The 144179-nt window shown below is 40.0% G+C and overlaps 2 protein-coding genes across 4 annotated transcripts; both read right to left on the bottom strand.

The window, feature by feature from the left end:
* Nucleotides 1-10150: 10150 nt before the first annotated feature.
* Nucleotides 10151-95137, bottom strand: slc6a9 (solute carrier family 6 member 9). Of its 3 annotated transcripts, none has more exons than XM_086270494.1 (14): nucleotides 95067-95137; nucleotides 78569-78890; nucleotides 35827-35983; nucleotides 26343-26474; nucleotides 25914-26187; nucleotides 22693-22825; nucleotides 22448-22582; nucleotides 22223-22326; nucleotides 20756-20993; nucleotides 18184-18318; nucleotides 17908-18007; nucleotides 15154-15254; nucleotides 14450-14620; nucleotides 10151-13067 (listed from the first exon to the last, which is right to left on the bottom strand). In XM_086270494.1, the coding sequence occupies exons 2-14, from the start codon at nucleotides 78596-78598 to the stop codon at nucleotides 12807-12809; spliced, it is 1971 nt and encodes a 656-aa protein (XP_086126620.1). In that variant the 5' UTR covers nucleotides 78599-78890; nucleotides 95067-95137; the 3' UTR covers nucleotides 10151-12806. The 3 variants fall into 3 exon arrangements, with proteins under 3 accessions (XP_086126620.1, XP_086126618.1, XP_086126617.1); XM_086270492.1 differs by lacking the exon at nucleotides 95067-95137 and adding an exon at nucleotides 94153-94540; XM_086270491.1 differs by lacking the exons at nucleotides 78569-78890; nucleotides 95067-95137 and adding an exon at nucleotides 61223-61491.
* Nucleotides 95138-107566: 12429 nt separating this feature from the next.
* On the bottom strand, nucleotides 107567-110621 carry klf17 (Kruppel like factor 17). The gene is made up of 3 exons (XM_086272928.1): nucleotides 110455-110621; nucleotides 109176-110301; nucleotides 107567-109066 (listed from the first exon to the last, which is right to left on the bottom strand). The coding sequence occupies exons 1-3, from the start codon at nucleotides 110518-110520 to the stop codon at nucleotides 108891-108893; spliced, it is 1368 nt and encodes a 455-aa protein (XP_086129054.1). The 5' UTR covers nucleotides 110521-110621; the 3' UTR covers nucleotides 107567-108890.
* Between the last annotated feature and the right edge of the window lie 33558 nt (nucleotides 110622-144179).

Consider the following 144179-nt stretch of genomic DNA (forward strand, 5'->3'; position numbering starts at 1 on the left):
CTTGTTTTGACCAACCCCCTAACCCATATGGCGATATGAGCCTTGAGCGTTTGTCCAGTGTGCAATTTTTATAGCTTTTTTCCAGTAAATTAGCAGAAACATTCATTACTCTATGACACAGGCATTGAATCGGTGCCGTTTCATTCCTGAAACTATGATACTGATCCTCAAAGTTGATCCTAGAAAAAATCTGTGCTGAACAAAAAACTAGAAGGCAGTTTTAGATTGTAAGACTTTAAACAAATGTCATCATCAGAGGCTGTAAATAAGACTTTGTAGTTATGGACCCCCTGTCCCCCAAGTTTTTGTTAGACTCCAATGGCTAGTAGTGCAATAAGAAGAACTTCTCCTTTTCGGTGTCCACTAAGGAGTGTCTTCTTGCCTTGAAAGCTAGGCCATCTAAAGTGCATCGGTGCATGGTTAAGTTTAAGCAGCTAAAACACACTTGGCTAAGATTTTGGTAAAGGTCAATGTTGCAATGAGCACATTGCAACATGAGGCAATGCATGAGGTTTTGGGGTACTCAACCTCAGCTTTCTCACCATTTGGTTATATTAATAAGCTTATTACAGAGCACATGTCTACCACTGACTCTGGATTAGGTTCCAAATTTTCCATTTTCCATTTGTGAATTAGAAACCATGAGTCTGGAGCTCTAAGGAGCTTTAGTCAATTCAAGGCGAGCTGGAAGTGAGCACCTAATGACCGAAATATTTGCTCACGGGCCAATGGCCAAAAACAGAAAAAAATCAACAAATGATTATTGCACTAACAGAAGACTGACTCCAACTGAAGGCTAAAGGAAACCTATTGAGTTTAAGAAGGTAATTATCTTGTCAGCACTACAAGATAGGGTTCGCTTCCAGTCTGGTAGATTTAGATTTTTCATGTTATGGAGAACTGATCCCTTAATAGGTTTATCTATGTGAGCACATTATTAGACAAAATGGTGCTGCCTGGCACTCACACATCCAAACAGATAACAAGGTGCTAACAATCATGGGAGCAGTGTCTCCCATCTTCCTCGATATCCCCTGATGCCTTTTCATTTGTGATTTCAGGAAGTCCATTACTATTGCAGACGGGTCGTGCTTCTGCACCACAATCAATACTCTTCCATTAAGGTGATGAACGGTCCGTTTCTCCAACCTTCTGCAGTCCAGAATAATTCGCAGGACCCACTGATCCGAATCAGTCAATGTGGGCATGACAGCCCAACACCTCGGCAAAGGGAAAGAGAATGACTGACCTGGGAAGTCTAAGCAAGTTCTCAGTTTCCACATGTGGCCTATGCAACCCACTCCCCCGTCAACCTAAACCTTAATGCAGTTGACTTAAGCACTGTCAAGGCTTTCTCAAACTTCGGCCTAGCAAATAAGTTAATTACTTTACTAGTGGGTGTTTACCCCCAAAAAGTTGGGAGGTAACATCCACCAGACCATTGCATTGCAGGGTTTTTGTACAACATGAATACTTATACCCACAAACAACAATATTCAGAAGATATCAAGATGTTAAGTGGTTTAAATGTTCTTTTTGTATAAAATAATAGGTCATATGAGCAAGAAAAACCCTAGGAAGAATTATTTTCACTCTATTCTGGCATCAGAGGTTTGGTAACAACAGACTTGGCACATGTGGGGTTTAAACGCTAATGCAGTGCCAAGAAAACACATTTCCCCACATGCTCTATAAATATTTGCATCAGCACCAACAACAACACTCGCTGTTCTTTAATTCATAAGAGATATGCTGAGTCACCCTTCAGGAAACAGGAATTAACTTTTCCTGAGATGGACATATTGTGAAAACCTTGGCAAAGACAACACTATGTTAATTCAATAAAGTCTGTGTTGTTAGCTTACTACAGAGACTGTTTTCCTTCAATTTAACAGCTGACATGTTCTACTATCTTTTGGTAATCCGAAAAGAAATACAGAGTGGCAAAGCAATTACTGGGAGACTGACAGGTTTGCGGCTGAACATTCAGCTCAGCCAACATAATGCTCAGACAGTGTTCAAATCTGTCAGCAACACAGACAGATTGAACAAGGCTACACTACATTACTGAATGAATCAGACAAAGTAAGTGCTACGTCAATTAAATCAGTAGTTTTTACCAATTATAAATACAAAGCAGCTAATTAAAAAGAGGCAAACGTAATGATCAAGTGCAGTCATCGGGTTGACATGTTTACTAGCCACAACTACCAAGCTTATGAAAATGGACGTGTGGTCATTTGTAAAAAATAACAAGAGAACAACAAAGTTTTTGAGATCGAAATATTCAGAGCCAAAGCTGGAGTGTCTTAAACTTGTATTCTTTTAACAACCATCAGGGGGCGACTTCTCTGGTTGTTAAAAAGATTTCTGATTGTAAACAACAAGTCCCTGCCTTAAGAGTGTGGAGTGTCCTCGGTTTCCCAGTCAGATCTACGCCCTTACTTCTCACATGTGGTTTCAAAACACCAAGATGGAGGTAGCCAGAAAGTCAATATTGGGGATTCAAATATGGATTTCACAAGGTAGTCATGGTAGCCAGTACATGTTATTTTTTTTCTAATATTTTATTTATTCTAAAACTAGATTTATCTGAGGGTAGGTTTATTTTCATTTTAGCTTGTGAGAGTTCAAAAAGTTCAAGGCTTTAAATATAATGCAATTAATTTAGGAAAGATATTGCCATGTAACAAATTATGACTTAAAATCAAATGACAGATCAGCTATTTAACAGGGACTTGTTTCATGAACAGCTCAATGAAAGCAACATTCTTGTATTCATAAATATAATTATGTATTAGAATCACCAACTACAGTGTTTATCCTTGAGCCACAAATCACTGATGTCATAGTCACTGATTTCTGTGTCGGTCCACAGTAATTTAGGTCATAATATTCTTAAGGGCTCGAAATGAAGGCAGCTGGACTTCTTTTTGGTCCAAAATATAATAAATGGGCCTGTCAACATTAGTATTAGGTGTAATAGGTATAGGTGTAAATAATTAAAAACCTTTCCATCTGTTAAATCTCTGAACTTGAATGGTTATTTGATACTTTCGCATCACATTTTCATTGCAGTAACATGTTTTTGTTGCAGTTGTCTGTAAGACTTACTCACTTTTACTACTGGAGAATATATAGAATCCCTTACATCAGTAATGTCATCTTGTCCACCACATTCTCCACAGCAGGATCTTCTCAGCATACCCTGATCTCTGGTAACATGTTGTCATAGACAACATCACAGAACTACAGCAAATTTGTCTTTTTTAATAAATTATTAAGTGAATAAATGAGCAAACATCATGCATTCCCATACTAGGTAACACAGTGATGCAGCAGTTAGCACTCTTACCTCACAACAACAGACCACTGGGTTCAAATCCACAATCTAGAGTTTGCATGTCCTCTAGGTTTCTCTCCTGGTCCAGAGACGTACATGTTTCACGATAGCTAGGCTTAAGCCCAGCAGGGATAAATGGCATTTCCATATTCATTTCCACCTGGCCACTTTTTTGTACATAAAGAGTCGTGTCCCACTCTGGAATGCTCGATTCTAGACCCCTGACCTTTTGTAACCAACAAAAAGTTACAAAATCGGGCCAAAATGTGGTGTGAGCTTCATGCTAACTTCATGCTAGCATTCAATACTTCAGTATTCAGTTCCTACATCAAGCTGTAAAACATCAGCTAAACTAGTATAACTAAGCTTTCTATATTCCTCCCATATGTCATATTTGTGGAACTTATTCTGAGGTCAGCAACTGCTGCTAATCAACAGAATATATAACTATGCTAATTAGCCAAGGTTAGCCAAGGTTTTTGAAATAAAAAGGCTCATAAAAGAGTTCTCTTTTAAAAAAGGAGAAAAAAGTTGCATGCTTTTATTTGACAAATGATTTAAAGAATGGATCCATTATACAAAATATACTGTAGGTTAACACTTAAGGTTGAACTTACTCATGTGGCCCGCAGTATTATAAAGGTGTCACAGCAGTGGGTATGTCATATATTACTCCTGACAAAGGTGAAGGACCAATAGCTTGCTTGCCTGTGACCCTGAATGAAGGCTGTTTTTCTCGTAAGATGGATTCCCAGAACTAAAGTCACCTTTCAAACAACAAGCAACAATAGACCCACAAGCAGCAAAATTACTTTCTGTCAAAAATGAAAACCTCAGTCTGGGAAATGTCCTTCAGCCACCCCTCAAAACAAAGGCTGCAACACTCCACTGCTGTTCTCAGTAGAATATGGTAAGTATTCGTGGATAACAATCAGCAGTTACGCCTCCACAGTTGTCCTCTGTCTGTTACTGTCCAGAAAGGTACTTAGAATTCAGCAGCTATGAGGCACTTCATTGCATCATGTTGTTTTTCTAACAAAACTGCTGTAACTGATGGGATTCTGGAACTTATAAGCAGACCTGATAGTTCACCAGCAAAGAGAATAACAAGCCTTGTGTGTGTGTGTTAGCGGCTAACAAGCCAATGACATCTAGTTGTGTTCATTATGTAGCTTAATCCTGTAGTCTGGTGGTACTCATGATGGATGTTATGACCCAGTGATAAAATAGCTTGGCTGCAGTTGCTGTGCCTGTAAAAGAGTCTGTTGGGTCTTACAGTCACACTCTCACTGCCCTTTTCTGATTACACTTGATGAAGGACCTCACTGAACATTTTAAGGATGATGAATCTGATGTGTCCATTCATCTATCCTACGTGCCATTTCAGCCACTTTAGCCCAAATTGCTGCGGGGTCCGGCAGTCATCAGTCTCAGTCGATGATTCCTTTGGATTTTGGTCTCTTAGCACAGTGGGGTTAATGCTTTTGGTCTGCGACAAGATGCCTCACAAATGAAGAGAATGTGCTGTCGAGGTTACATACTGCACCTATGGTGACTACTGGGCTGCTTATCTCAGAATCTTGTCTGATGTGTACAAAAAAGATTTGATATTTATGATATCTTGATGTGTTACAAAGGTTTTGGAAGAGGACAGAAGCGGTGGATGTATCTGATATAATGCAATGAATATCAGCATAAATATAAAAAACATTTTGGAAGCATTCACACTACAAGCCTTCATTTGGATGAAAAGGCACAAACTTTAGCAAAAATGCTGAAACAGAATCTAGAAATATTACAACTGAGCTATTAACTGAGGGTTTTTTTGAAAGGTTTTTACTGATGACTATAATGTAATTAATTTAACACTGAAGAAATCTTTATATCCTCAGGCTAATTCTGAAACCTTACAATCCCTGAGCCATTAATCAGTTACGCACTGTACTGTGTTTATGAGTTTCCTTAGATCAATGATGAGATATTTTTATGCCAGTGAAACAAATGGATGAATGAGAACTTAGTAATACAGGTTATATATCAAGGATGGTTTTTGGGGCTGTTGTACCAGTGAAGATAAATAAGACAGAAGGCTCTAAAGGCATCTCTTTTGTATCTTAGGTGTCGATGAACATTACACCACCACGCATGGCTTCATTTTAGGACTCAACTAAGATATTAAAATATCCATATCCAAATAAAAGAGAAGTGAAAGCTACAATCTTTCCCCCCACATGAATAAAAATGTGTCTTTTTGTTGCTCATCTTTTGCTTGTACTCTTCACATCAGTGCTGACTAAGAAGGGTAAAGCTTTGCCTACGTGTTGATGATTTTCTTTTATATTTACAGCCATACTGCCCTCTTCTGACTCCACATGGGTAGTGTGATCATTACGTCCAGCATCCAGGACATACAGTGGAGTAAGTGATCACCTGTGCAGCTTCATTGGCATGGGTGCATATATGTTGAATCACTGTACATGCACTATTTAAAAAGCGTGAAGAAGAAAATGGATCTAAGCTTAGCCGTGTTAAAGAATTAAATGTTAAGAGGTTAGCAAGACTGAAAATTTTGCTTAACAGTGGAAATTACAGTTTAATACCCTTTCCCTTTAAAGTCCCTTTATTTCCCAAGACTTTCTTAAGTCACCATGTTTAATTCTAGGCATTGTATTGTAAACCTTGACCCTTTGACCCATAGAGTGAGGAGAAGATTGGTTTGATCCCACTCAAAATAATTACAGAGCAACCCCTTATTTCCTGTGATGAAAGTTTTCATCCTGATACAAGTCCTCTGTTCTTAAAATTGTAACATTGTTTTACAATTTTGCCTCAGTACACCTCCAAAGTGGATTTTAAATCAAACAGTTAGTGCAGACTTTCAGCTTAAATTAAATGGGTTTTTGAACAACAAAAAAAAGTATCAAGTGTTTAGTGAATTGCAGCAATTCTTTTACATGTTAAGAGGCTGAAAGTTAAAATTTAGGGACAAGTAGTTTCATGACCAGGTTAGATCTGTGACCTTTTACTATTTCATGAAAAATAAAGCAAACATGATATCTCAAGTTGAATCAAAGTGTTGATTTAGTAGCTGTACACTGTAATTTTAAACACGAAGGCTCTATTCAATTCAATTTTACATATATAGCACTAAATCACAACAGTTGCCTCAAAGCGCTTTATATTGTAAGGTAAGACCCTACAATAATTCAGCAATCAAATGACCTCTATGAGCAATCACTTGGTGACAGTGGGGGGGAAAACCCCTTTTAACAGGAAGAAACCTCTAGCAGAACCAGGCTCAGGGAAGGCTAGCTATATACTGCGAGAAGTTCAAGGATAATGGAAGGAAGATTTAAGTTTTGCTGTTGTGTTCAGAGACTTAAAGAAAAGTTGGTTGGCCATCTGTACATCTTCAAAATATGATGCAACAGGATGAGCAGAAACAGTGTGTCCAAACTAATTGTCAGCAGAAAGATGTAAAACTAACATTAGTCCTAATACAGTGTATCAAACTGAGTAAAGGTGCATTTTACACTGCATGCTATCAACTTTAACTTTAGTCCATATTGCACAAAAGGATGAGACTGCGATGGATTAAGTGGAGACTGCTCCAGGCCAGAAAAATCTAGATTAAATTGTTAACATAACTTCGGCTCTTCACAAGCATCTGTACAGACAGCATGCTAACGCTAAGCTAGCCAAGAACATCCATCTGGCCAAGAAGCCAGAGTGACGTTAAAGCTGAGTGATTGGTAAACCCAAGCCCAGCACAGTTATAAAGTGAGCCTTCATTTGCAGTGAAGCGGATGAGCAGTAAGGCTGCAGCCTGTTTCTAACTGTTCATGTTTCTGCAGTAGAATCACTGTGACGATCGCTTTAAAGTTTGTGTTGTCGGCTTTATGTTCATACCTAAATACTAAGGGAAAGATCACAGGGTTAATTGGTAATTATGAGACAGTGTGTTTAAGATCATTTTCCAGAGTAACATGAAAGTAACGAAAAAAGTAGTACAACGAATGTCTTTTTCCTTAGTGTAATTAAATAACGTACTGCATTACCTTTAAGAAGAGCGTTCTGTATAACATGTGTAGTAACTGTTTTGAGTAATAACCCCAACGCTGATCACAACAAAGAGGGGAAATACCTCCAACATGTTCAAACATTTGACCACGCAGCATGTAATTCATTTGTATGAATGCCTTTGATATGCTGGTGACTCTCAAAGTGGAGCCAATGAGAATCGATAAGGGAATTGATAAGGTATTGAATCTTTAAGCGATATCAATAATAGAATCTGAATCGCTAAATTCTTAGCAATTCCCATCCCAACTCGCAAAAAGATGTGAACATTTCAATCTTGTAGCCTCTGTACTGTGATTTGTGTGTGTGGGAGGTGGGGGGTTGTAGCTCAAGTCATTTCCATACATATAAAGTACGTGCATTATTTTAATGCACGTGCATTAAAATCAACAAAAGTTTAAAAGACAACACCGAGCAGTGATCTTTAAAATAGATTTTATTTATCATTTTGTAACAGTTTACGATACACAGCTGACAGGACTAAGACATTTCAATGAATTTTGGCCCTAAAGGTTGAAGAACACGAAGAACAGACATGGTTAGATACACAGACAGATATGATAGAAGGTACCAGAAGAACTGTGCTCTTTTCTTTTCATTTTTTCTTTTTACTTGTGCTTTTTCCCCCTCCACTCCACCCATGAAACAATTCACATTGGCATATCAACAACAAAGCAATGTCCTTCAGCCAGAACACTGAACGGACATGATTTACTTTTCTTGTTTTGTTTAATTTTTAAAAAAAATGGAAGTTTGAGTTATTATTGTAATTATATATTTATACATTGTGTTGCTTATATAAACACTCATGATCTCTTTAAAGTGCTGTGACATGACATTATGCTTTTATGACCAGTAGTAAGAAATACAAGAGGTAATGTTTTGTAATTCACAGAGAAAGCAATGCAAAATGCAAAAAATGTTTTGTTTTTTTCACTACAGTGGAGCAGTTGTCCTGCAAACCTTTGCCTAGCTAATGTTCTTCATCAACACCAGTGACTTTCTGCACAGCCGCCAGCAGTGGAAAGCGATGGTAAGTAGTCAAGTTTTATCTTTCTATTCATGCAGTTATCAAGAAATCATAGTTAATCAAAACCAAACAATAGATGGACCCATTTCTGAAACATATGCCATGTAATTTGCCTACATTTCCACACAAAACAACATTACACGCAAGAATAAAAACTGTGTATTCCTGATGCCGATTCCATCGTGGTTGCTGAGTAATTTTGGTGTTTTGATTTCATACATTTTTTTTGTTTTTAAGGACTACACAGAAAAAAAGGCAAACTGTTCACACTGAGGGCCACAGGATATTAAAAGTAAACAGTGATGTATGACTGTTGGCACTGCACAGATGAAAGTCAATGTAATACTGTTAAACACACACACATACAAAAACAAAAAAAAAAAAAAAGCATTGTCATGTAGTGGCTGCCACTGTCTACACCAGAGCACACAGTAAAAACTAACCACTCTTTTGTAGTTCAAGTTTCAATACAAAGCTTTTTGTTTGGCAATGCTTTTGTTAATACCAGCTGGCTTCGTCGGAATTTCTCTGTGGATACAGTGTCAAAAACCAACAAAAAGTTGCGTCACTGAACGTGGATAAACGACGGTTAAAATCAGAGGATAAAATATGTACTTGTCCTTCTTTTAGTACAAAAGATAGACTGTATATGATTAGCAGAGTAGGACTAGATTAGAGGTACATGGACATCAATACTGACACTACGCCTGCTCTACATGCAGGCTCAGCAGTTAGAGCTAATCCACTACACGCAATACACAGTACACTCGACATTTTCTACATTACACTACAAATCAGGGGGAAAAAACAAAAAAACAAAACAAATAAAAACTGAAAACAACAACAACAACAAACACAACAACAAAAAACCTCAGTCGATATCTGCCCCTCAAGACCCAACCCCCCAAAAGAAAGAAAAGAAATGAACACCCACCCCAGAAATAAAAGCAAAGTAAAACACGCACAGTCTGATTATATACGTTTTTCTTTACATTACTGTACAATGTGAGGAGGAGATGCGGGGGCCAGCAGAGGTGGCCAGGGTTGAAATATATAGAGATAGCATTGCAGCAGGCTGGCTAATCTTCACTTATTACAACATGAACACAACGAGGCAGGCAATCACAGACAGGACGTGGTCTGAGCTACAAGCTGTCCCGACATACACTGAGAATAATCAAGTTCTTCATCATCTTTTTCAGCAAGCACGACTTTACCTATAAAGCAGACTTTCTAACCTATCCAACGTGGTAGGTTAAGCTAGGTTAGCAGATGGTGATAATGTATTGTTTCACAGAGCACCTGGTTTTGGAGTAATTTAATTAGAAATAAACACTGATCACCCCCCTGCCAAAAAAACAAAACCACATGTAGCCTGATAGTTTAGGAGTAAATCAGAACCAGAGGGTCCAAACAGTCGGCTAACCAACTGAAGTTCATCTACAAGAACAGCTTCCTATCAGCTTTCCTTTCCTGTTCAAAAGCTCCTTAAATACGATCAGTAGAATTGTGCTCATCTTAGAATGATCACTGTGCTTATTGGGCTCTCTTAATGTTTCTTTCAGGATATTTAGCCTCTTCAGCCAACTTTTCCACCCCCCAATCTTGTGCTCCATCTTGTGGATTACTGGAGCAACTGCGCTGATATACTAAAAAACACTTTCTGCTTCTGAAGAAACAACTGTGGGGACCTGAACTTGTTTCTTGACATTTTATTGGTCACAGATGCAATTAATGACGGCTCAGTTCCATTAAGAGTAGAAGTAAGCTGTGAAAGTGCTCTGGCACGGTCAAAAGAAGGCCCTCCAATAAAGCAGTATGTAGCTTTTCTGCGCTTTTCCTAGAGTCACAAGAATATGTGCAAGTCCATGGTGACATTGTGCTACATCTGATATAGGTATGTACTGAATCATTTACCATTTTTGGGAGTGTGCTTACTCTAAGTTCTTACTGAAAGTTAAAGACTGAATACACTACAGCTTGTGTTAGCTAAGCTTACAGCGTTAGCTTAGGCAACTGTGACTGTGTAGAAAAATTCACATCCTGCTCTTCAAATGGCCACTAATTAAAAATGAATTTGCTATATTTCTTCTTAATATTACTTTTTTTTTTAAAACCGAAAATGAAATAAGTTGCCTGTTAATGACTGAGACACCAGTCAAGGCACAGCGCTGGGCTAGCTGTAGTCCAGTTGTTATGCTAATGTAAGCCAACTATAGCTATGAGATTGGCATCGATATTCTACTCTAATTCTGAGCAAAAAAGTGAATATGGTTTCTACAAATAAATATGGGGAATATAATAGACAGTTTGGTTTATTATACTAACATGTTCACTGCCTGCACATCACAGCCCTCATTTAACCAGTCTGGATAATCTGACAAACTATAAGAACCTGGAGAGACAACTTTGCCTTTCAAGCTAAAAGCATCTCACAACATCTAAGGAGGAGTGAATAGAAAACCCTTGCCTTGTTCTTCCTTCACACCACCATATAAATCTCTGACATCACACTTATACAGCAGTCTACCAGAGGCCTTCTGGTCTCCGGGGAAGCCCGACCCTGCATGCTAAAGAGTCCACTCCCTAATGCGTGTCACCCTCCGACATAACCACAATAAGTCAAGTAACAGATGAGGAATGGTAAACACGGTTAAAGGTGATTCCGTAGTGTCACTTCTTTTGTACAAAATAAACATATGCGGCCGTTACTATTTACTAAGTTTACAAGAATGAGAGGTAATAAAGAGACGTCTAGCGAGACAGTACTATGCAGCTACATGTAAAACTACATCAATGAAAAGGTTTTCCTTCTGGAAAGAAGCAGCATCTTCTCTGCTTTCCGTCTCTGCCAGTTACAGCACAGCTTGGCTCAGAGCTTTTAAAAACAAATGTCTGTAAATACATTAAAGGTTTACACTGACTGTAAGTGACTGACGTTTCAGTCTCTGAGAAACATGTGTTACCAAAAACATGTGTAGGACTCAGGTAACTTAGGAAATGTTTTTGGTAACATGCCTGAATGGGGCAGATTGCTACGACCCATAGGACACACAGACTACGGCACACTTTTTAATACTTCCTAGCCTGGATTCTCCTTCACAGATCACATCTCATGATGAGTTTCACTCAAACAGAATTTCTGGAAGACTTAATAAGAGATGGCACTTCTATATATATATATATTTATATACTTGTATATACGGAGTTGCATTGACCTGGTTTGCGTGTATGTGTATGTGTATGCGTTTTTGGACAACAAGGAAAGTCCCTAAAATCTAGAACAGGCCAGCTCAGTCGAAGCAAGGTTTCCACTAGCGAGGAACCACAAAGTTCACCTTCGCTTCGATCCAGAGAATTGGGCACTGGGACCTCTTCTGTTAAAAACAATGATTGCATGTCTGTTTATGTGTGCACATGTATGCGAATGCAGAGTTACAGTACAGTTCACTGATGTTTCTCTGCTTAAGGTTTAAGCAGCTTTAGTAGAAGGAAAAAAGTTACCAGTGGAGAAAATTTCCAGAGAAAATAAGCCCTAAGTGTCAGTTGTCATCTTGGGTGTTTGTTAAATATTTGTGCTCTTTCGATTTTTTTTCCTTTATAAGAAGAAGCAGCATAAAAAAAACAACAGGCTTAGTCTTAAACTGAGATCAACTACGGTTGAGGTCACTGTGTGCTGTAAAATATACAGATTGTATGAGTGTGAATGAGAGTATTCGCCTCTTTTTTTGTCTGGCTAAACAACAGAGCCTTTTACCATCTTTGTCAGACTGTAAATGGCCCGTACAGGCACATTTTACCCTTCTCCTCCATGTTACAGCACCACAACAAGTCTCCAGCTGCCACTACAAAGTCGCCCATCCCAAACAGAACCAGCTAACGGTATAAAGGAGAACAGTGTGTGTCTCTATGCTGCTGCATGCACAAAAACATAACCATGCAGCATCACAATCTACTGTACCTCTAATGGCATATGAAGAGGACGTATACAAGTTTCACAAAAAAAAAAATGAAAGGAAACCCCCCCCCCAATATTATTAAATTATGTAGAACAAATTAAAAACTCACTCACGCACATGATGCCATACGCACAAATCTTTTGGGTGATGAGCCAATTTTTCTTTTTTTCTTCCTTTCATTTTGTTTTTCTGCACTTATGTGGAGACAACACACAGATAGATAGAAGAGGTTAGGATAGATATAATAAGCCCTTACAATATGTAAAGGTCTCCAGTGAATGGGATCTCCCCCACAGAGGACTGTGGGAAAGTGGGGTTGAGGATGAAGGAGAAGGGAGGAAAAGGGAAAGGTGTGAGGCTTTTGCCCCCTGATGCCGATAGAGCGGAGTGCCGTCTATGCGCTGGGGTTGGGGTTGTTGTGTGTGTTGGTGGAGCCGTTGCTTCCCTGGATGGTGAGGCTAATCTCATCCTTCCTCTCCTTCTCCTTTCCCTCCTCCTTCTCCTTCTCCTTTTGTTCTTCCTTCAGCTCATCCCTCTCCTTTAAGGGACGGGCCTCCACAGTGTCTTCGGAGGCCATAGGGGCGTAGCGGCCTGTCCGGTGCTCCTGGAGGGCAGGACCCCACTTTGGATGCGCTCGGCACGCTGCCTTCAACCTCTGAGAGAGAAAGACAGACGCGCCTTTTAGAGCAGAAACATCAAGACTTATGAAGTCAAATTAGGTTTTCATTAAGTGACGCTTTCCTTTCTTCAGCTGCTCCCACACATAACCACTGTGACTAAACTCCACTTAACTTTCATTTTCCCTCCATGCTTTTTAGTTCATCTGATAATTTAGCAGCTGCCATTGCACATTCACATCTCTTAAACAAGATTTATGGCCTGTCTAATTGTCAGAAATTGCAGCATTCCAACAGCAGGGCAGCTTTGTGCTGACACACATTATACTTTCTATACTTTCTCCCATTTGTTATTAACAGTTCTGCAGCACTTGTGGTCTTTATAAAACCAAACATGTGGCATCAGTGTGGTTACAATGTCCTCCAAAGATTGTATAAAAAAAGTGCACTGTTATAGCCTGCTCATTTTCATGTGTGTGGGTTTTTTGTTATTCTTGTTCCTTTTTAAAAAAAATATGGCACTTCACTTGCGTTTCTTAATTCAGTGTTATTTATATAGCACAAGTTCACAATAATAATAATTTCCAGGCATTTTATATTGTAAGGTAAGGGTGGTGCAGTATTAGAGAGAGAACATCAGTAGACCAAAAATTCCCCTGTGAGAAAATGCTTGACGATAGTGGGGAGGAAGAACTTCCCTTTAACAGGAAGTGAGCCAGACTCAGACATGCAGAGAGAGAAGGAGAAAGAACGAGAAGGAAGCTAGCCATGTATTCACTGTGAGGTCATATTTTTCTGTTTATATCTCGTCATATCTTCTTGCTTTTTCAGTTTTGTTCATTGTTGCCTGCCTGTTTGCTGCAATGTTTGCATTCTACCCCAAACGAAGACTTAACACATGTGGTCCTTCCTCTGTTTTCCCAGTCTCTATGACAACCAGCTTTTCCCTCCTAGTGTAGCTATCGGCAATAAGGATCATAAAATTTCAACCGGCAGTTCAAGTGACGTCATCACTATCTGACACCAGCAACAAATTCTTTCCTCCTCAAACTAATTTGCCAAAAGCAGAGATGCTTGGATTGATATTTAAATGTCGTTTATGGTGTAAACTAATAGTTCGTCTGCTTTTAGAGCTTACGTAATGCAAACGGGCAATTGAATTATGGAAAGAGCTCTTTCCGTTATTCGGCAAACATACTTCAGCTGATATGCAGTTGAGAGCTTTTCAGTTGCTCAGATGATGTTAAAACTTTAAGTGCTTTAATTTGTAGTGCAGCTCTTGCATGCAAAAATGTTTTAACACGTTGACTTTTTTGAAAATTTGTTTAAATGCTTCAGAGGGAAATTTAGCCTTTTGTATTGAACTATAGAGCTGTTTATGTCAGCTGAATGGAGAGGAGACTTTCGGGGGAAGCTGTACCTCTCTAAAGGTAGCTCCTGGTGACTTTGAGATCTTGTAGAGGGCGTAGATGGGTATGCAGACCACCGAGGACAGAGCCATGGCAAAGCCAATAGCCAAGGACCAGCCGGGATACACGTAGTCATTGTAAGTAATGGGTTTGTACTGGATCACTGTGAAGATCAGGATGAACTGCAGGGACAAAGAGAGAATAGAAAGAGCCTGAATGTGTGCAAAATGCATGTATAACACAGTAATAAAGACATATGTCACATGGGTGGGTAAAAGCATGAAAATTAAGCCAGTGCAGGTGAAACCACCGTTGACAGCTTTATTTAAAAGTTGCAGATGATTGGGGCAGCACTCTGTGCAAAAGAAATGAAAGAGAGAGGAAAATGACCAGTAAGCCACAACAATGAATTTCTTGGTTAGCCCAGCAGCTTAGTGGACTAATACGCCTGCTTGGGAAATACCATTGATATCAGCTGCATGTGTCCATTTCCCAGTCAGAAAGCTTTGCTTTTGGAGGTTTTAACTGGAAACAAAGCCAAAAAGATTAGCACTGATGGCAGCTCAAATGTAGGTCGGGTCCATAACAATGCGTCAGCAGCACAGGGAAGTTGAGAACCTTCCACTCAACATCCTGCAGACTATGCAAAATATTGACAAGCTATTTCGTCACTATGTCTGGTCTTAGATCAGTGTGCTTGTGTGTGTTCACTTACAGAGATAATCACAGGCGAGATGAATCTCCAGCAGACTTTGAAGAAGAGAGGAGGAGGGAAGCCCAGCATCATCTCTACATCTTTGAAGTAGTTCCTGTGGCCTGCAAAGGAACAAAAACCCAGCATTCGTCATCATCATCAGCTTTGATTACTTGTACTGGATTATGTGACTAATATTATGACTCGCTGTGGTAAGTGGTATTCTAGTTTTTATTAGGTCTGTTAACTTAGCACTTCAAACTAGAGCTGGGCGATAGAACGATAACGATATGTATCGCGATATAACTTTTACTCGATAGAGAAATTAAGCTATCGCGATAGACCTCGCCGCTCTTGTCATCTTAAAAAAAAAAAAAAAAAAAGGTCAGCCAAATTCAGTAGCGCAGAGCCGAACCAATCACAGCCGCAGCGTCACGTCGTGTGACTTGTTACGTACAGCACAAGTGCCAAGCCGCACGTGTGTTTGTTTGGGAAGCAGCCAGCGGGTAATGGAGCCAGCGCGTAATGGAGGAAATGAGTGTGCCGACTAGAAAAATCAACCGAGCGTGACCGAAGAGAAAACAGATGATGGTTCCAATGCCGGAGAGATTGTCGAACGGAAGAGCCATAGAAGTTCCGTAGTGTGAAGGTATTTCGGCTATTTCAAGTCTGACAAAAACAGAGTAGCGTGCACTGTAAATGTGCCGAAAACAAGTCTGGAAATACAATAAACTGGTGCATGCGTCACACTGCGCCACGTTATTGTTTCGGTGAAATGAATTTCTACAATACTGTTAATTCTACTCTCTGCAGTGTTTAAATGCTTACACATACACACAGTTACTGTCCGTCCACACATACGACTCGGTTCTGCTTCTATGCCCCAGCTTTGTTTACTTTTTCCCACCGAGGCTTCTAGACTTCTGATTGGCCAACATTTCTGCACGGTTAGGAATCTAGCGCCACCTGCTGCTTTGGCATGTTCATAGCAGCGTTTTCCTTCATTTCTGCCTTTATGTGTGGACGGGATTCTTTTTTAAAACGAAAACGGAAAATCTCCGTTTTCAAAAATACCCGTGTACGTGTGGACGTAGCCTCAGTCTCTGACTGGAAGCGCTAATTCGTCATTCGGCTTTTGTCAGACTAAAGTAACTGTTAAAACTGTTTGAAAAGCTCAGCTATACAACAAGGAGAGATTGAGAATTTCCTTTTAGTTCTCAGTTTATTTGATATTGACAAAAGTTAGTCAGTTTTGTCTGTTCTTCTGTAAAACAAACTAAGATTTATTTTTAGAATTAATATTTTGTTTCTAAGTGGAATTGACAATTTAGTAGTCTGTTTCGTTTGTTCTATTTTGAAACTTAAACGCTTTAGCGGCTGCCTTTTGTGTAGTTTGCAATATTTGCCTTTATTTATCTGAAAAAGTCTCATGTTCCTTAAGTACATCTACCCTGTTGAACTTATTATGAGAAATAAATATTTAAATCAAAACAAGCTGCTGATTATTTCACATTTTACTTGTGAGCAACGGCACATTTAAATCTTACAAATATAGTTATTTGGCTTATATCGTGATAGATATCGTTATCGCCTGAAATGAAAAAAACATATCGTGATATGAAAAAATCTCATATCGCCCAGCTCTACTTCAAACTATGGAGTCCAAAACCACTGGGTGACATCACAGTGACCACGTCCGTCTTTGATACTGTCTATAGGGGCAGGGATAGCTCAGTAGGTAAAGTGGTCGCCCCATGATCGGAAGGTCGGCGGTTCGAATCCACTTAACGGCTACCCTGAGGTACCCCTGAGCAAGGTACCGTCCCTACACACTGCTCCCCGGGCGCCTGCTTAGTGGGCTGCCCACTGCTTCACTGAGTGAATGGGTCAAATGCAGAGAAAAACAAGTAATTTCCCCATGGGGATCAATAAAGTATCCATTATTATTATTATTATTATAAATGGTGAGTCATAGGGATAAAGGTCAGGTAACTGTTGAATTAGTTGTTTAAGGAGTTCTTTCAAAGCCCTTTGGTGTATTTGGGCTCATACTGAACCATGACCCCTTCTACACACAGATGGAGAACAAAGCCATCTATAAACGATGGAGTGATACTTGGATGGAGTGACCCATGGCCAGTGTTGAGTTGAATCAGGGGGTTCAGGGGGTTGGGAAGCTCATCTTGTAACCGGAAGGTTGCCGGTTCGATCCCCTGCTCTGTCTGTCTTGGTCGTTGGTCGTTGGCCTACTGGTGTTGGCCAGAGGGGCCGACACCAGTAGGCAGCCTCGCTTCTGTCAGTCTGCCCCAGGGCAGCTGCGGCTACAACTGTAGCTGCTTCCACCAGTGTGTGAATGTGAGAGTGAATGAATAGTGGAATTATAAAGCGCTTTGAGGGCCTCCAAAAGCACTATACAAATACAATCCATTATTATTATTATTATTATTAATCAGTGCAGGTGTCCTATTCCTGAGTAGGCAAAATGCACAACACCTACTACCAGGTTTCACTGTGGGTATGGTCCACTGTGGTATCACTATCTCTCCTGTTCATATTCTGAATGACACCCCACTGTTCCTGCTACTCATCTATAACTTGGATCCATAAGTAAATTAGACCTTTTTCCATCATCCACTGAGTGTTGGTCATATATCTGAGATCAGCTTGAACACTTATTTAGGTGTGTTTCAGTTTGTGCCTGTGTGATTACATATTTGTAAAATTGAACTACCACACTTAGAAAGTGCACCATGTTCACTCTTTTTCCCTCCTTACCGTAAATATACATGATGCAGATGCACATGATGCATGAGATGATCACCAAAGAGAAACTGGCAGCATAGTTGTCCATCAGTAAAAGCCAATAGATTCCTGCCTGCGCACACACACACACACACACACACACACACACACACACACACACACACACACACACACACACACACACACACACACACACACACACACACACACACACAAAGAATGAGTAAAAAACATCAGTCCAGTGAGAGAGTGATTGTGTTTAAGGATGTGCTCTCCATATGTTTGTACCTGTGTCGTTAGCGGCACTCCCAGTAGAAAACCAGCTATGGCCACTGACAGCGTGACTACGGTCTTGTTCTTGATGATCCAGTCTGTACCAATTTCATCGACGATGGCCGTCACTAAGGTCTCCAGCAGACAGAACTACATGAACAGGGAAAAGAATTTGACAGGAGATGAATTCTTGATCAAACTTCTGCTTACATGACGACAGACCAAAAGGAATCTTGACCAAAGGGATAATCCATTGTTGAGTAATTGTGAGAATAAAAATTCCTCAATTTCATTGTCCTGTCTATTTAAATGTATTTTTTAATGAAATACAATTGGTTTATTACAGCATTCCTTAAGACCAGCCACATATATATCCACTGTACTGTGAATTTGATCTGTAAATATTCAATATATGGAAGTAAAAATCCACCTCTGAAGCATAATGTCTATATTTTACCAAAAATACGCAGAAAGTCAAATAAATGTCTGAGAATAAAACACCTCTTATTCATACTGGCTAAAAGGTTAGAATAGTACTACAACCCTGATTCTGAAAAAGTCAAGTACACACAAGCAATTTCTACAGCCAAATGTTTTCCTGTTCTACACTCAGTGGCCACATTATTAGGCAGATACTGGTAAGTATCAGGTTTGACCCCCTTTTCCCTTCACAACCAACTAAATTTTTCATGGCACAGATTCAACAAGGAAATACTCAGTGGAGGTGAAGTGGACTCAATTTCATGTTTAAGAAACTAACTGTAAGCTGACTATAGCCACATTGATGGACCACTGTGGCTATAAAGGGATGGACATTGTTAGCAATGATACTACTGTAGGCTGTTGCATTTAAACAATGCTCAGTGTGCGTAGAAGATATCCCCCATACCATTACTGCACCAGCAGCAGCCTGAAACACTGGCAGGATGCTGGTGCCTTCATCTTGTTTATACCAAATTGTGACACTACCGACTGAATGAGACTCAGACTATTTTTCCAGTTCTGTGCTGGCCAATCTGCTGGAGCTCATCTGCTTCAATGTGTTGGCCATTTAGAGACGCTCTTCTGCATACCATGATTGTTATGAGTAGTTATTTTAGTTACTGTTGCCTGTCCATCAGCTTGAATCTGCCCAATCTCCTCTGACATCAAACAAGGGATTTTTGCCCAGAAAGCTGCTGCTTACTGGATATTTTCTTTTTTATGGACCATCCTTTGCAGAGATGCTTGTGCTGGAAAATCCTAGCAGATCTCCAGTTTCTGAAATCCTCAAACCAGCCTATCTGGCTAACAGCTATGCCACATTTAAAGTAATTTAAATGGCCTTTCTTTTCTATTCGAATGCTTGGTTTGAATGTCAGCAAGATGTCTCGACCATGTGCTCGTGCCTAAATGCTGCCGTGTGATTAGCTGATTAAACAATTGCGTTAATGAGCAGTTGGTGCACCTAACAAAGTGGCTGTTGAGTGTATTGCTTAATATAAGATTTCAGCAGCTTAACAGTTCAGAGCTGCACTGTAATATGTGCTGTGCATGTTATCTTGATGAAATAAACAAGCCCATCCCTGCCACAGATGTCCCCTGGATAGCAGCATATGTTGCTCCAAACTTGAATATATCCTTTAGCATTAATAGCACTGATGCCACGGTCACTGATTAACTTTACATTGAGAAATGTTAAGAGGGTGAACGCCCATCTTTACTTCTGAAACACTCCATTTCAGCTTCTTTCCACTCGATAGTTTTGTTTTGCTGGCATCAAATACATCATTCCAGATACAAATTTCCCAGTTTCACCTAAATATATAATGAAGTAAGATGCAAATGGTTAGCAGCAGAAGACCACAGAGCGTGCCACTCCTTTATTTTAAATATTTAGCAGTTTAGCAAGTCCAAACTTGGAATCAGGGTTATGAGAGGTTACGTCTATTAAATTCAAACACTATTATTTAGTGGGACATAATGTTCACCATCTCATTTTAGCAGGAATATAATTTTGTAGCTACGGGGCCACAATCACTTCAAAAAGATAGCATCTAAGTTATACCTACAAACAGCACCTATAGTCTCCCTGAGTCAGCAATGAAAAACGTGGCACACAGGCAGACTAACTGTTGACTGTAAATGACTTGTAAGCTTTTTAGCATTACACATCAGCAGATCCAGATCAGATCTAATCCTGATTTCCCCACGCAAACAATTCCAGTCAGTTCTCATTCCAGTGAGTTTATTTGGTCTGTTTAGAGTATCAGCATGGAGGTTCACTCAGCATGCAACAAATATGGACTAAAGACAGCATTTGCACGTTGTTTTGTTGTTTGAAGGTAAACTGGAATTTGGTAGACCGCTCCAGCTGAAAACATGAAAAACAATCTATACTAATGACTGCACATATACAGTCACCTATCTATACGTCTGTCTCCATACACATTTAGTGTAATGTTTAATTAATTATATCCACAAGGTCAATGCATATTAATTACTTATACTGATTACTAAGCTTAATTAAGAAGTTAATTATATGATTTCACACAGTTCATAATGAAATCTTTGAGCGGTGCGTGACGCTGCAGTTTCTTGCTCTCACCTGAGTTCCCAGTCCCAGAAGGATGAGCATGAAGAAGAAAAGCAGCGACCACAGCGGCGAGATTGGAAGCAGAGTGAGGGCTTCTGGGTAGGCCACAAAGGCCAGCCCCGGACCGTGGTCAGCCACCTCTGACACGGGGACGTTGAGGTGGTGGGCCATGAAGCCCAGGATGGAGAAAATGACAAAGCCAGCATAAACGCTGGTGGCACAGTTGGTTATACTGATGATGATGCTGTCTCTGTATGTTGAAAGGAACAAAGAACAAAGCCAATTATATGAATACATACCGAACACATTTTAAATGGTTAAAGAAAAACAAATGGGATCAGCTGATCTCGATCTGTCTGCTGAAATATCAGTGTTTAATAAAACCGTGAATTAATATAGAAGATGGCTTCATTAGTCTTAATAGGCCCGATGTATGAGTCACGATAGTGTTCCTAAGCTCATTTACTCTGTTTACACTAATACACTAGTGCTGGTTTTCTGCTCTTTTTTTGACATCTGACTGTTGCCCGGGAAACACCTTTTCATCTTCTCTTCCTCCGACACAGACTCGGACTTTGACCGTGTTCAGATCTAAACAAGGGAATACTGTGTTTCCACACTGCTTTCCTTTCTCACATTTCCTGTTAAGGTTACTGCAGAGGATGTCTTTGATCACTTTGATGCCAGTCCGTTTCCCCACGCATACGGATTCTGTTCGATCCCACTCTATCTGCACTTCTGCATGCGCACCAACTGGTGGTGTTACAGGAGTGCAAAAAGCATCTCCACCAGGGATGGAGCTGCAGAACACAAGCTGATTAAGTTGCCGTGCAGCTGTGTGCACTGATAGCACAACTTCAAGCTTCTGGCAGAGGAACACATTATATCTTTAGCTTCTCTCCTTAGCCCCCTCCACCGACACCCTCACTCCATCAGCATGTGTGGACAAGCTCAGGAGAGTAAATGACATCGTTTTCCCTCCTTATCTCCTTCTCTGTCCTTTTTCCTCCATCTTCACCTTCTCTTTGGCTTCTTGCACGCTCCCCTGGTGTTCAAGCACATGGCAACCAGCCTCCTAACACAAGTCCAAAAGAGCATTTATCTCTGTGCCCACTTACCTCACCTTCTCTTTTTGCGAATGACTATTTTACCCCACTGCTCATAGTTGCTCCTTAGCTCTTGCTCTGACTCATTAGGTCATCTGATGCATAAACTCAAATAAAGTCAGGCTTTTTTCCCAGAGCGAGTTATACTCAGCACAGCACTCACCACAATGACAAAACCAAACCTATATCGTGGTAATGTTTTTATAGGTGTGCTTTTAAGGTGCTGGCAGTTGGATTTTAATCCCATTAGACAAAGCAAAGTCTTTTCCTCAGAATTTCTTCCTTAGTAACTCATCATCGCCTGGCCCTGAATGTGTATTCTTTTTTATTTAAAGCATAGCTTATAATGAGTTTACTCATCATCTTTACCAACCTGAAACAGTTGTTGTGGAACTTGTTATATGAAGCCATGGTAATGAGACCACCCCAGGCACAACCCAAGGAGTAGAAGATCTGTGAGGCGGCATCTCCCCACACCTACACAAACAAACCCACAAACCGTCAGAGGCAGTACAAAGATGGGGGAAAAAAACCCAGTTCAGAAACATTTCTACATCCAGCACATCTCATTTATCTACATGCTAATGGAAGTGCATACCTTTGCATCAAGGACTTTCTGCCACTGTGGAGTCAGGTAGTACTTGATGCCGTTGATGGCTCCATCCAGGGTGATGCCACGGATGAAGAGGATAGTCAGAACAACATAAGGGAATGTGGCTGTGAAGTACACCACCTGAACACACAGATGATCACACAAGCTGATAAAATCATCCTATACACAAGCGCGTTAAAATGCCATCAAGCCAGGGTGTGTGTGTGCATGTGTGTGTGCTCTAGGCTCACCTTTCCAGAGGATTTAACGCCCCTGATGAGACAGAGGAAGACAACAGCCCAGGATACAGCCAGGCATCCCAGGATAGGGAGACGGACCTCTCCAAAGTTCCCAATATCATCAGAGATGTTCAACACATAGTGTCTGATAGACAGACACACAGACAGAGAAGGTTTCAGGTGCTTGAAATACTTTACATTTACACGTCTGACTAAAGTTGTGCAAGAGAAGAAAACTCTGAAAGAGGAAAAAAAGCCCAGCTTTGCACTCTATCAACAGTCTTCAGCACATAGATAATAGAAAACTTTAAGCAGAGCCACAAAAACCTTGTATCTTGTGATCAAACAGATCCATCAATCTGAAATGGTATTATATGTGGTATTGTAATTAGTAATGAACAGGTAGTCTGTACCGACAAGCTGAGCAGTCCCACATTACATAATCATATGTACCCTCTGTCATTAAAATGCCAAGAAAAGCATCAGGGAGTGCAGTTACAGGGCTGCTCCTTCTGCAACACATTTGAATAAGAGGCAGCAGATAATGACAACACTCACTTCCACTTTGATGGCCTATATTAATGCTACTAATTATGGATGTTAAGTGATGCGAATGCCACAGGAACTGCTACACTGGCACAAAAATGATGATAAAATTCTAAAGAAGTTGACAGTGAAATGCTACTGAAAGTACCAATGTTTTTGGAGATTTCTGCAAGCACTAGAGATCCTGTACAATAACAATATGTGGAATGGCAGCGGCAGGTGCAGGACAGGTCTACCTCAACTTTAGTAATTAAAATCGTGATATTTCTCTTACACTTTTGCTCCCTGTGCAACAAACTGTGAGGGCAAAAACTGAAGCCAACGCGGAAGTGCCAAAATCTGTAGTTCCTGGAGTGTCAAGTCAGTCACCATAGGATTAAAAGCACATTTCCAGCCTTTCCCCATCATAACTGTATGCTTAGAGCTGGGCGATATGAGATTTTTTCATATCACGATATGTTTTTTTCATTTCAGGCGATAACGATATCTATCACGATATAAGCCAAATAACTATATTTGTAAGATTTAAATGTGCCGTTGCTCACAAGTAAAATGTGAAATAATCAGCAGCTTGTTTTTATTTAAATACTTATTTCCCATAATAAGTTCAACAGGGTAGATGTACTTAACTCATTCACTGCCATTGACGTCTATAGCCGTCAATTGCAGTGAATGAGTCAATGGGTTTAACTCATTCACTGCCAATGGCTGGCAGTGAATGAGTTAAGGAACATGAGACTTTTTCAGATAAATAAAGGCAAATATTGCAAACTACACAAAAGGCAGCCACTAAAGCGTTTAAGTTTCAAAATAGAACAAACAAAACAGACTAAATTGTCAATTCCACTTAGAAACAAAATATTAATTCTAAAAATAAATCTTAGTTTGTTTTACAGAAGAACAGACAAAACTGACTAACTTTTGTCAATATCAAATAAACTGAGAACTAAAAGGAAATTCTCAATCTCTCCTTGTTGTATAGCTGAGCTTTTCAAACAGTTTTAACAGTTACTTTAGTCTGACAAAAGCCGAATGACGAATTAGCGCTTCCAGTCAGAGACTGAGGCTACGTCCACACGTACACGGGTATCTTTGAAAACGGAGATTTTCCGTTTTCGTTTTAAAAAAGAATCCCGTCCACACATAAAGGCAGAAATGAAGGAAAACGCTGCTATGAACATGCCAAAGCAGCAGGTGGCGCTAGATTCCTAACCGTGCCGAAATGTTGGCCAATCAGAAGTCTAGAAGCCTCGGTGGGAAAAAGTAAACAAAGCTGGGGCATAGAAGCAGAACAGAGTCGTATGTGTGGACGGACAGTAACTGTGTGTATATGTAAGCATTTAAACACTGCAGAGAGTAGAATTAACAGTAACAGTATTGTAGAAATTCATTTCACCGAAACAATAACGTGGCGCACAGTGTGACGCATGCACCAGTTTATTGTATTTCCAGACTTGCTTTCGGCACAATTTATAGTGCACGCTACTCTGTTTTTTGTCAGACTTGAAATAGCCGAAATACCTTCACACTACGGAACTTCTATGGCTCTTCCGTTCGACAATCTCTCCGGCATTGGAACCATCATCTGTTTTCTCTTCGGTCACGCTCGGTTGATTTTTCTAGTCGGCACACTCATTTCCTCCATTACGCGCTGGCTCCATTACCCGCTGGCTGCTTCCCAAACAAACACACGTGCGGCTTGGCACTTGTGCTGTACGTAACAAGTCACGCGACGTGATGCTGCGGCTGTGATTGGTTCGGCTCTGCGCTACTTAATTTGGATTGGCTGACCTTTTTTTTTTTTTTTTTTCTTGAGGACAAGAGCGGCGAGGTCTATCGCGATAGCTTAATTTCTCTATCGAGTCAAAGTTATATCGCGATACATATCGTTATCGTTCTATCGCCCAGCTCTATGTATGCTGTTTGAGTTTATTTTTTTAATTCATCTTTTTGGGTACCGATGGCTACTGTGACTGATAGTTGTTCTTACACAAGCAGCATCTGCCAGTATAATATATATTATATATAGTACGGTACGGCCTCTAACATAGTAAGAGTCAAAATGCTAAAGTTGAGACAAAATGCAATTTCCAGAAGCCAGCTACTAACCTCATGGTTTATGCACACTCTACAATGCAAACCACCAAATTTCTAGCATTGTCACATCCCTGATAATTGATGCATATACACCACTCTCACTTTTACATAACATAGCAAAGCCTGCACTTAAACAGTAGATGTACCTGGATATCCGCTTAAAGATCTCCTACTTTATGCAGATTTTTGTGACTGTGCTGCACAACAGAGTGCGCAGGGGTATGGTAAACACCCTGCATGTCAGCTGAGATGATGCAGACCCAACACTGTACAGAAACTTCTGCTAGTCCAGTCAAATCTAGTCCAAATATTTGAATACTTTCTGCAAACATGAGGCCTCTTTGAGTCAAACTTATCTGATAGGTCTGAGTCAATTTCGACCTCTGTTAAGAATGATAGGCCTACACAACCAGGTTCTAAGAGGTTACTGGTATAACTCGGCAAAACAAAGTGCATTACAAAACTCAATCATTGCATGAGCAAGCATTCCTGATTTATTTTATATATAGTACTACTTCGCAGAGAAAAACTTTTGGTTTAACTGTATTTTTAGTGTCAGCCTAAGTGCATCATATACTTCCTGTTCTTACTTCCAGTACTCCTCGCTTGGGCTGGTCCTCTTGGTCCGGTTCACTACCTCAGACACCCCAGCTACCAAGCTACTGGTAGCATTTGCCAGGCTAGCGTTCAACTGGTAACTGCTAACGACACCGCTGCAGTCTGGCGTGTTCCACGGGTTGTTGCAGTAAGTCCATGGAAGCAGGTTTGTCATGGACAAGAAAAAGTAGTAGAAGGCAATGCAAATGACCACATTGTAGTATATCCCAATGTAGGTGGACACCACCATCATGCCGTAGCCCACGCCTTAAGGTAGGACAGGATGGAGAGAAAAAGATAACCAGGTAGAGAACATTAGAAACTAAAATGTGAAGTGGATGTAACTACTGCTGCCTAATTAAATTTTCATATGAACAATAAAATCAATATTCACACAAAGACATACACACGCATATACTTACCTTTAAACATGGGGCTGATCTTCCAAACCCCCAAACAGCCCAAGCTGGCAAACTGACCAAAGGAGAGCTCGAGGAAGAAGAGTGGAATGCCACAGAACACAAGCATGATGAAGTATGGCAGCATGAAGGCACCTGGAGGAGAAAATTAACCAGGAAGTCAATTTCTCTGGTCCAGAAAGACTGGGAAGGATACACGAACACATTGATTTAAAGGGACATGTCATATTTGTTTTCAGCTTTATATTTATATTCATGGATTTTGCTAGAGTAGCTTAGTATGAATCCCAGTTTAAATGTGAATCATCTACTGCTGGGCATTGGTGGCCTTATTTCGTCCAATGTCTGGAACAAGCTGTTTTAACTCTGTCAAAGCCAACTGTCTTCTGATTACAGCAGCTGGATGGGCCTTGTGTGCTTACAGTTAGAGCTATTAAGATATATCAGAGAAAATGAAGACAAGCATAACTCGTCCCCTCTGATATAAATGGTGCCCTATTCAGTGTTTTGTTGCTAGCAAACTCTTAAACAGCTAGATGCATGGTCTGTACAAATTACTGTGTTGTTGTGAGAACACTTTTTGTGTTAGTCGTGACAAAAATATCCAAACCTACGAGGCAAACAAAAGTCAGCTGCCTCCTATTCTGTTACCTGACAAAGATAATAACTACCATGGAGCCAGATGAGCATAATTACTGCAGAGATGCCAAGTCCACAGACACCAGCAGACAAAAGAAATCAGGCACATTATATAAGCTGGCAGACGTAGTCTATAAGTATTCTACATAGGTAGGCTCTCCAGCTACAAGCCAGAGAGGCACAATGGACCATATGTTGTCATTAAAAACAGGCTGTGCTATTATACGGTTTAAAAATACTTACGTGTAAGCAATGACGTGCAATTTAAAACTTAACCAAATCAAGTCTTACATGAATTGGACCCATGCCATACAGACTTATAACTGAACCTGAAATTATTATTATTATTTTTTTAAAAAGCAAATGAATTTCATCTGTTATATAACCTCCCTAGAGTGAGCAGAGAGGTCACTAAATGTCTGTTCAGCAGTGCAGCAACTCTCTGGTGGTTCAGACTGGACCAAAAACCAGACGGTCAACTAGAGGGACAATCTGTGCGTGTGTGCACGTGCTAGTATGCTTTCATAAGATACTCCACATGTGAACTATGTTGGTGCAACCAGCTGATACTGTCCAAACCTTTTCACTGCTGATAAAGTGAACGGTCACTGCTGCAGTATCTGCAGCTGTGTGTTGAGCTAATGCATGGCCTCCATATACAAAGTCCTTGCGCAGGAACTCAAGGCTCCTGCATGCATGACACAAATCCAAATATTTGCACTGTAGGCTTATTATCTGCAGCTGGGGTCATGCCAAGGAAATCAAGCACTGAGTGAGGAGAACTGGACCAACACTGCTGCTTTTCACTACACGTTGGTACAATTCTTGCGCATGTTTTCAAAGGAAGATGCAAGGTATTTAAAACACAATTTAGGCTGTTTAATGTTTAATCCACAGCTTTTAGGATGCATCAGAGTAGGGAGCAAAATACTGACAAAAGAGCTTATTTTGCTGTCACGATGTTCTTACGCACTGAATACGGTAGCTTTATTATGAAAGCAGCATAACAGCAGCAGCACCTGGATCTGTTCTATGTGCTCAGACATATTTTGACAGCAATCACAGCCCAACAAACAATAACTGCAAACCTTTATGCCTAAAAAGATGTTTTGCATTGATGTTGAGCACGTAATGTGTGAGCTATTGTGGAAAAAAGACAGCTGCACCGAGTATAGGTCTATGAAATATGTTTGAAACATCCGGCCTGCACAATGATCTGACTTTATATCTCAAACAAATACACACAATAAAAGATCTTGCTAATAATGTTAGCACAAATAAGTAATCATATCTGCTAAATTTCCCTTTTTTTTTTTTAGATTCTAACCCCAGTTTAACTGTTAAAGACCTATTATTCTTTTCCTTTTTACTGGCACGTATTCAGTGCCGTGGAAAAGTATTTCCCCCTTTCCAGATTTCTCCTTTTTTGTGCATATATGATATATAAAATAAAATGCAGCTTTTAAATTTTGATTTCATTTATTAAGAGGGAAAAAACTATCCAAACTACCTGGCCCTATGTGAAAAAGTAATTACCTTCCCCCCCTTGTTAATCATGAATTAACTGTGATTAATCACATTTGTTTGGAAAGTTAAGTTCAATTTCACGAGCCAAACCAAAGCCTGATAACTGCCAGACCTGAATCAAAAAATCACTTAAACAGAACCTGTCTGACAAAATGAAGCAAGGTAAAAGATATCAAAAAGCAACACATCATCCGAAAGCTAAGAAATATAGTCATTGACATCTTTCAGTCTGGAAAGGGTTACAAAGACATTTCTAAAGATGTGGTACTTCAGGGAGCCACAGTGAGAGCCAATATCCACAAATGGAGAAAACTTTGTGGTGGACCTTCCCAGTAGTGGCAGCCCTACCAAAATTACGGTGAAAGTACACAGATGACTCCTCCAGGAGGTCACAAAAGAACCCAGACCAACATCTATAAAACTGCAGGCCTCACTTGCCTCAGGTAAGGCCAGTGTTCATGATTCAAAAATAAAAAAGTCTCAGCAAAAATGGCATCCATGGGAGATGTCCCAAGAGAAAACTACCCACAGATTAGCTAAAAAAAACAAAACAATTTTTTTTTTTTTTTTTACTGTTCCCCAAGACTTGTGAGAAAATATTCTGTGGACTGACGAGACAAAAGTTGAAAACTAACCCACCATTTCATATAAAGAACATCATACCAACAGTCATATTTGTTTTCAGCTTTATATTAGGGGCAGGGATAGCTCAGTAGGTAAAGTGGTCGCCCCATGATCGGAAGGTCGGCGGTTCGAATCCACTTAACGGCTACCCTGAGGTACCCCTGAGCAAGGTACCGTCCCTACACACTGCTCCCCGGGCGCCTGCTTAGTGGGCTGCCCACTGCTTCACTGAGTGAATGGGTCAAATGCAGAGAAAAACAAGTAATTTCCCCATTATAATAAAGTATCCATTGTTGTTATTATTATTATTATTATTATTATTATTATTATTATTATAATAATATTTATATTCATGGATTTTGCTAGAGTAGCTTAGTATGAATCCCGATTTAAATGTGAATCATCTACTGCAGGGCCTATTTCGTCCAATGTCTGGAACAAGCTGCTTTAACTCTGTCAAAGCCAACTGTCTTCTGATTGGATGCCCCTCATAAACAGAAGGTTTGTACAGCAGCTGGATGGGCCTTGTGTGCTTACAGTTAGAGCTGTATGCTGACAATAATAGACAATATTATTATATCCCCTCTATATGAAATCACTCGGAGCCAAAAGTAGAAAAAACAAAACACAAAACTGAAACTGAGTGTTTAGTGAGTCTACTCAAAAGTCTGAGCTGACCTGATTATTGTACCACTCAGTGGTAGTGTGATGGTCTGAAGCTACTTTGCTGCTTCAGGACTTGGATAACTTGCCATAACTGATGGAACAATGCATTTTGCTCTCTACTGAAAATCCTGAAGAGGAATATCCGGCCATCAGTTTGTTCCCTGGAGCTCCTGCACACTTGGGTTATGCAGCAGGACAGTAAACCAAACCACCTCTGAATAATAATACATTTAATAATACATCTTATTTGAAAGCGCCTTTCAAAACACTCAAGGTCGCTGTACACAGTAGAATAAAAGCAACATAAAAGCAAGAAGTTTACAGAATCATAAAAGCATAAGACATAAACAAATAAAATAGGAGTGTTGTAAAGGCTCACCTTTCAACACATTCACTTCACCAGATGCACCTTGTTTCTTTTCCTCACCTTTGATTGGGTGTGGTGCTTGGCCTTAATTGCACTCACCTGTCACTTGTTATATAAGGACTGCACTCACCTACCCCTCACTCTTTCTTCACTCCCACATGGGGCGGCAGCTGAGGTGAGTTTCTCTTTGAGTCTCCTGAGTTCATGTATCATTTTGAGTTACTTAAATCGTACTTTATGTCCTTTTTAGAGAGCAGTCCATGTGTGTCTTTGTTTCCTTCCTTTTTTGCCTTATTTATTTGAGAATAAAAGGAGTACCCTGAAAATAATTGCATTAGATGGCTGCTTTTCTTATTCTAACCGGATGAGCCCATGAAGCTGATTGCTTCAGCCCTGAACCTTCCTCCCTTCAAAACATGGTCCTCCGAGCCGGAGTAGCGTCAGCGTCATGGATTCACAGCAGCCATTGACTGAAGATTTGAGACATTCTGGTCGTGATAGTCGACCTCCTGCCCACCTGCAGCAGTATGACGTTCAGTATCCTGGAAGTAGAAGTGCTCGATGTGATACAGAGAGTCAAACAGAATGCCAGCATAATGACACAGACACACATGGGCTGCAGGATCCTGATGGGGAGTCAGGAAGTCTACCAGAGACATCACTTGCTCCTTTACCCACCAATCAAGATGAGGTGATGAGGGAACTCCTGATGACAATGAGGGAGATTAGGCAACTCATGCTTCAGTTATCTCCTCCCCATTCTCGCAGTTCCTCCAGATCTTCAATTCACACTGTCTCTGATGAAAGCAAATCCTCTGTTTGCGGTTTACAAGCCATTCCCCAAACACATCAGCAACATGAGCAGTTCCCAGTGATTGATCCAGCAACATGTCAATCACCCTCTCAGCCCCCCCAGGTTAGCCGTCACTCTGGTGCAGTTCTGGCTGCTAGCCCTCCTTTCCCTAATTCAACAATATTAGATGCTGCGGTTCCTTCAAGTGGTTTGCCTAGACCAGTTTTTCCGACACCAGATGAGACTCCTTTTAATTTCCTGGCCACGCCAGTGCAAGGTCCCCACCGGATTTCGTGTGTTCAACCTGCTGTTCCTCTGGATGAAGACCCCGCTCAACCTCTCGTCTGCATTCCAGAACCAAGGCAGCACCCTCCTGTAAAGCAGCAACCAGCTACATCTGATGGTTTGCATGCACAAAACCCTTCAGTACCCATTACTGCTAGTTCTAGTCACCCTGTTAGCACTAGAACACATGTGTATAAGCTTGAGGGTCCTTCTTTCCCAGACCTTACCAGAGAAGATGAAATCCAGTATAGGCTGTTACGAATGGCCCTTACTAACCTGCTTGACCCTCATGAGACGGAGCACTTTAAATATCATGTCCTCCTCGATCATCTGAAAGTAGACCAAGCTAAACGGTTAGCTATTTCCTTTTCCTATGCTCCTGACCCATACACTCAAGCCATCAAAGCTCTTGATGAGCGTTATGGGCAACCAAGACAGCTGGCATTGAAAGAGCTACGGAATATACTGGAGCTTCCTCCTATCAGAGCAGGTGATGGTCGGACTCTGGACAACTTTGCTCTTCGTGTGCAAGCTTTAGTTGGTTTGCTTAGCACTATGGGTGATCAAGGACAGACAGAACTAAATTGTGGCTCCCATGTCGATCGCCTACTTGAAAAGTTGCCCGCAGAGCATTCCAGTCGCTTCAAACGGCACATTTACAGGGAACAAGGATATATGATGTATGACTTACCTTTGTTCTCATCCTGGTTGCAAATGGAATGCAAGTGTCAACCAAGAAAGGACAGTCCTGTTTCATCCTTTAACCAGCCACGACCTGCCCATAAGTACACCTCTCCACTCACAACAATATTACATGGGACAAATGCATCCGATCCTGTACAGGCAGCACAACCCATCATAATGACTAAGGCTAGATGTGCATATTGCTGCTCACCTAAACACCACATTAGCAAGTGCCCTGAGTTCATTAACAAGACAAAGGATGAGAAAATAAAGTGGATAAAGAGAAACAAACGGTGCTGGCGTTGTGCTAGAACTCATCAGGCTGCGAAGTGTGATCTGAGGAAAGCATGTGCCACCTGCATGGAAAGACATCTACAGATCCTATGTGAGGTGAATCAGAGACCTAGAACTGAAACTAATCCTGTAGTGAGGACACTGTACTTTGATAGACCTAGCGATCGCCCTAGTGTACTATTAAAGGTTGTGAAAGTGCTCCTGCGTAATGGCAAAAGAACCCTGGAAACATATGCGATACTTGACGATGGCTCCCAACGTACCATGCTTCTGACATCTGCAGCTAAGCATCTCCACCTAACCAGGAAAGCTGAAAAATTATCACTCAGAACTGTCCATCAAGAAGTTGAAACCATTCAAGGTTCTTGTGTAAGTTTCCAGATCTCACCCATCGCACATCCAGAGAAAACATACACAATTAATAATGCCTTCGCTACAAGTCACTTAGCACTTTCAGACCACACCTACCCCGTATCCCCTCTTCAACGGAGATACAAGCATCTTCAAGGTATCCCATTAACCTTCATTAACAAAGCAGCTCCACTACTGCTCATAGGCTCTGATCATACCCACCTTATTACGCCGATTGCACCAGTTAGACATGGACCATTTGGATCTCCTGCAGCAGTCAAAACCCGCTTAGGATGGACACTCCAAGGTCCAATCACAGACTTCCAACCCCAGAGCAGTTCCACGCATGCCCAATGTTTATTCACATCTTCCAGTTCAGGTTCAGGAGAACCGCTCCAGCACATCCTTGTGTCCGCTGATGGCTCTGAATTCATTCAGCCACCTCATACTCTACCATCAGCAGTACCTATGTCGTCACCGGCAGTGCCACTATCACCAGTTCCACCGCCTGTGGCTGCCATTCCGCCAGTGGTCAGGGCGCTGCCTGCTCCTGCATCACCTGGTCCTGCCTCCGCCAAGCCCCGTACATTGCCCCCAGCACCTGCAAAACTGCCCAACGGTCTGCAGGTCTGGGCCTGCCGCTGCATCCCATGCGGTTGGCATTTGGACCTGCTTTGCCGCCACCGCTGGCTACATGGTCGGCCCCCTGAACTGTCTGGCCTGCATTGTCGACCCCCTGAACCTATATTAGACCTGTAGCATGTCTGATTCCTCTGCTCCCGCTTTGTGAAAAGGAGCATCTCTGATCCTTTGAACATATTTCTCAGTAGAAATATGGGGGCGGCTGTTGTAAAGGCTCACCTTTCAACACATTCACTTCACCAGATGCACCTTGTTTCTTTTCCTCACCTTTGATTGGGTGTGGTGCTTGGCCTTAATTGCACTCACCTGTCACTTGTTATATAAGGACTGCACTCACCTACCCCTCACTCTTTCTTCACTCCCACATGGGGCGGCAGCTGAGGTGAGTTTCTCTTTGAGTCTCCTGAGTTCATGTATCATTTTGAGTTACTTAAATCGTACTTTATGTCCTTTTTAGAGAGCAGTCCATGTGTGTCTTTGTTTCCTTCCTTTTTTGCCTTATTTATTTGAGAATAAAAGGAGTACCCTGAAAATAATTGCATTAGATGGCTGCTTTTCTTATTCTAACCGGATGAGCCCATGAAGCTGATTGCTTCAGCCCTGAACCTTCCTCCCTTCAAAACAAGGAGAGTGGAAAGGTTATGTGGGATAAGCTATTTTGTACAAGTGGGTTTTGAGTTGGCTAACAAACCCAAAATGACATGGAGTGGCCAAGTGAAAGTGCGGACTTAAATCCAATACAGATGCTTTGTCATGACCTTAAACAGGTCAATCATGCTCAAAAACCCTGGGACAAAATTTCTCCATGGCGATGTGAAAGACTCATTCCCAGTCATCACCAACGCACAAACACTAGTTCTTAGGTTTGGGGGTAATTACATTTTCACACAGTACCAGACAGGTTTGGAAAGGTTTTTTCCCCTTAATAAATAAAATCATCATAAAATCATCAATCCAAAAAAGGATTTTGTATTTACCCGGATTTACTCTGTCTAATATTTAAAAGCGTTTGATCATCTGAAACATGTAAGAGTGGCTAATTTGCAAAACAAATTGGAACTCAAACACTTTTTCTTGGAACTGTATATCCGATTACAGCGTTGGATTGTCATTTTAAACAACACTTAAACAACGCTTCGAACAACGATGTAAAAGTAGTTTCCGTGAGTCAGAACAGAAGGCTTTGCAACCAATTAGAAGAAAATAGGTTTAACCTCCTGAGACCCGAACTCTTTCATGGCATGTATTTTTAATTTCTGTTTGCTATTTGGGCTGATTGGGACCTGTTGAATATAAAAAAAAAAGAATTACGTGATTTTTCTGATTTTTGTTTCTGAGAAAAATGAGATCCACATATAAGGACATTCGCTTTAAATTTCGATAGGACAGTGGCAGTATAACGGCCTCATAAGTGGATAGCAGGCCCTTGTAGAGCAAAATTTAGTATGTTGGTCTAGACAACCCAAAGTGTGATGTCCACATACAGTATGTGGACGCCAGGTCCTAGGAAGTTAAAGGAAGGGGGGTCTTAAAGGGAGAGGAGCCATCTTGTTTCAAACAGAGGATTTCTCAGCAGCTGATAAATTCTTAGTATCTTACTACACTAGGGTTACAACCCAAAATACAAGTTTGAAAACACCCAGTAGTTGCCATGATAGGAAACATATCTATTGAATCCACCAAGAATAAAACACTGTCTAACATCATCTGATTAAATAACAGTGGTATTGCCTCTGAGCGACTGAATTATTTCTAAGTTGACACACACCTGATCATATATACAGTGTAGAGAATATAATGGCAAAGTACAATCTCAATACAACAAAAAAACCAGAAAAAGAACCCTGAGAAAACCCGAACTTTCTCAGTTCTCGACCTATAGACTGTGTCCATCTGCATGCCTATATTATGCACAGGAACCCCCTTTTAACAGAAAGAAATCTCATTCTACTTTTGAATATCCTCTGAACCACAAGTAACTCAGCAGTCGGAGAGCAAACTCCTTCGTTAGGATAACATGGTACTATGGAGGTCTTTAAATATGATATCATTATTCCAGTACTTGTATGTGAGGAGGAGGATTTTAACTTCGAGCCTGTAATAACAGGGAGCCAATGAGGAGCCAATATAGGAGAAATACACTCCCTCTAAAGATATTAACAGCTCATCATAAGTTTATAAAAGTCGATAAACAGAACAATAGTACATAACTGATATGGAAATATTACACCTGCTAGGAAGGTATGAGAGGGAAGCAAGTCTAAAGGTTCACAAGTCTATTTTCTTTTGTTTTAGTTAGAATTCATTCTTAAATTATATATGATATATACATAGTAAGCTTCTTTTCAGCTTCACAGTTTCATTCTAGTATTCCAGTGCAGTAATTTGTCATCATTTAAATGTACAAAAATAAATAAATAAATGAATGAATGCAGCCTGTAAACGATTGCCACTCGTTTACATATCTGGACCTCATTAATAGAACAATTATAATAAATGCGGCTTCTGATGTTTCATAAAAATCAGTGTCTGTATCATATTATGAACATGGGTACACTGTAGTTTAGTTTGTCAATGCAAAGATAATGGGCTCAGGTCGTCATTGTGATGCTTACCTCCTCCATTTCTGTAGCAGAGGTATGGAAACCTCCAGACATTGCCCAGGCCCACAGCATAGCCCACACTGGTGAGGACAAACTCAATCTGGTTTCCCCAGTTCCCTCTCCGGGAGTTTTCATCCTTCTTCACTGGCTCTCCTGGAACTGCTCCGTTCTACAACAAAGACACACAGAGAGATAGAGGTGACTTCAGGTGACACAGAAGCGAGTGTGTTCCTGAGATAGTGCTGCTGCAGCAGGTCCGGCAATTGCACCAGGCAAATGAAAAATCAAAAGGGGAAAAAACCCCATCTCATTTAGAAGCATGAATGGGAAATGGATGCTATGACAGAGAGAAGAATCCTGAGAGCCTCTTTTTTCTACTTTTTTAAAACTTATTTGGCCATCGGATTCAAATGGATTGAAAGGATTGTTAGCAATCATCTTGGAGTGCATGAGTTTAATTATTCACTGCTTGCACTCCCGCTCATGGAATATATTCTGTAAGCTACTATCTCGTCTACTGCAAAGTTTAACATAAACATAAGGTGGGTGCGCTGGAGCAAACAGGATGAGAAGTGAAATCAGTGCCTTAAGAACAGCCGATAAGCTTTCGGTCATGTCGTCCTGATTTGCAGCTTCTCCTCTTCCTCCACTCCCTCCCTGCATCCCTCCATCTGCTGGCATCAGATGGTCGTTCTCCCCTGACCTCCTCTATAACCTCAGCTGTGTCTGGCTGTGTGTCTGTCTGTGGGTGCACAGCAAGGTACTTGTGCTCTTTCAGTGTAATAAATGCTGCTAATTTAGGATGTACTTTATTTTAGTGAAATTTGAGCACTGCCAGAGATGCATTCCTTCACCTGCCTCGCTACGATCTACGAAGTCTTGGGGTTTTACATAGATTTGCCTTCATTCTGGTAATTCAGTTAGACCAGTGGTTCTTAACCTGGGTTCGATCGAACCCTAGGGGTTCGGTGAGTCGGTCTCAGGGGTTCGGCAGAGCCTCCGCCATGACATGCATGGCTCATTTTGTGCATCAGTAAAAAACATATCTATGTCTTGAATTTGAAAAAAATCCTATTTTATTTTTCACTAAAGAGGGGTTCAGTGAATACGCATATGAAACTGGTGAGGTTCGGTAACTCCAACAAGGTTAAGAACCACTGAGTTAGACAAAGGCTTGGTCAGTACAACAACACAAAACTATTAAAAAATTTTGCTAAGTTTTCAAGAGGTAAAATTTCTGTATTTATGTATGGTTCTGCTGGAGGTTTCCTTCTGTTAAAAGGGAGATTTTCCTTCCCGCTGCTGCCAAGGGCTTGCTCACAGTGAGTCGTCTGATCTTTGCTCTGTATTATTGTAGAGGGATTTGGTACTGTATATATATATGAATACAATTTTTTGAGAGATTTGTATGAGATTCATAATGTGAAATAAGTGGAAACTTTCTTTTTGATATTGACCTGACAAAGCATCATTTTCATACATTTAAGTTTTTTACCTTTGTGTTAAAAGCAAGATGGTTGGATGGACTATTACATTAGGATTTACTTTGCCAGTTTTTTATGAATTTTCCTTGTTTTAAGATGCTTTTATACAGCAGTCTGGTTCTGGCCAATATAAATATATGTCTTATAAGCTCTTGCAGTCTGCTGTATGAATGACACCATTCATTCATCTGGGCTCCCTGTGTTATCTATGTGCGGCAGAGGCTGCTCTCTGAGACTCGTTGCATGAATACCCTGGTATTTTCAATGCGATTGGCTTTGAATCTGACGAAAATGAGGAATACTGGTCATAAAAACACACCCCCTCAGTGCAGCAGCAAACTGGTAATTCTTCTGCAATGCCATAAAAGTTTAAAAATATATATTTTTATTTCTTAGATTTGCATGTTTGGTTTTAACATTACAAAAATATTTCAGGACACGATGTTCTGGAGAGAAAACTGTGCACAGACAAAGAACCACGAGCCTCACACTTCATGCTTCCAGAATATGGCGAGACATCTTGTTCATAAACAGAAAATTACAAATAGAATTTTTTTAAAGTCAGAAACAAAACAGCAACAACCGCACAAAACAAACAAACAGCTGTGCTATTTTCCCCAAAGCCCTGTAGTTTGTCTTTGAGTCTAGCTGTGCTTGCATGTTAGAAGAGCAAAACAAAGATCTTTTTTTTCCCCTAGCATCCTTGACCTTTCGTCGTGCTAGGCTAAAGGCTGCAGGTGGGACACACAGGAAGATCAGCAAACACAAGTGTCGTGGACAAGGAGCTGTTCGCAGTGAAAACCACGGCCACAGCGGCGTGCAAGTGGAAACCATCAGCGGTGGGCCTGCCAGCGCAGCGTGTCGCACATTATGACATCTCCGTCTGGAGTTGACTTTGGAAGGAAAAGAAACATGCGAGACAGCTGCGTGTTCTTGCTGTGCCTCTTGTACGTCTTTCCCTATTAGAAACCAGGTGTGGGCCTTTAGAAGATACACACAGGCACATGCACACGAACACAGGTTGACACACGCTGTGTGTCCGAGACCAGACAAACATGAGCAAGAGACAAAACACTAGGAATAGTACTGACCCCTAAATCTTAGGTGTCAGCTCTTCAAAAGTTCAACCTGATGTTTTAAGACAGGCACGCACGCACGCGCGCACACACACACACGCGTGCGCGCACACGCACGCACGCACCTCTCTCACAGTGAATTTGAAGTTGAAAACAAGCAGTGGACATGAATCTTTTGAAAAACAGACACTGTGTCAGTGCAAAGTTCATACATTTAAAATGCAAAAATCATTATGTACTGTGAAAAACCTGATTATTCTTGTAGCAATAAAATACATTGGAATGAATTGGTATCCAATTAGGTCAGACCTTTTCTGGGAAACACACTTATTTGGTCACAGTCAGATGAGAAACCTGATACTGCTCTAACGTATGCCATATGCAAACGGACAGCCAGCAGTAGCTTAGCTTGGCTAACTTGCTGTAAACAGGAGAGACTGGGCGCATAAAAACAACATGCTTGGGATTAAATTTCAGAGTATTTGCAGCTATCTGAAACATGCAACCAGACCTGACTGGTTGCTTAGTAACACAACAGTATCATCAAGACAAGATTAAAGGTCACACCTAAAATCACTCAGGCAACTATTTAATCACAGGGAATAGTCCTCATCGATCAGACAGCAGGATAATTATGAGGCACCATCTTTCTTTTGCATCATGAGAAACTATTTTTCATGCAGCAGTCTCCATCCATCCAAGTCCACCAATTCATATAAAAGTTGTGGGAGCATTTATAGTTTTAACTGGGCAACTTGAACTTTTATATAGTGTACCTTTATCATTTTGAATATAAAACCCTCCCAAAAGTAACATTAAATGTCAGATGTCACCATCTTAAACTCTCAAAAGCTAAATTAACCATTTGAGAGCACTTAACATGTAGATGTTTAGAGGTTGGGCTTTAATAGCATACATTTTCCAGACTCGTTTGCTCATTTAGATGCAGTAAAGCCTCCTTCATCTGCTTTGTTGGGTCCTGTGGCTTGCTGGATTTGTCCAGAAATGGATGCCCAGCAGCAGCAATTGTTGGATTAACACTATGTGGAAAACACAACATTTGTTTGAAGATGTGGACGAGCAGACTGAGATACGTCACTTTAAAAGTGCTTTATCAGAAAACGTATAAGGCAAATGTATAGTGTTTGGAGATCATTGTTGGGCTTACTGAAGCTGACTTTAGGCTCATCTGTAGTAAAAAACAAAAGGTTTAACTACTTTATATACACACACATCTGTTTGCACTGCGCAAAAGCAACACTTTGTGTTTTTCATGACCCCCCTTGCTTCCTTGACTGACCCCAATATCTGTATCTTTCCATCCAGGTGTTGTAGCCTTCGGTCACTCAGTCAGATGCACAGATTCCGCTCTCTATTTCCCTCCACCCTTCCATGTCCCCATCATGCGCTTCCCTAGAACCATCTGGGCTTTATGTAAGACCCACGCGTGCCCTCTCCCCGTGGCTCTCCTTCTGTTTCGCTTTAAAATTCTCTCTCTTTCCAGGGTCTCTTTCGAGTGACAGTGACTTCACTGAGACTCATGACTGTATCATCTCAGTTGCTGCTTCGGTACTCCAAACTGCTCATAAAGACTTAAAATGAGAACCACTAAATTTTGTTCAGCTTAAATCAGTTCTTAAATCGTGTCACATTATGCTTCATATAATGAGTGCATTTCCTGACCAGGGTCACAAAGAGCGTGCTGTACCAGAAACCTCCTTGTGACTTTACTTTGGTTGAAAGCAGATTACTGTCGTCGCCCGCGCTGTATGTTGAAGACGCCGACTTGTCTGCAAACATTTGCCATTTACCCTCCGAGCCCTTGCTAAACTTCAAAAAGCGTGATGCAAACCAGAAATTGCCTTCAAAGAAAAGATAGTTGGCAACTTTTACTTTGAAAGTATATAATTTCCATTTCTGTTTTCCAATGTACATTTTGAATTTTCACTTGGAAGCTTGCGAGCATCTGCAGACAAGTTATCATTTCCCATACAAACCACAGTTTGTAGTCAAACCAGTCACAGGGACGTTTTTGGTGCAGCACCTTCTGTGTAACTAATTTCACACTAGAGACTTCAAGTAATCTCCAGCAACCACTTGTCAACCGGTCTGGAAATATGCTTTTTTCTTAGTGACTGGTTGTTTGTCAGGCGCTCACTGACCTGATGTAGGCCTCCCTGAACATGGCTTTCACAATCGATTTCACAGCAACCAACAGCAAGCATTCACAACTGGTTGGGGAATACACATTTTCTATTGCAACTAGTGGTCAGTTGGTCACCAGCTGGGCTTTAAGCCTGTGTGACTGAGGCCCATTACTATCATTATGTCAAACAAAGAAGACAGGAAGTAGATCTGACTAAGAAACCAAGGGACGGTGAACGCTCATAGGCTAGTTACTTGTCAGCTACAAAGAAAAGCATAGCTGATTTATCCTCCTATTTGACTCTAATGTGGAACCAAAATTTACAACATCAGCATTGTGTTGTATTTATTAAGACATTAAACTATTGAGGGAACTGCAGAGTCCCATAGACTTCTGTACAACCTCATGTTATGTTTAAACCAGAGGTGTCTAAGACATTTCCATAATAGCTTCATTTTTACAGCCTTTGTTGTTAAAAAACAGAGACTACAAGAATAACAAATTATTATTCAGCCTCATTGAGGAAACTGACTCGTGGAGTTCAAAATATCTTAATGGAGTTTTATAGCAATAGTTTAATGAAACATAGACATACAAAAACATTATTTACATTTAAAAAAAAAAAGTAATCTACCCTTAAATATAAAAACTACCAAAAAAAGATGGCAACCAAACAGAAACTAAAACACAAAAATATATTTAAAAATGACTTTGAACCATTGACACACTGAACCTGTTAGACACATTCAGTAAAATATCAAATGACATCATTTGTGGCTGCACAACACAAGTTGCATCACTATCATTTTACTAAATGGTTTACTAAACAAGGTGACAGGAAGTGTGATTAGCTGAATGCTCTGCACCAGCACCAAATAAACAGAATAGATGGAGCTGGGGCAGGTTTGTACTTTTGCTTTCACAAGCTGAAATCCAGTATTGATTCAGCTTGTGTCTGATTCATTTCTGATTAGCCAGTGTTTAATTACATTCAGAGCCTGCTGCATATGGGCACTTAGCAGTAACAATACATCGATACTCGCAATATTACCATTAGTTACCTATTCTGCAAAAGTAATCTCACCAGTGGGACTCCAACATTTTGTCAAACTGCAGCTGACAAAATAAGACCATCTAACTCTTCTCTCCCAGAAGCTTAACTTGAAAAGACTGTCAGCTCAGTGCCTGAAATGTAAATGAAACGAGAACTGCTGATCTGCATTGTGCAGGCTTAGAATGGAAAGTGACATAAGGTGGAATCAGTGCGATTTACACAAACATGCGTAACTCTAAAGGCTTGCAGGTGTTCTGTGAAGAGAATAACTGCTCTCCAGTAGGACGGATGTATAGCCCTTCAAAAACTCACTAAGATGTTTTTCACAGCATGTCACATGTCTGCTGCAGGTAATGCTTTATCAAAAAAACAGAACAAAAAAAACATAGACGTGTAAATAAATGAAAAGCATGTTAGGATGTATCACATTCAAAATCAGTGTCAAGTATCACCGCCTGCTCGTTTTGGAAACCCGTCATAAATATTAAATAAATGTAATAGACCTTATTGGTTTGTGTTCTCGCTGCAAAAGTAATTCAGTTTTATCCCGCCGCTGCACCTCTCCCCTCATGTGTTTCCTCTTGAAGTTGCTGTTGCTCATCCTCCCTCCTCTCACAGCCCACAGAGAGCACTTCAGCTTTGTGGACTATACACAATATCACACACACACATGCGTTTAAATGCACACACTGGGTCAATTTGACAGACAGCAGCACAAACCTTCAAACCGACATCTCCTGACAGCTGCAGCCATGTTTGTAAGAGATACTGTCCACTGGAGTGTGGCAAGAACAACAAAATTCCTTTCAGCTTATGGAAACGCACATGCACGCGCACACGCACACAAAATTTACTTTGGCTTCTACAACCACAAATGTGGTTAGGACACTATGTTCTTAGAGCACAGTGTACTGGCGCTTCTCTTATTTTGAAAATTCCCTGTACTACTTCCATCTCTCTCACACACTTCAATAGTCACGGGGAGCACAGTGCTGGGCTCTGCAAAGACTTGATAATCTCTCCTAACAGAATGTGATTTGTTAATATCGTGCAACTGCTTACTGTGCGTGTCATTTCCTATCTGAAAGAAATGTATTTTTGAGACGTCTCCTGTAGAGCGATGGCATTTTACCGACAGTTCAGCGGTCTCACATGGGAAGCTGGTTCTCCATGCACATCTGCAAGTTCCATCCAGTGAAAGTTTAAATGGCTTCTTTAAGCAAATAGTTACATCCATGTTCATTTTAGAGACACCATCAGTTGTGTGATATGTATATTCAAGGACAGAAGTGGTTTAGTAAGAAAAACAATTCAACTAAATTTGATTTGATAATAATTTTTGTATGCCATAAACTGGAATCATCCTGCTAATAATTCATATGTGTATGACATGTAACAGCACTGTGGGGCGACTGTACCAAAGGTTTCCACAGTAAATGCAAAGCTCTTTACAGATGCCGTAATGTAGGTGAGTAACAACAGCTGTTAATTTCACACAGGCACTGATTAATCTGCCTTTTTGCACGTGGGGATGAGTTTACAATGTTTGTCCTGTTGCCTAATAACACTTGTAGTTTTGGGTGTGACCTGAATAAAAAACAGCCACAAATCGAGATTCATTTGTAACATAAAATGTCTTTTAAACGCTCATAGACGCTCGGGTTACTTATGTGTGATTGTAGATGTTGTGACCGGAATCTCTGTTTTCCTCTTATAAATCCAGATGTTACTATTCGTGGTTGTAGTTGTGCTCTGCAAATCATCCTCCAGCGCTTGAAAACACTACATGGGAGGGGAACTTTATGTTACAGTGTTAGAGCCCTACAGAAAGCACACATTCGTTGTGGTTACGCATGAAGGCATTAGGGGTGGGGGAAAAAAATCGATACTGTGTAGTATCGTGATATTTTGTTTGCTAATAATGTATCGATACAGGGACAGCAGAAATTGATATTTTGTTACAAAAAAAGTTTTTGTGGACTGGAACTCTGACTTCAGAGCATGTTGATCAGCTCCTTTTTGTGAGCAAGAATCCTGACATTCCTTCACTGTCCAAATGTGTTTAACTTGTTTTTTGGCAGCAATAAACATGACAGTTTACTTCTTTTAATTTAAGACATGTTTTATTTTAATTAAGTTTAAAACTTTTATTTAATGTAAAATTATATTTTGTTTTAATTTACTTTCAAATTCTTCAGTTGCTGAATGGGCTGCATAGTTATCATAAATTGCATAGTTCAGAATAGCTATAATTGTACCAGATGGTTGCATTCAGTTAAGTTGGACTAGACTGTAATACAAACTGTTCAGTTTGTCAACAATAAAACTGACTGAAATGAGAGAAAGACTGAGTGTGAGACTTTGATATTAGATAAAATGAATATTGATAAAGTTTACCTTTATGTACAGAATCTGAATATCGCAAAATATTTTTAAATTTTGCAATAATATCGTATCGTGCGTTAAGTATCGTGATAATATCGTATCGTGGGATATATGGTGATTCCCACCTCTAGAAGGCATATTTCAAATGAAGACCTATCCTAGGTGCCGTTATTAGCCTTTTTAACGAAGCACTCATTGAAACAAATTGCCAGAACATCAGTCTGACTGCTTTTGTCCGTTCAAATCTCAAACAGATCTGAAGCAGTGGTAAAGATTGAGCTTTATTACAGCAGCCAGTGAAAGATGGCCTTTTTACATGAGGGCTTTGCCTTAATCAAACGTACCAGATAGTAGCTGTGATTATTTTACTTACTTTATTTGTTTGTGACCATTTTTGGTCACCATTTCATTACATACTGTCATATATGTGAGAGAAAACCCACACAGGATCCAATATATAATTAGCATGTGCACACTCATGCTGCTGTATTATGTACGTAGATGCTACTTTGTGATATCCAGGTGTTATTATTAAAACAGACCTTGTTGTTTCGTGAAACTTCAGCTATTTTAAATTCAAATTGGGTCAGTTAGTTCTTAATACCTCATTTGGGTTTATGAACTTGAAGTGGAACTGGATAAGGGAGAAAAATAAATGTGACAGATAAAGGAAATGGAGACTGGGAATAGGTCTGTCTAAATCAGTGTGCATATGTGGGTTGATTAAAAAAAATGTCAAGGTTTTCTCCTAATCCAGTTAAAACTGTATAGATTAAATTTATCATTAGCGTTACAGTCACTGACTCACCAATCTGGATTCGACCAGCAGTGCAAAGAGAAATAAAATAGCTGTTATTATAAACATAAATTGTATGTAGTTTTTGCAGGTTTAGTGTAAATAAGAGGCACAGCTAATGTTAAAGTGTCCTTTGACCTGTCATTGTGAGTTCTGTGTTTAAATTCAATCAAGGAGGTAAGCAGCCAGTCTGCAGTACAGCCATGTTGCATCATTATATGATGAAATGGTGAGTAAGAAAAGAATGGCTGTGATAAATCATAACAGACAGATACAAAGAATAACGAGGCTTCAAGGTGGATGAACATTCATGTAAACAAAATCACCTTAATCAAGTGTAATCATTTTCAATTTTATAACCGTGGAGGGTTTGAATACAGACTGTAGGCTGGATACTTTCAGGTGACCTGGTGAATATCGTGCACTTAGTTTCATCAGAGTTTAAAACAGCTTTTGTCTGATGAAAAGATTTCTGAAATATACTGTATCATAAGCAGACTGTACATGTGCTGATCAAGGAAGGAGCCAGTGGCATATAAAATAGTGTAATCTACATAAAAATGTACATTACAGTTTTGGGTGGCAGAGATAATATTGTTTGTCTACAGAGTAAATAAAAGAGGTCGAAGAAACGATCCTTCTGGAACATCTACAAATGCTTTAGCTATTTGCTTTACCTGAAGAGGGTTTGCTTAGTCGATGATTTTTACTCAATCAGGGAGAGAAACTTTTATTATACCTCAAAATGCAATGAAAACACATTTTCTTGTTTCTGGAGATAAAAGTGAAAATTAGACCACATAACTGTCTCACACACTATTTGTCAAATCGGTAGTCAGGTGTATTTTGTGTGCAATCTCACAAGCAGCTCCAAATGTAACACCAGATCTCTAAATCACTAGTCTTGTATTTTGGGCACTATGTAGAGCTTTCAGTTAAAGAGGACCTCTAGCACCAGAATGGCTTTTTGATGTCGGTACTTCTCTAGCACCAGAATAACTCACTCAGTCTCTTGAAATTAAAAGCAAAGGTCAAATGTCATTCAAAGAGGAAAACTAGAGAAAGTATTCAGTATATTCATGACCATATAAATTCTATGAGAAATCAAAGGCTATTAAATGTTAAAAGAATAACTCTTCAAGAAGGATTTAACAGTATATTCTGTTCCTTCCCATCAGTTCATTGTGCTTTTCATTCAATCTTCTTTTACATTTAAATAATTGTACAAATTTTTTGCATACCTATGTTAGTTCAAGAAGATCATGCTCAATCCCAGCAGATCAACAGCTTATATGTAAATGCTGGCCAACACCACCTGGGGCCTCAGCCGATTCCATCTGTGCATCCTATTTTAGTCTTACAACAAACATGCTGCTTAAGATACTTCAGTATGTATATAGTTCCTGCCCCACTGCAATCCACTTTGCAACCCAACATGTTGCTCACCATTTTACATATACAGTCCTGATACTACTAGTGAAATAAAATGTCAACACCAGTTCTAGGTGATTAGGGAAGAAACATTATCATTTTCCCAGACTGTCCTTCAGCCAGTAATCAGGGCCCTGGTGTTTGATTGTGGCACATGTAATCTCTCTCACTCCACCTATGCAGAAGCTTAGTAAACATGTCTGTCTGCAGTGACTCAATCCAATTGGTTATTATGGTACAAAAAGCCTACCGGATCCCCCCGCAAAAACAGTCTGCTCAAAGCTCTCTTTATGAGTGGGCTGTGAGGTGAGAGTAATAGGCCTAAAGACACTGCAGACCGTGGCTTCTCAACCTGCTACCATTGGGGCCACATACCAAAGAATCCCACTGGGCAGGGACTGAATAAATTCCGCTCCATGGCTGATTAATTGAAACCAATGGATGGGGTGTTGTGAGAAGGAGAGAGGAGGATGAGAGAAAACCAAGCACTGTCAGATGAACGGTGGATAGATGGCTGCCCAGAAGCTAGGGTCACCTACAGGTTACGTTGCTGAGTGTCTTTCATAAGGTCAGGCATCTCTATTTCACTTTTAAAAAGTGCTGATGTATTAACATTCAGCTTTGCTTCCAGGTGCACATATTTAGGAGTGACACGTTCACAAGTGAATGAAATTAAGCACAGTATAGATTAAGAGGAGTGTATCAAAATATCACAACAGCTAGTCAAAGAGTATGAGCAATGGCATAGTTAAAGCCTAACCTACTACAGCCTGTCCAGAAATGCTATATAGAAAAATAAAAAGGAAACCTCCTTTCATGATCTACAAAGCAAGTGCTTGGCCGATCAGTAGGAAGCTCTAAATGCATGTTACTCTTCCCAAAATACATTAAACATGAGATCTCAGTGATTAAGCTGGTTAGCGATAGATTGATTTGAGGTGTTATTTGGTAGGCATTTCTACAGCACTGAAAACCCATTAGAAAGTGTCTTGACAATTCTGCTGAACATACCTGGATAAATTTAAAGCATCAGCATGCTTCTTTTCAGTTTCACAACTGTTTCCAAGTTTCCAACAAATAATGTGAGAAAGGAAGAATGTCTGTGGGATTTTTTTGTAATTCTTTGCAATTCTGACATATGTACAACCAAGTACAACACCATAAATATGTGGTAATGCTGCCCATAAGTATGTGCCATCATCTTCCACTTGCTGTCTCTACCCAGTATATCCAATTTCTGAAGAATCAGGTTGGCAGATTGTCCACAGTATTCCACTCTCACACAGTCCAACATGACACTGACCTGTTTTAGAAATGTCTTTTTAGCTGCAGCAGACATTTACATTCTCACATGAATCGGTTTAGAGAGGTCTCTTTTTTAGTTTACCTTTCTCGAGTCATTTACACCCCCACCCCCCAAAAAACAAACAAAAAAACCCAAAACTGTTTCTCTCTGACGTGAGGTAATGATATTTGGAGATCAATTCTGCTTCAAACATATTACAAAGTATAAGACGGTGTGTGCAGTTGCTCAGTGTGTCAAAGAAAAGACACCGTAAATCCTCAGGTTACTCTGGAAGGCGTTTGTGAAATGGTTTGCTTGCTAAAACAACAACAACCAAGTCAGCCACTTGGTGATTGGTCAGTTGATTGGTAAGATGATATCTAGTGAACTGCGTGAATAGAACCACAAAGTAGAACCATGTGGCTGTTTAAAAAACACAAGACCAGCAAGTACAAATCTGTACTCAGTGGCTTTGGGAGAAGCTTGGAAGCTTGGCTGCTTCTCCCAAAGACAAGAACTAACAGACTTAAAAACTCCTTTGTCCCACACGCCATCAAACTGTTTAACTCCTCTCTGGAGGGGAGAGGGAGGGGAAACAGGAGGACAAAGGAGGGGGGAACAACTAAGCTGTAGTGCCTCTTCACCTCACTGTGCAATACCTTTTGTGCAATACTTTTGTAAATAGTCAACAGTGCAATAGACTCAATACTTGAAATGTGCAATTCACTTGTATTTTTTATTTTTTATTCCTATTTATCCCCTTCGTATATTTTATTTATATTGTCTCTGTGTATGTATATATATATATATATATATATATGTATATATATATATATATATATATATATATATATATATATATATATATATATATATATATATATATATATATATATATATATATATATATATATATAATATAATATTCTGTAACTCTGTAACTTCTGTCGGTGCTGTGCTTTTTTGGAAATCGAATTTCCCAGAGGAACCCACCCGAGGGATTAATAAAGTTCTATCTAATCTAATCTAATCTGTACTCAAAAGCACAAACTCTAACAAAAAGCAGTGTTTAGTCTATAAAAGTAAAACCTGGATATTACTAAAAATAATCTTTTTGGGAACCTATTTTACCCTTACATTATTTCAACTGTTTACCCTAAAGCTCAAATTGATTAGCCACTCTTGTATTAAACAACTCACATGCGTAGCTCATTGAAAACTGAAAAGGACCTCCACGTTTAAACATCCGGACTATGTCATTCACCTCCTTACCTTGAGATACGTTTTCATGGTGGGGGAACTTGGAAAAGCAGCATGAGCCCCTCAAACGCTCCCAACGTTCTTGTGAATGGCCAACTTCTCTACCTCTGTGATACTTATAGAACTAAACTTACCATGCTGGAATCCCCAAATGGCTTCCCTGGGGGACAAGGAAGGTGAGGGGGGGCTAGATGTGTTGACATCTTTATAAGTATGGTGGGGGCTGGGTCTAAGAAGGGGCAAGGAAGATGGGTGTGGTCAGCACAAAGGTTAGTGCACTGTCATTATGACTGACTGCACGAGTTTCTAAAAGTGAATGCTAGTGGACCTTTATATTTTCATTTATGTGCCGCACATTAATATTACACATGTATGTAGTCAGTACAGGTGATGTGATCAGAGAGTTTTATTTCAGGAAGGAGGACGGAAATAAACACCAACTCTCCGACTGTCTCCACATTTTCAGCCCTGTTTGTGTATCTCAGCCACATGCCGATGCATGTAAATACCATGAAAATTTTGCGTGACCATTACCATCTCACGCAAAGCCCTGATCTGTTGAGACAGTCTGTTTTACGGTCCATTATTTGTGAATATGGGATGACAGTACCTTGTCAAGACATTGTGAGGATAATCTCCCAATCCAAATCAGAAATAGGCTGTTCTCTAATAAAACAATAGTATTACATGAGCTGAGTGAAGGAGAGAGATGGGAAGAGGCAGACTGAAATAGAGTCGCATAGCGAGAGCTCTCTGAGAGGATAGAATGACAGAAAGGGAAAAGGAAAAGAGGGGTGATATGCGCAGACAGGAAGGCAAGTCTAGCAGGGGCTGCTGTAGCCATGTGCACCTACACACTCCTGCCGCTACCCTTCACCCATACCCACACCCCTCCCTTGCTTGTTCACTCATTTGCTTAACAAGTTCATTTGTGCATAGGACTTCATCGGGCATGGCTGTCAAGTGATGCGCGAGACTGGCCTGCGGAACTGTTGGCCCTTGCAAGCTGTTCACCTGCATCCATCTCGCCCCCATACACCCCCACACGCACCCACACACACATGTAGGGACACACATCCTTATGCAAGAGCACAGACATGGCATCCAGTGATGCCAGTAGTGTGAGTAAACAGTGTGTTCAAGTCGGAGTGTTTACTACAACTTGGGCTGCAGGGCAGTATTGTTTTTGGCTTGCGTTGCTGAAATGATTCCCAAACAGTGAAAATTCACACATGGCTACACTTATCTTATATTTCTTTGATTTAAATTTGAATACCTTTGGATTTTGAGAGTTTATGATGGGCTTATTTCTTTACAGAGTTCACTAAACAACATTTGGTCAGTTGAAAATTCACAGATGATGGTTTAGGGCTTCGTAACCCTGTTGAGTCACCTGAAGTAGAGTTATTTGTGACATTGGTGATACCTGCCATACATTTGCTTAGGGTTGTACTGTTTGATATACTGTAGACTACATTTAAAGACAGTTTTTAAACAGCCACAATAGAAGATCCATGTATTGTTCTTCTAGATTAACCTAAAATTCAAATAAAGCAAAGAGATTTTAAAAGTAGAAAGCTAATGGAAAAAAGGGGGTCAGTTATTCCTAGTCAACATTTTATGCCACTTGAATTTCCTGTTAAGCAAATCAAAATTTATTTCTGACATATTTAGTTGATTTTTGGCGACTTATCATTTTGTGCCATCACTGATGGATGCATCGCTGACATTTATCTGCTTTTCTTCCTCCTTTTCAAAAGCAAACGCTCATCAAAATGCCGGGGCCAATCTTGTTCCGTCTCTCTTATTTGCTCTTGTTTTCCATCATTGCTTTGGCCCTCTTCACTTGAGGCAGAATTAACAAGCATTATCTCAATAGAGTCGCCCTCAATCCTCGAACAGCACAGCAAGTGTGCTGCTTCAACAAGAGTGTGCATGGACAAAATCACACACGCACACACTTATGCAGCCTCAACAAGCATTATCAGCCCCAAACCCTCCTGTGTTTCCTTGCTAACACGGTGAACATGCTGCCTCAACAAGCCCCATCATCAGCTCTTTTCTCCCCTGGTTTTTGCTTCCTACAAATCCATGACAAAGCTGATGAATAAGCCTCATCAGCCTTTTCTCCTCAGCCCATTTCAGAGTTTTGCTTGAAACTTGCTCTTCTTTCTGCAAGTTGCAATGCAACGTAATGTAAATGTGAAGCATGTAGGTTACAGCAATGCACCTTCCACTGCTGAACAATGTGGGCTTTTGCAGTAAATACATAATTTAGTTCTGATTTCTTTTCTTCTTCTTTTTTTTTTGCACATTTTCTCACACTTGCATGTTTCAGATCGTTGAACAAATTTTAATGTTAGACAAATATAACTTGTGTAAATATAAAATACAGGTTTGACAAACGTGAGATGAGCCTTTGTGTTCTTTTTGGTCAGCATTAGGGTTCGTGGTTTTTTTTTTGTTTTTTTTTTTTTAAATCATCTCAGCCATTGATGCCATTTTTTCCCCCAATCTCTGTCTTATTATTGAATTATAAACACTGCCAATAACTTGAGTTCTTTAGATGTTGTTCTGGGTTCTTTATGACCTCCTGGATGAGTCAGGAGTCACTTTCACAGTAATTGTGTAGGCCACTCATAAGATTCACCACTGTTCCAGGTTTTCTCCATTTATGGGTAATGGTTTGGTTTAGAAATGGCTTTTTAACCCTTTCTAGACTGATAGATGCTGATGACTTTATTTCTTATTTGTTCTCAAGTCTCTTTAGATCCTGGCATGATGTGTTGCCTTTTGTGAATCTTTAGACTACTTCCACTTCGTCTGTTTATGTGATTTGTTGATTCAGCAGGTCTGACAGTATTGTCTCCTGATTATTACTCCTGATTGGGACTTTCTTTAAGTCTATGTACTTCCTTTATTAGTTGTTCCTGATCAGCTCTGAGTCAAATACCCAGACAAATCCCCCTCCCAAAAAAACAGTAACAAGTCCTTCATTATTCTTTTTCACTTCTCTTTAAGTATGAGTACGACGTTATGAAATATCATAACCTCCACCTCCCCATTTATGTGTTCCCTCATCGGCGTAACTTTGTGCTGAACATTCGGGGGGGGGGGGGGGGGGGGGTAGTAGGGGTTCAGTAGTCTGAAGCATTGCTTAATCTGATGCTTTATACTTTTACTTTAATAATGAACTTTTTCACTCAGTTTTGTAAAAAGTTGCCAAAAAAATGTATGTCAATATACTGAGAATTTATATATTTAGATGCATTTAGATAGATACATTTGTAAAAATCCCTATAGCAACATTACAGCCTAACCATTAACAAAGAAAAAGGCACCACTACAGTGTGATTTGGAATATAAAGTTGTCACACTGACATTTAACTTTAGTAAGGGCGTAATTATACCTACAGAGAAAATTGAAACATTGTTCTTCAGCTGTTATCCAAAAGATATTGTTTTATTGTTTTAGTCTATGGAGGGAAGAGTTGCACCAGCTGAGAATGGAAGCACATGTGGTCTGAATAGGAATTAAATATGCGCTGCAACTCCTGCAGCCACCGACTTGCTGTTTTGTAAGTTATTTTGAAGAAAGAAGAATGACTGTCTGGACAACCCAAATTGATGCAACACAGAAGAGGGTAACTAATGTTGGAGTGTTTTTTGTTGGTCACTTTGGTGGAAAGGCTATGATTCTTAATTACTTTAGAAATGACTAATAAATAAGGAGGCATCTGGATGAATTTACAGATAACTGTAATCTTATCTCAAATGAATTATAGAGCCGTTTGACTAACGGCTATTGAATAGTGCAACTTAAGGATGGGTGATTCTGCCCAACATACGGTAGTTGTTGTAATAACCAGCCAATCAGGACTGTGGGAAAGAAATAAATGCTTATGAGGAATACGTAGGGAGGCACATCCCACAGTGAGACATCAAAACAAATGCCTTTCAAAATTAAAAAAATAAGACCAAGCTAAACTGTAAAAAGTCCTAGGATGTTGCATCACATATGTGGCAAATATACTTGATATATGGACACATTAAACTGGACGTCCAATTTCTTAACATAACAAAGATTGTCCTGGACAGAGATGCTGGCAGCAAATGCTAAATAAATACAAACTTATAACTCTACCATGTTGCCTGTGTGGTATTTTAGAGAGCATTTGTTAATCAGCTGCATGTGAAGCAGTAAAAGCGCTGCATAAGTCTGATTCTCAGCCTGACAGACTGTAAAAGCATCCGTCACTGTTAACTAATTATCACAGCAGTCGAGATGAAAAGGAGCTTCCATCCTAATTCCCCAGAATGACAAAATTAACGGTAGTACCTGATTAGCCTGAGACTGACTTTAACCAAAAAAGGCAGATTTTCCCCACAATGATCCAGTTAATTCCAGTTTGTATTAAAAACTTGCATGAACCTGAATAAATCAGTGGTCACCACAGTGTTGTACAGTCCAAGGTCAAGGGCTTCTATGGCTTCCTGAAAATGTGACCATGTGGACCAATATAATGATAATTAGTCAAAATCAATGAATTCAAACACAAAAGGTACAAAAACCCCACAAACATCTTTTAGATTCAGTCTCTATTTTTTTTGGCCTAAAATCAAAGGCCAACGATAAATATCAATGCTACCATAGGACAAAAAAAGATTTATGTCAATCCCAATGGCTAAAACCCCCAGGTTGAAAGGTGCTGACCAGTGACATTAAAAGCTTCAGGCTTTTTCACCCTTGCCATGACCCCAACATTCCTGAATAGGGTGTTTTTGGAAGAAGATGGTAACTCTAGCAGGGCTAACTTGAGCAGGGCTAACTGACCCACCTATACACACATTTTGCTCCCTACCCTTTATTAAAAATGGTCAAGAGTGCATTTTCACATTTGAGCCCCTTTCATCTATCCATCAATACTATTTATAACAACTTTAAGGATGATAATAAAAGATCCCTTGAACTGACAGTATGTCTACGACATGGCATGACGTCGACAAGTTTTCACAAAGCAGGAGGGAAAAAAACCTGACCACTTTTAGAGATAGAATTAGATAATAAGATAATAACTACAACAAAATGATCTGTGTTTAAGCTACCTTATGGTCCGGCCCCCTAGGTCAAAGCCTGCTTCCACCTTTCCTTTTGCCTCAAGCCCAAACCCTGTCATTTTAGGTATCTCTGGCATGTGAAACACATTCTAGAAAAAGTCTTCCCAGAGTTTCTTATTTCAGCGGTTTGGCTTCTGTGAGCAAAACTTTGGGTTTTATGACACACAAATCATTGCAAATACATCTTGTAATGTTTGAGCCTTGTGCATATTAAGTAAGGTACATAAGAAAGAAATGTTATTTTCCCCCTTTTTCAACAAATTTTCAAAAGAAATTCCAAAATTGCCATATAATTTGTACCACAGGAGTTTGCATGGAGGGACAAAGTATTTAGCTGTAGAATCAGGGGCGAACAAGCTAGTGTTGCCCCAGAGACAGATGAACCTAGTGGCGTCAGGAAAGGAATCCGGTGTAAAAATCTGTGCTAAATCAAATATATGGAGGCTTTTCCTGTGGCAGCCCTATGGGAAATGGAAAAAATGCTGTGAGTAATCAGTGAGTGTTAACCTAGGTTCACATTGGAAGTAACATCAGACAACCTGATGTGGAGGGGAAGAATTACAGAGCTGTGACTGCAAAGGACTGACCGGCAGTAGAGGCCAGTCTGATGCTTGGAACTATTAACAACTGCTGACCAGCTGACCTAAGCATTCAACAGGGTGCAACAATATGTAACATCTCTGACAGATTCTTAGCATTTATAAGTGAACTAAAGGATATGAAAACTGGGTCCTTAACTGCAGAGGTATCCACTGGAACTATGCCAGAGTTGGTGTAATATGAACATATTTTTCTTTGTACCACTCAGGAGCCATAGTAGCAGCAACATTGTGGACTAACTGTAATTGATATAGTAGTGCTTTACCCACTCCACTGAATAAAGAACTGCAATAATCCAGTATGGCTGTGATAAAAGCATGGATCATCCCATCCCAAGATTACCAAAGAAAAAGAAGGATTTGACTTTAGCTATCAAATATCAAATACTGCTTTCCTGCTAAGGAAAGTTATGATCCCCCCAAAGTCTGGTCACAAACTGTTGGAGCCAAGTCCAGGCCAATATTTTGCTCAGTTACATCATGCCATATTTAAGTATTTGTCATGATCTTTAAGTTTCTATTATAATCTTGATCATTTTATGTTATAATATAATAGGCTGTGCTCCATAAATTAATCCTGCTTTGTTAGTCAGTTGTTGTTGTTGTAAAGTGTTGATAGATGTCGTAAAGGGGGTGTGCTTTGGCCCGCATGCGGGGGGGGGGGGGGGGGGGGGGGGGGGGGTAAAAGGTTAGGTAAGGAAGCAGGACATGGAGCAACAGTTTTCTGACCGTCGCCGTTTTAATGTTATTTTTTGTTGTAACATAAAGGGAATATAAACGGAGCTCCCACCAGAGGCATTTGTTTTGTACCTTTCGATTTGTATGGAAAATAAATGTTTTGCCCCTTTTTTCCTTCGCCTCGTTTTTTGCTACCGGAAGGCATCCAAGCGACTTAACAAGAGCACGAGTCAGAAACTTTACGTTCTGCAGAAGCGGCAAAGGAGGACCGAAGGTTGCCGCTATACAAACTTTGAAACTCTGTGGCACTAAACACTAAGGAGAAGCTATTACACTAAATTTTACATTCATGAGTCAAATTGAAGTCAAAGCACAAACTTGTAGTAAATTAATGTGGTGCATTTTCCATTGTTATACCTCTCGGACCTGTCTTCCCCATGTGATGTTTTGTGTAATGTATGTATGGCCGGAGGGTAAGATGGCGCCGCCATTGCGTGCAATAGGTCGGCAGCCTTATAAAATTTCCCCTTGTGGGACTAATAAAGGTATATCATATCATATCAAATCAAATCAAATCAAATTTAAAAAAAAAAAGCATTTCATTTTTAAGCAAAGAAACAAACAAAAAATGAATCTATTGTGTGAATTTATATATCTCAGCATGAAAACTGGACTTGCACGTTAAAACAGCTGAGCAATAACAATTCCCCACAGTTCTCTATCCCTCCCATCAGTTACACAGCTCTCCTTTTAGCAAGCCAATCACTTACTATCCATCATTAATTCTTCTATTCTTCTGTTGAACCATGCATGTATCATCAGTTTGCTGTGTGTGATGCAGTATGAGGCTGTGCTTCTGCAAAGCAGCTGTGAGCCCGGAAGCCCAACTTAGTGAAGTCAGAATGAGACCGAAGGTTAGAGCCACCACAGGGAGATGGACAAGGGGCACACGCACACTCACTCACACACATACATTTTTTTAAAATTTGTTTCAGCCTCTCTCGTTTCTCGCTTCCACATGTGTCTGTTCCCTTACTCGCTAAGCCTTGGTGCGGTGATTGAACACGGCTACTTTGCACTTACGCTCCATAAACTGCAACACCTGCCCCCAGATGGGCAGAGTTTCTCTTTCTGTGTGTGTGTGTGTGTTCATGTGTGGGCCCCTGCTGGCTTCCTACGCTAGATGTAATGTACTGAACTGTATTAGCAGCAACCATAACATTATATGTGACATCCAAAGATGTTTCACAGTTGATTCCATTCCAATATGGTTCTTAATTCCTGATAATGTTTATTTTTCCAATACTGTGGCCAAAAAAAAAAAAAAAAAAAAATCCGTTTGTGATGTTTAAGCTAAAAGGGTTGTTTTAGAACATCAACTGGCACTAAAACCGTGACCGCCTGCAGGGCAGACAGGCTAAATATGTCGACGTACGCCCGTGAAGGCAGACATAAACAGAAAAGGTCGGTGTTGGAGTGCAGCAGCGCTGGATGAATGCCTCCACAGTGGAAGAACTTTTCTGCACAACAGCGCTTCTTGTCAAAGCACTGTGTGAAAATCTGCAAAGCAACAATCTGGGTCAGCTGTTGAAGCTATAAATGCACTCTGAGTTATGAAAATCTGAAACAAAAAAAGTTAAGAGACTCAAAAGCCTCAAAAAAAGTTGCCTTTGAGTAATGTGATTACATGCAACTTTGCTATACAAGTCTAATGTAAAATGGTAAATTTGACAGAATTTATCAGATGAAATTTACTTGATTAGCACGCATATATATATATATATATATATATATATATATATATATATATATATATATATATATATATATATATATATATATATATATATATATATATATATATATATATATATATATATATATATATATATATAAAATATTGATTGCTAAAGTAACGACAGGCTGAATCACTTTCTCAAAACAATATGAAGTCAAAGCTATGACAGAGCACTCAGAGCCATTTTCGGGATATGGAAATAGTTTCTGATCTATCTCATCTCTTCTTTCACTAGGATGTGTGTCAAGACCAATCACAAGCACTCACTTAGCAATTACCAGATCCATCTGAACTTCTTATTATTGCAATTATTAGTCAAGCGTGCCTTGAAATCACACAAGACCTCAGCGGTAGATCGTACTTGCCGTGTTGGGACAATAGTCTATGAGGAAGGACGTGACCCGTGTAATGACAGCGGAAATGAAGGAGCACAGTTTTGATCGAAGCTGGGCAGCCACGCTACTTTTGAGACAGGATATTGGATGATTTTAGAAAATGGAGAAGTATTTGAAGACTGTGATAACGATAAGGAAAATGGCAAGGGCTGTGCCAGAACAGAACTCTTTTTTTTTTCCTACATGCAGACTGTCTGGAAGTGAGGAAATCCAACGACACTGGTTTCAGTCACGAATTTGACTAAAAGGCACCTGGACAAAAAAAAAGAAAAAAAGAAAAAAGGAAAGCCAAATAAAATCAATGGTGCCGTTGGATGAATGTTAGGTTTGAAATCAAATATTCAAATAAAGCTCATGTAACCCATTTTTTAAAAATGTAACTTTAAATTAAAAGGAGTATTATTTTTTTTCCTTTTTAAAACAAAAGCTATAACCTTTAAGTTAACTAAAATACTTTGCCAGCCTATTGTTCCACTTTACTGTTTGTACACATGTAAGAGCAGCTCAGTTCTTCTCATACCGATGCTCTTAAAGGCCACTGAGTAGGGGATTGCAGTTGGTTAAACCATTTACTGTTATGTATGATCTCACTGGTGTCATGCCCACGGTGCATCACTCTTTTCTCTCCTGTGTCAGAAATGCCCTGTTCTGTCTTTACCACATAATTAGTGTTAGAGTGGGTGGATGTCACATCACATGATTCATTCATCGAGTCACTGCCCTTCAACATGACTGACAACAGGTCAGAATAACAAACTATAGCAAAGATGAATATAATCTCTGGGATGCACTACTTACTCTTCTCCTCTCAGATTGGACAGAGGTGAGAGGACGGTTGGATTACATAGTTACCTACGAGTACCTGTTGAGATTACCTAGTTAACATGCAAACTTCAGTAAATATGTCTGTAACACAATCCACAGATGCCTTTGCCAAATTTAGCAGATGTTATTTGTTTCATATTCTGATCGTGTCACACTGTGTGTGTGTGTGTGTGTCTCTGTCTGTCTGTCTGTCTGTCTGTCTGTCTGTCTGTCTGTCTCATGAACTTTATCAGCTCAGCCAGCACTTGAATCTTTCCACAGTAAGCAGCTCAGACAGTACCGGCACAGAGATTTCCCTCAAACCTCCTGATTATATCCTTCACCTCTAGGGGAAAAAAAAGCAATGACTAGTAGAAAACTGACACATAATTTATATTAAAAAGCCAACTACTCTCTCTCTCTCTCTCTCTCTCTCTCTCACACACACACACACACACACACACACACACACACACACAGCTCAAGAAATTAAAAAATGACTTAATCACGCATCAGAACTTCGTGAATAAAAATTTCAAATTGAAAATCTTTACTGACATACAAAAGGAGACAGTGTTGAAAACAAATCATCAACCCTTTGAGGGCCGAATTCAAAATCACACCCAAAATGAAAGCAAAACCTGCTCATGGTTCAAACCTTCCTTCAATTTTTTGAGCACTATATAATTAACACTTATAGCATGACAAGCATTTACAAGCTGGTAACACAACCTCAGGTTGTACATATTGCATATATTTTAATAAGCCTCAGGCTATAATAATGATTTAAAAAGTTACATACATGCATAATCTTCACAGGAACTACAAATACCCCACAATTTATGGTGAAATGCGGGAATGTTAGCGCTCCAACACCTGCCTTCCCAAATACAGGGTTCAGGTGAGGGAATGGTCACCAAGTCAGTGTGCGAAATAGCTTGTAACATGTGTAGCACCATCTCTGAATGGGTTTTAATGAACATTTTGGTGGATATATCCACAATGACATGGTCATTGTGTGAGCACTGAGCTATCGCTGCCGTTTTGCACATGCAGACAGCTCAAGAAAGCACCACAACTTTGGTGGTGGAGGCTGCCTTTGCAAAAAAAAAAAAAAAAATCGATCTCCTGAACACTGTTAATAAACCACCATTAACAGGCTTTTGTTCGTCTTTTAAAATTTAATCGTCCATTTCAGACGTTACCTTATACAAGATAAAATACTGAACATCACATTCAAACAGGTTTTTTTCATTCGTAGGCTTGTTAATTGCTGATTAAAAAAAGAATGAAAAAACCCCAAACACATTTGCTCCAATGAACAGATACCATACTTGTATTTTATTCATTTTGGGGGGGCTTCTATGAGGTCACGGTTGTTGTTTTTTTGTTTCATTTTTTTTTCAGTCAACACTCAAACCACGTCTCCTCAGCTTTTATTGCAGACAAAAAGCAGCATCTGCAAACTCTATTCAAAAAGAAAAAAAAATATGACAGTGAGTCTGCCATCAAAACTGAATGAATAATTATAATTCTCTTCAAATGTGAGCAGGCAGATCTGCAAACATGCACAAATTAGAACTCTAAGAGTTCAGTTCGCACTCCACGGGTAATGATGCCAGCATTTAACTTCGACGGGCAATGGAGTGAAATCTGCATTTATATGCACAGGCAACCCTACTTTGGAAGTCCTGAAAGATCCAGTAAGTCCTGTCAGTCAAAGCTTTGGGAGAAATGTGGCGCTTGTGCTACCAAACCTAAACTGTCCAGAATCAGCGGATTAGCATGTGGACTGCTGTCAGTTGTGAATGCCACTTCAGGGAATTGTTCACAGTAAGAACAAGCAAACACACACATCCACCCAAGTAGCCTCCACCTGCATACACATACACACTGTGACGGTCCAGATTTCTTCAGAATTCTGATCCAAAACCTTACACTCCAGGATTTTTCCTTTTTCGTGGATGTGTACGTGAGTAATTTAAGTACCTGTTTGAATGAGAACACATATAACTTGAAACATTTGTGTGCATATGCCCGCAGGTGTGAGTCTGTATGTGTTTTTTTCAGCGTGTGTATTTGCCTGCACAGCTACAGCAGGCTGAGTCAGCCTTGACAGCAGCAATCGGAAACAGGAGACAAGGACTTGGCGAACAACACAAGCCAGCAGCAAGGTCAAACGCTCACACACATGCACACACAAAAAAAAAAAAAAAAAAACCCAAAACAAAACACACACATCTTTTTTTTCCCCGTCTTTTTGTCTCTACCTGCTGTAAGAAATAACTGTATATCTTATCTTAAGCAGATCCGAGGATTTAATTGTTTCAAAGTGTTTCAAAGTCAGCCGAGAGTTAATAAAAGGAAGCGGAGCAAAGGATGTATGTGCCAAAGTGTGCAATTAAAGGCGCTTTCGAAGGAGGAAAGGGGGGCTGCTGGGGGCTGGGGGGTATAAATATCGTCCCTTTCTGGACGCTACTGCTTTTCCACTCTGTCACTCTCTTTCACACACACGGCGGACCAGCCCACTTCCTTACCAACCCCATCTCTCACAGCGCTAGCCCGGACTTCCCACTGCAATTACTTATAAAACTTTTCAGGGCTGCCACACGTGGTCGGGTTTTTAAAGAGCTGCGTCCCCCTCCTCACGTGGTGCGGGGGGTATTGAGTCGTCACAGACCCCCTGAATGATCACCGAAAAATAAGGCGGCGCAGACAATAGCTCGTCTTGATGAATTCAATTCTTTCAGGACCCTGTACCGTTGTCCAGGCAGCTCCGGGCAAAACAATCGTTGCTTTGATAGTCCAAGAAACACACACTCACTCGGTTGCTCTTAGAAACTCCCTCTAACTACTTCCGAATTAGGATCTAAAGATAATATACATCTGACCTGAACCTGTGATTTCTTTTTTTTTGGGGGGGGATTCAGCTTTTGTATTCCTAGCGGTCTCCTTCCGCTTAAGCGTCAGGTGCACCTGATAGAGAAGAAACATCCGCGTGCCCGCTTCTGTTACAAAATTTTTAAAACAGAAGAAAAAAAAGAAGAAATTAAAAAAAAAAAAAAAACCCAGAAAAAAACAACGATAACTTGAACTGACCTGGTCCGCAGTGGAAGCAGCAATGGTGTTCGACTCGGACATGATTTGATGCTGTGACCCAGTGGTGCTTCTCTGCTGGCCACTGTGGGCTCCTTCATTCACACCTTGGCTTTCAGTTCCGCAGCGAAAAGGGGGGGGGAAACACAGTATACCCTCCCTTTTGCCCTGGCTTGATTAATGCCTGAATTACTTTCACCTCATTTCATCTGATGGAGCTCCGCTTCCTCTCCGCCTCTCTTGCTCATTCGGCATGGTAGCCCACTCTCTCTCCCTTCTCCCTCCCCCCCCACCTTCCCACTGTGAGTCCAGCTCTGCCTCCCCTCCATCCACCCCGCTCTCCCTTCCTCCCTCGTTTTGCGCTCTTACTTTAATTCACCCCTCCCTTTCTTTCTCCTCTAACTGTTTTACTTTCTCTCACTCCCCGCCTCCTCCTTTTTCTGTCGTACTTCACCATTTCAGGAATATGCCCCCTCCCACCTTCTCCTCCGCCATCCACTGCCCCCCCCCCCTCATCTCCCACCATCACCTCCCCAGAAAAAAACCCAAAAAAACCCAAAAAAAACCACGCACAGGAGAGATCCACAGTCTTTTCCCTCTACCTCCACAATGAATGGCTCGTTGTCACTCCAGCACCTAGGCTGAATACAGAGCAAGTAAGTGGGAGAGAGGAGGACCCATGGTGTTGGTGATGGTGGAAAGGACAGGGGGGTGTCGAACTTCTAGTTTAGCTGGCCGGAGTAAAGTTGGAAAGGGGGGGGACCCGTGGAGGTCCCATTGGCTTTGGCCAAGCACTCCCTCTCTCTTTCTCCGAACAGATTAAAGCCAGGAAACAAAAAAAGGAAAAAAAAAAAAAAAAAAAAAAAAAGTGAGGAGCCCACAAGTGAAGAGCCCACACGGCTTCCACCGGACCCCCACCCCCCCCACCCTGCCAACCCTTTCTCTCTGTCTCCCTTATTTCTTCCGTTTGTTTTCAGAGGCAGCTGCTGCAACTCTGCAGACCACCAACAACTTCCCTTTCAGCAGTACTTGACTCTTCCAAATCCTCGTCCGTCTCTACACCCTGACACTGCCAATGCCCACCCAGCCTCCAGCCCCCCCAAACCCACCAGGTCACACCGAGAGGCTGGCCAAGCCAAAGCCCTCCTCCTCCTCTTCTTCCGCAACATGTTCACAGAGTAACACCCTTTCAATTTTAAGCGCTTCCCTCCTAAGCCTCTGTTTTGATGCGCGCATTGTTGCACCATATGGCTAATGGCTACCCACAACAAAAAGAGGAAGCAGAAATGGGGGGGGATAAAAGTGCATCCAAAATGGGGGCGTGATTGAGAGGTCGAAGAAAACATCACTCATGCGGGAGAATAAGACGGTGTCTTTAAATAAGTCACTCAGCATCAGTTCAACCTCCGGATGTGGTTTAACATCAAAATGTGAAGTTATGTCAACAGCTGACAGGCAACTGGCCCCCAGCCTAATGGGTGTTTGATAGCCGTGGGCAATAGTAGACCAACACCACTTGAGTGGAAGCCCTCAAGTTATATTTAACACATGACAAGCACTGCAGACAGGATGCTAGTCATTCATCTATCAGTTCACAGCATTTGAATCTCCCCTGGAATAAAAAGAACGAAGGCGATAAAAGAGTCATTAGCATAAACCTGCCCTACTCAGTGTGCTGAGAGGAAGTATTAGCAATAGTAGCAGTAGAAATTGACTCTGTAGTTTTCACATTTTTCATTGTTATTTTATAACTGACTTTATTTAGAGAATATGGTGGAATGCTATGTTCTCAGCTTGTGCTAGCATACTTGTTTAGCAACTTAAATCGGTAAATTGTAACGATGTAGCGCACAGAGACCGATACCTGGTAATATGTGACAGTAAAAGGCAAAGAAAATTCTAGGACTTCACTCAGACTTCTTGAATCAATTCTACTACACAAATCTTTGCTACACTCTCATAAATTCTATTAAAATGCTCTGAAATGTTTGAAATTAGCTAGCTTGCTAGCATCTAGCCGTGGTTGTTATTTTCATGTTTCAGCCCAGAGGTTGCTCCTAGTTTGCTATTTACGGCACTTTTTAGCACCTTGTAGAGCAACTTGCTACTTTTGTAACCACTTCCATGGCTAATGAGTGTGCATAGATTCACAGTAGCTACCCCAACACTAGATAGAAATTTATAAAACGCATTAAGTCTTTGTACAGGTCAGACTTAAAGTTGTAAGAGACATATTAGATAACATCACTATCTGTGATTATTCACAGGGCGAAGACAGCACCAGCTCAGGAAGCCTGCTCAGTGCAATCTCTACATTCTCGAAATGCAATTATTTCTCATGTTAATGAATACAAAGGCTCCGGCTTTCTTTGCAGCAGCTATCCAGACGAGCTGGGAAACATATAATTAAAGCACAATACAGCCTGTCAGTGCGACCCACTCCTTTGCTGCTGGGGTGGTCCGACCACTGGGGAAAAATCTGATATATAATCACAGTTCTGCATCTGAGGCACCTACAGTGGGACTGCTCTACAGTGTGGTATCAGTTTGGCTTTGTGCAACATGTAGAATGCACTTCTAGTTGTAAGAGTCACATTTGCATAGATAATGCCTCACTGCTTTTATGCAAAGAGGTTTTTTTATGACGGCAAATACTAGTGGAGCAGGCAATGGCGGCTGGTTTTTCCAAGGCAAAAGTTTCAGTGTGTGCATGTGCATGTGTCTGCGTATTTTGGTGTTTGAGCCAGTGCTTTGTGTCAATGTATGTCAGAGACCATTTTTGTGAAAGCAAATTTTTTGAAATTGTGAAATATGAGATTACTGGAGTGAATCTTAGTATCTTTTATGGGGCTATTTAAGGGATATAACAACCTATTGTAACAATATGGATGTGTGCATGTGCATATGAGCGTACTGGGTATTCAAGCACGCATTTGAGGCCAAAACTACGGCCAATCATTAGTTCCTCCACAGGGATCCAGCCACTTCTTACTAGCTTTGCCTCCAGAGAGTCTGTTGGCCTCAGATTAAGTCAAAGAAAATGAAAAGCTTCACAAGTGCACCCACCCACACGCATACTGACACTTAACTACACATAAATCATGCAGGCAGTAAGTGTCGGGGTAATCAGTGAAAGAAAACCCAGTATGAATCTGGTGGGTCAAACAGATCTCAAAACAATTGTTTGTTGTGGCTGTAGCTGCAGTTTGTGGAGGGGAGGGGGTCCTTGTTTCATTAACTAATTGCCCCATTATGTTAGGTCATTTAACTCTAATTGGAGAAGCACAGATGCTGCATCTGAAAATAATGCCAACTTGTTAAACTGCACATTTAATTTCTCTGTTTGCTTGCTTCGATTGCAACAAGTCCAAAGAGAGGATATCTTTCTTTGCGCAAACAGATATCTCAGTGCAGATCATAGAGAATAAACCCTGTAATGCCAACAGAGGGAGAAGAAGCAAAAACATCATACTTTAACTCCAGATGGAAGCAGTTGCCAAAAAAACTAAATGAAAATAGCTCCCCTGCCTGAGACCTAGTAGATTAATTCATTCAAACTTAAGAGAAGTCTGGCTGGAAACCACTGGCATGGATTCTAGTAGCTTTCAAATATAAGCAAGGAAACATCAACGGCCAAAAGCCGAAAGTCAAATAATGAAGAGGGCAGGCAGCAGAACACTGATAAGGTCAGAATGGATCTCCTTTTTTCCTCAAGGCTGTCTATTTAGCTTCCAAACACATGCCAGCTTCTATTACAGGTAAGTCTAATGCTTTAACACAGACACTGATCCTGGACTCTGCCATTAAATGTTTAAAGCAAACAATGGAAATAGAGGAATTACTTTAAAGCTCCAGCTCAGCCAAACATGGCTTCACACCGAATCTCAATTAAACAATATGCAGTAATTTGAAGATTAATGTACCCTGGGTCTTACGTTTCTTTAGGAGGCTTACTAAGCAGACTTTGTAAAGCAGGTACTAAAATGTGCTTGCTGTGTTATTTTAAGCACATCCAACTCTAATAAGAAAGCAGGTTGACTTTGGGCCACACAAAGAGAAGTGGGGGAACATTTTACAAATGAATCATTAATTTAATGCATTATTTGATTCATTTTAGGTTAAAAGAAAGAAGAATGTGGGCTTGAGATGGCATGCGTGTGTGGTGTGTGACTTATCAGCATTGGTTGTTTACACATTGTTCTTAATAGTTGGCAGCTGGCAATGACATAAGACAGTACTGTAGAATATACTATAAGAGGATGCTATAGAAGATGTAAAGTATTGTACATGTACAAACTGTTGCACATGGATTTGGGTTTATGACCATGCCCTCAAGCATTCAGCTGTTTTTATCTGTCCACATGTTATAATCATATGGTAAAAAGTATTAATGTTATTATCTTAAGGTCTGCCCATTGGCAGAATCTGCTACCCTTCATCTACCAGCTCACTGATTTGCTCATACTATTTCCCACTATTAAGGTTTGCTCAAAATATCCATATAGCAAGACATATGTTAATGTTTTGAAAGAAATATCAGTTAGCTATTAAATGGATCCCATTTCCAGTTAGACTTAATAGAAGATTAGTAATAGAAGATATTTTATGTCCTGCAGCTGTAGCATCCAACCGGGTTGGGAGATGAAAGCTTATAAGTTGGAACAGCAGGAGAACTTTGGTTTACATTGGCCACTTGTTAAACTAATCACATATCAGGAAAAAACTACTTAGCTAGTACAATGCCTCTGGTATTACACACCCTACAGTGGGGCAAAAAAGTATTTAGTCAGCCACCGATTGTGCAAGTTCCCCCACTTAAAATGATGACAGAGGTCAGTAATTTGTACCAGAGGTACACTTCAACTGTGAGAGACAGAATGTGAAAAAAAATCCATGAATTCACATGGTAGGATTTGTAAAGAATTTATTCGTAAATCAGGGTGGAAAATAAGTATTTGGTCACCTCAAACAAGGAAAATCTCTGGCTCTCACAGACCTGTAATGTCTTCTGTAAGAAGCTTTTCTGTTACCTGTATGAATGGCACCTGTTTGAACTCATCTGTATAAAAGACACCTGTCCACAGCCTCAAACAGTCAGACTCCAAACTCTGCCATGGCCAAGACCAAAGAGCTTTCGAAGGACACCAGGAAAAGTATTGTAGACCTGCACCAGACTGGGAAGAGTGAATCTACAATAGGCAAGCAGCTTGGTGTGAAAAAAAATCAACTGTGGGAGCAATCATCAGAAAATGGAAGACATACAAGACCACTGATAATCTCCCTCGATCTGGGGCTCCACGCAAGATCTCATCCCGTGGGGTCAAAATGATCATGAGAACGGTGAGCAAAGATCCCAGAACCACACGGGGGGACCTGGTGAATGACCTGCAGAGAGCTGGGACCAACGTAACAAAGGTCACCATCAGTAACACACTACAACGGCAGGGAATCAAATCCCGCAGTGCCAGACGTGTTCCGCTGCTGAAGCCAGTGCATGTCCAGGCCCGTCTGAAGTTTGCCAGAGAGCACATGGATGATACAGCAGAGGATTGGGAGAATGTCATGTGGTCAGATGAACCCAAAGTAGAACTTTTTGGTATAAACTCAACTCGTCGTGTTTGGAGGAAGAAGAATACTGAGTTGCATCCCAAGAACACCATACCTACTGTGAAGCATGGGGGTGGAAACATCATGCTATGGGGCTGTTTTTCTGCCAAGGGGACAGGACGACTGATCCGTGTTAAGGACAGAATGAATGGGGCCATGTATCGTGAGATTTTGAGCCAAAACCTCCTTCCATCAGTGAGAACTTTGAAGATGAAACGAGGCTGGGTCTTCCAACATGACAATGATCCAAAACAAACTGCCCGGGCAACAAAGGAGTGTCTCCGTAAGAAGCATTTGAAAGTCCTGGAGTGGCCTGGCCAGTCTCCAGACCTCAACCCCATAGAAAATCTGTGGCGGGAGTTGAAAGTCCGTGTTGCTCGGCGACAGCCCCAAAACATCACTGCTCTCGAGAAGATCTGCATGGAGGAATGGGCCAAAATACCAGCTACTGTGTGTGCAAACCTGGTAAAGACCTATAGTAAACGTTTGACCTCTGTTATTGCCAACAAAGGTTATGTTACAAAGTATTGAGTTGTATTTTTGTTATTGACCAAATACTTATTTTCCACCCTGATTTACGAATAAATTCTTTACAAATCCTACGATGTGAATTCATGGATTTTTTTTTTCACATTCTGTCTCTCACAGTTGAAGTGTACCTCTGGTGCAAATTACTGACCTCTGTCATCATTTTAGGTGGGGGAACTTGCACAATCGGTGGCTGACTAAATACTTTTTTGCCCCACTGTATACTCAGGATTATGTTCAAATAGGCAGTTCCACTTAATCACAATCAGGCTTGATGCTCCTGTCAAACCTTTCCTTCTCTTGTAGCTGTGAAACTCTAAGCACTGATGGGCGTTATTTGGGGATTGCACCCACATGCTATTTTGCCCTGTTCTGTCATGGTCCTGGGTCTTTTGACCCAGCGTTTTAAGTTTGAGTTTATTTTGTTCATTAGGTTATCTAAGTTCATTTGGTTATTAGACTCCTTGTGTTTTCTTCCCCTGTATTTAAGCTTCCCCTCACCCTTCGTGTTTCATGCTGCGTGTCTTATGTTATCAAGTTTGTATTATCATGCCTAAGTGTTTCTAGTTCTTATTATTTCCCCCTCCGTTTCCAACCATGTTAAATCTCCCCTGCTCTTCATGCGTTTCATGTCTGTGTCTTACGTTGTCAAGTTCTGGTTGTCGTGTCTAAGTCTGCATGTTTCCCGTTTTATTTTGAAAAGGGGTCTTGTGTTCTGTGCTCATGCGGTTAGTTTTACTCTTGCCTGTGCATCATTATGTTTATCCTAGTCAGCTGTTTCCTCATGTGTCTCCACTTCCCCTAATCACCTCCTGTGTATTTAAGTCCTCTGTTTTCAGTGTGTGATTGTCAGGTCGTCTGTTGTCCATGCCATGCTTCCAAGTTTCTTGTCTAGGTTTTTCTTATTGTTTGTTTAGATTCCCCAGTTTAGGTTTGTGTTAATTTTGCTTCAGTTTGCCTTGCCCTTTGTTTGTACCTTTTCTACCAGCCATATTAAACGGCTCACCTTTTGTTAACATTCAAGTTTTGTTCCCTGTTCCTTGGAGTCTGCATTTTGGGTCCTGTTCAGTAAGTCTGGCCATATGTTTAATCCTAATATTAATCAATAACACCAATTCATAGCTTGAAAAGTTCACCTAATTTTTATGTAACATTATTTCTTATGGAAAATCTTTTTTATTTTTTTTTATTTCAGAAGATCAAATTTGACAAAGACCATTTAGTGTAGTCTAACAGTTATGGTTACTGTGGTAATGTTGTGTATGTTAAACTTTGACTTTTGTAATGACAGAGTTCTGATAATCTCCCAAGTATAAAGGAGAAAGTTGCTTTGACAGTGGAGGGCACGTGATGGAGGAAAGTGAGAAAAATGCACCACTTGGACATGAAAACACTAGTGTGAAGACAGAAATAATCGCTTTCCATTTGATTTTGCTTTCCATTTCATCTCGGCAGTCATGCTCGTCTCTCCTTTTTGAAAGCCCTCTTATCTGCACTGACAAATAAACTCAAATATCACTGCATAATCATGACAGATAACTCATGCCTTTCTTTTGTTGGTTGAAAAAAAAAAAGCTTTGTAATCCTAAAGGCCAGTCAACACAATTGATATTCAGCTAAAAGTTACTAAACTGCACAGTCACACAAAATGTTCTTTCACTCAGGTGAGTTGACACGAGTTTCCTCTAAAGGCGATGCCGATAGGTGTAATGGCACTGTCACTATATCTATGCAGGCGGCTGCTTTTTCCTTGACCTCCATCCAGTGCTAACAGGATGGATAAGTGTCTGTCTTGCATACAATATTTATATTTATAATGCAATCAAGAAATGTCTTCTGTTATTTTAAAAATATCTCCACAAGTTCTGATATCAAGTTATTTTTTTTCTAAAAATTTCCTGGTTCATCTACATCGTCAACTCAAACAAACGCACAACTTGTGCAACGTATCTACTTTGAACTGAGTTGACTCAACCAAAACTGTGGTACACAACAAAAGGGATGAAAAGAACAAGAGAAAAAGAGCAAACTCCAAATGCAAGGTCAAGCAAACACAGTTGGTGATCAGTGGCTGAACTCATACAGTGGTGCAATCTTAATACTAAACTAGTGAGTTTGAGAACAAACACACACAACAGTGCACCCTGATGAAGGCAAACATTCAATAAATAAAGCACTATTCTAACCATATTGGACATTGTAGCTATATAGCTCGTGTAATTTATATCTGCACATGGAACTCATACCTAGCGCAGTACTGTAGGTACACTCAGGACCCTGTTTGTTAATCCCAACATCCCTCCATCCTCTCTGTAATGAATATATAATATATAGAGAGCATAATGCCACTTGCACTTACTTGCGATGACAATAAACATCACTTTGACTTTGAACAGTCATCATCTGTCAGCTGGAGCATACTAGCCCAGCCTGACACTGTGCCATTTTTATATTAAAACGTGCATTCGAGTAAGTTTTAATCTGCAGCCACAAAGTGTAGCTTCACTATTTGCACTGTATTGGTCAGCTACTGTGCCTACTAAAGCCAGTGCTTGGGAGTCTACCAGACAGACCAGAGCACGCTTTGGAAGGATCTCTCCAGTCCATGTAGTCTAAGTATAGGTCTATTTTTGACTTGCACTGCTTCGAGCAGCACAGAGGAGATGAGAAGAGCAGGAAGTTACACAAAGAAACAGCACAGACCATCAAGTGAATTTTTAAGAAAAAAAAAAAAAAGGGCTCTGTGCTGACTCAAAGATCCACTTCCGAAGCCTTCGCTGTGTCCTTTGAAGCCACTTGAACGAGGAAACAAAACCACACTGGAGACTTTTGGTCGCAAACCCACATCCAGTGTACCCTGGAGCTAAGTACTGTTTGCAATCCTAATATATAGGTAATCTTTCCATTATATCCATTAACCTCCTAGGACTTGGCGTCCACATATGTGGACATCACATTTTGGGTTATTTAGACCAAAATACTCAATTTTGCTCTACATGGGCCTGATATCCAGTTTCGAAGGCATTATACTGCTACTGTTCTATCAAAATTTTAAAAGAATATCCTCATATGTGGTTCTTATTTTTCTTAAAAAGCAAAAATAAGGTTAAAAAAAAAAAAAAAAAAAATCTGGTAATTCTTTGTTTTTACATTCACCGGACCCCAATATGCCCAAATATCAAAGAGAAATTAAAAATGCATGCCGTGGAAGAGCTCGGGTCTTAGGAGGTTAATAAACAAAAAAACCCTCAGTGTAACTATGTGCTTCTGGCAATTTGGGCTTTAGCTAACTGAATAAATACCTTTTTCACTGCCTGACAGCATGTCTCCTTGCCCTTTAGCATTCACAGATCAACATGCATTCGCACTGAACCGCTAATCTCACAGGGAGCCAACATCATGTCAAGACTTATTACATCCTCCACAATCTATATATCTGTCCCTTACAGCAATTAGGTTAATATCTCTTCACCTCTCATTAGCTCAGCACGCCTGTGATGGGACGTCTGACTGTGATAGAGACCTCCAGCTGAAGCATCGATAAGCCCAGACTTTCTCTTGCCTCCTGAGCGGATCATGTGACAAGTATCTGACACAGCGTTTAGGCCCGAGCGGTTGTGAGAGAAGACGGGATGACATAAGTGCACGGAAGAGCAGTGGGGAGAGAACTTCACAGGGTTGAGGTTCACAATAGGACAAGCGCTGCAGGAGCCGCAGAGCAGGGATAAAAGGAGGAAAACACAAAAAGATCAGTTTTGCAACAGCACTTTGGCTTTGTCTGGCGCCACAAAAGACAAAATGTGTTGAAGCGCAGTCGGAGGGAAAATCAACCTTTTTTTATTCAGTCCAAAACAGCTAGCTCTTTAATTGGGGGGGGGGGGGCAAAAACATCAGCTGTGGAGAAAAAGAAAAAAAACAAAAGTCAAGCGGGGAGATAAAGAAAACATAGAAGGGAGATGGGAAATGGAATAGGGTATTAGTGAGTGATGTTTGTCCAGCCGTCCAGCTGACCTGAACACAAACTGGCCTAGCCAGCACCTGAGAACCCAGGAGAGAAACACAAATGAAGGAAAGGAAGAGAGAGTTAAAAAAAAGAAAAAGAAAGAGGGAACAGAGAGACATTTCCAACGGTTGGTTTAACCTGAAGTTTCCATGATAAATTCTCCACCCATCCCCCTGACCCCTCATCTCTCTGCTTTGGCTGGGAGGGCCCCAGCTGTTCGGTCTGTATAAATAGCGTGAGGCTTTAGCTCGGACCCCGGGGGAGCGCGGGGCTCATTGGAGAGAAGGCACGGGAACAAATCGGGCCGGAAAAAGCACACAACATACACATTTTGACAAACATATGGGACCATTGCTGGGGATGAAAGTGCGAAACATGTGAGTGAAGTTGGCCTCACGTGGCAAAAGTCACTGTCGCGCTTAAAATGTGGCGAGAGAGGAAGAGCGGCAAACGGCCAGGAAGAGACGTGACATCTTCACTCGCTAAAAAAACGTCTTCGAAGACAGCCACTCGAACAAAAAAGGCAAACATGTTTCTTTATGGCAAAAGCGTATGCACACTGTACACCAACTACATATTCTACTCTGAGTCTATAAGCAACACAAATCTTTCAGAAATGACTTGAAGATTAGAGCATTAGAGATTAAAGCCACCTTGACTACCCTTCTATGAGCACCTGTGGTTTGAGGGACAACAATAGCCCTCCTGTTATTCATTATGCTTTAAAATAAGCTTTGGCCTTGTTGTAATGTATTGTTCATTTGCTTTTTGTTCTGTTTCACTGCTCTATTTAATACTGCAAAATATTAGAGAGAGAACCCTATTGATTTGACAGTCCCCTATGAGCAAGCGCTTAACGACAACGGGAACGAAGAACCCCCTTTTAACAGGAAGAAACCTCCAGCACAAGCAAGCAGGTTCAGACAGGATTCATCTGCTGTTTGATAACATGTAGTAGTGGAAGATGAACATATTTGGAGGAATGAGAGGGAAGTGCAGGAGAAGAGAATGTTCCTTCAGAGCCTATTGCAGTATAACTTCGAGATGATTTAGGGTCAAGTGATCAAGCTTCAACTAAAAAGCCTTACCAAAAAGGACTGATTAAGCCTAATCTTAAGGCAAAGATGGTGTCTGACTCCTAAAGCTAAACTGGGAGCTGTTCATTCAGGACTTTGTATGCAAGGAGAAGGATTTTAAAGTCAATTCTTGATTTAACGGGGAGCCAATAAGAGAGGCAAGTATGGGAGAAAAAGGACCTGTCTCTCTCCCTCTCTCTAGTCCTCATTAGTACTCTCTGTGCAGCATTTTGTATCCATTTAAGACTTTTCAGGGAGCCATTAGGACAACCTGATACAGATACTAAGCAAGAAGCACTCCGAGAGCGCAATCTTCTCGGAGTGCTTCAGCATTTACTTTTAAGGGAACAGTATTGTATTTTGTGCAGTAAAAAACAAACAAACAAAAAAACGGATAACAGCAGCATGACAGATGATAATTACACAACATTATGTATGAACAGATAATGAATAATAGGTATTGATTTGTAAATAACTGCATATGAGTAAATTGAGCATTTATTTATTATTTATTTATTATTATACTACAGGATATCAGACTGACTAGACTCTTTCTCTTAACAATACTTTCTTTATTGATGTAACAGATTTTAGGGTCAGATGTGACATGATATTTGGATTCAAACTATAACGGGATATTCAGAATACCTCCTATACATTATCATTTCGTTAATGTTGCCAATCCAAACAAAAGGCATTAGAATTTTAAACATAGTTTTTAAGGTAAAAGACATTTTATGAAGGTTTGACCTTATTTGACCTTGAAGAGGTCAGAGGGCTGAAGTGACGGGATATTTAGCGTCCCCATATATCATTCGCTGTATCAATATATGTTGTCAATAGAAACAAAAGAAGAAAGAAACATAGTTTTAAAAAGCTCTACATGGCATTATTATCACTTTGACCTTCAAATCATTCTGTTGACCTTCAGGTAGCGGTCAGAGGTCAAAAGGGACATTTTATATCTTTGCTCTGATATGTTAAAATATGTGATATTTTAAATCTTTATACGGTACTTTCTATATGTTGACAATACAAACCAGCCATCCACCATCCATCCCACTGGTGACATCATGGCTAACACAGATGGCAGTGATGGAATGCACCCAATGATACTATAGATTCCATCCCATGAAAAGGGGTAAAGAGAGGGGGAAACAAAGAAATGAAGAAAAGTGCAGAGGGGTGGAACCACGCATTAGAGGGCCATGCAGAAAAGACCCCCCTTGGGGGGTCAGGTTGGGTTCAAGCGCAACAAATTACCTAAATATGGTTGTGAAAAGGCCTTAGAAAAAAAGGTTTTGATGGAAACTGCAGAAAGTGATAATAACGCTCAAAGAAAAAGGGGGGAAATTTAGGGGCTCTGCTGTGCAGACACAATGTCACAAACCTGTCCATAATTTCACTGACTACAGAGGATAAAAATGGAAAAAAGTGTTAAGTCCCTGCTTTTTAACTTGCTCGTCCCTTTTGTGCAGTGGGAGGGAGTGGGATCTATTGAAGGAGCAGAAAGAAAAAGTGGAAGAAGTGGAGAGGAAGAAAATCAGAATACGAAATTTTCAGCCTGAGTGGTTTTTTCCAAACGAAATCTAAAAAGCTCTGAAACACAATGGAGTCCCCTTTTCCCCCCTCTCTGCTATGTGTGTGTGAACATACATAGGAGGTTGGTTGGTGGTGGGTTACCTTTTCAAGAGTGCCCAGCAGTGGACGTGTTTGGCATTTGCGGCCCTTGTTGCTCAATTGTATGTTCGCCACAGCAGCTGAATCTGGGCGCCGCCTGTGACCCGTGCGGATGCTTGTATTTATTTTTTTCCCTCCCAGTCCTCATTCAGCCGATCAGTTGGAGGGTGGAGTGAAATCAAAAACAGAAATTATGTCTGACTTCTCCTCCACCCCGACCTGCCTTCAGAGATCAGTCTCTCTTAGTTCACATCTGTTTGTTGGCCCTTCGCCCCAAAGGCAGTCAACATGGTTGCTGAGCACTGCTGTTAACTAAACCGGCTGACTGGCAACTCAATATGTTTCTTACATAAGTGGAGAAAAAGAAGGAGAGAGACTGTTTCACCTGTAATAAGTGTATGAGGAGTATGCGGCGCACATGGTCAACATTGTACTCACAAAAGGCAGCTCCATGGGGCGGAAACTACAAGAAAAAACAACATTTAGCAACATTCACAGGCTCAGGCACATGAAGCAGGGCTATTAACAAAGTGATGTGCCAGGAAAAAAAAGAAACACTTCTTTAAAAGGCTCAGCACATCCCTGCTAACTCCCAAATATATCCTCTGGGCTTGCATTTATTACTTTCAGACCAAAAGTCACAGCCTGGTCGGCCTTTACTCCACACACAGAGGAGAGCCATAAAGACTGGATGTGTGAGTTTTGTTCTGCGTGTGTCAGTATGTACAAATACCCAGATTGTTTGTGGGTGTGCATCTGTATTTATCCAGGTGGTGGTAACGAGTTTCATATCTGAGCGCTTGCTCACATATCTAAAATATGTTTATGTGGTATTCTAAACTGTGTCAGTGCCTCGTGTGTGCGTGGAGGCATGCGTGTGTGTTTGTGTGTATCCTGACCTCAGGGAGGTTATGGCTGTGGGTCCCACTATTTCTTTCCATTTAGTTTCCACTTCACAGCCTATAGCACACATTAGCCTCACAACCCCTGGGAAATGGCGCGCGCACAAACATAGTGAGAAACAGACTCTCTCTCACACACACACACACACACACACACACACACACACACACACACACACACACACACACACACACACACACACACACACACACACACACACACACACACACCACTCAGGGGGCACAGAGAAAAACACATTCCTGTATAATAAAGTGACATAACTTTTGTTGCATGACTGATTAAATGAGTAACTGTACATGCCAACTGTATGTATGCGTATATAACTGTGTAGGCCAACTTTTTACATTACTGGCAGTATAAATCTGTGTAAAGAATACAGTGGATCAGGAAATAACTTGTTCCAAGGACCTTCTGTGCTACTGTCCACATCCCACACTAATAGGAATTACAGTCTATAAAATGTTGCAAATTAGCAGCATTCAAACACATTTCTTTGTATATGTAACTAATATGTCTTGTATGATTCGGGGTAGCATTGCATCTAATTTCATGCAGTTTTTCATTGCCTTATTTTTCTGTTTTTTAAGTTTTGTCAGAAGGTAAAACCCTTTGTTTGAACCTGTGCATGTGCATCCTTAAATGCACAAACGTGGGAGGCATTGTTGTAACCTGGAAATCACTCCTTTATGTTCTGTAGTTTTTGGTTACTTCGTAACTTAAACTAAACATGGATGAAAAATAGCATTTAAAAAAAAGAAATCTCTTGACAATTGCATTGAGAGCACATTGTAGCTTCAAGAATCTGCTGCAACAAACAATTTGACATTAAGGACTTAACATCATCTTATCACAGAGTGCCAGAAAGTTTCAGTTTTGAGGGAAACACAAATTCTTATCATGTAAGAATGTCAGGATTTGAGAAACTGAACTTAGAATCACTGATAATCCCTCCCAAGTCCAAATGTCTCAGCAATTATGGACGAAAAGTAACAAGCAAACTCTTAAAGGCTTGCCAACATTAAACTCTGATCAGGAGCCAGTCCTCGCTGACCTTTTCCTCCTCCTTTGGCCTTGATGGTGATGGAGGGCCAGCTCTGGCCCAGCACGGCCAGACATATCAATACAGCGCCCAGCAGAAAATATAAGCAAAACCTCAGTCCAACTCCTCCTCCTTCCCCTCCCTACTCTCACATCCACATACATACATCTTAACAGCAGACGCTTTAAGGAGTAAAGACAAAGAGACAGCTATCCATGCGACAAAACCTTGTGCCAGGGCACCATCTGCTCATCCGCTCAGTGGAAGTGGTAACTTCCAGGGCAGTCAAAGACAACGCAGGAAGATTGAGGAGACGGGGCTCCCTTTTGACCGCTGTGAAAGAGCAAGGGAGTAAAGTTTGAAACAGAAAGAGTCCCGGCAGAAGGCTACCAGCCGAGCCAAGCAGTAGCAGGAAGCGAGCGCCTTGTGTGTCCTGAGATTTACGGTGACTGGTCCATCCACCAACCACCTGGACCTGCATAAATAAATTTAACCAGACAATTCAAAAACGGGTATTGCTGAGTGGAATCAAACGATGAAGGAGGAAAGACCATTTCCGCCCTCTGAATAGAGGCAAAGATGAATAGACTGAGTCACATGATAAATAACTGCATAAATTCAAAATCATCTTCTGGATGAGAACATGGTCTAACACGGAGAGACGGAAAAAAAAAAGAGCTCAAGGAGAGGGAGGGAGGGAGGGAAAAAACACAAGTGACAGTTGGCGATGGGAGAGCAAGATACACACACACTTATCTGTTGTTGCCATCTCTAAGACACAATTGGCATCACTGTCCACAAATGCTGAAGACAACAATCCCAGCCATGAGAAACTGTGTGTGTGTGTGTGTTAGCTGCTGTCTGCCATCACTGCTGCAGGTGGCGTACGATCTACCTGCAGCTCTGTGCCTCCATTACGCTTTTCAATGTGTTAAATCATCATAAAGAAGCAGTTTAAGTAAAGCACTCACTGAGCAGTACAGCAGAATGGCTTCAAACGCTTTGGGTCGACAAAATTCAGTTTAAAGATTACAAATGATAGAATTTTAACTTCTCTCAGGTGAGATGAATAGCTAAAGCCTGCACTGAAACAGTACAATATCCTGAATTGATCCATTCACTTTACTTTATTATTATTAGCCTTCAAACCGCTGCTGGCTGCGAGGAGTAACTACAGAAACACTTGATTGATACTTCAGTTGTTTCCTCTATACTTGCCTGCTGTGTGCGTGAGGTCTGTAACTTCCTAGTGGCCACAGAGTGCCACTTACATCTCAGTTAAATGCAGGCACATGTAGCCAAGAGTATTCACATCTACCTCTTGACACAATCATTTAAAAATCTCCTGTTGAGCTACAGCCAAACACACAGAACTTTTTGGTTTTCTTCCCCCCCCACAAATACCCGGCAGTGCCAAAGCAATCAAACAACTGACTGGCTATCTGTCACTGAGCTGTAAACTCTCCAACACAAACAAACAATTTTTGAAAGCCAAAAAAAATACAAAATTATATCTCCATCCTCCAAGCACCTTCAAATGTTTGTGCGGGAGAGACGCTGATAACGGCGCCCTCTTAACTTCAGACGGTGTGTTTGCATTTTAGCGGGGATATACATCTTAAAAGGATGCGGCAGTGAGAGAGACAGAGAGAGAAAAAAATGTCAGCGGGGAGGAAAGCAAGGCTTCAAACAGGCAAGAATGTCAGATGAGAGTTGGAGCTCAGTTATCGCCGTCTCAAGACGGACTAAAGGGAGAAAGCCAGAGAGAGAGAGAGAGACGGAAGGAGAGGTGACCGGACTGCCAATGACGCCAAACCTCTATTTAAAGCTTCCCCAACAGTGTAGGCCTGACACTGACACATTTACCTCTTGGCCTCATGTTTTATCAGCAGCCACCTCCTCTCCAAAAACAAAACAAAACAAAAAAAAGTGAATCCACTTTTACTGTTTTCAGCTCTTGCAGAGATCAGATAGCTGGTGAGAGTGTGCTGAGAGGAGAGCTTCTATGCCTGCAAATGAACTTTGGGGGCTTTTGGGACCGTGTTTAGTTGCTAATGTGTAGTTAAGCAGTGCCATTGTGAACAGCAGGGGGTGACAGCTCCGTCTCCTGCACATAAACACCGACAGGATAATCACCCTGGTGGGGAAACTGCGGCCGTTTTTTTTTTTTTTTTACTCAGCGAAAAACCTGTGAATCCTAATCCCAGGTTACAAATTTCAACATAAAAACGGGAGAAAAAGTAGGAAAGTATGAGCACAACAGCCTACTTTTGAACACATAACAGGTTAGAGTCCTGTGAATGATCCCCTAGTGAAATGAAGCCAAACCACCTGGCCTCCAAAGGGGAGCCAGAGGGTGACTCAACTGGTGGTCCAGCAGCTGCATCCCACCAGCGGCCTACAGCTGAGATGTGTTTGCATCCGCATGTTACTGCTTTTAAAAAAAACACGAGTGTGCGCACACGTGTTTACTGAACAAAAATGAAACTTACCAGGATCCCAGCAAACTGCTTCTCTTCCATCCTTCAGGACCTCGTCGGCAAAGATCCCCTGCCTCTCTCTCTCTCTCTCTCTCTCTCTCTCTCGCGCGCTCTCTCTCTCTCTCTCTCCCTGTGTCTGGGATGGACTCGTCTGCCTCTCGCCCAGCAAAGTTTGGAGTTTTCTGAGGTGGTCGAGGTTCGCTGGAGCGTCTTCACCCCCGTCGCGTCGCTCTCTCCGTCTCTGTCCCCCCTTCTTCTGTGCTGCTTGCAAGTGTAGCTGAAGTGGCGTCGCTGCTTTGTGCTAATTCTGCCCTAATCCAGAAACTTTTCTATGCTGTGAAAAGAACACGTGACAGGCAGAGAGGGGTGGAGGGAGAACAGGAGTTGGGGGGGAGAAAGGGGTAGGGTAAGTGGGGAATAGGGGGGGAGGCAAAGCAACACTTTTTTTTAGTTTCTTGTCCCCTTTGGCCATGTTCAAAACAGTTTGTCAGTCTTAGTACATGACCTGCTCTGAGGTCAAAATTTTTAAAACCACACATCAACTGTTTATGGTGAGAGTTAAAGAAAAGGTGGGAATGTAACTGGTAAAGCGTCAGTTAGTGAGGATGCAGGCAAACAATTCAGAAAACATGTAGTGACAGATTTGCTTTTTTTTTTTTTTAGCAAAGCAGCTGCCATAACAAAGTGCCCTTTTGTGTAAAGAGATTAACTGTTAGGGAAACGTTTAGACTGCCCACTGACTACTGCTGTATGGAAGCCAGACTGGGAAAAGAACACTCAGCCTGGATCTGGAAGAAAAGTGGCCGAAAATACTTTGGATTGAAAAGTTTCTGAAATGTGCATCTGGGCACTTACCTTTCACTGCATCCCTGCACGCATGTTGAGAGCAAACAACATCAACAGTAGTTTATAATAGATATACACCAATAAATACTACAGCTACAGATTCATCTGCAGCTGTTTCTGCTCATGAATTAATTACTGATTTGGTCTACCAAACCTGAAAAAGCCAGTCTTCCCAGCAGCTTATATTTCTCCAACAGTCCAAAACACAAACAGATATAAACTAGACATCCCTCAAATCTGAAGTATGTCTCCCTTTATTTGGCTCAGGGAATAAAAAAAAAACTTCAGTATACTAAAAGCGCTCGTGAAAAAAGGAGAGAAAAGGTGGCCAAATATAGCCACTCTTTACTGTTACAGGCATTAAAAAAAAAAAAAAAAAAAAAATCCCCCACACATGTACACATGTCACATACACGGGAGCCTACAGGGACTGGAAAAAAATGCCTCCCCCTGGGGTCAACCATCATACGCATCATGATGCTCACTGATAAAAAGATGGGAAGAAACAAAACGAGGTTAAAAACGGATCCTTACCATCCACAATATGATGTCTGAATAGAGAAAAACCACACAACCAAAACACAACCTTGTACGTGAGGAAAAGGGCTAGCAGCTCGGCCGTGAGAAACTCACTGACACAAAGGCTGAAGTCTTTGATCAAATCACCGTGCTCTGGCTCCTTCTCACTGGCTGGGTAATGTATGTACATAAGGTAAGAGTTGAGCCAAGCCTATTGGGCAATCCAGGGAGGCGTGTCAGCAAGAGGTTACGTCCAACTTACTCTGAAACCTGACGTGTCTGTTGGCCCTTGTGAGGTAAGTAGCTTCCAAGCACAGACTGCATAATGTCCCACGGTACCGCCTTGTCCCTAACATGAAGTAATCTTATCAATAAAAAAAAAAAAAAAAATGCCAAAAACCGTCTGATTATTGTAAATGTGAGAACTTTTTTTAAATTTTTTTTTATTTTTTTTTTACATGAAGTGTTTTCTGGTTTTGAACTTTATATTACTTTCCACAGAGGAGCGGATTAATGGATTAACTGAGAATGAGAATTATGTTATTTCCTGCCCCATTCACCACTAAGTTGCTTGTGAGGGGAAAAAAAGCAGAAATATCCATAACCAATGAGCTTGGCAAGAGGGGCTCAGGAGGTGAATCTTGAAGATAAAAAAACAAAACGTTTTTGGTTTGGACGACGTTGGCTCTTTAGAGAATTTAAACATTTCCCTTAGTAAAAAGACAGGCTGCAGACTGAACACTAATACGTGCCCCGACTACACCACAAAAGGCCAAGGATGATGCAAAGTATTTTCAGAGCCGACTGCTTACACAGCATTAATGATAAACCCGGTAAGAATGAGCTCCTCAGCCTCTGGTTACCTCTCATTTCTTCCACCCTTGTATGTAAAATTACTTGGACATCTAAGGAATATTTAAAAAAAAAAAAAATCAGTTATAATGATGAATATGAGCTTATTGTGCACACTGACATTTTTAATTTGAGGTTATTCACGACCAAATTAGAGGGAGGGTTTAGGAATTACAGCACTCCAAAAGTAATTGGAAAGTTGACTGAAAAGCCATTTCGTGAGCAGGTGAGTGCTATTGTTTAGTTATTTCTTCATAAATTAAACAGGTCAGGAGTTGTTTGCAGGATGCATCACAACATCAAGTCCAAATAAAGAACACTCTCTAAGAGTTCGACATATCACAATCCGAGTCTACAGTACTGAGATGTTGTATGAAGAAATGCATAGGAAGTTACTATAAAGAGCAAAAGAATCAAAAGCCTGCAGAATAAAAAGGGGTCAACTTTATAAAACATAAAAAGAGATCATTTCTGGCACAGAATTATCTGTAAAAGCTGTTTCAGTACCATTCAAACTGATCTGTATGCATGGCCATACAGATCAACAGCTCTTAGTTTGTTTGTCGGTTTCCAATACATGGTTCCTGGTTGATTTCTCAAGGTTTACATTCTCAGGTTTTCCTATTTTTGCAATTGAGCTTTGTTCCAAGTTATAGTTTTGTTTATACTTAATTTCTTAAAATCATTTTATATTTTGCATTTTGGCCTCTATCAAATAAACTGTTTCCCTTTTGTAGAAACCAGCCTGCATTTTGGGTCCTCAACTTCACATAGTCTTCAGGACCTACAGACAGTGACAGTATGGTCTGACCAGGCACAGCCCCAGCAGACACAACCTGTTTACATTAGAGGAGTTCTTCTGTTAGGTAGCCAGGCTCCATGGATAATGGTTTTCTGCATTCACCGCCCAAAAGAAACAAGATGTTCAGATCCACACTAACTGGGTAGTTTGTGCTACTCCAGATTATGTGGATAATCCAGAGTCTGTGCAGGATGCCTCCGAGACTGTGCCTCAGCTGGTGACTTTCATTTGTCCCGAGCCTCTAGTGTATCCGAAGCCTGAGCAGGAGCTGCCAGATCCCGAGCCAGTGCAGACTGTGTGCCCTGCACAATCCCAGCCAGAGGAGACTGTGTGCACTGTGCAGCCCCAGCTTCCAGAATCTGAGCCCAAGGGAATTGTGTTGTTTGACCCCGAGTCTGAACAGACTAAGATTGAGCCAGGATGACTCTTTTGTGAGCGGCTTCCAGCTCATCCACCTGACAGTCTCCTTTGTTGAGAGTCATCTGCTGATCATCTGTTTGGCCTCCAGAAGGTCTCTTTGACCACTACTGGACTTCAGATGGTCCCTGCCTCTGTTGTTAGTATCCTGCCATGAGGGGGTCACCCTCATTCGTAAATGCCAGCCTCTAGAGGGTCTTCGTCTCCATCACTGGCCACCTGGCCAGAAGTGGCGATATAGCCCCCAGAACACCTCAGTCACCACTTCTGGCCACCTCTGGAGAGGTCCCTCTGATGCCGCTGCCCACCTGCGGGCCAGCCTCCTGAACTGCTTGGTCTTCAACGCTGGGCCCCAAACAGACCCTCAGAAGCATCCTCCTGCTCAGCTCTGCATTTGGGTCAAACTCCTGAGCGAGTACTTACAAAATTAAAAGTCTTATTCGATTTTTTACAAGGCTACTTTTCAGTTCTAATAGAGTTTTTTTGTGTTCATATTATTGCGTGAGTAGAGTCTTTAATCAATGAAAACATGAGTAAATTAATAAGTAGTTAATAGAGGTAGAAGCTGAGGATGGACACTTTTCAGCGACGGCAACTACAAGACCCTGGTGAGTAGCAGTGTCAGCCCGTCTCTCCAGTCCAGAATAAAATACCTCAGCATTTTTGCTGTCAGAGGATGAAGTCCAACGTTTCTTTTTTTGCAAAGATTAGAGAAAAATCAAAGATTTTCACACTTGTGCCCAAGTACATGCACTACTTTTATGTTGAAAACAAATGCATGCTAATACATGAAACTAAGATAGCTAACATGATTAACAATATAAGAAAAAGAATCTGGATTTCATTGTGAATCCCCAAATGTAAAAGAGTAGGAGGCTGCCTGAAACTGTGCAATATATAGTTTGCCTTAAAGCGTTGGGTTGGGACAAAATCCTTCTCAAACAAAACCCGACACTCTGGGCCTCTCCTTGCCTTGATTTATGACCTCTTGACTTTCCATATCTTTAAATTTAAATAAGTTCATAAAAGTGACAGACGACTTATGACAGAGGTCATGGCAAAATAACAAGTGAGTAATAATAAAGAGGGTTCAAAAGTCAAGGCTCAGGGTTTGCTCTTTGCTTTCAAGTTAATTCCATCAAACTCACAAAGCAAAAGAAAATGTAGTTAATATATTTCAAAGTTAATCCACTTATCCTAAATGCTGCATTAGAATTATGCTGTTTATCAAGGTGGGGGGAAAAAGCCATGATGGCCCTGGATAGTTACACATTAAACACTATGCATAGGCAGTTTTCTTTTTTTGTTGGGGCCCCATTGATCTGGGGATAAAACGGCCTGCTGAGTCAAAGAATTGGAAGGAACGAGGTTCACAAATGACAGATAGTTTGTTGTAATTACATTTTTGCTGAGCCATCGCTTCAGCAAATAAAAGAGCTAAGGTGGATCCACGCAAGAAGAGCTCATGAATTACTTTCCTTTATTTACCAGACAGATGCACCACCAGCCTCCTGCGTGAAACAGTCACACAACCTGTACTTGATTTGTACACATCTACACTGTAGCACTGTGAGACACGACGTACAACGCAGTGGATTTAAGACAAAACAGCACCCATTATTATTGTTTAGAATGCATCATATTTTTGCAAATCGGCCGTGTTTACTTTCAATAAAGTCAATATGCAGCAGAATGATTGGAGCTCCACAAGCTCCGTTTTGTCATAGCAGGCAGTCTGTTCCTCACAACTAAGACATTGTGAGGGTACTCAAAACAGCGGTAACTATGCTTGGGCCTTTGTTCAGCATCCAGTAAATCGAGCCAGCAAACTATGCATTACTTGTGGACTGCAGAAAAAAAAAAAATAGGGATTCTCACAATAAGGCAATGGCATTGGGAATGAGAAGATATGGGATTTGTGAAGCACACAACGTGATTTATTATTTCTGTATTGTGGCATTTAAATTATATCGTCTGCTGTTGCACACTAGTTTGAGTGGAAGGAGACTGCTGCAAAAACACAGAAACATATCATCAATAGGAGCAAATCTCCTGCCAAGACAACAGGTAAAATTAGTGCTAAATATAGAAATGCAGATAGCAGTGAAAACCTTTTCTGACAACAATCAGTGAGAAGCAACTGGTACAATAAAAACACACACAGGCATATACATACCTGAAGAGGGCCTGACCTCTCTTATCTTAATGGAATGGAGACTTTGGCCCAGAGATAATAACGATTTAAAGGACCACAAATACACATCGCTTTACAGACATATGCCACAAAAGAAAATGCTCACATGATCTCATGTCATATGAGAAAGGTTGTATCAGTGGGTAATTAAATATCACTCTAATTACTGTGATCTATTAAGTGTCTTTAAGGTACACTTATTCCAGTACAGTAAAGTATAAATTTTATGCCCCTTTCTCTAATTCCCTTGATTGTGAGGACTTTAAAATATCTCATCATTAGCATACATGTCTGCATCAAAGGATTTGGGTAATCTGGAGAAATCTTGGTGTGCAAGAGGTAATGCCAAAAATCAGTATTGAATGTTCATGATCTCTGCACCCTCAGGTGGCACTGCATTTAATAAACAAACAAACAAACATGATGACTGAAATCACTGCATGGGCTCAGGAACACTTTCGCTTCATTGTTTGTGAACATAGTTCACAGTGCCACCCACAAACACAGGTTAAAGCTCTAACATGCAAAGAAGAAGCCATATGTGAACATGATCCTGAGACACTGCTATCTTCGCTGGGTCAAAGGTCATCTAAAATGGACTGAAGAAAAACCGGAAAACGGTTCTGTGGTCAGATGAATTAAAATTTGAAACTAGAGATGGACCGATCCGATATTACGTATCGGTATCGGTCCGATACTGACCTAAATTACTGGATCGGATATCGGAGAAAACTAAAAAATGTAATCCGATCCATTAAATATCACGAAAGCACCTCACAAAACTTGCAACACGCCGTAACTCACGTCAGAACGTTAGCACGTCGGAGCAGTATGCATCACGTGATAGAGCGGCTGTGGCATGCGGGACCTGTCGGTGGTCTGGATAGCATTTGGAGCTTCGCTAGCAACCCGGCATTTCATCTCCGACAAAGTTATCCCGAGAGAAGTAAAGCAAGTGTGTAAGTCCATCTCTGAATGTTTGTAAAGCATTCCTGCGTTAAGCTTAACAAACGACTGCCTCTCCTGCTGCTACTTCAATCATGAAACTGCTTAACGATCAGCTGATCGGCTTTTCTGTCGCGAGTCCGTGTCTCTAGTTTGCTTTTGGCCTATTTTGCACCAGAAAGAGGAAACCAGCGGCTGAACAACAGCAGCACGTTTAAGCTTGATCAGCTGTTGTTAGAATTTATTTAATATTACTTTCTACTCCAGGATCTTTTCTACGTAGCTGACGGCTGGTAACTGTGCAGGGGCGGATCTAGCAAAGTTTAGCCAGGGGGGCTGATAGGGCATTAACAGGGAAAAGGGGGCACAAAGACAAACTTTTCTTTCTTATTCTCATTTAAAATGTCTAGCTTTTAATAAATAATTATCTGACACCCAAAGTTTTAATTTGATGTAAAATGAATAGAAGTCAATTACTGTATATAGTAACTATTAAGTCATATATATATATATATATATATATATATACACACACACACATACACACACACACACACACACACACATACACACACCCTAGTAAGCTATAGTACTTTTTCCTTTGGGAAGGTACCATCTGTGCAGTCTGCAATTTTGTTGAAGAAAGATGTTGAATCTATTTAATATTTCTTGAAAAATAATTGATTTCTGTGCATTTTTTTTTTTTCACACTGCATCAAATTAAGGTTGATTACGTCGATTAAGCATCATGAGGTGGAGCGTGAGGGGTGGTTCCCTATTTTTTATTTATTTATTTTTGTTGTTGCTGGGAGTTGGAACCCTATTAGTTAGGTTGCTTAATATTTATGCTAAGTACTCTTTAAAATACCAGAATAGGGAGGATGGTGTAGGTTTAAGTTTATTAGATTGATCAGTATTGCTGAACTAGGAAATTTTTTTTTTTTGCATACAGGTATAACAGAATAGCTTTAGTGTAGTTGTTGTTTTAAACTTGAGTATGAACTTATACAAAATGCAGCAAGATATTTAAAAAACAGTTTTGTTGATTAAAAAACACTATATCGGATTCATATCGGTATCGGCAGATATCCAAATTTATGATATCGGTATCGGTATCGGACATAAAAAAGTGGTATCGTGCCATCTCTATTTGAAACAGAGGCCACATCCTCTGGACGACGGGGACAATCTGTCTTGTTATCAGTATTCAGTTTAATAGCCTGAATCTCTAATGGTATGGACGTACATTAGAGCAGCGGTCCCCAATCCCCGGGCCACGGACTGGTCGAATTTTACCGGGCCGCGAGAGTTGAGGTGGGTGTGAAATTTATGGTTTTCAGGTTTTTTATTGTTCTTTTTTTTAAAATCGTTTTTATTGTTAATCTTCTTTTTCTTGGTACCGGTACTGGTTTTATTTTGTTGTATTTATCCGTGACACCTTAAAGGCCAGTCCATGACAATGTTGTCGGACATAAACCGGTCCACGGGGCAACAAAGGTTAAGACCGCTGCATTAGAGTCTGTAGAATAGGCAGCCTACACATCTGGTGGATAGCCACTGACAATTAATGCTGAAAGTTATATGCAGGTGTTAGAGCAACACGTTCTCATCCAAATTACTTTTTTTTTTTTTTTTTTTTAAGCGAAGGCTTTGGATACTTCAGCAAAACAATGCTAAACCCCATACAGCACCCATTAAAACAGCATGGCTTCAGAGTCGGAGAGTCTGGGTGCTGAACTGGCCTGCCAGAAGTCTAGGCCTTTCACAGCTAAAAATATTTGGATTATCATGAAACAATAATTATAACAAAGACGAAGAACCATTGAGCACCTAGGATCTTTTTTATCAGACAAGAATAGGAAAACATTCCCCTCCCAAAGCTCCAGCAAGCGGTGTCCTCAGTTCCCAGACCTCTATGGAATGCTGTGTGTGCTGGGAGGTGGAAAATGGTGGAGCGGCCACAGCGTTTAAGGATTGGAGGAATGGCTGTTACTTTTACTATACTATTTTTTATTAGTCCTTTATTTATCCAGGTAAAAAAAAAAAAATCTCACTGAGATTAAAAATGTCATTTCCAAGAGAGACCTGGCATCATACTAAAAGATAAGAACGCAATGCTGAAATGGAAACTGCGTCAAGGACGGAAACAACTGCATTATACTGCTGATACAACTTGAACTCCTGCCTCTGAGTTGTCATTTTCTGAATTTTCAGTTTGTATCTCTTCTTGCGTCATCTGTGTGTTTATTGGTGTAGAGATATTTGTAGCAACTGTAGCCATCCTTACTTACTCTGTCAACTGTGTTTTGTCATACAGTAACTATATGTTGGGACTCCTTGTGATTGTACATCTCAAGCAGTTTATGATAATAAATAAACTCAGTCTCTACTACTTCCCAGCGTAAAAAGTGCTTCAAAAAGTGCTTTAGTCTGACTCCTGAATGAATGAAGGTAAATATTTTACATTTTGATTGTAGGAGATGCACTGAGGCCAGGTGAATAAACAACTCACTTGCAAACATGCATTAATGAACAGGAACACAGCACAGTATAAAGGTGAAAGCCCTGTTGAATTAATTTGTGATAAGCCTTGAAACATCTTTCTATTTGTTATATTTCTTCTACAAGCTGCACTGAATTTAGATGAATAAGAAGGGTTTTTTATTTTTTTTTAATTTTTATTTTTTAGGCGAAAAGGTTTTACATTATTAGGAATGTTGCGCAACATGAGTGTGAAAGCAGTGTTATCCTTACATGAAAGTGTAATAAAAAAAACAAAACTGTAAAATAATCATGATCTCTATATTGATCAAAAATAATCATTTTGGTCATAATCGTAAAGCCCTACCTACTGACCATCAAGTTCTCTGAAAATAGCATCACCATTCCTGGAAAACCCCTCAAACATTAGTGCAAAAACAGTAAGTCTTTGTTGATCCCTCATGAGTGGATGAAATATACAGGGTTGGCCATTTATATGGATACACCGTAATAACATGGGAATGGTTGGTGATATTAAAGCCCTGTTTGTGGCACATTAGTATATGTGAGGGGGCAAACTCCTCAAGATGGGTGGTGACCATGGTGGCCATTTAGAAGTCGGCCATCTTGGATACAACTTTTGTTTTGTCAATAGGAAGAGGGCCATGTGACACATCAAACTTATTGGTAATGTCACAAGAAAAACAATGGTGTGCTTGGTTTCAATGTAACTTTATTCTTTCATGAGTTATTTACAAGTTTCTCTTTGTTCACAGCCATCGACATGTTGAACGGGTTAACACGTGAGGAGCGGATCGAAATTGTGTTGATATCTGGTGAACGCAGTAACCGGGTCATTGCAGCAGATTTCAATGGAAGACATCCTACGAGACCACCCATCTCCCATGCTACAGTTAGCAAACTGCTTGCTAAGTTTCGTGAAACTGGTTCAGTGTTGGATTTGCCAAAATGTGGACGCAAGAAAACTGTCACTAATGAAGAAAGATCAGTGGCTGTCCTAGCTTCATTCAGCAAGAGCCCACAGCGTAGCACTCGCTGCATGTCACTGGAGAGTGGCATTAGTCGAACATCCCTTCGGCGGATATTAGCTACTCACAAATGGCACCCTTACAAACTCCAGCTACTGTAGCATCTCAACGAGGATGACCCAGATCGGCGCACAGAATTTGCAGAATGGGCAAAACAAAAATTGGAACAGGACCCTCAGTTCACGCAGAAGATTTTGTTCAGTGATGAGGCAAACTTTTATGTGAATGGTGAAGTTAACAAACAAAACCACCGCTATTGGTCTGACACTAACCCACATTGGGTGGATCCCTCCAAGACTGTTGGAACAACAAAAGTGATGGTTTGGTGTGGTATATGGGGTACAACGATAGTGGGTCCATTCTTCATCAATGGAAACCTCAAGGCCACTGGATATTTGAAATTGCTACATGATGATGTGTTTCCCTCTTTATGCACTGAAGCTGGCATGTTCCCTGAGTTTTTCCAGCAAGATGGTACACCACCACATTATGGGTGCCAGGTACGAGCATTCCTAGATGAACAGTTTCTTGGAAAGTGGATTGGTCGTCGTGGGCCCCCAAGTTGAATGGCCCCCAAGGTCACCTGATCTGACCTCCTTAGACTTATATCTTTGGGTTCATCTGAAGGCAATTGTCTATGGTGTGAAGATACGAGATGTGCAGCACCTGAAACTACGGATACTGGATGCCTGTGCTGGCATTTCTCCTGCGGTGTTGCTATCAGTGTGTGAAGAGTGGGAGAAGAGGGTTGCATTGACAATCCAACACAATGGGCAGCACAATGAACACATTTTATAAGTGGTCAGAAACTTGTAAATAACTCATGAAAGAATAAAGTTACGTTGAAACCAAGCACACCATTGTTTTTCTTGTGACATTACCAATAAGTTTGATGTGTCACATGGCCCTCTTCCTATTGAAAAAACAAAAGTTGTATCCAAGATGGCTGACTTCTAAAATGCCACCATGGTCACCACCCATCTTGAGGAGTTTGCCCCCTCACATATACCAATGTGCCACAAACAGGGCTTTAATATCACCAACCATTCCCATTTTATTACGGTGTATCCATATAAATGGCCCACCCTGTATATCCTTTGATGAAACTTTATTGCTTGATTTGATGTCTTATCAGCTGCAAAAATTTGTATTGTTACATCAGCATTTTTGAGTAAGAGTTTGGGGGTTCTGTGTATCTGAGTTCTTCTTAGCACAGAGACCTCTGATGTTGTGTCTCGAATGAAGCTTTAGAGGTTACAGCTCCGAACACTCCTATTACCATTGTGACCACCTTGGACTTCCAATAGTAGCTGAATAGCGTAGTGGCATTACTCTTTTTGGAACAATAAGTCAGCGTTTAAATTCCAGCCAGGGCAGGGGTCCACAGACTAAGATCCCTCATGCTAGTTGTGCCTCCCTCTGCTCATGAGTAAGAGATAAAAAAACTAAAGCCATCGTGACTCAGATATCACCGAGCTTAACAGAGTTTAGGTCAGATGTCAGTGAACCAAGGCATAACAGGCCCAGTTATAATCTGGACACAAGTTCAATTGAGATTTTTTGGCATAAACAAGCCAGTTGTGCTCAAAACCTGTCGAACATGGACAAATTCTGCAAAGAAGAGTGGAAAAAAATCCAAAACAGTGTAAATTTACAGTTGCTGTCATTTCAGAAATAATTTTTTCTTTAAAATGAAAAGTAAGTCAAATTCTTTTGGAAGTTGAATAAAATATGCAGGTCTTTGCTGTGGATTTTGTGAAAATATGTCAGTCCAGCAAAAAATGCAGGACATAAGCAGGGTCGCCATAATTAGTAATTTCCCCCCCACTTTGAGCTGCCTTTGATTTCCTTGCAGATTATTTTTGCACCAGATCCACTTGGGCTCTGTACAAAAAACACCTGATGTTTTTCATGACATGATCTTTGAGGACAAATACCACAAAGCAAGAGTAAAGAGGAACTTCGGTGCCCCCTAGTGGTGGTAACATATATTGTGGCTAGAATCCATCCACCCTTTTAAACCAGTCCAGTGTCATCTCCTCCACTTTAGGGCGGAGTTTAACAGAAAGCTTTTATGCATTACTTAACGGTACCATCAATTACTCATTTTGATCCTACTTCAAAGCAGCTGCAATTACAGCTATTAATTACAGAGATCTGTGACACCACAGCTAACCCGCTGATGTTGTGTTGCTACTTCTCTGCATACCTTTGCTCAGTTTTCTTTTGTTTTTGTCTTGATGTCTTTCAGTGCGTAAAGCTCATCTTCTGCTCTAGTTGTCTGGGCATTCCAGACATCTGGACATGTCCGACCCAACGCTTCACAAAAATAACACTGAAATATCTGAGAGCATTCTGTGAAAACTGTCTGATGCAAGCCATGGGAAAATTCCACAGTTACAGGTATTCAAAGCTATAGACAAATGTGTTGCAAGATACCTTAAAGCACATGAAACCCTTCTGTGACACATGACTGACATCTGGACTGATAATCAGTGCCAAAGGATACAGTTTTTCTATAACTTGATGATTAAGTAACAAGGTGAAACATGGATGATGATTGAGTGAACATAGATGAATGGACCACAGACTTCTCAAGCTGTCACACAGTTTGTCAGATAACATCCAAAAAGGCACCAACATCACCACGGCAACTAACCAGTTTTTGGAGCCAGCCCTGCTCAGTTTTTATAACCTACTACAATGCAGTTCTTCTGCAACACTTTTAACCCCAGAGTTACCATTTAGTTAAAGATTAAGTGAGCAACAACATGTTTTTAAAACAGAGCATTGACATATTATCATAACCTTTTTTATGGCATACGTGTTAAGACTTAACTACTTCCACATCCAGCTGACAGTTTCTTTAATTCATGTTGTCTATTTCATTCATATTGTGCCAAATCACAACAACTGTTGTCTCAAGTAGAGAAAACCTAAACAATCAGACGACCCACTATGAGCAAGCAATTGGTGACAGCAGGAAGGAAAAACTCCCTTTCAACAGGAAGAAACATCTGGCAGAACCAGGCTCAGGGAGAGGCAGCCCTCTGCCATGACCAGCTGGGGATGAGGGGCAGGAGACAGAAGAAAACACATACTGTGGAAGAGAAATTCATAATAACTAATGATTAAATGCCGAGTGGTGTATAAACACATGGAGAGTGGTAAGAGGCGAGTGAAGAAAAAAAAAACACTCATGGAAAGCCCCCAGCAACCAAGGCCTAATGCATTTAACTTTGAAACTGTTCTTTGGATGTTGGCATTCCAATTCCAGACGGGTAGGATTTCCTTTTCATATATGAAAACATAAGGAACCAATGTGACAACTTACAGGTAGGGTTTAACTTTACAGAACCGGTGATGGGGAACAAATTTTATCACTTATAACTTTATGAACTATTTAATAAAGTAGGAAAAATGAAGGCTCGTGTTAACTATTGGTAGCTGGTTTACCACTTGGCAAATGTTAGAGCTTCCTCCTACACTACCACTTCCCCTTCAATGTTCAACAAGAAACTTGCAGGTAAGCCACTGAATAATAGCTTAAGTACACAAAGCTATTCATTTTAAAGTTTAAATGTCCTTAATTAAGCTATCAAAACAGGTTTGTCAGCCCTGTCTAGACACCTTCTCCACTTTGTATAACCTGGATTGTTCAGATGCACACATGTTTTGTAGAAAACCTGAACTCTTTAACAGAATGAGACTGTGTGTCAGGAAGTGCATTATGAAACCATGTGAGCAAGAGCAACTCACTGATGTTTTTCATGTAAATGGTTAGATTTGACAGTTCAGTAGTCACTACCTATAAACATTGTTATTTAGCTATGAGGATGTGTTGGAGACATAACAAAGTTGGAAAAGCTTAATTTTCATTTTCTAGCATTAAATTACCACATTATATTGTTGAAATAACACTCTTATTGGTAATTTACTTTTCACTAGCTTTTAAAACACTCAAAGGAGGGCTGGACTTGTGATCACGGTAAAGAAACCCATGTGGCCTAGAGAGCAGTGCCTCGGGAAAACAAATAGAAAATGTTAAAGAAAAGTACTCTTTTGTGGGAGTAAAGATTCAATGGAAAAGGGTGGCATGTCTTTTTATAGTGGGCTGGACTGTTGTTAATGCATGCACAGTCTCTGTTGACATACTACACATTTATCATTCAGCCCAACAAACAATTTGAATAAGTTGTGACGATGCACTTGAAGCATACAGAACACATTAATTCTTTACTGATCAGTGGGAAGCTTAGACTGCATTGAAAAACTAGAGAATCACCATTGATGACACAATGATTCATTTTATCATCAATGAAACAGCAACTCTTTATTTGATGTTTATCTTTGTTTATGTAAAACTGAAAGTTGTCTCAATTAACATCATCAGGGATTTGATACTTTTAATTTTCTGTATAGAAATTCTCTGTAAATACTACTACTGCTACCACTAATAATAATAATAATAATAATAATAATAATAATAATAACAACAACAACAACAACAACAACCTGGCTTGCTGTAATATTACAAGAAATGCATAATTTTGTGATTTTCAGGCCATTACAGCATTTATCATCAGTAATAACACTAGAAGTTCAATAACCATTACTTGAATTAAATAAATGTAACATTGCCATCTTACCTTAGGTACATAATTTGTTATTCACTTTAAGGTACATAACAAATCATGTAACTAAAAGTGAAGTTTTCAAAGAAGTTCACTATGAGCACAAGCAATTTTCAGATATGTAATGGTAGACAGCATCAAAGTAAGAAAGGAAGAATAGCAGCAACAGAGCTGTCAGGAATGATCAAGACGGTGCCAAGAAAAGAGTCTGACCGCTGCACTTGATTCCCACCCACTTTGACAAAGGCCACAACCATGTCACCGCAATGTCATTGCATGAGAACAAAAAAAATGTGTTTGATCAAGTTGGACAATTGCTGATTGAGGCCAACTTTAAACCTATCTAGCATGTTAGATCGCTACAACTAAGTTTCTGTAGTTCAAACGTGGGCTTGTTTGATTTCATTCAACAGTGTCTCTGTTAGTGATACAAGCCTTTCACCCTTGAGACAAAGTATCTGTCAGGAAGAAAGGGGAGAGGACGTAAGAACATTCTACCGCGGAAATCCCCCTCCCTCCTCCTCCCCCTTCAGTTTCTTTATCCCGCCCCCAAACACCACCACCACATCATCTCCAAGCATCCCCCCCAAAATGCTCCCTTTCCCCCTTCAAGTAGTAACAAGGAGGGTTTACAAGCAGTGCCACGTGTTCCCTGCTGCCGTTAAAATAACAGCTCCTCAACATCACTTAGTTACCAGAGCAATCATCACCCTTACTTCAAACCGAGACCGCCGGCTGTACGCTTTGTCTCCCTTTAACATCAGCCGCTCGACGCGCAACGAGGTAAAAGACAAAGTTGCTCCTTAATGACTCCGCGTTAAAAGACCACTGAGGTGAAAAACTGAAACACAACCTACTTTTTCTTTTGCCGGTCGTTAGGAGATCTGGCCGTGTAGAGGTGATCCTGCCACCTGGTCGCACTCTGCACTGTGTACAAGTTTTTCCGCCAGTTTTGGCTTATTGGAAGTTGCATCACCTTGGTTTTGTCGTCCACCCCCCGGCGTCTGTCACCGCCTGGCCAACAGCAGCTCCTCCTTTTTTTCTTTCTTTCGCTTTACTCCAAAATCGGCGACCATGTGGGGCACACTGACTGAACAGACCTGTCAGAGGCTCTTATTGATGCGGGTTACTGCGTCAGTTTGGCGGTGCTACCCTGTATCTGCTCACTGTAGTGCATGGCCACCTTCAGACACTCACCAATTACGCGTTTAAGTATCGATCCCGAACAGCACGTGCCTTTTCTATATATGAATACAAGCCCTTATATGGTGACTAGAAGCCAAACTTGGGTGCCATGGAAACATTGTAGATTACTACGGGAGCATTTAAACTGCTGTGACACGATGTAGGTGCCTGTCACCCCCTCCCCCTCTACATAATGCATAATTAGTGAAGCTACACGTGTTCAGCGGTGTGCTGAACGCTTTCTCTTTTGTTACACTGCAGCGGTTCCTCTCGCAGATCAGTGTGATTGTGACTCACCGCATGTGCGTGTTTTCTGACATTTTGTATGTCCGGTATGGGTTAGTGTGCTCTGATGAAGAAGCGAATTGAGCCCAATAAAGGCAGAGGTAATGAGTCCATGCGATGCCCCAGACAGGTGCGGTAGCCTATAGGCTGTGTAGTGCAGTAAGCCACTGCTGATAGAATGAAGCTTCTGGGCGTCCACAGAAAACATGATGGGTGTGTGGCGGATGATAAGACGCAGCTGAAGAATGAATGATAATACTCCGGAGGGTTTTTTTGAATGGCATGCAGATATGGGCTTTACCTTCTACCTTGCTTCTGGAGAGATCAGATTGGAGGCTCGTTAGGTTTAACGCCGAGGAGAAAGCAGGCACGCCGGCATGGTGCTGGTCAGAGGCTGGAGTGAGAGGAGGGAGCTGAGGGTTTTCCTACAGTCGGGGTGGTAAACAACATTTTGGTGAAGGTGTTCATGTTGAACGCCGTATAATAATGTCTATCTATAATGCCAATAAAGGTATGAAAGCAAATGGATCCACAAATAGATGCTTACATTTTTCTTTCTTTCAACACTATATAATCTAGAAATTAATAATATGGCAATTATGGGGATTCGGAAGTTTTTCTTTTAATGTATAACAAAATAGGATTGTGGAATAATCTCTGTGGGCTTTGACAACCTCTAAGCAACTCAGTTACCTCAGCTGGCTCTTGGGTAAAGTTAAAGATAAGTTTGAAGTTGACAATTTCATTTATCTTTATATTTCTTCCAGAAAATCAAATTGCTGAATGAGCACTATGGACATAAACCTTAAACCTATGGAAATAAACAATACACATATATACCCATAAGAATATATAAATATATGAACATCTATTGCATATCAACAATGTACTGATAATATTACAAAAAATATTCTTTTCAGTCTTGCAATATCAAGAAAAAGTAAAGTACTGGACGACCCCTCATTTCTTTATAATTTGCGTCCAAGGAAACACATTTTATTATGCATTTTTTTCCAAGTACTTTTGTAGTTCTTCAGGTTTTCGAAGGTTTCAATAATTTTTCTTTCAATGCTGACTGCTTTGTGCCTAACCCGTTTCAGAGGAAGCCACCTAACACTGAATTATTCACAAGAGCCTGAAAAACTATTCCTGAAGACCACTTAAAGAAATTATAAGAAAACCAGCCAAAGAGACTTCAGGCTTTGTTAAAGAATAAAGGTGGTCATACAAAATCTAGTCTTTCAGCCGTGCTAGAATTATACAAACAGTTTCTACCGTATACACTGTATTTCCATGTATCTTGTAAGAAGTTTTGAAAAATTGCTGTACTTATTTCCCATTGTCCTTGCAAAATATTTTTTTAAATGGCAGTGAGTGCAAGACTTTTGCACATTACTGTACATGAAGTTATTGATTTTCTCCATTTGTAAATTGTGATCTGATACATTTGCAGATTTGGTCTGCTCTGCTCTGGTGGCCTGTTCTGCTAAACATTCAGTTGTGTGTTTTGAGTCTATATTACATATTCTATGCATTTCTATCTTTGAGACTTTTCAGCTCTATGATCATGAGCCTTGTAAAATAGATTTTTGGAAGATATGGTTCAATCAGCAGGTGTGATGTGTGAATTAGACTTGAGGCTTGCTAACTCCTGAATTCAATTAGCCTTCATGTCTTTAGCCTAGAGATGTAAATATTTTTAAATCTATACTATGTAGATCTGTATGTAATGTGGACAAGGATAGCACAATTTTTGTCACTCACTTAATATCACCAATCTCTAAAGCCCATTTGAATAGTACTGGACACTTTGTATTTAAGTACAAACAATTTTGGACTCATTACTCAAGACGTACTTTAAACATGCATTAGAAAATATGTTTTGTCTATCGACTAAAAAGGTTCTTAGAAATAAATCTAGTAACCTGTCGATGCAAACACGTGTGAAATCACTCAAACCGAAAGAGGAGGAAAGAGAGACTTCTTGCTTTGTGCTTCTTTTTTTAGGGGCAGCGTACTTTACAATAAGAGGCTATAATTCTGCAACAGGAACTTACATAAAACTCTACAAGATGTTACAAGAGGAAACTTTTCTGTTCCATTTCTTGTCTATCACAGTTCCTCAAATTTCTTTGGTCTAATGTGCTTTTGAAGTTGTTTTTTTTGCTGTAAAGAAACACGCCTTCCATAGAAATGGTTGTTACATAGCTTAAAATAAAACCGGTTACATATGTTAAGAATGGGAAAAAAGTTATGTCAGGACATTTAAAGCATTTCTATTGTCTGTTACTTTTAAAAAAGAAACTGGAATCGTGCAGAGTGCCATTTTTTGTATATATATATATATATATATATGTATATATATGTGTGTGTGTGTGTGTGTGTATATATATATGTGTGTATATATATATATATATGTGTATATATATATATGTGTATATGTATGTATATGTATATGTATGTATATGTATGTATGAAGCGTTTAGAAAGTGTCGATGAGTGACAATATTTATCTGGATATTTCATGAACTGCACTAATGGGTTAATTTAATGTTGATTTTATTTATCAATTATCTAGTTATGTGATTTTGTGAATTTGCCACTGTAAACATACTGCCTAGTGCGGTTTTACGACCTCAGTACAGCCACTAAATATTCATTGATTTCTACAGTGCAGTTTTTTCAGCTGACAAATAGAATGCACAAAATAGATTTAGACATTTTTTTTTTGTGAGTCACTTTGAAAAGTAAGTAAAACTAAGCTGTTTTTCAACTAGTTAAAACTGAAAGTTATTTCGACTGAATGGTGCAGAAGGATGAGTCTTCTCATGACCTTTGACCCCAAAAGATAGCATCTAAGTGTTTAAGGAATGGCATGTCTGAAAGGAAACCCTGTCAAAAAGGATGTTTTCAGAAAATACAAAAATAAGTGACTTACAACTTTTTCACTGCTTCAATAATTTCAGGCAAAGTGTAACTAAAGGTGACATAAGATTAAGTAGTCAAAAATTTGAATTCATTACCATTATCAACCATTTCCTGCCTAGCATTTGTAGATGGGTAGTGACTTCTGACCTAGTGACAGTTGACAAGGCCCAGAATCCCTTGGGTTAGATAAACAAAGCCAGAGATGTATACATAGTTTAACCTCCTTGACAACACTCACACAGAATGAAAATATTCCACTAAAGTGAACTAGCAAGGAGTTGTGTTACAGAGTGGCTCAATACATAATATTGTTGACTCATGTTTGAAAAACGAACCTATAATTAGTGAGACTGACTTTAAATACATGATCGTTTATTTCAAAACATGAGGACTTGCAACACCATACATTGCTCCTTTTGAGCATATCTTTCTTTATTAGATTTATACAGTTATAAGAGCACCCTCGCAGGAAGTGTATCATTAAGTAAATGGTCCTTTTTTTTGCTGTAGGTTATGGGATTCTGTTTATAATTAAATTCATTCATCAGTTCATTAACTTTCTTCCACTTATACAATGTTGGATCATGGTAACAGCAGACCGAAGGTTACCCACCCATCCCTCTCACGATGAATATTTTCAGCACTTTCTGTGGGTGTTCTGTGAGTTTACCAGTCAATCTCTATCGAGTTTGACATGCCCCCAAAAAACAATGATAGAAGTCTTTTATCTGGGATCTGCAATGGATGCCCACAGCTACTTTGAGCTCCTTCTGGGTGTCTGAGCTTCTCACACTGTTTCTGTATGGGGTACATTGCAAAGTCACTATTTTGGTCACTACCAAAGCAACGGTAAAGTAGCTTCTAACCTTAGTGTAGCTCAAACTTTGGTCTCACTTATGGGCATGGCAAAGTTTGGAGATTCACCTGAATTCTTATTAGGGATGGACCAATCTGATATAGAGTATCTGTCCGATCCTGACCTAAATTACTGGATCGGATATTGGGGATATTGCTTTCACACTGAAAGCACCTGGAGCCTCGCTACGTGCTGCCAAACCAGCGTTACATCTCCATGCAAGCTATCCCAGAGAAGTAAAGCAAGTGTTTAAGTTCATCTCTGAATGTTTTTAAAGCATTCTGATGTTAATCTTAACAACCGATATATGGAGCTCGGAGGTCTGTGCGTTGTTGTTGCTAAGTCTGACCATACAATGGATAGACTCAAGTTATACTTTGAAAAAAATGTGCTGCAGGCTAAACAGTTTTGTGGTTCAGGAAAAAAACAACTATGAAAAACACTTTTTTTTCATACTTGTGTTAAGTTTTGTATAGAAATTACACAAAATTCAGTCTCAGGTTAAATGTGATAGAAACAGCTTACACTGACATCCATCTTGATAAAAGATGAGTGTCATGAAGCTGTTTTCTCATTTATTTGCACTGCTTTCCACTCTGGATGTCTATTTATGTTAAGCTTTAAGTATAAAAGGGTCCAGTCTACAACTTGTTTTTTTGAACTTGTTGAATATAAACATTTTGTGCTGATATTGCACTTCTTTTTTCAGAACCAAAGAGTTTTCGAAATCAGTATAAAATTGCATTTTAAATTACTTTTTAAATACTAAGATTTAAAGTTCTCCTAAAGGTTTAAATAAAAAGATCAGTATTGCTGCAAAATATTTTGGGTGCAGTGTATTTTTGCATACAAGTGTAATAGCATAGCTATTACACTTGTGTTTTGTCTCTTTAAGCTTGAGTAAACAAAATGCAGCGAGATATTTAAAAAAAAAAACAAAAAAACAAAACATTTTTATTGATTATAAAATAGACTATATCGGATTCATATCGGTATTGGCAGATATCCAATTTCATGATATCGGTATCAGTGTCGGACATAAAAAAAAAGTGGTATTGTGCCATTTCTAATTCTTATTTGTGCAAATTAGCCTCTATGTCATAAATTCCTCTTATGTTTACATCCTAAGACAGAGGGATGTTTTATAGCCCATTTCTCATATCTCAACCTAGTGTGGCAGCAGAATTTTTTTGTTATTGTGTGATGTTTCTTCAGCCTTACACTAAACTCCACTAACATATGCCTTAGCTCCATCTCCTTACCCAATACATTCAGTCAAGCCAATAAGTGGTTTAACAGCCTTTTCGGTTAGTTTCATCCCCCTTCGAAGTTTGATTTCCAGGTACTGCTTTAGCTTGTTTAGTGCATTGTTAGCAATAGCCAGATTTTTCCAGAAGATGATGCACTTGAGATGAGTACTCCTTTCTGGTAGCAGGGTGCTGTAATAATTCCCACGATTCACCAACCTCTCCAGTGGACCTCTGGAGACTCTGATTTGGATAAGCAAATTTAGATAAATAGACAGTATTAAAAAGAAAGGATCTTATGTATGATAACCACCTTAATTCTTCAACACAGTCTGAGCTGTCTTAGGCACCTTTCTTGTAAATTCTTTAAACAAATAATCCGCATGCTGACTTAATGCAGAGCGACAAACATACAAAAAAATGTGTGGTCAAAATATTAGGACTTCCTCGTTTTTTGGACACACTACCGATAAAAATGATTTAAGTATTCATGTTTATACATGCATAAATACATTAAAGCAAAGCGTCACAGTAAGTCTTTAGGTACTTTAACCAATCCAGTGATTGACTCCCCAAAACAAACAAAATTCATTATTTTATTTAATCACAAGAAAGTGGAAACAAAAGCAATAAAGGACTGTAGGATCTAAAATGCATGAACATAACTATTATGCATAATGAGTTATAAGAGGTTTAAACAAGAAGCTAATCTGATTTTTAAATATAGTACCAGTGGTCGGCTACTTGTGATCTGCAAACAAGAAGGACAACTAGTGAGGAACCTCAGGATTTACAAAGAGTTTCACAATGCAACACGAGCACTGGAGCACTGGAGTTGGACGAAGGGTATAAGACTACAGTTCACTGCGTCTTATGTCTCGTTCAGCCTTCGATACAAGTCAGCCTGCGATATAAATCTAATGATTAGCAGTTATCTGTTGACTTTTCGCTCTCACCAGATTAGTGTACATGTGATGAGCTGCAAGTTGTGGCTTTTTGGATAATTGCACACAAGCATTAGTTGAATCCCAGCATGCCTTTTCTCTGTATAACTAGTCTTCTTAGTAACATGGGAAAAGCAACAACAAAAGTAAACACTTCAAGTAAAAACTTGAAGTGAAGTAGCTAACAGTATGTTTGATACACTGCCCTCAACTGGCAGTAGCCTAAAACAACACAAGCACGATGCCCAGACGTTTGTACTGGGGTTACTTTCAGTATTCTTCCTGCATACAAACACACATTACATGGCTGTGCAGAGAAAACCCTTGAAACTGAACTACAGTTTGGATCAAATTCATTTTTATTTTTTAAAAACACAAACGATATTAGTAACATGGATTTCTGGTGATATATTTTAGGTATTTGTGAGCTGCTGGAAATCCAGAAAACAACCTCATAGCACATAAAATTTCTCTACTTTGTTATGCACCCATTATTATGGTAATGTCCAGGTGGAAGAATCTTAAGAGAAGTTCGACTCAACACATGACAAAGTAATTTAGACTTGGTCATTTATGATCTGAGGAAAAAAAATCCAATAATACACAACTGTGAGAGGCTGCAGTGTATGAGCCTTTGTTTTCAGAGTGACTGCAGTAATAGGTTCAGCTAAACATTAATTTAACAGGAATTTCAGCCTATTCCTCTCTACAGAAGAGCTTTTGGGATACCAGTGGGTTTTATCACGTGCTATTTATTTCAAGTACACAACATTCCATTGAAAGACGGTTCATGCATATATTACTTCGAGGCTGGACTATTTTAATTTATTATTTTCATGTTCTTCTAGAAACTTTGTGAAAAAACTTCAGTTGTTCCAAAATGTGACAGTACTGTCAGGGATTAGAACGAGACAGCATATTTCTCCCATATTGGCGTTTGTTCATTGCTAGCTGTTAAATCCAAAATCAAATTTAAAATCCTTCTCCTCTCATACAAAGCTCTCTATCAGAGTGCTGGTTTACTTGTTGTTCCTAGAGTAGTTAAAAGTAGAATGTGAGGCAGAGCCTTCAGCTTTCAGACCCCTCTTCTGTGGAACCAGCTCCCAGTTTTGATTCAAGAGACAGAAACCCACTCTACTTTTAGGATTAAGCTTAAAACCTTCCTCTCTGATAAAGCTTCAAGTGACCCTGAATCATCCCTTAGTTACACTGCAATAGGACAAGTCTGCTGCGTTTTTCTTCTTCACTCAGCCTTTTTGATGATGATGATGATGATGAAGATAATCTTTTATTTTGGACATATAAAACAAACAACCAATATATACATAGATAGCTGCATATGTATACACACATACACAGATATATGCTCAAACAAAATAAACCAAATCTCAATGACATGAAATAACTCAATCATGAAGTCCGAAATGGTTTAGTTCTGATGGGTGAGTACTGTGTGTTAAGGACCGAAACATTGTTACCTCCTAAATATGATGTCAGGTCCTCTAACAAAGGTGGTGGGATTACTGACTGTTCGGCTGCACTGTCTAGCCACACTGCTAGAAGGTGTTAACCTCTTACAAACTACTACTATTACTACTGTTTGTAAGAGAAGGAAATCACGGTTTATGAAGAGCTAGCGGGAGAGCTGGGATCTTGTAAAATTTATTCTAACATGCCAAGTGAAAGGAATGACGTTTCCCATTCAGGTTTGTAAGAGGTTAACACCTTCAAGCAGTGTGGCTAGACAGTGCAGCCGAACAGTCAGTAATCCGAAAGCAATTATAGATGAGAGGGATTGTGATTTAAATGACTGTACTGATAATGTGTCTGCAGAAAATGGTAGAAAGATGAGTAAAACAGGAGTGTAGCAATCAGTTTTGTTAGTCTGAATCTCTCATCCTGAAGCCCCTGGTCTATGATATTCCCTCCAGTGACATTCTTTTATGTTTTGATTTTTCTGTTTCTGTGTTTGACTTCAAAAACAGTTCCCCAGTTGACAGGGAAAATCTTACCCCTATTGTTCCATGAAGATTACTCATACACCTAAAACTGGAGTTATCAAATCTGACACTGAGTCTGCTATGTTGAAATGAAGCCATTCTTCCCAGTATTTTTGCAAAGTCGTTTCACTTAGTGTGTCTGCATGCTGACGCCCTCAGCATCATTATATCAGTGTAATGCCCTGGTGGCAAGGGTTATTTGTCAGGTAGAATGTGTAACACTCTGTGTAATTAATGTTACAGTTATGGATTTAAAGAGAACTAAAGAAGGAACTAAAGACAGAGAGAAACAAGCAATTTAAAAGTACAAGGAAAGTAAAAGTAACATCATAAACAGGAAGCTAAGGAGCTTTAACATGCTTTAAAACCAAAAAGAAGTCACAAACCCACAATAGGCAAAATGAATCTAATGATCTTCATAAGTTTGGCTCAGAACTAAAGGTAGAGAAACAAAGTGGCAAAGGGGCTTGTACCAGGGATCAGGAAAACAATCATGCATATGACGTTTGGATTGACAGACTTTCCAAGTATCCTCATGTTGTATTTAATGATAAATCATTCTGTGTGAATAAACCTTAACACTAGTTAACAACTTTACATTCCTATTTCATTATATATCTCATTAGGTTAGATGGGGCAGTTAATTCTCCAAACAAAGCTAACAAAGCTGGACTTGCAGCAGTGATATTGCTCGCTGGGAAACAGATCACTTGTTAAGAACTCATTTCAGGCACTCCTAAACTGACAAATGTTTACAATGCTGACATGTGAGAATCACCCTTCAACACTTTCCTTAAAGATGTAAAGCACGGGTGCTTGTGGGGAGAATTTGCATATGCATACCTGTACAATGCAAAACAGGTTTTATTGCATGGGGCCTGAAACAGAAGGAGAACCTAATTCTAAGATGTTTCCAACAACATGAAAAGTACTAACAGAGCTAAAAACTAGTACTTTTTGTTCCTTTTAAAACCTTTAACAACTGTTACTTTCGTGGTAAATGGTAAAAACAGTTTAAATCTACGTTGCAGTCAAGTCTTATGGCAGTTGAAATTGGCAGCAATTGCAATGTATAAACTTGTGACTCTTGTTTGACTGGTTTATTTATACCTAGACACTTTCTCTGATCCATAATGACTAAAATGATTTTTTGTGCAACATTTGCTTTAATTATACTTTCTGCTGAGTGTTTCTTGCTACACTTGGTGTTGGCTCTCACTGTAGTACTGTAGCTTAATCCATGTAGGTTGTTTTAATTATAAATCTTTAGATAGTGACTTATTTCATAGTGTAATCATCACGTTTTATCCAAAACAAAATTTCTGATTTCCGAAATTGATTTCGGGAAATTTTTGAAATTTGTGTGTCGTATGCTTAAAGATTTTTGAAATCTTCTGAAACTACAAATGTGAAAAAAAAAACCCAACTGGGTACCCAGAAATCTGGTGAATAATATTTCTGGCAGTCTAAGCACAAATACCTTGGTGTGAAGCTGTTCATTAGAACAAATGGTTAATCTGATAAAACTAATCTGACAAAAGGATGCACTACAGGGGTCTTTAAAAAATTACTTATGCTTTGGCTAATTTACTCATATGAACAAATGGATGTTTTTCATTGCACTGTCTCAAGCGCAAGGATGAGGCTTTTCAAAGATGCCTTAAAAAGGAGAGCTCAAACCCCAGCCTGCGTAGACCAGCATTAACTAAAAAAGACACAAAGATGAACAGCAGGAAACAACACTGGAGCTGCACCTACCAGACGTCTGAGGGGGCCTATGGATGAGCTTAAAATTAAGAAAACCCTTCTCTGTGAGAAATTAAAGGAAAATGAGGCTGAATGGGAAACCTTGCTTCAGGTTAGCTGATTGTGTCACTCCATCATAATGTCATTTTTGGTCTTAACATCTTTTTTAGACTGAGTTTAACAAAATAATTTGTAGTCTTTCCACCCAGGAGCTTGCACCCAATGCCAAACATCAGGAACAAACCCTAGAAACAAGTTCTCGTGAGGAAAAACTGGAAAATCAGAGAGGCAGAAGAGGAGGAAATGAACAAAGAAAGAAAGGACAAAAGAAAGCAGAAAGGAAAAGGATGAAAAACGAAGAACAGAAGAAGAAAGTGAAGAAAACTTTGAGAGTGAGAGAAAGATGTGATGAGAACATAGAAGATCAAAATAACAGCTGAGAAGAAACGAGAAAAGGTGGCAGACGCAAAGCAGCAAGAAAGAAGAAAAGAGATTAGCTCGAGCAGAGGATCTAAACCCCAACCTCTACCCTCTCTCCTCCTTCCAGTCTTACCTGTGCTCTCACTTTCCCTACTACTATTTACCCTTGTTTTGCAAACATGTACAGTGCACCAATTTCGGATGAAATTTATTGAACTATCATGTATTCATTTTAAAATAAACAGCGGTGCTCCAGTTTTAGTCTTTGCCTACATCATTTTTCATCAATAACAAAAGGAGGAGGGGGCTCCAAAAGAAGAAAAGCAGGTTACATAATGTTTCCCTCAGTCCCCCTTTGGCTCTGTCTTTTTGTCTGTGTAGTATCATCTTCGAGATAGTCACTTACTAGTTGTGTATATTCTTAAACAATTTGGAAATACAAATTGTTAGTGCAGAGATTTCATTTCTTTTTTCCTCTGGAGTGAGGGCAGAATTCACTTTAATCTTTCAGTTTGTTGGCTTAATACCAATCATTTATACGTTTTGTTTTTGTTTTTCATTGTCCTGCAGATATATTTGAGCTCAGTTTTAAAAACTTTCAGAAGAAAAGTGTAGCACATAGAATATTTATACAGATTTCTTTATTCTGAATTATGTTTTAAATGAGTAAAAAGACAATTTGTCAGAAACAAGAAATCCATTTCACACCGTGCCTCCTTACTGGGATCCTGAAAATAATTGTTAGCAACATTATTTCTTGGTCTTGAACAAGAAAACAGTTGCCAAACCAGAAATAATCCACTAAGTAATCTGCAGGCAAAGAATACAGATTCATATAATGCATGATAAGAGTATACACAACCCTTGCAGCGATGTGAGAAATAAACATTACAAAAATTCCTTAGCTTATTATCCAGGTAAAACATTTATTTTAAGTCAGTGACTTATTTTAAAGAGTGTGAGGAAATGTCTTAATTGCAACTAAAGTACTGGTACACGTAGATTTTATTTGAGTTATTAAATTTTGTATTTTCTAATGAGCTTTTATTCATATTTCATTTTGACTTTTTAATCTGGTTTAGTTTCCATAGTTGATTTTCTTGTTTCACTCTGGTTTTTATGAACGTGTTTACTTTCAGTTTAATTCCTCTTAGTTTTAGTCTTTTATACACATCAGGAGCATGAAATGAAAGCAGTTGGCTCACAGTCAACACAGTAAGCATGTTTATTGAGACTTGTAGAGTGATAACAGATACTAAAACACTTTATTTTATTTTATTTTAGTTAGTTTTCAATTTGTATATTTTTTATTCTAAAGTCTAGTTTTTATTTTTAATGCGATTAACTTATGTTACGTTTTTCCCACATCTAGTCTTAGTTTAGTTTAGTTTGAATGAACTATAATAACCTTGATTCCATATGTGTAAAATCCCTCAATTTAGCAATGTATGATTCAAAACGACAAAGGAGAACAATTAATAAACATTTACAACAGAAAATGAATTGTGTTTAATTAAGAAGCCCAAAAATCAGTCCGTGAGGGCTAGGTGGCATAACTGGCTCTTTGCTAACATTTTTACTGAAAGGTTATTAAAACAGGGGACGAGTGAGACAGTCAACGGGCGCTGTTGTTCAACTGCCTGATGTGGGAAAACTAACAGCTTGGCTCCTTTATCTTCGCCGGCAACCTTTCATGGTTTAAGTACCATTTCCCATTCACAACCAACATTTAAATATTTGTAGTAAATGGCAGTTCGTCGCATTTCGCCCACAAACAGATGGAGATTATCATATACATTAACAATAGAGGGCAGTGTTGCTTAAGCAGACATGAAAAGCTCGTGAAATGTCCGGGTGTGGTGACAGTGCGCCGGCGCCTGGGATGCATTTTTATTGTAGACGGTTGGTTTTATTATCAGGAAATCGCTTCACAATAGATCCCCAGTTCATACATGGGCAGGTCCGCCTTCCTGTGTAGGAGGACCTGTGAGCTGTAAAGCACGGGTGCTTGTGGGGAATTAGCATATGGATACCTGCACAGTGCAAAACAGGTTTCTCTACATGTTCCAGGGCAGACAGAAGCAGGACCCCAGTCCCCAGTGTTTTCACACGGTTAATTGATCAATGAAACTGAGGTGGAACAACAAAGCAGTCCTCTTTGACCGTTTGGTCCTTTATTGCTCCCACGCTAAGTAGTGGTCCGTTTGAATGTTGGTTGTAAATTGAACACGTTGAGCATACTGTTGTATATCAAGTTTCCTCTTGGCAGAAGCACAGTGCTGTGACTGTCCTGGCTGAATTTCTGTCTCATGATTTACTCTGGGTTCTCTTCATATCTTTTCAACTGACTCTAAAGTCGTTTCTAAACATAATTTTCCTCTGGGATTAAAATATTCTGATTCTTAAGTATAACAGTGATCACAAAGGAAAGAGAAGTCATTGTATCACAAAGCAGTGTGGAACATATTCCTGATTCCAGATTTCACCATCTCTAAATAAATATTAGACAGATGAACATTACATACATGCAAGAGGATAGTTTAAGACATTGAACGCCCTGTTAAAGATAATGTTATTATCTGAAATGACATTAGATGGCAGTCTTTCATAAGTAGTGATCCAAAGCTGTTTGAGTCATTAATCCTCTATGAAAAGTGGCTTTATTGTAGTTAGAAATTTTGTGATTTCAGGTCTCAGTACAGAGCATGTCAGGATATCTAAGCATATAAAATAAATGAAAGCATTTCAGTTTTTTCAACTTGAAAAATATGGTAGCAACATCCTTGTTCAATAACATGTGTTCTGTTATTACAGGAACACCTGGCCATTAAGGGTAAACCATGGTTTTAAACTGTGGGGTTTGAAGCCAGGAGACAGGAAGTAAAGCAGAGTTAAATGAGTACATTTTGTGCAGGTAAAGTAAAGCAACAAGAGCTTACTGATGCTTCTACATCCAGCAATTTCAGTAAGATTTCACCTTGATTCTTATTTTTTTGTTAATGTTTGATGGGATGTTAGGCACAAACTTTGTCCCCTACATTTCCAACCATGGACTAGAGTAACACATGCACCTACTAATATTTTGCCCGTTCTTGGGATTGTGGGAACACACAAGCCAGAAGGAAGGATAAAACACCATGACCAGACAAACCTGCTTCTGGAGAGATTACATGAGTGAGAAATGCACAATAACAAACTTGGTGCATTTGTAAACAAACTTTTATTTTGGAGCCCTTGAGCGCAATTTAAAACAACTGCATGTTAGGAGAATGACACTTTTCAAGTTCACCAAATCGACCATTGGTTGCAGTGGATTCTTTCTCACAGCAAACATAAAAACATAACAAAAAACAAAACCACAGGGACAACTTTGCCAAAAACTCTCATTAACAAAAAAAAAAATACATTTCACACTGCACCAGTTTCTTGGGATCCTATAAACAATTTAGTACCTGAATCTTTGCTGAACCAGACTATAAAGATCCACAGCAGTCTACAATGCTTAGCAAATGTTTACAATCTACGATAAGAAAACAGAATACCAAAAAAATAATAATAATAATAATTACCACCCTGACTGATTATAGTATCAAAGATACAAGATGTAAACATTACAAAAATACAAAAACTGCTCAGGATGAGCAGATAGGCCTATGTAATTCTGGTAAGGCACTCACGTCAATAACTTATTTTAGAGACAGTGTGAGGAAGTGTCTTAAATACTACTGAACTAGAATTTAGGCAGTGTTATACATGTATGCACAGATTCTGTATGTACAGTAACCACCAGAGGCACTTAATTTGGCAGTATACAAGTGGTAATAAAAAAATAAGAGTGGAGTGGAAGAGGACAACTGCAACTGTCTGTCAGGGGGAAACAGTTCATGCTACACTGATTTTGGACAGTCCAGCAGGGAGAAACCAAGTCGGTCCTCTTCTGAGGGGTGGATTCTTATGGATGCAAGAGTCCAGAAGAACTGTGGCCTACATGTGCCTCTTCATGTGGAGAGCCAAGTGGTCTGAACGGGAGAAGGCACGTTCGCAGAGGTGGCACTGGAAGGGTCTGTGTCCGGTGTGCTTTCTGAAGTGGCGGGTCAATTCGTCTGATCTGGCGAACTTCCAGCCGCATCCTTCCCAGTTACAGTGGTAGGGCTTCTCACCTGAAAGATGTAAACAGAAGCATATTAACATATTTTATATGACATGTTCACAAAACAAACAAAAAAAAGCAGAAGAAAACAAAAATTATATTAGATTTTAGATTCTCACCTGTGTGTGTTCTCATGTGCGCTTTGAGATGGGAGCTCTTTGTGTAAGTCTTTCCACAGCCGGGGAACTCGCAGTTGTGCGTGGCAGCGCGTTTTCTAGCCCACGATCTGCGGGCTCGTTTCTGCTTCATGCACCCGGTCTCATCCTGCGAGTAAAACTCGAGCAGAACCGGAGAAGGAGAAGAGGGAGGAGTGAGCACCATCCCCTGCATCGACAGTGGACGCTGCTGCTGTTGCTGCTGGTGAACGTGGACCTGCTCTCTCTGCGCGTTGTAGTGTCCCTGAAACGATGGCACACCCTGGTGTGCGTAAATCGAGTGATATGGCGCGTTCATATATTGACCCTGGAGATGGCTTTGATTACTGGGATGGTGAGAGCTCATGTGCGCGTTTAAGTGGTAGTGTGCCGTATGTCCGTGGGATGCAGCGTGCTGCATGGGATGCGTGCCGTGAGCCTGCAACCCACCATGAAATGCAGCCTGGTGGTGCGTAAAGGTTACTGGCTGCATTAGGTTTTTCTCGTGAACGTGTTCCATAAAGTTCTCACCGCTGGCGGCCATCATGCAAGATGGACCCCCAGACTCGGTTTTGATTTTATATCCAAGCGGGATCGGTGCGGTGGCAGCTGGGCGGTGAAGGGGAGCCGATGGAATTGAGGCTGAATTCAAAGCTCGCAGTTCGGTGAATTCCCGGTCATCTCTCTCCTTGCCCGCGCAGTCCGGTGAAGCATCAGCCGGGTAACCTATCTCAGGCCTGAGAAGCTCCACCATAAGACTGTGAGCTGGGCTCGACTTTGCGACGTTTGCAGTTCCGTGGCAGCCCAGGTGAGAGGGAGGGTGATCGCTGCACTCCGTCACAGCACCACCGCTGCAGCTTTCCGGCGAATCCGGGAGAGAATACATGCAGTTCTGCTGCTGCTGCGTTGGTGGGATGTTCCCATTGCCGTCGCTGTCGCTTAGAGCATCGCGGCCGATGGTGTTGGACAAAATAAAATCAAGATCCAAAAACTTTCCCAGTTCGTCGTCTTCTTTGGAGGGTAAAGCAGGAGAACGCACCATGTTGAACTCCACTTCCCACGGCGGGTTATTTGCATCACCTGTTGCGCTGTTCTGCACTCCCTCATCCACCTTTTAGAAATGTAAAGGAGCGCAAAATTAAAAAAAAGTTAGAAGAAAGCCAAGCTGCATAGTCGGTCAACAGTGAGAAATAGATCTACAAACATATTATGATAACACACTAGAGTTACCACAATGTGCCATACTTAAATGTTCTCTACTTACATTATCCAGTCCTTTGAGACTCGGAAACGAGATTAAGGCAGGCATCACTGCTTCAGCCACAGCCATGTTGACCGTTTTTAAAAAGAGTTTAAAACGCCGAAGTCCTGCAGATGCTGTCCTCCGCGTCCGTGTGCTCTCTGAGTGAAACCAGGATTCAGGATATGAGTAACAGCCCGACTGATGGACTTTTTATAGTGGTCTACGGTTGAGCATACGGAAGTGTGGGTTAACCCCTCCTCTTGCGCGCACACACGTACACACCTCCCCCATCACCTGCACATTCACACAGCAAATAGTGCAAACAGGTTAAACCAAGCACGGGTTCGTGTCAGGTAACCGCTGCTATAAATGTAAAACAGAAAGAGGAAAACAAATAAGATGAATGAAAACTTAAATAAATTCCAAAACCAAAAATAATTATTTTGATTGAATTGACTGGATTTTATAATTTTTGATTTAATGTGGTGAATATGTTGGTTTGTTTTCACTCATCACAAATATGCTGGTAAATAATGACGAGGCTTAATAACAATAAAACTAACCTTTCTCACTGTGCTTGTAGATTATTTATTTATTTATTCTTCAGCTTTCTGCGATGACTTTCCTACTTGAACATAACATAAACGCGTGGAAAAGCATCGAGTTCACCTCTACAGCAGTAAATCTAGTGTATCTCCCAGGGAAGCCGAACATTTCCCGTGAGGAAGCTACAGAGGGCAGCTTAGGAATGGAATTTTAACTCTGTGTATCAAATATTCCAAGATATATTTGGCATATATGCTTTGCTGAGGTGCCCTTCAGTACAATGAAGTGATTAAAGTAATGTGTTTGTGTGTTTTATAACTGATATTGTTGAAATCGAGAACAAAACATTGAGTGCCTTTAAACTCAGCAAATCTGGCATCTTACCAGTTTCTTTCCAATCTCTGACATACTTATTTGTCCTACATTGATCTCTGCGTGTGAAGCTGCTCATTCCCGAGGCCAGTCCGAACAACCGGTTAATCTGATGGTAAACAAAGGGCTACATGTTTCGAAACGGTCTTCCCCCGCAAAAGGGCACGATACGGCACCCTGCAGTCATTCTTATGATAATGCACAGGTTGACTGGGTTTCGTGGTGGGAAAAGCAAAAAAAAAAAAACTGAAGACTCCAAGAAAAGAAGGAAAACAGATCCATGAATAATGACCCCCCCTCCAACCACCATTTGTCTCTGTCTTTTTGCATGCCTGTTATCACCCCATTAGAGTAATATTCTATGGCAAACTAGTTGCATACTTTCTAAAATAATGTTGAGATACAGATTACAAACGATATACACACATTATATTCCTTTCCCTCTCGAGTGGGAGGATGAATTCACCTTTCAAACTTTTAGTTTGCTCTGCAGATATATAGAAAAGGAGTTCTTGTCTACTGAAAAATGTTTTTAAAAATGTTTTTACATTTTTGTATTCAGTTTTGTTGTCACTGAGCAGAGAACTGATACAAAGCCAATGAAATTTACTCAGTATTTAAAGAAGAAACGCACAGAAAGAAGACGGTACAGCAGTATGTTCAGTGGCTGCATGCGTCCGTTACAGTATGTCAGTAAGTGTGGAGACACTTATAAATACAGACTGTATGCATAGATTACATTACATGATTTGATGTTAAGATAACAGTAGTCTAATATTCTTACAGATAACTGATATTGCAGCACAACATTTCACTTGCCCGTATCTCAGATATTGGGTTTAGTTTCTGTAAATTCGTAAATTGCAGCTAAGCCACACAAAGCAGTGTTACTTTTGTTCCACCCCTCTCCGCTCCTGCAGGTGTTGTCACAGGCGGCGTCCTGCAGCACTCTGCTTTTATACTCTGTTATTTTTGACCTGCTGAGCTTACGCAAAACAAATTCCGGTTCTGTCTGTGAGCCAAGTGGAAATGGACTCTGTTTCCTGAGGAAAAACTTCACACTTGCTTCCCTTGCTTTCACTCTCAATCACCTTCAGATGCTTGAAAGCATACAGACGTGTTGAGGTGCTCTGGGCCTGTTGCATTTTAAACCACTTATTATGTTCCTGTGCTGGAAAAGAAAAGTATGTCTGCTTTACTTTGTGTTTTGTGGGATTATGATAGATGTTTAGAGGTTTATAGCTGATTAATATAACTGAATTTGTCCATAACACTAACACACTGAATTCTGCTGAATTTTGCTTAAGAAAAACAATAAAAAACAAACCCACACGATGTGCAAAAATCAGCGATTTACCTTGGGTCCTCAAAGACCTTATTACAGTCACGTCATGAAAAATACAAGTAACAGAGACTAGAGAGACAGATACAGATAAAGAACTGCCCTGGGCTCAGGTTTCTCTTTTGTCACGGTTTTTAAAAGGGAGGAAGTCTTTCAGTTTGAGTGCTTTCTAAACACAATTACTTAAGATTACAGTTGAGCAGACAGACAGATCTTACCCTGGATGCACAAACATGTTAACTCGGAAAACACAAAAAGCTGTTTCACTGTCAGCTCTTTGCGTTTCTAATTAAGTTCAAAGCTGTCCTCTTTTCCCTTTGTTTGTGTCTGGTTTGTCATGTTACTTGATTTAAAAACATTGCTAAAAGATGGATATCTCATTTTGTTTGTTGTCATTTAGAAAAGTGTTTTATTTTGTTGTGGTGTGGTGCTGTGGGTGTGGGTGTGCGTCCTTTAAATACACATAACAGACTATTTTAATTTAGTTTTGTTCATTTAGTGCCAATTCACATCAACAGTCGCCTCAAGGTGCTTAATATTGTAAGATAGAGCTCAAAATAGAAAATTAGAGGGAAAACCTCAACATCATATAACTCGCTGTGAGAAAGCGCATGGTCAAAGTGGGAAGGAAAAACTCGCTTTTATCAGGATGAAATTCCAGCAGAACCATGACGGGGGGTTGGGGGATGACACATTATGGAAGACAGCCAGAGTTGGATAATTAGTAATGATTAATGCAATAGTGGTGTATGTGAATGATAATGGGTTAACTGCTCAGTGCATCATAAAGCCACCCAGCAGCCTAAACCTATTGCAGCTAGTTCAGACTCACTTGTTCCAGTCCTGACTATAAGCTTGATCTTTTAAAATTAGTTAGCAAGCAAGGAACAGCATTAAAACAGACAAACATAGCAACTGTTGGCTCTCAGTTTGGGTAAAATGTAGATCGATTTGATAACAAATTATCGCTAACTGCTAACAAGCAAAAATTGTTAAGATAGTCCAGTAAAGAAACCACAGTTCTCGCTAGGAGTAGTTTCACTAAATTGACAGTGGAAGTAACTCACTGAAAGTAGCTCCATTGTTAACGATCTGCAATAACTAAAGGAACTGTGTTTGAGCTAAATTGTCACAGTTAGTTAAAATGTCAGTCGATACAGTTGGCTTGAATAAACTGATGCATGGTTGCAATAACTCTGAACAGCTGTTTAATGCCACAAGTAAAGGATTTAACAACAAGAACAAGAACAACAACAAGTTAATAGCTGCAAAGGATAACGTTTCAACAGTAAGTAAAAGACCAATGTAGATATGTTTTAAAAAAGAACAATTATTGTTAATTTTGTGTGACATAAAATCCGAGAATTCAGAGAATGACATGTGCCAAAAGAATACTGAAGTTCATCTTTGATCGACAGCCTATGGGGGATATGTTAGACATAGATTTTCAAGATCATATCAAAACCTGATCCTCTGAAAACATTTCTTCTATGCTATTGAGTGCAGTCAGGCTTGAGACAAAATATGTTTCACAATCACTGTCATTTTCTCATTTAGAGGCGCACGCATGACCATAAATACACATTGTTTTTCTGTTCCTGTCCAAACAGTAGCTGTGTTCAGAGCAGCCAGGAACAATTTACTTATGTAGTCTTTGGGGACACACACACACACACACACACACACACACACACACACACACACACACACACACACACACACACACACACACACACACAAGAGGGAGAAAGAGAGAGAGAGAGAGAGACAGACAAACACACACACTAACAGCAATTATCCTCCATCACCCACAAACTGAGGGGAAACCCAGCTGTTATCTTGGATAAATACGCTGCCATGCATGGCATGAATAAGCAACAAAAGTGGTTAGAGAGAAAAAAGAAAGCATAACGATAGCACAGAGACTGGCTAGTTATATTCTAGAAAGATATCTAAAGGAGTCAGGGAGGAGAGGAAATAAGAACAAACGCAAACCAACAAGGAGAATCATGGGAAAGAGGTATGGCAACAACATTGCCCCGAGACCCTCTAATCTTTAATTCTGCTCTTCCTGAGGCCAGACACTGACGCCTGTTGGCTTAAACAGTCTGATTACAAGGGTAGAAGACTCTTTACCTCTGACCTGGCTAGACTGGGACTTTTTAAAGTACCGTAGCACCGAATCCTTTCAAATCCAGAAACACAGCAACTCTAAGATGACACAAACCTAAACTGAAAGAGTTTTTATATTTTGTTACAAATCTGGAAATGCCTGAATCGCATGTTCGGCCCAGCATCACCCCACTTAGGCACTCCTTATGTGAAACAAAAGATTACATCCCTGCTGTATTAGAGTATTTAGCTACCAGCAGTGCTAAAAGGTTTACTCACACTCATTTTAGCTAAATGGTTTAGTAGCATTCAGGACTAATGAAGTCATTTGCATCAAGGTGACAGCCTAATGAGATAAGGGTGCTCCACATTTGACTGCTCTTGAGTAGATTATTGGCTGATTACATATCTTTTGTGTGTATTCAGGATCAGATGTAATGAGGAACTTGAGTAGTAATGATGATCCGCTGATCCGTGATATCACAGTTGACGTTTCTTTCATTAATCATGGTTTAATTATCAGTCCTCTGATATTGTGGAGAAAACGGATCCAGCTCAGTAGTAACTGAAAGCTTCTGATTTCTGTGGAACTTTTGTGGTGTTTAAAAATCTTGGACACAATAAAAGGAAAAAAGTTAAAATTCTGAGAGAGAAAGTTTTATCTACTTTCTGAAAAATGTGAAAATATTCATACGATTTATGAAAGAAACTAATTGTATGGAGAGACTTCACAGTGAGTCTGATTAAAGAGGATAGGTTTTGATTGAGTAACTAAATTGCTGACTTAAAGGCTGGCAGGTTTTATTTAACGTCATCTATAATCCTCGCATTTTTATTCATGTGGGATGGGAAGAACCGGTCTCACTTCTTTTCGTCTTAGTTTCAGGCTGATGTCTCTCAGCCTGTAACAGCAGCTGAGTGTCAGCTACCAATTCACTCAGTGCCTCGAGGGCAATTCACCCGTTCCACCTGTTGAGATCACTTTTGTGTAAAGTCATGCCAATCAGAATCAGTAGGCTGTATGACATGTGTTAAAAAATACAGAGTTTGTGGTATTTGATAAGATTATTGTTTCTATGAATATATTATATGATTATTTCCTTTTAAATCTATTGCGGTGGTGTTCTGAGCCAAAATTATATATATTTAAAAAAAAAACCTCACAGTCACTCCCAAAACAATATAACTGTACCAAAAGCCAACACTGTGAAGTAATTCAGCAAATGTGTAAATAGGGAATGATTCAGGAAAAGTCAGTGGCAGTAAAACTAAAAGAGTTTCTTTTTTTGAATAAGCTTTCCTCTGTGTTTTTAACTCCTGATACTTGTATCTACCTCAAGCATCTTCCTGGTATGTGAGACAGGAAGGCAGCCAGGCTCTCAAGCTGTCCTCCAAGTTGTCTGCTGGCTTTGATACAGCTAACATATCAAAACCCAGATCAGAAACCACAGAGAACGTTACTGAAACTCATCATTTATATATACATTTCACCCAGTAGTTACGAAGTTCAACTTTTTTAAACTGTGAGACTTACTTTCCCTTTGTATCCTAAATGTCTTAGCTGGCTTTGTAGTGTGCTCCTTTACTAATCCAAGAAAATGATGGTTTTATTATTAGTTTTATTATCATTTAGCCAATATTTTTACATTACCATAGCTCCTGTGAACTATTTTGGTCTCTAAATGTTCATGTCTATTTTTTTAGGTTTATTTCCTTTTATGCTAAGATTAAAATATTCCTACAAGTCCTATAAGGATACTTAATTCATAAACATAATAATAATAAATGATAACTTCTTTACTTATTGACTTTTATGGATCTTAAACCAAAAAAACTTTTGTTCTCTTGCCAAAAAACCCAGTTTATATCACTGCGTTTGGATTGGTGTTCAATTCACTTTCAATTCAGTTTTAGTTATACAACACCAAATGACAACAACAGTCGCCTTAAAGCGCTTTATAGTATAAGGTAGACCCTACAATAATACATACAGAGAAAAACCCAACAATCATATGATCACCTATAAGCAATCACTTTGGCGACAGTGGGAAGGAAAAACTCCCTTTAAACAAGAAGAAACCTCCCGCAGAACCAGGCTCAGGGAGGGGCGGGGCCATCTGCAGCAACTGGTTGGGGAGAAAGTATCTTTTTGTTAAGCAGTGTTAAAAACTAGAGGCAACCTTGCAGTCCAATCACACCGTTACATCGTCTCCCACACCTTTCAACTTTTTTTATTTCATGATCAAAATAAAAATTAGTCTCCATGAACCCATCCATCCATACTCTTAATCACTCATCTAATTCTGTGTGTCAGGCAGGATGGAGCCCATCCCAGCTGTCACAGAGCGAGGGTAAACTGAGCATCTTAAAACTGTTCACACTTGTTGCTAATGATGTGATGAAACTGATATAGGCCAGTTCAGAGTGCTCAACCATTCAGGGTGAGTGTCATGGTCTGTGAGTTTTGTTTTGAGTCTTTAGTTTAGATTTTTCAGTCTGACCTCCTGATTAGAGCTTTTTGTGTTTCTTGAAGACTTTTACTTTGGCTTTATTACGCTTCCTAATTTTATGATTTATGACTGGTTGATTTTGATGTCATTTCCACGATTATTTGAACACAATGAGTGTTGTTAGTACACTGAGCTATTCATATTTATTAATATTCCAGAGTGATTTGATGTATTGTGCTAACCTCCCTAGTCTTTTTGTGATGCCCTTTTCTCTTTGTTCAGTGTTTACCTGTTGAGTTACTTCCTGTTTTATTTTGTTAGTTCCCTGTGTTGATTTGATCAGTTTCATCAATGTCTCATTATCATCACGTGTCTCCTTCTTTTTATTACATCATGTGTGAGTGTTTAAGCCCTGCCTTTCACTTTAGTATTTGTCTGAGTGTCTGCTCCTCTCCTTTGTGTGTTTCCTGCCTGTGGTGGAGTCCTTTGGCTCTTATCTGTGGGTGAACTTTTGCTTTTCTCCCAATTTTGCAATCAGCCACAAACTAAAGGATTATTTTTGTTTTCTTTCAGTCTGTTTATTAGTCTGCAACATTATGAACCTCTGATCAGTAGTTTGTGCCAGTGTTGGTTATTTCGTTCATTAAGCATTGTTTTGTTCAGGAAACAACCTGAGAGGCAGGGGGAGAAGTGCAAGAGCAGGAACTTCAGTTTAAATCTGAGCAACGGTGACATAGAAGCATGTTTTCCTTCTATTTCAGCTTTTCCTTCAGTTTTTTTTTTTTTTTTTTCAGTTTTGTCAAACCAAAGCGCTGCAGTGCTCATTAGCATTCATTATTTTAATTGCACGGTCTGACAACATGATGTGGTTTTGAGCACAGGCAAAGTAGTTGAATGCAGTTTGAAATCTTTCAGATTTAAAGTTTTTAAAGTTTTTAAAATAGAATGGAAGGTTTCAGGAAATGTAATGGGAAAGAACATTTATTTTGGCCTCCACAGCATGCCGGTGTAGTTATGTCTGCAGCTTGTAACACTGCGGTGTTAACAAAGACAGTGCACACAGGTGTACAAACACCTGTCAGGTCCACTTTTTAGCATAACGACAGACACTCACCAGGTGAAAATAATAACAACTACGCTACAGCTACATTATTGCTGTTGGTAAAATAATAAATTGCATTTGGTAAAATAACGCAATTAAAGAAGTTATATGAAAATATGAAAAAGTGCAAAACAAGAAGATGGTGTAGTGTTGCTGTTGATGCATATGTGATATGTTTAGGTGCAATCACTGTGCTCTTGGGTAATAAGCGATAGTTCATCCAGTTTGCCTGTCCCACTTAGCTCGTCTTTCTGTAGCTAAGCTGTGTTACCTTCCTGTCCAGCAATGATACTCTAGCCGGAGACATGACAAAAGGGACAAAATTACACCCATTGTTATGTTCTTGAAAGAGGCATAAGAAAAACATATGATGCTTAAAATTCCTGGTTATTATTTGACACATCACAGTGTTGATTTCGTTTGAGAGAGTATTACGGTAGATTACAAGATGCTGATCCACTGTTTGTGTAACAGTTTCATATTCACACCAGCAATTTTTTCTGCTCTGACATGAGGCATCAGAAACCAAATTTGTGGGTTTGTGTTTTCAACAGAAATGATTCATTCAACTTGATCAGCTTCAGTGTGATGGATGTCAAGTGGTGTAGTGAGAACTAAAAAAATTCAGGTCTTTGCCTTCTGTCACGGCCAGTGGAGAAGCTAAATAAAGCTGGTGCTCCACAAGGGCGAGTGAGAGGCCAAAGGGTGATGCATTGTGTGTAACTTTGTGTATTCAGTGTCAGTATAGTGTCTCATGGTAACGTGCTGATTTTGTTTCCCAGTGGGGCCACCCATGCAGACCATAAATCTGTGAGAAAAGAATTTTGTCACTGCAAGACTCTCGTTGGTATGAGTTTTGACAAAAAGCAAACAGTGCTGTGCTTGTTTTTAGCTATACTAGCAGTGCAGCTATGTTATCAGGCCACTTCCTTGGTGCGTACTAAAATGATGGCAAAAGAATTGGGACTCACTTAATCCTGGAATTCAGTTTTCAGTCCCATTGCCACAGGTGTATAAAATCAAGGACCTAGTACAGTAATGGGATTCCTCTGTTATAAGAAGTCAGTCTGTGAATTTCTTTCTTTTCTAGATATTCAACAATCAGCTCTAAGTAGTACTAAGAAGTGTTTAGGAACTATAGAAACTCAGTCATGAAGATCACATAATGTTACAGTGGAATCTTTAATCATACTGAGGCACATAGAGCCGAAAGGTGACAGAGGTTCTGCTGACTCAGTAAAGAAATCTGAGCTACATGGCATGGGTTTCCATGGCTGAATAGCTCCTGTAATTATAATGTGTAGGCTGCCCAGTACTTGTGTCCATATTCTATACCAGTTCTGTTGGCTTTATGATTGTTCAAGATGTTCACAGTCCTGAGAGGATAAAAGTTGTTAATTGTTAAATTATGCTTAAAATATGATTATTGTGGCATTATAAGGCTGACTGGGCAACCATGTTCAGTTCAATTTCATTTATATATCAATCAAGTCATACCAACAGTTGCAAGGTGATTTAAATTGGCCTGCATTTTTGTATAGCGCTTTACTCAGTCCCTAAGGACCCCAAAGCGCTTTACACTACATTCAGTCATTCACCCATTCACACACACATTCACACACTGGCAATGGCAAGCTACGTTGTAGCCACAGCTGCCCTGGGGCGCACTGACAGAGGCGAGGCTGCCGGACACTGGCGCCACCGGGCCCTCTGACCACCACCAGTAGGCAAACATGGGGTTAGTATCTTGCCCAAGGATCTATTACAGCCTGGAGGCAGCCTGGGATCAAACCACCGACCTTCTGATTAGTGGCTGACCTGCTCTACCACCTGAGCTACAGCCACCCAAGGTAAAGACCCTACAATGAAAACCCAACAATCAGATGACCCCCTGTGAGCAAGCAGGAAGAACCAGGCTCAGGAAGGGGCAGTCGTTCTCAGTGGCTGGTTGGGGGTGAGGGAAAGAGAAGAGAGAGCTAATGACTTTGGTGATCTCCTGACTTCTCGTAGCATAACCAGGATTACATTTAAACACTGACCATATAGACATTAATTTTTGTTCCAACATTCAAGATTTCCTGAGAATGTACCCAAATGACGGTGATGAGTTTTTGAGAGGTTTTTCCTTTGGCATCTCCACAAGAATGGTAATGGATATTTTAGCTGAAATGTCTTCACATCTGTGGATGGTTTGCAATGAGTAACGCACGGCCCATGTTAAAGTAAAGAGGGTGAACACTGAGCATTTTAACTGTTAAAGAGTCACTGACATGTATGTAAGAAACTATAAACAAACCCAAACCCCAGTGATTGTTTGTGCATTTACACAGTAACTCTAAAACTACAGCATCTCAGAGAGATGCAGGAATGCTACTAAATACATTTATTGCTTCTGAGTGGAACTACTGTAATTCATTGTTATTGATTTGATATAAAAGTTTCATAAAAAGGCTTCAGTTGATCCTGAATGTTTGAAAGAGAGAGCATATTTATCCCATACTGGCTTCTCTTCACTGGCTACCTGTTAGATCCACATCGCTCTGCTTTGCCTTTCTCTCTTTCCCCTCACCTGCAGCGGATCACGGCAGATGGCTGCCGCTCCCTGAGGCTGGATCTGCTGGAGATTTCTTCCAGTTAAAAGAGAGTTCTCCCTTCCCACTGTGGCCAAGTGCTTGCTCATAGGAGTTGGTCTGATTGTTGGGGTTTCTCTCTAACATGGCAGGGTCTTTGTTACATATAAAGCCCCTTGAGGTTTTTAGGCAAGAGTTGTTGGATTGAGAAACAGAGCGAGGTCTCTAAAGATCAGCAGCTCTTTGGTGATATATCTTTATCTTTACAGATGCCTTCAGTGGACTGTGATCATCACTGAGATGATTTCAAATGCATATTTTTATTGAAACCAAAGACCCTGAAAACAAATAGTCAGTGAAGTTGATGTTTTTACTTGCAAACAGAAATAGTCAACCTACTTCTTTGATGAATGTGTTTGCAAATAAGATGGATGGGAAATATTTGAAGTATTTGCATACAAGTAATTGGGCAATCCAGTGTTTATGATGAACTTAAGGCTTGAAGTTACTAAAATGTTATGGTTACTTAGCCTCAGGGACAATAGACACATACATGACATAGCAGAGAAGCTTTTGAGCAACAGCTAGTGAGCATGACACGCTTTGCTTGTGGGTTAGGAAAGGAAGAAGAAAAGTGACTGGAACCACCTACGTTTCCTCACCTGATCTATATCAGTCAGCTGTAATAAGTTATTAAAATCTGATGTTTGAGGGAGTGGAATCATGTTTGTTTGATAATCTGGTAATATTACTGTAAAACCCAGTAAAAGTGAATCCAACAAACTTGCCACTGTCTCTGTTTCCCCTCAGAGCCGGCAGCTGAGCGCTCTGAAAGCCAGTAGACAGACACAAGAGCAAATAATTACCTTTCCCAGGTAGCTGCACTGATTGTCGGGCGTTAGTGGATGAGTGAAGAGGTCCCTCAATGTATGTGTGTGTGTGTTTGTGTGTGTGTGGTGTGTGTGTCTGAACATGGCATGTCCTTTTGACCTTGCAGCACTGCAGACACACACAGAGAGACGGTTTTGTGTCCCCAGACAAGAGGCCTGCTTTCACCTGAGCAGGCTCGGCCAATTACCCCCACCCCGCACCCCCGCGCCACCAACGGAGACAAAGGGGAGTCGAGTAGGATGAGTGACCGGGACCAGGCTGGGAGGCTCTTCATTAGCGGAGGAGGGGTCAGGTGTGTACATCTGTGAGTACAGAGAGGGAGGAATTTCTGAAAGGAGCTGAAACTTTAAAGAACTTAAAAGAACATACTTATTGTTTTTTTTCTTTCATTTAATTGAAAGTAATAAAAGCATCCAAGCATTTAATGACATTCCTCTATGCCTTGAGGTGCGTGAACATGTTCGAGCACGTCCTCAAGCACTTGCACTGAACGGTTTTACTCACAGATCTGGCATTGTTGCAGGTGTCAGCTGGCTTCAGATCACATTGTGCGATTTCATACAAAAATCGGGCAGAGAATCCAGATCCCTCCTCAGTGGCGTGTGTGTGTGGCTGTGATTGTGAAATCATGTGAATACTCTAACACCTAACCCCGAAACTGGTATTAAATCTGCTTGTTTTTAATCTCACGCAAGCATTTATGTGGACGACACACACGCCCGCATGGATGGTGCTCACACTTTACCTCATAGACAGAAACAAAAATGTATATTTTGATGAAAAATCTAGTGAAGTAACTTTTCATCTTTTACCTGATGTCACTCCTTACTCTCGTGATTCTCGAAAGCTCGAAAGCTTGACGCAAGCAATCGTTCAGTCCATGCCAGCATTGCTGTGACTTCTATCCAAGAAAAACATTGCGAAAGACTTTCGCATCATCAGTTAAGGAGTGCAGCATTTCTTTGTGCAAGCCTGCCAATGAAATGTCATATTAAAGATCAATTTAAAAAAACAAACAAATAGTGACTGAGTCAATTTAAAAGTGATAGGGAACACTGTTTGGAGTACTGTCTACGCTGTTACTCCCAAATCAATTCATTTCATTTCTGCTCTGATATCGAGACAAAAGACCACATCTGACGGCACTGCTGAGGCGCAGCGGTGTTTTCATGCTGGCGTACAGCGTGTGATTCCCCGTGGAAAGAGGGATTTACCTTGTATCCACCTAAAAATAGCAACGGACAAATATGACTTTGATCTCAGCATCTTTTTGAACCCTGACTTGAGCCTTTAAGGCAGCGTCTGAAACATTATCTAAAGGATGAACTTAAGGAACTTTGCTGTCATTGCACAACATCCTGACATTGTGGTTTTAACAGCACTGCGTATATTTAACAGCTGTGGTTTTTGGGTTGGTTTTTTTTTTTCTACACGCGACAAAAAATTCAGTTGAACAGATGAAACACTAAAGTAGAATATCTTTTACGTAGATGCCAGACCATTGAGAAGCGTTATTGATTCTGTTCTGTTCTGTGTTTTGAGTGGGAGAAATGTTTCCTCGCTCATCCAAGTGACGAAACGTTGCAGTTATTGAAGCCATTATAAGATTAAAGGACCGAACAGCCGCAGGGCCCCCGATCAAAGAGAGCAAGTCCTACCTTCTTGCAAGGAGGGATCCTGACACGCATCCAGTCTATCTCTCTCACACACACATGCAAATAAAGATACTCTAAATGCAGAGCAATGCATAAAGGCATGCATCTCTGTGTTTGTGTATGGATGCACACATATACCATGGAAGGAAAGGGCCTAAAGAAAAGGTAAAATCAAGTCAAACATCAAGTTGGTAATCAAAAAGTAAGAATTTTTAAATTGTATTAAAAATATTAAAGAATATTATTGTACAGAACAAGAACCTCAGTCACCTGAGTTAAAGTCCTGCATGTGTCTCGGCTCATATGCTTTGTATTTTAAAGTATGCTGCTAAAATAAGAATGCACATTTAAAAAATTGCCATTATAAAGAGCCTTTTGATCCACCACAAAATTCTGGATCCTTTTGTTTAAAGGTTCTGGACTCCACTATTCCCGCAAAATGTTCCTCACCCTTTGGTGTTTTGGTGACGGTTGATCTTTATTAACCTTTATTCTATTTTTTTCCCTCTCATTTATAACCTGCCTGCACTTGCATCTTTATATTGTATGTGGGGGGAGGAGGCTGCGAGCAGAAGAACAGGACCAGCTGCTGGCTGAAAGCCTCGGTATTTGTCGTGCAGCCATCTCTGAGGAATTTTTGAAACTGCACATCACCACCCTTTTCAGTGTCCCCTCCACTGTCCCCCCTGTAGTGTCACTTTTGTCTGATGACTTATCCAACACCTACTGTGGTGCAATTATGCACACATGAAATGCTAGGAAAGCATGTGTATGAATAAAATATTATTAGATGCAATCTCAACCAGTAGAAAGGATGTTTCACATTCTGGTAGACAGTCGGCATGTACCTCACGTGACGTGTACATACATCTTTATAGCATGGCACAGAGCCACGGCTGCTGGAGTTTTTGCTCCCTCCAAGTCTAGACTGTTTTATGGGGAAAGCTTTTTCAGTGCTATTTTTCCTCTCTCACAGAAAGCAGCTCTCATACCTCCCATTGTTGTGTTTGCCATGAGGAAATTGAAATTTCAGACTTTTATGTGCGCTGTCATTGAGAGAAAACATGTATCCACTTCATGAAAAAGAGACTTGCTTTGTGGAGTCATCTTCTGGTATCTGAGCTCATTTATCTGTTTGTTTTTCTCTGAAAAGCCAGCTGTTTAGTCTTAATTTGTCATTATATTTGGTTAATGGTGTAATTTTCTACAGACAGGCTAAATCCTCTCTGCCTCTGTGAACTTCCCTGAGAACCCTCAGGTGGTCTTTGGATGTTTTCCGCGGGGCTTAGTTGCCACGCATTCATCTTTTGGCTTTTCAAATGAGGCTGACAAGTTTTCTCTCCCTCTAATTTATCATCATATGTGCCCGCTGACTTTGCTAAATCACTCACCCTTGCTCTCCTGTCACATGCAGAGGGCTAATGGGGTCCACTTGAGATAACTGTTGTTTGACCAGGTCTGTCTCATACCTCTGTTTTAACAAGCAGAGCACCCAAAACAAATTTGAACAAAGAGGTTACCCGCACTACGACATACCTGCACAATGCTTCCCAGGAACAAGCACAGAATCATAATTAATTATCGGTAACATTTCTGCATTTTTTCTGCTACAATATTGAACTTTCAATTGTAACGTTTCTGGGTTTGCCCATGTTTTCCATGTTCGACTTTCCAGATTTTTGTGGTCGTTGACTGGTAGCGTTTAGCAGTTCCTTAGCTGTCAGTTTATAGATTTCAATTCTTACGCTCTTCAAAATCTATTAATATCTTTATAGTCTAATTTTACTTTATTCATTTATTTCTATACAAACAAGAGCTGTTTTGTCTCCTTTGATGGAGTGATGTTCTGTGAATGTACACAAAGATTTTTTCTAAAAGTTGTCTCTTAATTAGTTAGCTTTTAAATATTTATTTAATTAGATTCCTGGTTGCAGTTCTCCTGTCTCCCACAGCCGCACTGCTTCCATCAAACACCGTGATGTCACAGTTATCTTCCTCTCTTGCATGTGCTAAATGTGCCCGATCGGCATCATATTAAGTGCAATAGTAAACTGTGGCCTGTAATTCTTCACAGTATGACTGGATTTCTGACCATCCTGTAGGTTAGAAGGTTTCTGCTTGTGAGCAGATGCTCTGTCATGTTTTCTAAGATTCGTACGTGCTGATGTTTTATCGCCTCATCCATGAGGTGCACGTAGAGGCCTGGACAGTTCCTCACAGCTCTTATCACACTCTGACCTCTTGTGTGTCCGTTAGAGAGAAGGCGCTATCTCACCTAGCCCTCTATTCTGTCCAGTCTGTCCACCACAGATTAGTGGAGATAGCTCCACTTTACAAATATTCTTCCGTACTCAGTCGGCCTTTTGGCTGCTGGAATTCTAGTTTTATTTGTGCGCTGCTTGGTTTTGTTCTACTCTTTCTTTCTTTAGTCTTCCACAGCTCAGTTTTGCACTTCACCCAGAGCTTCCTATCATTAGAGGGAATTCTCTGAAAGATTTTCATTTTTGAAAATATGGTGATATCACAAGATTTGAACATAAAAGTGACTATTGTCTTTCTCCTGTGAGCAAATGTTTCACGTGTTATTATTTGGGTTTTGCCTTCTTGTAATTGTAAAGGGGTTCTTTATTTTTAAACTGAGAGTTCAGTTTTGAAGATGATAGTGAGTCTCCAAAACCTTGGAGAGTAGTTAGGATGGTGGTTATTGTGATTAGCAAACTTTGGCAACTTTATGTCAATTCTTCGTTACTTCCTTTCTTACTTGTCTACTTAATTTGGCTGCTAAACCAAATTAAATGATATTTTACGCTTGAGTTCTCTTGGACATGTTTCTGTCACTTTGGTGGGATGATTTTGTACTGCAGCATGTGCTTGGACATGTCTAATTGTTTTGGCTACACATGCAGGCTGTTTGTCACAATCAATCTCGTGATTCCAAATGAATGTATCAGAGTAATTATGCTGCCTTGCCCAGTGTTCATAGGTGTAGCTGCACAGTGATGGTTGTAATGAAACAATGTTATGTAACCAATATGAAGGCTTGATGAAAATCTTTTAATACAGTTTAACATTTTGGGATTTGTCTGGTGTTTAATCAGCCACTTGTAGCAACACCTAAGAACAAGACTAACACTAAAGCAAGAAATGTGCATCATTTGCCTGATCTGACTACTTAAAAATTTATGTGTGCATAAAAGAAACAGCACTGTAGTGTTAATCAGTAAGAGAAGAGTGAGCCAAAAAACTGTTTATGGTGCTTGTTTCAATTTGGTAAATTCCATTTTTTAAGTTTTTTAAGTTTTTACAGCAATTGCTAAGTTTTACTAGACTGACTGTATGAATCTTTGAAGAAGGAATTGTGAGAAAGAGAATGATCTGTCAAGTTAATTAGAAATGTACTGTAGTATATTATTAGATAATAAGATCAAATTATTCATGTCTGTTCATTTACACACCAGCTCAACCAATTATCCATTATCTGCTCCTACATAATGTTTATGTAATCAAAGTAACATCTGTCAGGCTGCTCCTGATTTTTACTGCACTGTAAAATTCTTAAAGCATGTTTAAAAGAAAACAAAATGAATATATAGAAAATACAATACTATTCCATACATATATACAACATACTGGGCAAAGAGTGAGCTGCTTTGGCAGAGCAGCACTCTGCTCTGAGTGCTTCGTGTGAGGCATGTCTTTACCACACGGGGAAGAGAATGCAAAGGTGTGGGAAATAGTGCACAGCTACGTTCTAAATAAACTGCATTTGCCTTATTTGTTTATATACTTATTTAATCATTTATTTTCTTAATCCTGCTGAGATATACAGGGTACTTAATTATTTTATCCAGAGTGGGGTCTGGCTCACTTTGTGGTCTTTGATGTTATTTTCAAGCAATATACTGCAACTCTCTTGCACACCCACACACTAATAGTGACAACCATCTTTGCCAGTTCAACGGTGCGTACCTCACATCAAGAGCAAACCACACATTTTGCTAAAAAGCACATTGCTGGTGTTGTGTTCTTTTCTTTTTTCCCCCTATTCTTTTTTTCTTCCCTTCTATTGGTTGGGTCCTGAAATGGCGCCGATGGTTTGCTGATAGCGTCGCTTGTTGCAACCACATGAAGAGAAAAAACCGACAGTCAATTATACCATTAGCAGTGAAGGAACACAACATCTTAACAGCATATTAGAATGACACACACAAAAAGATAGTAGCAGTCTCACAAGCTTTTGCACCTGCACAAAGTCTCACAAAGTGTTCTCATGTTTTTAAAGGAGCCGTCACTTCATTTAAAGACATTTAGATGACAGTCGCTCACAGAATTACTGGTCAACAAATGACAGTGTTTATACCAAACAAGGATTGAAGATTTCTTGTGAGGTCACTGCGGCACTGTTATGTTACCTTTCATAACTTAAATTACAACACAGTTTTCTCTCACACTCTGTGACTCTTCATTTGATGAATGCCTACCCCGTTTTATCTCGTCTATCTCATTTCCTCTGTCCAGTATGTGGAAAGTCACTATTTTCGGTAAATATCCCAAGTAAGAAATAGGAAAAGAATGATACAAACATGAATTTTCTTGCACAGTGTGTTAGCTTACAAAGAGCTTTCTAAGAAGATAAATTAGGCTTGCCTTAAATATACTGGAAATAAACCACTGTAACAGGATATGGACTGAACCTAGTTGCAGAACTCTCACAAGATGGGGTGGATGTAATTCTGTCTGTTTGTCTGAATGCATCTTTGCGTAAAATCTGCCCTTATGCTTAGGAAATTGCATGACTGACACAACTCACCAGAAATTTGTCTAGCTTTAGCAATTTCTTTGTCATGGAAAGAAATAAAATAAAAGGAGGGTCCTAACATATAATCCATCCAATATCAGAACATCAAAAATGATTTTAAAAAAAGGTCTTTTACTTAGTGCTGTGCCCAGCCATGCACTTTATTGATGCAGTTTGCTAACCTTGTCACTGTATTTCTGTGGATGATAGCATGTGGTATGAAAAATCAGCCCTTTCTTGTGGCAGGATAAGGTGGTCATCTGTGACAGCTAACAGGTTCAATGACCTCCTCTCCTCCACAGCTTCAGAAATGTTCAATTTGCAGCCAGTCACAAAGTCAGGCCTTTTTAATCAGTTTATTCAGTGTTCCAGTTCAGCCTGGACACCCAGGTCCTACCTCACACTACACAACCTTGTTCCAGAATACACATGGGTCGTCCATCTGATTCAAATTCAGAAGCAGATGATTCCTCCCAGACCGCTCTACAAAACCACACAACAGAGTTCTCCTCCCCCTGCCCATTGCTAACACATTAAACATCTGCAGAATCAACAATGCATTTCTGCAGGTGTCATCACTCGCAGCCCCTTCAGCATAAACACATTCAGCATAAATGAATTGTGTCTATTAGGAACAACTCTCATATGCAGTAGCTAAAGCAGCATCATCAGCGTATCTGACATGTTTGTCTGTGCTCTTCATTGGTTTACAGTTTTGTTTTCATTTTCAGCTTTACTGTACTTCTAGTGTAGTGTACTTCCACATCACTGACAAGATAAAGCACATACTGTACGGGTCAGGCTGGGGGACTCTTTGTTTTTATGTCTTTATACAACAAATGAAAATGAAATCCTGAGTCCTTGATGTGGAAAGTAATTCCATATTTGGTATCTTGGAAACATAATAAACAACTACCTGTAGATGGATGACTCATTCAGTAGCAATGCTGCTTGCATCAGAAAGGTTCTACTGTTTCACGGTATTATCTCTGTTTTCCTCTGAAGACCTAAAGATTATGTAAAACATGGAATGCATTTAGGTGTAGATGTGAGTGTGAGAGCGAATTTTTGGCGTGTTCACTGGTGAGCTGTCCAGCACGTTTTCCCTCCCTTTTAATCAGTGCATTGCAGGGATGGGCTCACTCATAAATTTTCCATGTTGGTGGAGAAAATCAACAAATAAATAGATAGTGAGGATTAAAGAATAATGCATGACAAACTGACAGGGATGTCACTCTTATTCAGAAAAGCTTGAATGACCTGTTCTTATTTCCGAGGCGTTTAAAAACTACTGTTTTGTGAGATATGGCGTGTCAGCATTTACACCCATCCTCTGATGCAACTAGTTATGGCCACAGTGACGCTTAAGTAATTCATACAAGCCAAAACCATAATTCATGACCATATAGTTTTAAAGTACCTAAACATAACCAAGTGTTTTTACATGTTCAGACCTACTGATAGAATGGAAATAGTGAGTAAAGTAAAATTGCTTATGACCTAAGGTACTGTTACATTTCTAGCCTGCTAAAGTGGATTTTTAACCAAGTGTAACCCAGATTTTTACTATCCCAAAGTAACAAAACAGCAGGAGCCATTGCACATTGTCGAAAGTGCACGGCCCTATAATGTGGTTAAACTACAAATATTATGTTTGCCATCAGCATTAACCCAGAGTACCCCAACACGCACAATGATATATATTAAACTATCAGATGTTCCACAAGGTGTTTGAAATGGAAATCAACTACTAAATGACTTAATGCTTTAATAAGAGGCAAAGCCAGGATGCAGGAACAACAATTGAAAGAAAACTTAAAGATAATATTTTTATATTAACAGTGGGACAAAAGTCAACATCTAATGGGAAATGTGTAGCTGTAACTCCACTATTTTGGATCAGTTTTTGCTGTTGTTATGGCAACCCATTGTACAGTGGGGCAAAAAAGTATTTAGTCAGCCACCGATTGTGCAAGTTCCCCCACTTAAAATGATGACAGAGGTCAGTAATTTGCACCAGAGGTACACTTCAACTGTGAGAGACAGAATGTGAAAAAAAAATCCATGAATTCACATCGTAGGATTTGTAAAGAATTTATTCGTAAATCAGGGTGGAAAATAAGTATTTGGTCAATAACAAAAATACAACTCAATACTTTGTAACATAACCTTTGTTGGCAATAACAGAGGTCAAACGTTTACTATAGGTCTTTACCAGGTTTGCACACACAGTAGCTGGTATTTTGGCCCATTCCTCCATGCAGATCTTCTCGAGAGCAGTGATGTTTTGGGGCTGTCGCCGAGCAACACGGACTTTCAACTCCCGCCACAGATTTTCTATGGGGTTGAGGTCTGGAGACTGGCTAGGCCACTCCAGGACTTTCAAATGCTTCTTACGGAGCCACTCCTTTGTTGCCCGGGCGGTGTGTTTTGGATCATTGTCATGTTGGAAGACCCAGCCTCGTTTCATCTTCAAAGTTCTCACTGATGGAAGGAGGTTTTGGCTCAAAATCTCACGATACATGGCCCCATTCATTCTGTCCTTAACACGGATCAGTCGTCCTGTCCCCTTGGCAGAAAAACAGCCCCATAGCATGATGTTTCCACCCCCATGCTTCACAGTAGGTATGGTGTTCTTGGGATGCAACTCAGTATTCTTCTTCCTCCAAACACGACGAGTTGAGTTTATACCAAAAAGTTCTACTTTGGTTTCATCTGACCACATGACATTCTCCCAATCCTCTGCTGTATCATCCATGTGCTCTCTGGCAAACTTCAGACGGGCCTGGACATGCACTGGCTTCAGCAGCAGAACACGTCTGGCACTGCGGGATTTGATTCCCTGCCGTTGTAGTGTGTTACTGATGGTGACCTTTGTTACTTTGGTCCCAGCTCTCTGCAGGTCATTCACCAGGTCCCCCCGTGTGGTTCTGGGATCTTTGCTCACAGTTCTCATGATCATTTTGACCCCACGGGATGAGATCTTGCGTGGAGCCCCAGATCGAGGGAGATTATCAGTGGTCTTGTATGTCTTCCATTTTCTGATGATTGCTCCCACAGTTGATTTTTTCACACCAAGCTGCTTGCCTATTGTAGATTCACTCTTCCCAGTCTGGTGCACGTCTACAATACTTTTCCTGGTGTCCTTCGAAAGCTCTTTGGTCTTGGCCATGGCGGAGTTTGGAGTCTGACTGTTTGAGGCTGTGGACAGGTGTCTTTTATACAGATGATGAGTTCAAACAGGTGCCATTCATACAGGTAACGAGTGGGGGACAGAAAAGCGTCTTACAGAAGACGTTACAGGTCTGTGAGAGCCAGAGATTTTCCTTGTTTGAGGTGACCAAATACTTATTTTCCACCCTAATTTACGAATAAATTCTTTACAAATCCTACCATGTGAATTCATGGATTTTTTTTTCACATTCTGTCTCTCACAGTTGAAGTGTACCTCTGGTGCAAATTACTGACCTCTGTCATCATTTTAAGTGGGGGAACTTGCACAATCGGTGGCTGACTAAATACTTTTTTGCCCCACTGTACACTAATTGGTGCTCTGCCCAGCAGCAAACACATGTCTGGACACAACTGAATATTTATCAGATTTACCTTACACACCTTATAATCAGTATACAGCTGCTCACACCACAGGAATAAAACCAATGGCTCAAGCTTAAAATCATTTACCAGAGCAGCAGGAATATTTCAAGTTAAAAACAAAAAAACACACAAATAAAGGATCACATAGAGTTTTTTTCTTTTTCTTTTTAAAGAATCTCTATAGTCAAAACTATTCAGTCTGAAAGCTATCTAGTTGGACAAAAACAGAGAGAGAGAGAGAAATGTTTTGACTAATCCACCGTTAAATCTTGAATTAACTGTGATTAGCCACATTTTTTAAAAAAGCTGAGTTCAGTTTCACTTGGTCACACCTTTGGATAATAAAAGTCACACTACTGCCAGACCTGTTGAATCAAGAACTTACTTAAATACAACTTTGCTTAACAACATCTTTGGCCGGCTGACAAAATTATTCCAGGAGAGCATCAAAAATTCATCAAAGAGGTCAAAAACAGAACCCAGAACAATCTGTAAAGAATTTTAGACATCACTGCTGTCGGTTAAGGCCTCAGTGTGTGTGATTTAAAAAGATCTGTAGGATGAAAAGGTACAAGTTGAACCGTTTTGAAAGATTTGTACTCTGTTATATCTGGGGTAAAACTAGGATTTAATAAAAAGTGTATCATACCAACAGTCAAACATGGTGGTTGTAGAGCAATGGTATGGGGCTGTTTTGATTGAGCTATGACTTTCTGCTCTCTATCAGAAAATCCTGAAGGAGAATGTCCAGCCATCAGTTTGTGCACTGAAGCTCAAGCTCACGCGGATAATGCAACAAGGCAGTGACCGAAACACATCAGCAAGTCCACCTCTGAGTGGCTCAAAAACAGAAAAAAAAAGAAAAAGAAAATGAAGATTTTTGTGTCCAGACTTAAACCAAATTGAGATGTTCTGGCATGACTTTAAGCTTCCAGTTTTCTGCTCTTAAATTAGCATAACAACTTTTTTCATCACCAAATTCAGTTCAGTAGGGAATTCAGTGGGTCATTCAGTGGGTCGTTCAGTGGGTCGTTCAGTGGGTCATTCAGTGGGTCGTTCAGTGGGTCGTTCAGTGGGTCTTTCATTTGCTCATTCAGTGGGCCACTCAGGAGGTCGGGGGCCAACGGGGGGGATTCCCATTCATTTCCTTTAGAACCGGGAACACCACAGATGTAAGAGGTTGATTAAAACACTCAAACTTCAATGAAAGGGATGCTCATCACTTTTATATTTTCAAGTGCATAGTGTGGAGGATGTCACAAAGCCTTGAGGCAATCAAATGTAAAACATGAGTGTATGAGTGTTTTAAGTTGTAAATCAGGGCGATTTGACCCGATCACAACCGGAAGGTTACATTGAAACAATTCTGCAAAGAAGACTGGGCCAAAATTCCTCCACAGTGATGTGGAAAAATCCAGCGTTATTAGTGTCAGTTACTGGATAAGGCTTGATTGCAATACTTGGTGCCAAGAGTGGCACCATCAGTTATTAGGTTTAACAAAGGGGGGCAATTCAAGGGACATAAAGGTGGGTAGGTTTGTATAGCTTTCTTCTCTTAATAAAGGAAATCATCATTTAAAAACTATTGTATTTATTCAAGTTATCTTTGTCTAATTTTAAAAGTTATTTGATGATCTGAAAGATATGAGTGTGACAAATACAAAAAATAAGAAATCAGAAGGAGGCAAATACTCTTTCACAGCTCTGTAGGCTGTTGTGTCCTTTCTCTGGTTTTACACTTCAGGGCATAAGACAAATGGGACTCACTGGTTTCCTATGGGAGTTTATCCACACTGGTAACTCTGTATATCTCTCCAACAGAAAAGGCATCTTGAAAACACGCACGCACGCACACACACAAACAGAAGCCTATCTTACCTGTCACTGCTGTTATTTTGGAGGTGTTGCTCTGGCTGGTAAGATGAGATGAGCTGATTTGGACAGTTTCCAAAAGAAAGAACTGTGTGTGTGTGTGTGTGTGTGTGTACATGTATATAGGTAAATGACATAATTGTAAATGTTTATTTTTGAAATAAAAGATGTCAGCATCATTATTCTCCTTCCTTTCGCCAATATCCTTACAGATAAAAGATTTAAGATTTGGTTTATATAAATGTTAATATTCATATAACGTTCAAGCCAGTAAAAGTAAGAGGCACTTAGAGGCAGGTGTGTAAAAACAAGAGCAAGAACATTATCAGTCTGAAATGTTGTGTGTTTTTCAGTGTCTCTTTTTGTTTATGTTTTTTTTTCTTACGTCCAAGATTTTTAGACTTAAATGTTGCATGAAGTGTGTCAACCTATATTATGCCAATATATTAAGCTATATTAGCTAAAACTCTCGATCAGTTTTAGGTCAATATTTCACTTACTGAAGTGTAATGTAAATATTGGCACAGTGCACCGTTATCGTCGCTTATACAGTGGGGCAAAAAAGTATTTAGTCAGCCACCGATTGTGCAAGTTCCCCCACTTAAAATGATGACAGAGGTCAGTAATTTGCACCAGAGGTACACTTCAACTGTGAGAGACAGAATGTGAAAAAAAAATCCATGAATTCACATGGTAGGATTTGTAAAGAATTTATTCGTAAATCAGGGTGGAAAATAAGTATTTGGTCAATAACAAAAATACAACTCAATACTTTGTAACATAACCTTTGTTGGCAATAACAGAGGTCAAACGTTTACTATAGGTCTTCACCAGGTTTGCACACACAGTAGCTGGTATTTTGGCCCATTCCTCCATGCAGATCTTCTCGAGAGCAGTGATGTTTTGGGGCTGTCGCCGAGCAACACGGACTTTCAACTCCCGCCACAGATTTTCTATGGGGTTGAGGTCTGGAGACTGGCTAGGCCACTCCAGGACTTTCAAATGCTTCTTACGGAGCCACTCCTTTGTTGCCCGGGCGGTGTGTTTTGGATCATTGTCATGTTGGAAGACCCAGCTTCGTTTCATCTTCAAAGTTCTCACTGATGGAAGGAGGTTTTGGCTCAAAATCTCACGATACATGGCCCCATTCATTCTGTCCTTAACACGGATCAGTCGTCCTGTCCCCTTGGCAGAAAAACAGCCCCATAGCATGATGTTTCCACCCCCATGCTTCACAGTAGGTATGGTGTTCTTGGGATGCAACTCAGTATTCTTCTTCCTCCAAACACGACGAGTTGAGTTTATACCAAAAAGTTCTACTTTGGTTTCATCTGACCACATGACATTCTCCCAATCCTCTGCTGTATCATCCATGTGCTCTCTGGCAAACTTCAGACGGGCCTGGACATGCACTGGCTTCAGCAGCGGAACACGTCTGGCACTGCGGGATTTGATTCCCTGCCGTTGTAGTGTGTTACTGATGGTGACCTTTGTTACTTTGGTCCCAGCTCTCTGCAGGTCATTCACCAGGTCCCCCCGTGTGGTTCTGGGATCTTTGCTCACCGTTCTCATGATCATTTTGACCCCACGGGATGAGATCTTGTGTGGAGCCCCAGATCGAGGGAGATTATCAGTGGTCTTGTATGTCTTCCATTTTCTGATGATTGCTCCCACAGTTGATTTTTTCACACCAAGCTGCTTGCCTATTGTAGATTCACTCTTCCCAGTCTGGTGCACGTCTACAATACTTTTCCTGGTGTCCTTCGAAAGCTCTTTGGTCTTGGCCATGGCGGAGTTTGGAGTCTGACTGTTTAAGGCTGTGGACAGGTGTCTTTTATACAGATGATGAGTTCAAACAGGTGCCATTCATACAGGTAACGAGTGGGGGACAGAAAAGCGTCTTACAGAAGACGTTACAGGTCTGTGAGGGCCAGAGATTTTCCTTGTTTGAGGTGACCAAATACTTATTTTCCACCCTAATTTACGAATAAATTCTTTACAAATCCTACCATGTGAATTCATGGATTTTTTTTTCACATTCTGTCTCTCACAGTTGAAGTGTACCTCTGGTGCAAATTACTGACCTCTGTCATCATTTTAAGTGGGGGAACTTGCACAATCGGTGGCTGACTAAATACTTTTTTGCCCCACTGTACATTACAAGTCAATCCTCTCAATGAATACCTTCCTTATAACTTCCTGGCACCTGATAAATAATCCTTTGTATTTGTATCACTGGCCCCGCCAAAAGGATAGAAGTGTAACCTCAAAGCTTTTAAGGAGTGTTTCAATAGAGTCAGATCCCCTGTATAGTTTGTATTAGCATTGCTTCTCCAAACAGAGGAAAATACAAGTCTGCCATGTCACATGATGGTTTTTTTCTTACTGTGACCGAGTACAGTAAAAATAGCCATATCCTGCATGAGTGACCGCCTACAGTCGTTTCCAGAGGATATAAAACAAACTACACAGCATCAGAGTAAGCTTTACTGAAACTGGGAACAGGTGAACGAGTTTCACCCGAGCTGAACAAATAGCCTCGACTTTTGCCCTCTTGACACTTGGAGTGCCTTCAGGGCAAACAGGTCCTCTGCTCAGTGTCATCTGCAGCCCTTAGTAGGTCCCTTTTATCTTTGATACTCTTAAAAACGTAGGGCTGCACCAGGGTTACTGGTCACAGTACTCCATCCTGTTACACGGAGAAGCACACGTTCCACCCTGGCAGTGGAGTGAACATGCCCAACAGAGATTGTGTAAGAAGTACAGGTGACTCAACTAATCCAAGCATTAACTTTTTCTCAAGTACAAAACCACACACACACACACACACACACACACACACACACACACACACACACACACACACACACACACACACACACACACACACACACACACACCTAGCTCTATAAACCATGAAAGTATCTAAAAGTTTTTAAATCACATTCAATCAATAAGAGTTTCACAAGGCCAATATAAATAAATAAATGTCCTCCCTGCGTCTCTGTGGGATCTCTTGGATATTCTAGTTTTTTCCCTCACAGTCCCCGACTTGGTGTGGTTAGTAATCACATCATTTATCACCATCTGTGGAGTAGCAGAACTCTGTAAAGATCATGGATACTTGTCCCATTCACTCATATCCTAGTGACTCCTATATGTGGCAGATAAAAAACTGCATGTAATGGATCTTTTGGGAGTTATAAGGGCTTCTTTGCCAAGTAAGATTTGAGGGTGTGGGTGAGTTTACAGAAAACTATGAGTTAAGATAAGTTAACATCTGGAAGGATCTGTGTCTGACCCTTGATATTTTCATTTCGCCAAGTCGGTAATGGTGATATAGGTGAAAATAATATAATCCCGTTTTATTTCATTATATTCAGATATTATATTCATTATATTTCCTGAATAATCTTTGATGACATTTTGCCATATCTGTGATCTTTGTGATACATGTAGTTTGTATTTTACAAAATATTTTACGATATTACTATCCGGATAATATCCATATAATCATCTGTGACAGATCAGGTCCTCTAAACATTACAAACTGACGACTCTGAATTGGATAGGCCAAAAAAAAAAAAAAAAAATGGATGGATGGATCACAGCCAATAAAATGATGACTTATTACTGTAACTTCATTATTATGTTGTTCCTTTGAACTCTTGTATGAACCGGGAGCATGTTGCGATATCTCTTTAATATCTATTCAACGAAGTGGTTTTTGTTGTCAAAGTTACCAACCTCACATTTTGTTTTAGAATGACATGCGATCCTTTGTCAGTGCTACACCTTTTTTGTTGGAGTGACTTCTATGTTAATGTTAATCATTCCTTTATCTCCCAACTGCCTCATGTCTCTATCGTTTTCTGTCAGCACTATGATCCTTCTTACGGTCTCTGCTCATAGTTGCCTTTGTTTACCTCCTTTCACTCTCATTCTTTAGTGCTCTGCTGTCTCTAGGGATGGGAAGCGTATCTGTAACCGGAAGGTCACCGGTTTGATCCCCGGGCTCCCTGTCCTGGCCCTTGTGTCCTTGGGCAAGACACTTTACCCTACCGCCTACTGGTGTTGGACAGAGGGGCCGATGGTGCGATATGGCAGCCTCGCTTCTGTCAGTCTGCCCCAGGGCAGCTGTGGCTACAACTGTAGCTGGCTCCACCAGCGTGTGAATGTGAGAGTGAATGAATAGTGGAACTGTAAATCACTTTGGGTGCCTTGAAAAGCGCTATATAAATGCAATCCATTATTATTATTAATCCATCCATTATTATCAGTCTCATCACCACGGTGAACTCCAGGATGAAAAAAAAAGCCATCAGATGTTAAGCCAAATGGAGGAATCGTAAAACCAAATCCAAAGTGGTTTTAAGTTCTAATAAGTATGGTCTTTCACACTCTCTCTCTCTCTCAAAAACACCTTCAGCTGTGCAGCCATGATTTTGGATGTTCGAATGGTCGACCTACACATAGACCAAATCTTTAACCTGAAGCTGGAAAATGAATGGGACTAAAGAGTTTATGTTTGACTGTTTACACAGATATATGTCCTCATGATGCAAGCAATAAGAGAACACACACACGCGCACACACGCACACACACACAAAAGCTTCTGTCATGCCCGGAGCTGTTTCATGTTCAGTTAGTGGACTTTATTGTTTGCATAAAGAACTGCTCTTCAGAAAAATCCAGTAGTCAAGATGTATAGCAATCACACAAAAACATCCTACTTATACAGAAAACCCTTAAAACCCTTTAGATCTATTACACAGCACAGAAAATATTATGACAAAAGCGGCTTTATGAACATTTACAAAACTTCTCATAATAACTAAACTTAATCAAATTCACGGTGCCGTAAAATTAGTCAATGGTGAAAAGTTTTTGACTATGTTCAGTAAAATGTCCTCCCAAAACAGTAATGTTACATTCTTATTACTTATTTGTCCAAGTAAAAACCTAAATACAATTAAAAATCTCTTGGTTTCAAGAGTAGATAAAAACAAGATAGATCTATTTAACAAATACAACCTAGCACTCTCCCATTTGACAATCCCAGCACTGAGGTACCAGCATACAACCCACAACGCACTGTAGAGGAATGCAGCTTTAATTAATGATGCAATCTGAAAAGTATTCTTCTCTAGAAAGCCAAATGTTATAATCATGAGCGGTGACTAAACTTATCTAGAGGTGTTGTGTTCGGTTTCTCAAACATCTTATGAAGAAACAATGTAACATAAAGACTTCTTTACCTGCAAATCTGACGGTTATTAAAATGAACTAATGATGCTGTGCTCACACATTGACTTAAATCTCCAATCACATGTCATTAAATTGAAAAATTTGAAAATGTTAAGGAGTGTGTGAGAGGACGCACATAAACAGAAACACATGCACACAGACACAGACGCGCACACACACACATATATACACAGACACAGTTTAGGACATTTAAGACAGTTTAGTTGAGACATCTGACTCACTTCTAACTGATATCATCTGAGTCACCACCCGGATGTATGATAAGCAAATAGAAGTGAAGAAATGGCTCCTGTAATTTTTTTCCCCCAAGAACAACTTTCCTCACAGTTCTGTCAGTGTTAAACAGCAGAATCACTGGAGCTTTTTTAAACTGGCTTGTGTAAAAGCTGACAGAAGAAATCATTCTGAGGCCATTTCTGTAAAATGTGGTCAATGACTCGAAATTGGTTGTATGTATTGAGCATGGGGAGCAGCTGGTGCATCATAAAGATGCTTTCTTAATGTACAGTTGTTCATATGTTAAATATTATAATTTAAGTGGCATTAAGAATCCAGTTTTTTAGGGTCTAAGATGAGCTGTGTAGCAGTATTACAGGAACAGGAACAGATTAGTGTTTTAGATGAATTGATAGTTCCAACCCTAAACCTGTGGATTAGTTTTCACTGGGATATGTTAGTTGTGAATTATGAAGTGTCAACTTTTCATTTATTTATTTATGTATTTGTGTTCTAGTTTTTGTTCAACAATCAGAGGCAGTAGTTTGGGGTATACTGCTAAATGTCCCCTAAAAGCATTACATTTATGATTGCAGCTTTCTGTGAATGAATTATAAAGTAATTTCTCTTAAATACACAATGAATGATCCTTTGTGCTTCCTTGGACCCTTGGTTTTTATACTCTTTCAAGGAGCAAAGTTAGAACAGGTTAGCCCTGAACCAATTAAATGCTTTTGAAAATGGAGAGTTTGTTCAAACTTCTGATTAATAAGAAAAAATTAATAAATATAAGTTCCACATATTAGTTTTGATTTGGATCATTTTTGCTACATCTGGAATTTTTTTATTTTAATTTTAATATTTTTAGTTTTAATTTTGTTTTTTCCTGCAGTAAAACCAAAATAAATGGCAAAAAAACTTTTACACTGACTGTGTAGAAGTGTCAAAAACTCCCAAACATTCATGCATCAAACATGATACACTTGGCATCACAGTGTTCGGCACTAATTCTTCATTTATAATACCGTGCTAAATCTAAGGCACAGCTGTCATAGCCTAAAACATCTGCTCAGTTTGGATGGCAGTGTGACACACACACTCCAGCTCACAAATATATAAATAAATATAAATTATTTATTTTTTTAGTTATGACAGATACATAATGAGGTTTTAGAATTCATTAAAGTTAATGTAGGTCCTCACCAACTTTGATAGCCAATCATAGATTAAAAAGAAAATGAAAATGAAATAAATGTAAGCTTGTTCCACTGATACAATATACGATACAATACATGAAAAACCCTGTGAGAATAATTACAAGGATTCTCACATAAAATCTCTTTCATGAGACCGTGGCATGACTGCTGTCTCTCCAAGTGGACCTCTTGTCCTTCACAGCGCAATTTTCAAAACAAAACATATGCGTTTACATTGTCGTGTCCAGCTGCAGGATAAAAAACAAGCCAGACAAAAATCCATTCAGATTTCAGCCCGTAATTTCTATGAGAGTTTTGTACCCAAGTGCTTCTCTCCGCTGCAAATAAAGTGAGGATGGAAACACTTGATGATCAATGGGGACACTGCATACTCACAAAACACATGTTTTGTAAAAGAAAAACATGAATAGCATCATGCGAAGGACAGAATAACATTCATTAATATTAGTGACAAAAGGGGTGAATGTGATAGCGAAAGCGTTCGTCTTTGCAACTGTGCTGTTGACATACATGCAAAGCATTACTTCTTTTTATAATAGTTGTTTCAGTCACAGCTCAAGTTGAGATGTTTCACCCAATTACCTCCGTGCATGCATCGTCACTTTCTACTAAACTTCTTTTTATGATGTCTTTAAAAAATGTCATTGAGTGCTGAGGGATCGGACAAGACAGCTCTGCAGGTACATACTGCTAACAATAGATTTTGAAGAAAGGCACAAAAAAAAAATAATAATAATGTGAAATATTTTTTGATTATCTTTCTGTCTCATGGATTTATTTTTACCTCTATGTTTGGGCAACATTTGTATGAAGGCATATGTGTGTGCATGCAGGTTTTTCTGTGATTCTGTCTGTGAACACAATAGTTCGAAAAGCTTTGAATACATTATGATAACACAGTGGATATAGAGTGAGGTCATGTTAACAAGTCAAAGACACCAAGGTCTCCAAAATCAACTTAGTGATTAATCGGTCGAAAATTGACAAAAAAAAAACCCCTTTAACTTTGAAACTTTGATTCTTACAAGAATTCTTTTAATTGTATTGTATTGTCAACACATAGAAATTACTGTATAAATATTTCAAATATCATGTAACAATTGACTCTGATCTCTCCTTTAAGGTCAACAGATTGATATGAAGGTCACAGCGATAATCATGCTATATAGAGCTGTTAAAACTAGGTTTCTTACTGTCATTGTTGGTATTGACAACACATGGGCATATAGGGAATGATATATGGGGATTCTACATGTAACATTTAGACCTCTGAGTAAAAGGTGAAAGAAGGTGAAAGGTCTTTCACCAGGTAAAACTTTCACAAAATGTATTTTATCTTTAAAACAAAGCTTAAAATTCTACTGCCTTTATGTGAACTGGTAGCATTAAGGAAATGAAACTGGTATATGGTGATTCTAAATATCACATTATAGTTTGCCTCCAAATATCATGTCACATTTGACCTCTGAGCTTGCTTTTGTGTTGCACATCAGACTTTCCTTCAAGTTCAACCCTTATTCTGGTATATCTTTAAAGAAAGTACTTTCAAAAAGAGAATGGGTTGTCTAATTAGTAAGAAATAAACTGCAGTATAATAATGATAATTAATATGATAATTAACTAAATGTAGCCTGGCATAAAATTCTGAAAAAGCCAAAAAGCAGATTCAGGTGCTACATCATTCACCAGCTTATTGAGTCTGTAGGCAAACTGCAGAGCATCTATTTGAAGGGATGTGTTAGAGGTTGGGGAAGATTAAGGTGCTTAAATGTCTTGATATCTACAACGGTCAAAGTAAGGGGGCTGGAGTCATTAAGACTTTTCATCATCAATCACTGAACCACACCAACACAATACAGATGAAGCAGATATTAGCATAAAAAAATTACATTTACTTTGACTTTAACGTACCATTAGAAAGGTGTGGAAAGAAATAAAGCATCAATGTTTTTTTACAGGTTCAAAGTCAGCTGAGCAATATAAAATGCTTATTTTTTTTGTTATGTTGTCCTGTTTGTGCTTGAAAGTGGAAGGCACAGTGATGCACTGATTAAGACGAGATTTAAATCCAGACTGGCACCTTTTTGAGTGGAGTTTACACTTTGCCCTGTTCTCCCTTCGTGGGTTGTCTCCAGGTTCGCGGTCTGAAGGTTAACTATTAATTCCAAACTAGCCATAGTTGTGAATGTAAGCCTGAGTGGTTGCCTGCCCCTTGTTGTTAGCTAGGCAACACATCAGTGACCTGTTCAAGGTGTATCCTGCCACTCGCCCTGTAGCAGCTGGGACAGGCTCCAAATCCTCTACAACCCTGAATTCAATAAGTGGGAGCAGATGGATGGATGGTGATTAGAATATATACAGATTTTGTCATATAATCATAACAGGCTAATTACCATAATTTACTACAATGTTAGCAAGGAAAATTAGCTTTTAGAAAACATTTGCATCAGCCTAGTAAAGATAGCAGCAGTTTATAAATGTCATTGTGATGTGACCGTTAGCTAATTGCCACTTTAATTAAGCCTGTTGTCCTTCACGAGGCAATTTTACTAATTGAAATGCTTTACAGTTTGCTTTATTATGTGTTTCACTGCCCTGCACAGAAGATGCTTCTGACAAAAAGCTAACCATGCCGTGATTTAAAAAAACAAAAACAAAAAGGTACTCTTATCCTAAGTGTGGATGAAAAGCTTTGTAAAAAAAAAAAGCATTTTGTACAGATGCTGTAAACAGTCTTTACAAAATTGCCCAGTTTGGTTGCTGGTTTGCAAAAACTGCAGCAAGAATTGGCTGCACCCAACTGGTTGGGTTGTTTTCCAGCTTTTGTTCAGCTTCCGTGGAAAATTTCAGCTGAGGACTAAGGAGTTCCTGCTCTGTCATGTCACACCTGAAATTTTCAGTGGAACGAGCAAGTTGGTAGAGTTTGCTACACGTCCGGAAGTCACAACGCTATGCCAACTCAGTGGTCTGACTGAATATATACAACCATGAAAGCATGGCTGTTTCACCATTTCAACTAGCTATTCTGGTAATCACTGAATGTTTGCAGTCAGGTTTAAAGATTACACTGCACACATTCAGTGATTCCCAGAATAGCTAGTTGTCAGTCTGCAGGGCAGACAGAGAATAATGTGCATGACCTCCATTGTATATATGCATGCCACATGAAAATGCTGTTATCTGTCTGTCATTTAGATCTGTTATTCATCTTGTTTTGTTCAAGGTTACTGTAAACCAGGTCTCATCCGAGTCATAAATTCGAGGGAAACTCATTTGCATATAAGCAGTTGTTATTCTAACAGGTAAATGCCAACTGAAGGGTGAAGCTTTTTTTCTACCTGGCATCCAAATGCATGCAAGCTGTGTTTGTGAGTTGGCACTAAATGAATTTTCATACCTGAGGGGAGGAAAAACATTTATCTTGGGAGACAGAGCTTAAGTTATGTTCTTTTTTAAAATAATGTATTTTATATTTACCTTTCTTTAGGATGATGTTGGTTTTCTATTGTAAATGGAGTCATGGTAAGGGCACATGTAGTTAAAGATATGAAATCTTTGTAATAAATATGCAGTATTTCCAGTATAAACTATTCCAATTTAATTTATGTTTGCATGAGTTTCAGCTCACATGCTGATTTATACATGCATAGAAAGCAAGATCAAAAAGTGCTTTTATAGGTTTAGCATTGTAATTGTACAACCTTATGTGTACAGTGTAGAAAATATCACCACTTGAT

The sequence above is a fragment of the Aulonocara sp. 'chitande type north' Nkhata Bay genome, linkage group LG18 (genome assembly GCF_057382095.1).
Source record: "Aulonocara sp. 'chitande type north' Nkhata Bay isolate Kocher_YH1m ecotype deep benthic linkage group LG18, A_spYH_male_GT1.1, whole genome shotgun sequence".
In the NCBI taxonomy this organism is placed as follows: Eukaryota; Metazoa; Chordata; class Actinopteri; order Cichliformes; family Cichlidae; genus Aulonocara; species Aulonocara sp. 'chitande type north' Nkhata Bay.

Bases quoted from the DNA above. Each gene is read 5' to 3' on its own strand.
- klf17 (XM_086272928.1), bottom strand. From the start codon at position 110,520: ATGGCTGTGGCTGAAGCAGTGATGCCTGCCTTAATCTCGTTTCCGAGT. The intron at 110,302-110,454 runs GTAAGTAGAGAA...CATTTCTAAAAG, and splicing joins GTCTCAAAGGACTGGATAAT to GTGGATGAGGGAGTGCAGAA. The intron at 109,067-109,175 runs GTGAGAATCTAA...TACATCTTTCAG, and splicing joins GCACATGAGAACACACACAG to GTGAGAAGCCCTACCACTGT.
- slc6a9 (XM_086270491.1), bottom strand. From the start codon at position 61,264: ATGTCCGAGTCGAACACCATTGCTGCTTCCACTGCGGACCAG. The intron at 26,188-26,342 runs GTAAGTATATGC...TCCTACCTTAAG, and splicing joins GATCAGCCCCATGTTTAAAG to GCGTGGGCTACGGCATGATG. The intron at 22,327-22,447 runs GTATGCACTTCC...TTGTTTGTGTAG, and splicing joins AGAAAGTCCTTGATGCAAAG to GTGTGGGGAGATGCCGCCTC.